The 144,179-nt window shown below is 38.1% G+C and overlaps 2 long non-coding RNA genes across 8 annotated transcripts; both read right to left on the bottom strand.

The window, feature by feature from the left end:
• Positions 1 to 25,977: 25,977 nt before the first annotated feature.
• On the bottom strand, positions 25,978 to 123,276 carry LOC144287871 (uncharacterized). 7 transcript variants are annotated; one of them, XR_013355673.1, is made up of 7 exons: positions 123,106 to 123,276; positions 100,393 to 100,482; positions 93,431 to 93,531; positions 74,043 to 74,215; positions 72,099 to 72,255; positions 67,177 to 67,311; positions 25,978 to 26,243 (listed from the first exon to the last, which is right to left on the bottom strand). It is a non-coding gene; the product is annotated as an uncharacterized LOC144287871 (long non-coding RNA). The 7 variants fall into 7 exon arrangements; XR_013355674.1 differs by lacking the exon at positions 74,043 to 74,215; XR_013355675.1 differs by lacking the exons at positions 72,099 to 72,255; positions 74,043 to 74,215.
• A 15,072-nt stretch (positions 123,277 to 138,348) lies between these two features.
• On the bottom strand, positions 138,349 to 143,823 carry LOC144287872 (uncharacterized). The gene is made up of 3 exons (XR_013355679.1): positions 143,380 to 143,823; positions 140,741 to 140,842; positions 138,349 to 140,405 (listed from the first exon to the last, which is right to left on the bottom strand). It is a non-coding gene; the product is annotated as an uncharacterized LOC144287872 (long non-coding RNA).
• Between the last annotated feature and the right edge of the window lie 356 nt (positions 143,824 to 144,179).

Raw genomic sequence — 144,179 nt, 5'->3', positions numbered from 1 at the left:
ATTCTCATATGTAACATTTCTCATTATAACAACTCTCATATATCAAACATTAGGAAGATTTCTCTGTATTACATTGATATACACTTAGTACTTGAGGTACCTGGAGCATAGAGCCACTTAACTGATGAGATTTCACTTTCCAAGGCAAGTGGTGTCCCAGACAAACTTGGACAATTTGGCTGGCTTCATTGGTGCACTTCAAGCTGAGGTTTAATCACTTGCCTAAAAAGATCGAGGTATGTTTTGTGTGTTCAATGTTTTAAGAAAAATAAAGCAATCTAGAAAAAGGTTTAAAAAGATGAAATTCTATGCCTGAAGCTTGGGCGACAGAACGACTCCTGAAATCCTCAACAAGATACTATTTGGTCACATCAGTCAGCATGATGAGCACTTGCACATGGCCTTACCATCCACTGCAATCCAGAATTATCAGTCAGGGCCACAACCTCGTCTACACACAGACTTTGCTTGTCAAACTGGAGCAAAGCCGTGCTTTGCAGACTCGGGCCCACATCACACGCAATTCACTTGGCTGAACGACTTGTTACCTTCCTCAGGTTTTACTTTCCAAACATATGCAGTATCTTTCCTGATGCAAGCCCTACGTGAATCTTTAAAACACTGAAAATTACTTGCGAAGGATAAACTGTGTGCAAACGATAATGATGATATAGATGAAGGTAATGATAAGAATAATGTGCCATGTGCATGATAGAAAAGTGTTCTACCTTCCCAGAGTTTAGAAACTAGATGATCAAGAAAGTCAATCCCCAAGTATACATGGCATCAATGCTCATGACGATCATGATAGCAAAAGGAAAAAAGAATCTGTTTGGGGGTCGAGAATATATATATTGCAGCGTCTATATCTTTCTTTGTTTTATGAAATAAGTCTTTTAGGAATAAGAGCATCTCTTTGGTGCACGCTTTAGTGGTTTTCTTTATTTCCTTTCTGAAAAGCACAGTACAAGGATTCTTCTGGAATACCAATCACCATAAATTCTGGCCTACAAGTGCATGACTAATCTAATTGCAGGCAGAGAGGATCGTTTGCTAATGCTCTCACTAGAGTTCTGTACTAAATGATTTGCTCAGAGAGCAATTGATGCCCCTAGAAAACTTTGAAAAATGTTCTAGTTAGAAACAACTTTGTCCATGTCATATATTTTCTGTTTTTATCTCCATCATTTTTATTCTTTAGGACATTCGGATGAAAATTTCATCTCTTTTGCTTGAGGGTTCATGTGCTCCTGCTTATTCCTCACCTGAAATCATGAGCTCATTGTGACAGTATAAGATGCCAAATTGGGTGTCATGGAAATCACTGCGCAGAACCCCAACCCCCAGCCACTACTTACACAAGAAAAAAGAAAGAAAGAAAAGAAAGGGCAGTAATTTGTCTTCAGAACATGAAACCCATTACTTATAAATTATTGTTAATTATATATTGAGATAAATATAGAATCATCATTTCTATAAGCCTTGGATATAGACAAGCTCTTAAAAATTTATTGGTGTCCTTAAGATTTGGATGATATAAAACAATAAATCATTCTGCATGTGTTCAGCTTTTTGAGATCCTCAAAAAAATTACTTGGAGAATTACAGATACTAAACTGCTAGCCATAAGTATAGCAGCAGCTTTATTCAGCTCTCCATTACATATTCCAATTGAGGGAAACATTTACTGTTGATAGTATGGAAAAGCCAATGACCCATCGCAGTGCATTCCCCATTGCTGCTTACTGCTTTACCTCACCCACCACTTGCCAGGGGACTCAGCCTGCCCAGAAGCTCCATGTTCAGTCCCCAATACTATTAGATCTCAAAACATTATTACTCAACTCCAGTCTAGAAGAGCCAAAAATAACAAGTAGAGTTGAGGACGGGGAGAAATTTATATACAGGGTAAACCAGAGGGAATCAATAGATCAGAATGGCGGTATAATCTGAGTTAATTTCACATTCAGAATACCTTATCATGGACACCATGAAGATTATCATTGACCAGTATATAAAATACTTTCTGGGAGCCTAAATAATATCAATTTAATACATTTTGCCCCTTCTTTATAGTTTTATTTCATATTGGCTGAATTTTCTTGGGATCTTAACATATCGTGAGATTTAAGCTATTTCGGTTTATAGGTGACATCAGTTTCTAGACTTTTTATTTTAAATAGGAAGTGGCAAAATATCTGTAGCCTGAGTAAATATAATTGAGGCAAAACAGGAGTTTCAAAGACAAAGAGAATCTTTTTTTTTTTTTAGAATCTTTATTACAGTTCAGTTTAAAGACCGCCACAAGTCATGAAGTCTATGAGTGCTTACCGAAGGCTCTCTATATGAAAAGCAATACACAGATAAGCACACACAAAGCACTAAGCAGTCTTGCCCACGAAAGCTGACAATATACTTAGATAGATGGTAGCAGGACAATTTAAATAGTTGAAAAATAATGAATTATGATGTGAAATATGTAAAAATTGTGCTTGGGGATGGATGAAAATTGCTGTCACCAATAAATGTGTAACATATGTTAAGTATATTGGAAAAACCTGGAGCTTTGGAGATTGACAGGACCATACCTGAATACAACTCAATTACTTACTACTTGTGTGATATTGGATACACTACCTCAACTCTCTGAGCCTTGGTTTCCTCATCTTTAAAATGGAGTTACTACATAGCTCATAGGGTTATGAGAATTAAACCAGGTAACATATATGAAGAATCTGGAATAACACCTGACATACAGCAGGAACACAGTAAATATGTGTTTCCTTCCCCTTTCCTGTGGAGGATTCTGGGATATCAAAAAATTCAGGTCCTAAAGTCCACAAACTTCTAACCTAATTAAGAAGATGAGGCAATTCTCTAGAGATGAAAAGTATATAAGAAAACAATGAAAAGTGGCAAATACATATGCACTAGGGTTCATAGGGCTTAAGAAGCAGAGAGGATGCTTTTCCAAGAAGGAGATAGACTCTGATTAGTAATGGATGAGTAGGACAGAGAGTCAGCAAAAAGGCAGAGAAGCCCACACTGAGTCTGGCATTTGGTGATTAGGTGGGTTGACAGGAACAGTCCTGAAAGACAGAGCTGAAGACAATGAGATGGGGGGGGGGGCGGCAACGAAACTAGATCAAGGGGTTCAGGGCTACAGGCAACAGAAGACACTAGAATTTTTTGAATGGGAGAATGACATATCAAAGACATGATTTGGAAAATAATCCAATAATACAGACTTCAGGTAGGTTCATTTCCTTCCAAGTCAACCAACTCTAAGTTCCCAAATCAAAGAAACTATACCCTCATTCATCTGGGCTAGCAGAAGTAATGTTCTATTAAGTAGTAGCAATAGATTTTTAAAATTCCTGTTACACTGGATGGCAGAAAGCTTTCCAATTGTTTGTCTTTGATTATCACAAAGTATTTTTTATTCACAACATAAACATTCTACACAATTGATGTAGTTTAGGCTCAGGCAATATTTGGAAATGAAAGACCTGGCTTGCGAGTGAATGTTGTCAGAAGCTGTATCCTATGTGTTTTAGTGATCTTCAACTTTTGCTGGATATCCTAGAATTCCTTATCTTTGAAATTCTACTCTGAATTGTGGGGTCAAGAAGATTTCTAGTATATTCAAAACACCCCAGAGCAATGCACTTGACTTTTGTGAGTGTTCTTAAAATGCATCATGGTTGTTCAAAAATTTACCATGCACCTCATATTCTCCACAGATATCAGGGGAATCTCATAAATATCTAGAGAAAACAAAAACTTTGTCTTAAAATAATTTTGCATGGAATTTTCCAGAGTTTATGTTATCATATATATATTCATAAGCATAAAGCTTGGGAGTTGAGAAAGACCTCAGGAAATTCTCAAATAGTTTGTTACCTAGAGGGCGGAATCAATTGTACCTTCCTCAGTAGCTCCTACAGGGGTCTACTTTTCCCACAGCTATTCTTTGTTCTTAACTGTACACCAACTTAAGCTAATATGATATTAATACAATACTCTAAAATGGAACAGTCATATCCACTTCAAAGAGTCACTGCAAAGATTAAGCGAGATGAAGTACATAAAATTTAGCACAGTGCCTAGCACATAACAATCATTCATTAAATGTCAATAATCATCATTATTATTGAAACAGATTGGTCTTTATTATCAAAGCTATTGCAAGAGGGGAAAGAGTTACCCATTCTTGTTGAGCCAGTGCCGCAGTGGAAAATAAGGCCAGGTTTTTCTTTGATAATGAATTATATGGTAGTTAAAAAGTTATTCAAGAAAGCTTTTTTGAGAACTTTCCTTATTGCCACGTATCAAAATAGGCACAAAGTACCCAAATAAAGTCAATTTCTCATTCTCTGTAGTCTCACAATCAACTGGGAGGCACAGACAGAGATATAATTGAAATCGAAAGGAATAAACACTATGAGAGAGTTATCTTCAAAGTGCCATGAGAATACAAAGGAGAGAGTAATTAACTCAGTATGGGAGGTTAGAAAAGAGAGAAAAGGATTATTTAATTGGGCCTTATTAAGGGAATTAAATTGTTTCAAACAGAAAATGGAATCAAAGGGCAGTATAGGCTGGGTAAATATCATATGCTGAGAATCAAAAGTATGAAAAATATACTCTGTGATAGGAAAAGTATACCTCTGAGTTTTTTTGGTTGTTATTTGTTGTTTTTGTTTTTATTTTGTTGTTGTTGTTTTTTATTTTTTATTTTGGCTTATTTATTTTTTAGAGTCTGATTTGACATTAGAAATGTAGAAGAAAGATGGTTAGGGAATGAATGGCTGATGGCATGGTTTAAATGGATAACATGATAAAGAAAATTTAATGAGTCTTGAATTTTAGAACTTTATATGAAAGAGTTATAGGATCAAATCTGTATTTTCAAAAGAAAAATGGTGGCTAGCATGGATAGATTGAAGGTAGGCAGGAGAGAAAGCAGAAAGTCTGGGATGCTACTGTAATAGACCCATCAAAAAAAAGGATGGCAACATGAACTAAAACAATTAGACTAGGAATAAAAAGCAGGGCATGTTGGCTGATGAGGAATAAGAAAGAGGGAAAATATTTGGGTGGGAGTAGGGGTGGGGAGAGAACTCACAGCATCCTAACAAAGCAAGGGTGAAATGGCACTATCAGAGATCAGGGATGCCAGAGGAGATAGGATTTAAGGGAAAATATGTATTAGATTTGACCAATTGCTGTCACAAACAACCTTAAAACTTCAATAGCTTAACAAATAGAACTATGTCTTGCTTGTTTAAACCCAAATAATAGAGATAGTATATTTCTGCTCCATACAATCACTTAAGGATTTAGGCTCCTTCCACCAAGGGTCCAGCCATGCCTGAGGGTCACACAGATCTCTGCTGGATCTTCAACAGAGAGCAGGCAGACAGAAAGTGGAGAATAGAAAGTTTTATGAGTTAGGCCCAGAAAAGTGCATATAACTTTCATCCACACCTTACTAGCCAAACTTCATCACATGGCTACACCGAACTGCAAAAAAGTCCGGGAAATGTGGTCTGAAGATATAACCAGGAAAAAGAAGAAAATGAAATGATTTGGTGAAAAAGTAATCACTCTGTGCCACAGGACATCTAAGTGAAAATGTCGAGAAAGCAGGTAGATCTCTGGAATTTAAGAGAAGTCCTAATGGGAGATATAGATGCAGAAATAATAAGTATACAAAAGGGATAACATGGTCAAGAGACCGTGTGTGGTAGAAAAGAAGGGAAAGTTAGGTACAATTATTATATGGCAATTCTCTATCTTTGTTCTTTTGGAGAGCAGAACAGTATGACCACATAAGAACCTAGATGTGTGAGTATGTGTCTCTGATTGATGATCCATCTCTCTCTTTTTCTCTCTTCCTTTCTCATCTATCTCTATACCAACATACCAACATATTGATAGCCTGCCCAAGAGACTTGGGATCTGGCTGTGAAGCGTAAGCCTTTGTGGAGCATGCATTCTTTCAAGAAAGATGGCATTAAAAACAAATTATTATACTATTTATATAATTTTAATTGTGATAAAATAAACAAATCAGAAGCACAGGAAAGGATGAGAATGTAGAGGAACTACTAACTGGTCTACACAGACAGGGGAGGCTTATGAAAGAGTTTCACGTGAGCCACAAAGATGAATAAGTTATGAACACCAGCCCTTAAAGAAATAGCTGATGAGGGAAAAGTGTTACACCTTCATATAGACAAGTGTATTACAAATCAGAAAGCTAGCAGTGCCTCTAAGAAAGATACACGTAAAGTGCTTGTGAGCATCTAGGAGGGAGAGATGCCTCTTTCAGGGAGGAAAGATGTCCAAACGAAAAACACAGTGTGCCTCCAAAGACACAATGTGGAAATGTGGTGGGGCTAATCTTATAGCAGCAACAAACAGGTTGGGGTGATTACAACTGTGGGAGGTAGGACAGCATGGAAAATGTTTAGGAAATAATTTCACTGAAACCTACAGAGGGCGAGGAAGGTAGGTACTCTGTGGAAAAGATCATTTGGGAACAGATACAAGATTGGACTGGGGAGTCAAAAGACGAAAAGAAAGCAATTGGGTGCCTATTTTAATTACCCTGACAAAGGCATTGAATGAACTGGGTTATTGGCAGTGGCCACAAAGGAAAGGAGTGGGATGGGTTTGAGTCAGAGGAATTCGAAGTTGTAGGACTTGTCACTTGTTAACAAATATTTACTGAGCAACTACTATGAACCAAATATTATTAGAACCTGGGGCCAAGCCTCTCTTCCTTTTCTCATTTATGCTTCAGGGGACTGAATGATGTCCAGTTATGCAGACATCATACAGTTCTTTCTTCACTTCATGGCCTTCTGGAGAGTCATTATTATTGTCACTTAATTCCTTTTACCCTACAAATCCTATAGTTCTTGTCCTTTTACTAATCTATCTGCAAATAGCTAGCTGCTTTAGTGAGAAGTGAAATAATGTCAAGCACTAGATATACTGAGGTCCGCACGTACACAGCGGAGCACTGCCATGTCACACTATATACATGTTATTTTGGCCTAACAGACTTTATATTTGCACAAACTGTGAACTGGCAGTTGGTATTTATATACAGCCTGTCCCCCAGGGATGACCCATGGGCATGCAAGTCTTCCAGAGCTGGCAATCCTCTATGAATGCTGATTGTGTAATGTGTTTTTATAGAAACATATCCTAATGTGCGTATCAAACTTGGAGCTATCTGTCTATGCCTTTATTTAAAATAAAACACTACAGTGTTTAGCTGTGCAAACAGGAGAGGTGCTTCCAAATAGGTTTCAATTTGGGCTACTCTCCATAAATCTCTTTGCTTTCTGTTCTCAAAAGAAAAAAAGCCATTGGTGTGCTAGCATATTAGAGTTTTTGTTGGCTATTCACAGTGTGAAATGAGCATCACTAAATAAAGCAACTGCCAAATAAATATATTCCGGTTACAAAGAGAAACCACTGTATGACTAAAATCTTAAATCTAATTAAGGAATTTCCAAATGCCATATCTTTGAAACCTTCCAACAACAACAAAAAATACATTTCAGCTGGGACCTGTGAATTGCTAGCTTTGTACATAAAAGAAACAGCTTGTTCTAAAGCTGAACTTCAGTAAATTACTGAGGCGGTGTCTTTCATAACCCCATTATGAAGGAACATTTCTCCGCTAAAACCTTTGGGTACTAATGTCTGGGAGCACTTCGCACTGCCAATGGATTCTTCCGTAAGGGGTTAAATAAATACAATGCACATTCTGAAGTCATTGTGTTGCTTTCAATAATCAAAATCAAGAATTAAAATGGATACGGAAATGGTTTGTACATGTAAAACTGGAAAATATGGGTTCAAAGAGTGTATTTTAGCAATTGGTACTCTCCCATAACCATGCAAATAGCTGCTTGCTGGGTATACACATTTTCTAAATTTAAGATGAAAATTGAGCCGAAACCAGAACAACAAAGAAAGCTGCTCTATGCTATTGTAGAAAAGAAGAATCATAATGTTTCTGCATACCCAAAGAACAGATGTTTCTTTTCTCACTCTTCCCTTTATCTATTTAAAAAGATATTTTTAAAAATATTTAAACAAGACTGAAAATGAGAAAAGAAAATTTTGGAACATTTCCAAAAAGTACAACAGGGCGGCCCAAGTGGCTTCAGCCCAGGGCGTGATCCTGGAGTCCCGGATCAAGTCCCTCATCGGGCTTCCTTTTTTTTTTTTTTTTTTGATTTAAATTTATTTTTTTATTGGTGTCCAATTTGCCAACATACAGAATAACACCCAGTGCTCATCCCGTCAAGTGCCCACCTCAGTGCCCATCACCCAGTCACCCTCACCCCCCGCCCTCCTCCCCATCCACCACCCCTAGTTCGTTTCCCAGAGTTAGGAGTCTCTCATGTTCTGTCTCCCTCCCTGATATTTCCCACTCATTTTTTCCCTTTCCCCTTTATTCCTTTTCACTATTTTTTATATTCCCCAAATGAATGAGGCCATATAATGTTTGTCCTTCTCTGATTGACTTACTTCACTCAGCATAATACCCTCCAGTTCCATCCACGTTGAAGCAAATGGTGGGTATTTGTCGTTTCTAATGGCTGAGGAATATTCCATTGTATACATAAACCACATCTTCTTTATCCATTCATCTTTCGTTGGACACCGAGGCTCCTTCCACAGTTTGGCTATCGTGGCCATTGCTGCTAGAAACATCGGGGTGCAGGTGTCCCGGCGTTTCACTGCATCTGTATCTTTGGGGTAAATCCCCAGCAGTGCAATTGCTGGGTCGTAGGGCAGGTCTATTTTTAACTCTTTGAGGAACCTCCACACACTTCCAGAGTGGCTGCACCAGTTCACAATCCCACCAACAGAGTAGGAGGATTCCCCTTTCTCCACATCCTCTTCAACATTTGTGGTTTCCTGCTTTGATAATTTTCCTCATCCGGCTTCTTGCATGGAGCCTGCTTCTCCCTCTGCCTGTGTCTCTGCCTCTCTCTCTCTCTCTGTCTCAAATAAATAAATAAATAAATAAATAAATAAATAAATAAAATGTTCTTTTAAAAAAGTACAAAACATTCATGAATTTTAAAAAATGAAGAAAATAAATATATTTCTAATCACACTCTTTAGACTATGTATCCCTATAGTTGGACAACAAACACTGAAATATCTGGATGCAAAAAAGTATTCATCCAATTACTCAATATTTGATCCACAAAATGATGTGACTATTTGACATTCATAAAGCCAAATATGCAAATACCACTATTTCTCTTTTCAAGTGTATATTTTACCACAGAACTAGAATTTTCTTAAAACATAAAATAATCTAGGACTTGGTGCGTTAAGAGTGAGTTTTGCAACAATACTTTCCATGTTTCGTGGGGAAAAGAGGATTAGGTAGGCTTCTATGATACAGATGATAATTCAGTTCTGCATTTTATTATGTGCGGATGTGCATAAAATAAGGCTTAATGCTATTCAGATTCATGGAGAATTGTGCTCTGGAGGCTTAAAATATTTTAGAATGATTTTCCTTGTCATATACATAACTTACAACTTATTTAAAGAACTACCACAGCAAATAATTTTAAAATAACAAGTATTGTTATTAATACAAGTATGTTATATTTTGTTTTTCCAACCTGCTATACCATGTGCTATTCTTGCCAAGTGGAGAATTAGAAAGTCTTTGTTGATTGTATTTAATGGAACAGTTGCCATAGACAAATGTTTGTATGCATGCATTTTATACGTTTATGTGCATATGCACATATATACGCATTTGCGGGTATAATCTGCATGCGCATATATATCCCTACAAATACAGATAGGTTACATATGGGTGCTTTGTTGAGTTCATGTGATCAGCAACCAATATGTTGCTTGGCCTTTTTCTCTTTTTAAACAAAGAGCCAGATTTGCCTCTGGCCACACCGTGCACTCTGTAGAACATACACCCAACTTCAAAAGGACCATGTAAGCGATGAGCTTTTGAAGCCAGGCAGAAGGCATATGTCTGCATGCCTTAGGGCACAAGAAGGTCAACCAATGCCCTTATGGTCACACAGAAGGTTGTCTCTGTGATCCAACTAGCCTGGAAGAGTCCCAAACTACACAGACCTGTGTTATTCCTATCCATACACATGAATGCTAATTTTCATTAAAAGCATCACGAATGCCCTACAAGACATCACTTCCTTAATTATCAGTTCGTGGACCAAACAAGTGATTTATGGAGGGAATTTCTAACAATAGTTCCTAGGAGTTACCCCTATCCTATTGGGTATTTACAGTATGCCAGGCCCTCGTGTATTTCATATCTCTTTAATCCTTACAATCCTATTATGTGATATGTACCATTATTACTCTCATTTAATGACTTTATATCTACTTAATCCTTGTCATATCTCTGTGAGACATAGACTAATATTGTCTTCATGTTATGGATTCTGAAACCAATGCTTTGAGAAGTAACCTGCAGTGATCCCACCATCAGTGAATGGAGAACTGGGATTGGAGCTATTTTGGTGTCTCCAGAAAGTATACCTACAATTTTCAAAATGTTAAATGCTTATCATTTATCGAACACTTAAAATGTACCAAGCATAATCTCTCTGATACTCATAATACCTTTTGAAATAGAGATTTTTATTGTCCTCATTTCACAGATGAAGAAATTGACCCTGGGAGTGCTTTTAAATCCTACCTACCCCGCCTCTCCCATGGAATTTGCATCCATCTCTGTCATCCAAGCTGGAGAGGAGAGCAGAAAGCACACTATAGGGCAGAATTGGAACCCAATCCATAAATTCCTGTTGAATCACTCTTCCTCCTGGTCACTTTATTTTCCATGAGAGCCATTGGCAAACCACATCTAAATAATCTTAAGCGAGAGACAAGCTCCTCGATGAGAATTGATAGGGAGATCCCAGCTGCAGGTCATCTTTCATGATCAACACAGGAGTGCACCTGGCAATATAAACCTGTGCGGGTCACAGCACCGCTCACATCAAGCCCGTGTTTCCTGCTGTGTGTGAAGACTGTGGGTACCTTATCTATGGCTGCCGCTGGGGCCACACAGGCTGTGTGTGCCCTTCCCATGCTGGCCCTTCAGGGCTCCTCTGCTCGGGTGGGAACAAGGTACTTAGTGCAATGCCTTCCACGACCATTTGCATCTTTCACTATCTTTAAAAACAGAGCTTCTGCCTTGAATATAAGCCCTCTCTTAAGAGAATCTATTGAGTACTGTGCTGCTAATGAAGGAGGTGGCTGCCATGTTCTTGGGATCATGCTGTCATCCCTCCGAAGTAGGAGGACCCCCTGGCCAAAGCTGCTCAGCCCATCCCCCATGCAGTCTGTGGCACCGGTGGCATCATCAGCAAATTCTGCTCTGTGGTGTTCCAGTCACATGCCGGCTTTTCACCAGGGGAGCTGCACAGCCAGGGTGTTGGAGGTGGTGCCCAGATTGCAGCAGGCTGGGTCTGTCCCCTTGGCCGTGGCTGAGGCCGGAGGCTTTGCCAGAGTGGAGTCCCCCAGTTGGGCACCACTGGCGCATCTGCTCAGGGCTCTGGAGACGCAGCTGGAGCCTTGCGTTGCGCGTTGCTTCCCTTCGGAGGCCGGAAGTCCTTACTCTTTGCAAGAGGGGTGTCCACACCAGTACAGTCTGGCTTGGCTTCACCTGTTCATTCGTGAAATCAGGGTATATCAGTTAGCCACCTGATGTAACAAAGATAAAGTGCAGAAAAAATGCCATGTTCAGCCATTTCATTTGCCCAGAGGAAGCAGCTTGTTGGGATTCTTAAGTTCTCCATCATCTTGCTGATTAGCTTCCCCAATCTAGTCAGCTATCAGTAAGGGCCAGGTCATAAGCACATCCCCCCATACACACCCCACTTGCATTCACACAAATATTCCCACCACATAAAATAAAACTAATTATACTTGGCTTTTCCCCCAGTACAATGGTAACATGATGACTCTTCCTGGGATCATTTGTCTAACTTCAAAAAAGTGAGAGAGAACTGCTGCTGTCCATGTATGTCACGCATGAGTGCATATGCATGTCCACGTGTGTTTTGCTTTCCCTGCGTATCCAGATAGACCCAGCCTCAGCGTCTATAGTGGCATACTAGACTCCTATCTCCTGCAGCCCAGCTTCAGCCCTCTGGGTTTGCCAGAAGATGATGCAAACACGGAGGATTTTCTCCCATTACATCTACTTCCAAAACCTCCAAGAAGTAGCCTCCAAACAGCCCATTCTTTCCTTGATAAGTATTTATATGTTAAAAACAAAACAAGGCAAACCTTAAAGCCCCATTCTGTGACACACACGTCGTGTTGTTTTTGGGCTTTCAGTGTCTGTGAAAAGTAATATGGCTTCCTTCTCATTGTGTGACTCAACAGAGAGCAACAACAGTCTAAAAACACCTTATGAGTGTGTGCTTGCTCTTTCTCTAAAATCCCACAAACAAACAGAAGAGGCTACCATAAGATAAGCATCAAAAGCTTGGCATCTTGTATATTCCTAAGCCAATGACCTCTTAGCTGCTGGGTTTTCTGGGTAACTAACTTCATCTATTGAATAAACATTTACTGGGAACCAATTCTGTTCCTGACTTGATAGACTTACTGCAGGGTGGGGGCGGACAAGAGGGAGGCATGCCATACATGGTCCCTGGGTTTATGGAAATCAAAATCTAAGGAGATAAGCAACATAGCAAAATAATGGCTCCCATTTACTGAGCCTTCACAGTGTAACAGACATTGAAACTAACATAGTTTATCTAGTTTAATTTTCACAAGTACCTGCAAAACAGATAGTTCTAGCCTCATTTAGAGATAAGGAAACTGAGGCTCAGAAAGTTTATATAATTATTGGCCAAGGTCACTCAGCTAGAAAATAGCAGTACCTAGACTCACTCTCAGATTAGCTGCAGGCTTACACCTGTTCTGCTGTACCAGACGGGCAGTGATGGAGGTGAATGCAAATTTCTTTGTGAATATAGCCTTGTGGATAAAATGGTCTCTTCTCAGAATTATTCTGCTCACCTCACCTCCTATGACCCCCAAGGACCCTGAGTGGACCAAGTCTTCCCTCCAGCTCTTCCCAAGGGAAAACTCAAGTGAAAGTTCTTTGATGAATAAATTCAAGTGAATGATCAACAGCTCTGCCAGCTTTTCATCCCACTAAAAGAAGAATAGGTTGAGAAAGCTAACCATAAAGAAGTTAAGGGACTATCCACTTAGCACTCTCTGCCTGGCATGTAGAGAGTAAATAATGAACAGTTGTTACTGAAAACCAACATGGTGGGGTGGGCTGGGGCATGATGGGAAGAGCTTGGTGAAGGCATATACGGAGAACTTGAAGTACCCTCCCATTTCTCTAATGGGCAGGGCAGAGCCAGGCTATCCACTGTATCAAATACCTCTGACTCCTAGAGCAAGACCAGTACTTGAATTTCAAAGATAGAAAGTGGAAAAAGAAAATGGGAAATGGCATAGGTGTCTTAATGTCCTAGTTCATGCATACATACAAGGCCAACCTGCCTATTGCAGAGAAGGAGCCCTCTCATCCAGACTCTGATAATAGTCAGGAAATTGTAGTCCTTTGTCCCATTCCGTATATTCATAGAAAAATATCTAGATTCTTTTAGCCTGCCCAGTTATACTTACTTTCTGTGTAAATCTTTCCTATTCTCAAGACATGCAAATTAAGTTTATAAAACACAGAAGTCAACCTTTTTTTTTTAAAGGCAAATTTGTGATTGTATTGTCATTAGGACAACCAATCCATTCCCTTTGCATAGGGCCAAACCATGTTTATTAACTTATGAAATGGCATCCAGGGAATGATAGTGTTAGCCTCTCTTTCTTAACACCTGAATGACTAGGGAGTACAAGATCTCATCTGCAAATGCATAAAAGTAATTTCAGAAAAAACTAATATGATCATATTTTTAAGATGTATCTAGATAGTTATTTAAAATGCAAAGGATAACATATGGACTATGGTACCCCACAATTGTGTTTAACTTAAATAATATGAAGAATAATACAAAGAAGATTTCATGGGGGGTATTTAAATTTGATGTAATTAACATATAGTATACTATTAGTTTCAGAGGTAGAATTTAGGGATTCATCAGTTGCATGTAACACCCAGTGCTCATTACATCAAGTGGCCTCCTTAATGCTCATCACCCAGTTACCCTATCCCCCCACCAACCTTCCCATCAACAACCCTTAGTTTGTCTCTTATAGTTAAGAGTCTTATCACTTATCTCCCTCTCTGTTTTTGTCTTATTTTTCCCTCCCTTCCCCTATGTTCATCTGTTTTGTTTCTTAAATTCCACATATGAGTGAAATCATATCTGTCTTTCTCTGAATGACTCATTTCACTTAGCATAACACCCTCTAGCTTCATCCACATCATTGCAAACAATATTTAATTCTTTTTGATGGCTGAGTAATATTCTGTTGTATACATATACCACCTCTTATTCATTCATTCATCTATCAATGGACTTCTGGGTTCTTTCCAGAGTTTGGCTACTGTGGACATTGCTGCTATAAACATTGGAGTGCATGTGCCCCTGGAAATCACTGTGTTTGTATTCTTTGGCTAAATACCTAATAGTACAATTGCTGGATCATGCAGAAGCTTTATTTTTAACTATCTGAGGAACCTCCATACTGTGTTCCAGAATAACTGTACCAGCTTGCATTCCCATCAATAGTGTAAGAGGGTTCCCCTTTCTCCACATTCTTGCCAACATCTGTTGTTTCCTGAGTTGTTAATTTTAGCCATTCTGACCAGTGTGAAGTGATATCTCATTGTGGTTTGATTTGTCGTTCCCTGATCCTGAGTGATGTTGAGCATTTTTTCATGTGTTTGTTGGCCATTCATATGTCTTCTTTGGAGTAATGTCTGTTCACATCTTCTGCCCATTTCTTGATTGGATTTTTTGTGTTTTGGGTGTTGAGTTTTATAAGTTCTTTACAGATTTTGGATACTAGCCCTTTATCTGATAAGACATTTGCAAATATCTTCTCCCATTCCATAGGTTGCCTTTTAGTTTTCTTGACTTTTTCCTTTGTTGTGCAAAACCTTTTTATCCTGATGATGTACAAAGGGGGTTTGGGTTTAATTTGCAGCCTGGAAGGAAAAACTGGACCATGATCAAATTATCAATTTAAATTTTTTTAAATTATCAATAGGCAGCATTCTGTCTTCCTGTTCAGATCCTGAACTTTTTTGAAATGGTCATAAAATAAACTACTGTTATTTTGAAGATGGAGCATTTTTTGGCCCACATAAGTATTAAAGAACTCGATGCAATTTCTGTTTCATATGCCATCTCTTCAGTAATGATTATTTGGCAAGCAGAGTGACTCTAGTTAAGAAGCCTTTGTATCATTATTTAATTAAATAATTATCAATAGATGATAGTAAAACACATTGCAGATACCAAGAGCTGTATAAAATCTTAATAAAATGAAATTTCAGCGCCCCACAAAATGCATTCTTGAAAACTAGCACTTTCTGCCCCCTACAGAAATGGAATAAGAGGGAAAAGCTGACAATGAAAGGGAATGTTCTACTTAGTCTTGTCCAAGTCTGAATGTCACTTTCCCTAAAATGTAAAGTTCAAACATCAGCTCTCACTACGACCCAGTATTGGGCAAACTAATCCAAGTCATTTCTGTATCTCTTAGTCACAGATGATATTTATGCACATCAGTGAAAGATCATGATTTTGTGTGCAGCTGATCTAAAAATGTCAAAGTTTCTCAACTGAGGTTAACTTGACAAAAAAATTGTCATCTAGGGGCTGTGCCTACTGAGGTTAATATGAAACCTGTAGGAACCAGAGGTCCTTACTTCTACAGAGACAACATTCTGATTTTATCAATAAGTCCTCCCTAAGTTACTTATACCTACTGCTATAAAGAAGGGAAAATATATATTTTTTTTCGGTGGTGATAGAACGGGGGAAGTTGTCTTTTCTTGGTTTGTATTTTGGCAAGTCAGGGCTAGAATCAAATGCAAAAGCAATTCAGTTAAGACTATTCAGCTTTACTCTGGTGAGTACTGACTACAATGCAGGTGGTTTTTACCATTAATATGTGTGATGTATATAGATTTGCTTTCCAACAGCTCCAAAGAATAATGAACACTTCGTAGTGTCTTGTAGACTTCCCTGTTTTTATTTCTTTTACATAGGCCTTCAAATATTCTACTGGGTCTGGCAACATGTGTTGATGAGTTGATTTAGTCATCTTGTTTTCCAATTTGTAATGACAGCTCTTAAATTAAGATGCAGTTTTAAAAGGTGTAAATAAATGAGTAAGGAAGCCCCAGTGGACAGAAATGATGTTACTCAAGTTCTTTGCATGAAAAAGCCCCCCCTGAGTTCTGCAAAGCCAATGTGGATAAGCTTTAAAGTATCCTCACATCCTATTTCACCTGGGCTGAATCTTATTTCTCCCATAAATGGAGGGATCTGAATATCCTTGACTGGCATCCATGAAAAGTAAAAATCTCCATAGAGTTTCAACTAAAATGTCATCCGATAATTAGATTGAAAAGTCACTAGCAAAAAAAAAAAAAAAGGTTAAAAAAAAAAAGAAAAAGAAAAGTCACTGGCTAAAAATCCAGTCACCACTTGCTAGAAGAAATTTGTTTTTGCCTAACTTTTCTTATATTTTATTTTATAATGAGATCTTAATAATTCATTTTTAGGAAAAGGCCAAAAATAATAAGGTCTTAATTAATTAATTGATAAAGCAAAAAGTACTTCAAAATCAAGGCAGAAACCTCTAGCTATAGTTTTGTGTTATTTGGTGGGGTCCTGGCTTAGAGATTCAAAGGGGATGAACTGAAAGCAGTGTGATGCTTCTGCTTGTCCTTGCCTACTGCATTTTGCCTTTTTTGCACCCCGCCTCCTCAATATTTCTAATGTCTCTCTTATGGCTGACTCCAGTGTTTTTACCATTTTGGCTCAGCAGTCCTACACCTTTCCTCTTTTTTTATATGCATGTTCTTTATAATCCAAACCTGTTCTGTTGTTTATATTTTGCATTAGGGGTTCTCCCAGTTTAGCAATATCCACAAGATTCTCCTTGCCCCTACTCCCCCCCCCCTTTATTTTTTTTTGTCATTTCTGTTTCTTGGAGTGCTTTTTTCATACCCCAGAGCATAATCTACTACTTGTACTTCTTCTGACATATGAGGATTTTAAATCTCCTCTTAATGTTTGTCTTCTTTTTACTTGTAGTTGGTCCCCACAGCCTGGGACCAATCTCTTGTGTTTTCAGTTATGCAGATGTCTGTAATGAAAGGGAGCACTTGGGAGCATCACGGAGAAAACACAGCTACTCTACCATAACCAGAGCTAGAGTGTTAAATGATTCTGAGCAAAAAATAGTAATAATAAATGCTAGAAAGTAAATTGGAAGAAGTCAAAGCCTTGTGTTGTAATTCAAAAGAATTAAACAGACGAGATACTCGCAAAGCCATATGTACAAGCATAAATACTGCAAGTTCCACCCAGAACGCTCAGCCTGGAGAGATTTGCACATTGTTCCTCTTGGTGAATATACTTCAGCGTACAATCTCTTAATGCAAAGGGAACGAAAGTTCTAACAACCTTTTTATCTTCACAGGTTGGTGAGTGTTGCATTAACTAAGAAAAGTGTCAGTTCTTAGATGAATGGAAAAGAATAACACTACGGTGAAAAGTTACACAAAATCTATGCCATATTCCAGAGCCCAACCAAAGGGAAATGGTTCGTGGAATTATTTTTACAAATGCTTTTAAACCCATTGGCTTTTCTTCTTTTGTACGTCAGACAGAAATAGCATTGATGTCTTGGGTCATTTTCTCACCCGAGTTCTAGTGCTTTCACCATGCAATGGCTCTAGTATAAACTGGCCACAAAATTTCTCATCTAACACATTATTTCCTTTTTATAGATATCTTCAAATGTTAATAAATACACAATTCTGTTATTTCAAGGCCAGACATTTGGACAATTTAGATAAAGTTACTCTTCCACATATATGCCTCTGAAACTATTCTTCAAGGGGGCCTTTGCTCACAATTAGTTTTCTTGAAGTTTCTGAGTCACAAACATATTCGGTGTTTCTTTCAGGTTCCCTATGTTCATTATCATGATAGCAATGCAAATTCTTTGAGAATCAAACAAGTGGTTAGATAGAATGAATGTGTGTGGGTAAAACCAGCTACCGCTCTCAGTAGATGTACTGATCTATCACGTAACAATCACATCTATTAAGTGATGATAATGCTTAGACCATTAATAAGGCGTGAATTGTTTTCAGATATTTTGAAACCCATAAACAAATGTCTAAAACAAAAGCTGGGGAAAATTGGAATTTTAAAGGCTTACTTCAAAATCAAAATGAAAATGAAAAATGGCACTTTAAAATAAACACTCTGCAATGGCAATTGAAATCATTTGAACCAATTAGTCTCAAAATTTTATGCTCAGAAATATTTGAGGGGTGTTATTCTAAGTGGTGATCTTGCTAATAATACATTAACATTATTGCCCTGCATTAAATATGTGTATCAAAATCAAATAAATCAACACCAATGTTGCCTTGAGCCATATGAATACACTTCTAGGCATACTTACATAATACAGCCTAAGGAAAAACTTTCCTAATCAACTAAAAATCAGCTAAGGCCCTAACCCATGAAGCAGGTGTATAAATCCTACCTGCAAAAGGAAGAATATTTGCCAGTCTAACAGAGAAATCAGTTTCCTTTTTGAGCTGCGTGGATGTGAGCCATTGACGATGATGCAATGAATGAATGACTTTCTCCATTATTAGTGGTTTGTTTTGTAAAGAGACAAAAATAACCATTGGTTAAAAGGATACCTCAGTGAAATGTGTGGAACTGACGTCATTCTCCAGAAGCCCAGTTTAAAGTTTAAGGAACTGTATGAGTAAATCCACATTTCCATTTGCCAATGGTGATTCTTCAAAGATTTATGAATAAGTGATTTTCTCTCACTAACAGATTAGGAACAAGTGAAGCATGAAGGAAATATTTGTCTCCACTGGAAAAACAGCCTTCTCACTAGGCTTATTTTTTATCTCATCTAATTGAATAGAACTTCACTTTGATGAAGAGAATTAATTCCCCCTCCTTTATTGAGATATTATTGACAAAGTTGTATATACTTAAGGTATATAACTTGATGTTTTGATGTGTATATACATCATGAGATAATTGTCACAAACAAGTTAATCAATAAATCCATCACTTCACAGTTATCTTGTGTGTATATGTGTGTGTGTGTGTGTGTGTGTGTGTGTAGTGAGCACACTCTAGCAAATTTCAAGTATACAATCCAGTACTGTTAACTACAGTCACCATACTGTATATTCAATCCCCAGAACTTACTCATCTTGCATAACTGAAACTTTGTACTCTCGGAGCAACATCTCTCCATTTCCCTCTCCCCCAACCCCTGGTAATTACCATTCTACTCTCTGCTCCTATGGGTTTGGTTATCAGAAAGAACTCTCAATTCTACACGACCCAATTTTGTAAGAAATATATGAGATACCTTCTATGTGTCTGGTACATAGTAAATGTTTAATTCATGCTGCTAAATTTGATAAAGGAATTGCATAATCAACTTGGTTATATGAAGTAGAGTTTGGTTCATGTTCTGTAATGATAAATGAAAAAAGCGGATAATAAAGCAAGCTCTCTATGTTAAGGAAATTCATTTCATCTTGAACAACAAATAGAAACTTGTAAAATATGGATAAATATGTGCAGCAGTTACACATTTAAGAAATTGCAGAATGTGACTATTTAGACATGCAAAGTCATTTAGTTGTATTATGAAACAAAGCATGTGATTTAATTTGTTAAACTTTGAGTTATGAATATATTTCCAGAAGCTGGCATGATCTATTAGAAAGAGCGTATTACCTGAGGTTTGTAATTGTGGCAATAATTATGGCAGCACTTCTGCCAACCTCTCAGGCTTGTATCTGGCATCCAGCCCACTTGTAAATCAGACCCTTTGTTTGCTGGCTGTTGGATGCACGACAAGTCAATTAACAAAGTTCCCCACTCTGTGGGTACAGTGGTAGAGCCTTGACCTACATTAGCTCCATTTTCATAACTCTGAAAATAGAGATTATTATCACCATTTCACAAATTAAAAACCTGAGCTTCAGAGAGGTCCCACAGTCATATATAAAGTGCATAGATCAACCTCTGGCATATAGAAAGTTCTTTTTAAAATACTGTCACCCCACAATCAAATACTATGAGGGAGGCCTGCTCTAGTCTGAAAATCACTGGGCTAGTCATGTTCCAGCTTTGTCACTTGTTATTTGTGACCTTGAGCAAGATACGGCCTCTCCATGACTTGGTTTCCTCACTGGTAAGTGGGGGTTATAACTTGATCTCTTTCATTAAGCTGTCTGAAGATTAAATGAAATAACACATGGAAAGCACTTAACGTATTACCAGACACATAAGAAGCATTCATGGTGATATGTGTGGAAGTACTTTGTAAAGCATTTAAATGTTCTACATTGTTTGTCTTCATCTAAATTTATAATCACAGACATGAAGCCAAAATAAGATTTTCTGAAAGCAATCATTTTGTAATGACACACAATTCAATATAATAATAGCTCTTTTTCAAAAAGAATAATACCACAGCTCAAACTAAGGAAACCAGAGATGTGATAGGACGCTATTTTGTAGTGGGTACACAAAGGGCTTGTATTTGAATTAAAAAATATCTTCACATTTTTTTTCACATTTAAAGAAAATGTGTCAAAGACCACATATGAAAAGTCAATTTTTAAATATGTGCTCTAGTAAATATCTAGGCAAACTAAAATTGTTATGATTGATTGAAATAATTGATTGCAGCCTGCCAACTTTCCCTTTCTTAATTATAAAATACAATTTCCGTTTTGCACTTTCCAACCCAAGGTTTACAAAAGCTGAGAGAACTCTTCTGCTCAGCCTCTGATTATATCAGCAGTGCCACTTTTTCAGGTCCTATCAGATTGGGCTTGGATGATAATTACTTGGGAAGTGTTTGATCTCAATGACGAATACATGATTAGTTTTTCATGAAATCAGTCAACCACACCGCACAGCACTACTCATGTGAAACCTTGTTGATTTAGCTGTTAGAAAGCACACATCTCCCTCAGTTCAGATATGGGACATCAGTCTTTGGGGAAAAGAGGGTGGAAAAAGGGCAAGTTTATGGGTAATGATATTGCAGAGGCAGATATTTAAGGTTTGCTAATTTTCTTCTCAATTATACTCCTCTCTTACCTACTACATGACCACAGATTCCATCTCAGTTGTGAAATATATCTTTTCTCTAAAAAAAAAAAAAAAAAAAAAAGATTTCATGACACCTTTGCTATCTCTCAACCCCTTAGAGGGTTTTGCCCTGATGAATAATATTTTATATGTGAAATGTTTATGTGATTTTTCACGGAGTGATAACCTCGCTACCGCTTAACTTTGATGCATTGCGATCACTGGTTCTCTTCACTAAAGTGCTTTTACACACCCCTCCCATAAATATATGGCTACTTTTCCTAAAAGGCCTGGGTTGAGGGTGTTTTGTTTCTTTGTTGATTTGTATCTCTGTGTGTGCGTTTTTCTATGATATAGGCTGTTTTTTCTAAGAGTCAGTGTTACTTGCATTTTCTTAAATTTCGAGTGATCTAATACTCAGAGATCAGATAAAAGGATTCAATTGTCAGTCTTTACAGAGCATGCATTTGTTTAAAGAGGTAGAAGCATTGCACTTTGAAAGAAAAAGGAAATAGATTTTATTTTCTGTATTTGCCTGGCCTCGCTGACTTTAAGAAAAGCCCTAAAATAAAGAATTCTGTAGATTATTTTTTAATGAAAAGAAGCTTTATAAAAATAAGGTTTCAAGTCTTCAGCTGCATTCTCATAATTAAAAACTCACTTTAAAGGAAGAGCATACAGACATTTCTCTTTCATTTGGATCATCCTCTTTTAAAAAAACCCTCAACACATCAATATATTTGAGCAAGATGCCTTAAAAAGTATGTCCAGTTCTTTGTGGATAAAAGAAGGTGGAGAGTTAGTAAGTGTGATTGAATATTTCAAAATCTAAGCCCTGGCTTTGATGCAATAACTGAGACACTGGGATATTTTAGACCAGTTAGACTCGATCCAGGATCCCAGGATCATGCCTTGAGCCAAAGGCAGAGGCTCAACCACTGAGCCACCCAGGCGTCCCTAGCCACAAATTATAATGCAATCCTAATTTCAACAAGATTCCTAGGAAGTAACTCCAAGACTTAATACATTGCCATTATTTCACTGATATCACAAAAAGATAAAAAGCCCACAAAGTCTTATAACATCGGTATGGGCTGGGAATGATACTAGCAAAATTGGCAATTGGAGAGCCCCCCCCCCATACACACACAAACACTTTGTCACAAGGAGTCACTGCTAAACTAATGCTCCTTCACATCACACATGTTGAAAAAACTTATAGGCAGAACTGTTACTCCTTTAGTTGGGCTCACATTTACAATCAGGTGCTTTGGAATGATGGATGGATCCATCACTGAGGGTAAGGAGGCAGCAGCTTGGAGCACCATGACTGGAGGGCTGGGACTGCAGATGCTTTTGCCACAAGATGCTTTCCCTCAGGCATTGTAGATCTTTTCTGCAAGAGGAGTTGCCTTGGGTGGTAGGTTAATAGGACTAACACCAGGGTTGCTATGACAGTGTGCATGTAAGTAAGTGACGAGAGATGGCTTTATTAATAGAAACAATGAGGGCCAAGTCAGCCACATGAGGTCAGGAGGAAGAAGAAAAATTATGTTTGCAACAATTTGGGGGTCCCCACCTGAGCCCAGGTAAAGGAAGTCTTGTCTTTGAAAGAGTGAAAATCTAGCCTTCTTTATCTATAGGGCCATCCAGAGTAAAGTCAAATTTCTACAGAAATTTAAAATGTTTGTAGCCCTAGGGAATGAACACAGACTTCTGAGTCAAGGACAGGCAGGAGATATAAGAATTGCCTAAGTATCTGAAAAAATAAGGAATTTACATTAAGCCTCCTTCTGAGCAAAGGATGATTGAGCTAAATGCCATTTCTGGCTGTTAAGAAAATAATGGAGGCTAAAATTACAGTCTATAAATATTAAATTTTCACAAAATGAAGAAAGGCTAGGGAGTTGTGCAAGTTGTCTGAGGATGGTACAGATAGGATCAGTGGATCAAATGAAAATCGGAATCAGAGAATCAGCTTTCCTAGAACTATGAAAGCCAGAGACTAAGAGCAATGTATGACATTTGCACTAAAATCTCCTTAATTTGAAACTCAAGAAACCAAAACAATACATTTTGAATTAACTAAGTTTGTTTATCCTTCTTTTTTTAAAGAACAGCATAGAAATAGCCTTGAATTACATTTTGTTTTAAATAAAGCAACATTGAAGTAATGAAATCTTTACATATTATTTTAACTGGTGGTCCAAACTCTCCCGGATAATGTATCTAGCTCCATTTATTCATCCATTCATGAGCTACTGCCTAGTATATGCTCAGGTCTCTGGTTGAGGTCACCTCATATGGTTAGCAGTTTTCATGGGACTAACTCACTTTCTGGGCGAAAGTCCTCTCTTATGTGGGCAGTTGAGAAGATGGTGACTCAGTAAAGAACTTGATGAAGCTATAAAACATTTTCTTTCTTTTTTGGACCTGACTAGTCACTGATCATAGCCATTGGAAAATAGTTTATTCACAGGAATTAGGAACACATTTGTGAAAAAGAGTTCTGTGCTTCAGAAAGAAATTCCGTGCTATGAAATTGGTTATTGTCACCTCCTCTACAAAGACTCAGTGTGGTCTGCTGATGATAGAAGAGTCTTATCCGGGCATCCCTGGTGGCTCAGTGGTTTAGCACCGCCTTTGGCCCGGGGTCAGGTTCCCTGCATGGAGCCTGCTTCTCCCTCTGCCTGTGTCTCTGCCCCTCTCGCTCTCTCTCTCTCTCTCTCTCTCTCTGTGTGTGTGTGTGAGTGTGTCTCTTATGAATAAATAAATAAAATCTTAAAAAAAAAAAGACGAGTCTTATCCAAAATCCAGCCCTTGGACAAACACCTGAACAGTGGTTTTGACAGATGAACTACTCTGAGGGAATCATAGAGCCCCCTAAGAGACCCACTACTAAAACTGTCAATGCTGGTTCACATACATAATGTTATATGCAACATACGCATATACTTTAATCATTATTCTAGCTCAGAAATAAAGCAACAGAAAAGTTCTAAGTGGGTTAATTAGAAGATAGGCACTATAAACCCAGGTGTCTCCAAGATCTTTGAGTCCAATGTGATAGCCACTAACCACATGTGGCATTGAACACTTGAAATAAAATACACATCAATTTTAAAGATTTAGCATAAAAAAGGAATTTATAATATCTCAATAATATTTATGTTGTTTACATGTCAAAATGATGACATTTTGGATATACTGGGTTAAGTGAACTATTTTATTAAAATTAACTTTACTTGTTACTTTTTAACATATTTTTAATGTGGCTACTAAAAAAGTTAAAATTACACATGTAGTTCACATATGTAGCATGTGTACTAATTCTCATTGACATGGAAAATCTGTGAAATATAGTTCCCCATTTTTTACTATTTGAAAGGATTCATTTTCTTGTTAAAATCATTCTACAACCCAGTGGCTTGGCCATTGCCACTCTTCACTTTATAGGTGAGAAAACTCAGAGGTTATGAAGCATGCCCTAGGCCATACAAGTAGTAATTGGTGAAACCAGGTCTACCTCACATTTAATCCATGTTTTGTGTCAGCCCTGTTCAAGCATCTCTCTTTCCTATTCTGCTGAGGTGATCTTTTAACTTAGATATGTGTGAGATGTGCTTAGAACAACTGAGTGTGAGATGTGCTTAGAACAACTGAATATTCTATAAGAACCAAAACACACAATTTGTTAAACACACTCAAAACAACTACAAACAGCACAGAGGCTAGTCAGAGTGGTATGGTTGGCCGGTATTCTCTGCAACCTACTCCTCACAGGCATTTAGGATGGACAAGAGTGGATAGACACTCAGAGTCCAACTCGGCATCTAGGCATTCCAGACATTCCAGGAATTTCCCCAGATCATTTCATTTATTCCTCAGACCAACTCTTACAGGTGAGATAGTCTCAGAATGGTTAAAGGATTTGCTTAGTATCTTAGGGGTAGCTGGTCAGTAACAAAGCCAAGACAGAACTTAAGTCTGATTTGTTTTCCCATACCATACTGCTTTTGGTCCTCCTTTTAATTCAAGCTCAACTTCCTGGCAGCTGGTCTAGACTCTCTGATACCAGCTGCTCTGTTTCCAAAACACATTCTAGTCCATAGCCCCAGACTGATTGAGAACAGGGCCTACCTGAGAGAGAGCGGACACAGCCATAGCTTTCCTATGTGCGGGCAAGATACAGGAATCAGATTTCCCTTGCCAACATCTATGGTGTTTAGAGTTGGAAGAAAATAATAAATCTAGTGTCCTGGAGTACAAAAGTGAAAAATAATGGAAATAGTTCACAATGGAATTCAAATTCCAGAGACTCGATTAAAAAATGAGATCTAAGATTTAAAGCCAAAATAGAAGAAACTGGAGGACCCAATGATATCTAGAAGTGAAGGTTTGAGGAATTCTGCAGACAGTGGGCAGAAATCTGGTATCAAATTTAACAAGGTTCTCTGACTGACCTGAATGGACATTCAGGGTATACCTAATGACAGATGGGTCTCAAATGAAACGGACCTTGGCTCATGCTGGTCAATACCATCCATGGTGGACTGATCAGTTCCTGTAGCAGAGGTAAGACACCAGAAAGAAAGAATTTTCTACCTACATATGTAATTGTGTAATTCTACATTGACTATTTAGTTTTTGCTATTTCATAAGGTTCCTTAACTCTGGCCATTTCAGTTCCCAGATTTCAGAAAGTGCTAGAAAGTTAATTGTGCTCTCATTGCTGCTCATGTTCCAAGTGCCAGTGGCAATGCTCCACAGTTGACGAGACTTGGAGAAGTTTCCATCCAGCCTTCTGAATCTCTGCCTGACTTCTGAGGCCACACTGTTAATCACTCTGCTGTCACATGGGGTCTGTAAATAGAAGGAAATAAGGCTTGGTAGATTGGTCGGGATCAGAGTGAGGAAAGATACATTTTCCAGGATAAGGAGTTTGCCATTTATCCTCAAGGCAATGGGGGAACATCGAAATTGTATGGATAGTGAAGTGGCATATCAACGTGTATTTTACAGTGATTCATTTCAGTTTTGGTGGATTCGTTTCAAGTGCTTTTAACAATAGTGTGTTCCTTTATTAAAATTTAATTCACTCTGTTATTATCTCTCACATATTACCAAACATGTGGTAATTTCATTGAAAGGACAAAATCAAGGAATTTTCAGATTATTCATTTATACTCTTCTTTAGAGAAAGTTCTAAATACATGAAAGCTTTAAATCGCTACTAGAAGATACTAAACTAGAACTATTCAAATGCCCCGTATTTTCTTTTGTTTAAAAAAAAAAGACTTTATTTTTTAGAACTGTTTTAGGATCATACCAAAATTGAGAGGAAGTTACAGACATTCCCGATACTTCCCCTACCCTTACACATGCACAACCCCTCCTCTATCAAGAGGGGATATTTGTCCCATCAGAGTGGGACATTTGCTATAATTACTGAACCTACATTAATATGTCCTCTATCTTCTACCAGTTGATCAAAGTTCTTGTTATTTGCTTCCAAAAGTCAAAAAGATAATTGAAATAAGCCAATTCTAGTATTTAAAACTGTAGCATATTCCATGTAGATAACTTTGTCTAAGTTTGTGTTACTTTATACCAGGTTGAAACAATAATAGGGTGATAAGTGAGATAAAAAGTTCTAAGATTTTATGGCAGACTTTCCCCTATAAAATTTTAAAGAAATGTCAAGCACATTAAACCAAATAACCACTGAAATGTGTACATGCACGTCTTCCAGACTTCAAAAATATAATGTTTTTAGACAGGCTTTGTTGTGTGATTGTTCTGAATCTTCTGGCATTTATAACAAATATCAGGCTCAAAAAAATGTCAGTTTCATTATAATAAGAGCCAACATTGACTGAGCCTGTATTATGATCCAGGCTTTGTTTATTCATTCATTCATTCATTCATTCATTTCACAAATATTTGCTGAAGACCTAGTAGATGCTAGACCACTATTAGCGATATTCTAAATGCTAGATATGCAGCACTGAACAAGACAGACAAATATCTTGACATCATGAAACTTTTACTTAGTAGGCAAGGCATATCTGTTTATCTTGTTTGGGGCATTTTTAATATATAAGGTAGTATATATGTTTTCTGCTGATAGAATGATAGAACTAATGATGATGAAGGGGAGAGGATAATAGTAGATGTGGGTCCCTTGATTAAGTGAGAAGGGAAGGAAATAGAATACACATACATTTATCTGGCTCATAAGCCCTTTCCTTTTTACCATGTGGAAAGGAAACACACACACACACATATACACACACAATGTATCTGCGTTCCTTTTGGCATGATATAGATAGATAGAGATATAATATAGATATAGATTCATGTATATATATGAGTAAAATGCCATAGAGGATAAAACCAGAACTGTTTAGCATCTTGTTCAGAGGGATGGTGAGTTAATTAAGCATAACTGTTTTAAATGCAAGTAAAGTCATTTTAAGCAGAGTTGCAGAATGTATAAATATGTAATATATACATTAGACATTTATATATGACAGATACACAGACACACATATTGTATATAATATATACTCATTTGAATTTATACATAACCATATGAATATATAATGCTTTTTTAAAAGTCATCAAAATTTTATAGTTATGTTTATACTACCTAGAAGTGAAGATTTAAGAACATTTCTCATTTTCCAGGTAATAAATGGCAGTACTGATCTGGATCCCTTGATACTAGGAAAGCTTTTTTGCAAGATTAAATGGGATTACCATCAATAGGCCCGCAGGACGTTTGGTTTTGAATTAAAATATAGAAACCTTATTAACAAAATTTACATTCCTGCCTTAACCTTAATCTAATTTTACTGATATCATGGCTTCTAATAGTTATACTATAGAATGTAGAATGGCACAAACCTCGTAGCCCTTCTTTGTCATCCTAATCAGAAGCCCCTGATCACTCCAGAGGAAAAATAGTTGCATGAATTTTAAACTGGTCATCATATTCACATTTTTTAAAAAATGTATTACAAATCAATATTTTATTCATGAAAACATTAAATGTTATATTACTACCAAAACATCTTGTAGTACCTTGAAACTTATTCTAAAACAGAGAGTTTCCTTTTGCTTTTTTGCCTAAGTACTGTTCTGTAGCTGTTGTATTTCCCAAGACCAGTGACAGCATCTTCATTCTCTAATAGAAACAGTTTACCTGGGCCCTCTGCAAACAAGGCCTTAACCCCAAGGAATTGCTTTAATTGGCAACAGGCTTTGTGAGGAGACAGAGGGGCCTCGGTTTTTCACATTCTCCCGCAGGGAATTACTTTCACTGTCATTTACCAGGAGCTTGGACAGAAAAGGTGGGACTTCAAAGTGAAATGTGGAAATAAATTATTTTGAGACCTTCTCAATGATCCATTCTTAAATAGTCCCTGTAAATTCTTCACTTATATAGAAATGATTAAACAAATAAAATAATTTAAAACAGGGAGGGAGGTGTGCTATTGAGTCCAACATGCTCACTGACTTGTTTAAGTACTGCAGAAGGATATGATGATGGTCATGGCCTCAAAGTTAAGGGCAATATATTCAATTTGCAATCAAATCAAATTGCTGTATATTCCAATGCAGAAAACATTCTTGTGCAGGATATTCTTTAAGTTTCACAAATTTATCCATCTGAAAATTTCTACAGTAGCATCCTAACTTAGCTTTCAGATCCAGAAAAAAAACAAGATGGAAGACCATATCTTTGACTTGTTTATTCTCTAGGAAAGAGGATAGTTTTATATACTTTACTCTCAATTCATGGCAGACAGACAATTCAACATGTTTATTTTTTTCAAGTATAAAAAACTGGAAGTATATGTGCACTAAGAAAGAAGCAATTCTTCCTAAAGCATGAGCACCACAGGACCAAATCCTTCAGAGGTAATATTGTAATGCCTGGACCGCAATGGAAGGTAATTATTAAGATTAAAAAAATCTAAAACTTGGGAGGTGAAGGACTCTGCCAACTTTAGTTCTGTCACAAATCAGCTTTGCATATAGCTGACACACAGAGAGAGAGAGTGAGAACTTACAGAAAAATTTGCTCTGAAAAGTTGTTAAGGCAACTCCAACTTACCCTGACATTACAGAATATTCTGTCCAAGTGAAATAGAATGTTAAATCATAAATGTAAGTCACACATATCATTTTTTTTTTATTTATGATAGTCACACAGAGAGAGAGAGAGAGAGAGGCAGAGACAAAGGCAGAGGGAGAAGCAGGCTCCATGCACTGGGAGCCCGACGTGGGACTCGATCCCGAGTCTCCAGGATCGCGCCCTGGGCCAAAGGCAGGCGCTAAACCGCTGCGCCACCCAGGGATCCCTCACACATATCATTTTAAAAGTTCAATAGCCATTTCTAAAAAGAAAGATAAAATTAATTTTAATCAAATCTTTTTTTAAAAGATTTTATGTCTTTATTCACAAGAGACACACAGAGAGAGAGAGAGAGGCAGAGACACAGGCAGAGGGAGAAGCAGGCTCCATACAGGGAGCCCGATGCAGGACTTAATCCCAGGACTCTGGGATCACGCCCTGAGTCAAAGGCAGATGTTCAACTGCTGAGCCACCCACGCGTCCCAATCAAATCTTTTATTTAACCCAATATATTCAAAATATTATCATTTGAACATATAAACAATAAAAGATTATTGAGATATTTGCATACATTTTTTCACATTAAGCCTTCAAAATACATTCTGTATTTACACTTACATCTCAATTTGGACTAATCACCTTTCAAAGGCTCAGTAGCCACACATGGCCAGTGTCTACTATTACTCCTACTATTACGGATAGCTGTTTTAGAGCATGGACCACACACAAAGACTTTCTCATTTTGTTCTTAGTTTTCTCTCTTCTTTCCTTTCCTCCCTTTCCTTCTTCTCTTCCCCTCTGTTTCTCTTCTTTTCCCTCTCTCTCTCCTTCTGAGTCTGTGCATGCTAGGTACTGAAGATACAATACTTTGCAAGATAGGCCTAAACCCTAAATCATGAAAACACTGCCTTCTTTCAAAAAAAAAAAAAATTAAAAGCACTATTGAAAGATAAAACAGCATACACTAGTTAGAATTCACCCACAAATATGGCTACAAGCTTTCTGGCAGGTGAGAGAAAGTGACAGGCATTATCAGTTACCACAATTCACAGTATACATGGTCCAGAGTCATTAAGATAAACTCAAACCAGTTTCTTCAAAGGAGAATGATTCTCCTCTGACTTGATAAATCTAAATATGAATACAAAATGGTGGACTGCTCTATAAATGGTGCATGTGGTGCTTTTTCAGAATAACTTAAACAAATAAGACTGCAGATCTTCAGCTCTATAACACACAAGAAGCCAGAAGTCTACTGTTCAGTATTCCCTGATAACCTCACACAATACCCATGGAAAAAGCTGATCTTTGTAAAATGACTTGGACTCTGGGGAAAAAATTGTTTAATAAAACTGTTAGTACTGTTTTATTATTACATACATTTTATTCAATTCAAATTCCTGAACAGCTGGGTGGCCTTCTTTGTTATAGATATAAAAGTAATGGGCCTTTAACCTAGAATAGTAATAGGAGGATCACAGAGCTGAAACCAAGACTCATGAACATAAGATCATGAAAAATCCATTAAAAACTTAATATAAAAGAAATATTGTATTTTTATCATCAATAAACAAATATAGAGAATAAATTTAATTTAAACATCACCAAGCCCACAAAGTATGAAGAACTCACAAAAAGATAAGTGCCTTGGATTACAGTTCTTTAAGAACTGAAATTCGTTTTTTTATGTGACACAAAGGGAGAGATTCAGGTGGGCTTGACTAAAAAGAACTGAAAGTGTTTTTTGCCACATCATTTTTTTGCTAGAGGAATATCATTTTATTTATTTTTTTAAAGAATTCATTTATTTATTCATAAGAGACAGAGAGAGAGAGAGAGAGAGAGAGAGGCAGAGACACAAGTAGAGGGAGAAGCAGGCTCCATGCAGGGAGCCTGACGTGGGACTCGATCCCGGGTCTCCAGGATCATGCCCTGGGCTGAAGGTGGCGCCAAACCGCTAAGCCACCCAGGCTGCCCATATCATTTTAAATAGAATATTTAAATTTCCAAACAAATTGTATTAACATTTACATCTCTCACCAGCTAACTGAGGTTAAATATGAACCTGCCTCAAAATGCAGAGCTACCTTGGGAGTGAGATTGTGCTTCCCTTTAATACAGGAGTTTCAAATAGGTAATGCTCTCAATCTCTCAAGAGGGAAGCTTTAAGATTTTAATAGATAATAAGATCCACAAAATGCGGCCAGTGACATCAAGCTCCCCTGCATCTTCCTGTCATTCAAACGCACACAGCAGATAATAGTTTACTGTACATTGGCCGTGGTTTCATCTAAAGGTGAGAGGGACGAGAGAAAATAATTTGGTGCACTATATAGCTTTTAAAAAGGATATTGATACCATGCCACCATTATGTTCACTAGAAGACACAACTAAAATATCAAGGGTCCTTCAAGGCTAAATGAAATGGCTAAAGATGTATTTGTTGATTTCTAAAGAAATAATACCAAGACACTGGAATGATAACTCACCTCTCTCATAATTGAAAGGGTCCTGGCTCTCTCTAAAGCAAGCAGGACTCCAGATTACACAATGATGTTAAAGCTATCGCATGATGTGTTGTGGAACATGCTTGATTTGGGGAGATAGGAGAAAAACCATTCCGACATTTAACTGGAACCAAGTCTATTCTTTATCTTTTCTCTTATTGTTGATCTTTTATTTCTCTTAAAACAAAAATTGTAATAATTACTCTGAAATCCAGTGTAGAGCTGTAATCACCATCCATCATCTTAGGTTGACAAACAATCCATTTATGCACTGAAAGCTTTCTAAATATACATGCAGGATGGGGATATAGAAACTCATATACATAGGAAAATCACCACCCACCCTTCAGGGAATTAGAATTTTTTTCTCAAATAGGAGGAACATGTGCAATGACATATCCTTTTTTCTTTTTAGTTGACAATTGTCTCCCTTTTCTGTGGATCCTAATGGTGAAATAATGGATCCTGCCAACCATTATGAGCTTCGACCCATCTGGGGACCCATAACTTTTATTGTGGTCCATTATCTGGCCATTAGAGGCCACAAGTGTCCTCAGCACAATTGTGCAACATTGTGCTGAGGGAAAGGTGTGGAAACTGTGGAGGCAGCAGGTTTTTCTAGTATCTGAAGCCATGGAAACTCCAAAACCTCCTATATTGCGACCATTCATTTTCCTTATGCTGAAAATTTTATAGTGTATGCCTCTTGGATAAAGTTTCCTTATCCAGCCCTGCCAGAAAACCAAATATTGCACCCAGTACTGGCATGAAACCTCCTCGTTTTCTTTTTCTAGGAAAGAGCAGTCCTGATGCTAAGAGGGCTGGTTATATCTATTTAGCTCAGAAAACAATATGCTCTAATTGTAGAGAATATTTACTCCCACTAATCATACTGTAGGTGGAGAAGTGACAAAGGGGATGCCTGAGGCTTCTCGAGAGCAGCACCAACTGTATGTGGTATGCCTTAAAGAGGAAGACTGCGGCAAAGATAGGAGACAGACAAGCAACAGGAAGTGAAGCTTCCTGTCTGTGTGAGTCTCCTTACCAAAAGAAAACAAGTACATCATTTTCCATCCTTCTCCCTTTGTTAGCTACCGGCAAGCTTTTTGATGTGCCACTGATCACCATCATCATCATTAATTTCTATTTGTGATACCTCTTTGATCACAACCACACACTTTGTTTAACTTACAAAAAAGTGTAGTTCAGGATGGTGCATGTGTTTGCTGCCAACTGTGGCCCATCTTGCATCCAGAGGGTAGGAAGGGAAGATGTTGCATTTTCTGGGCCCAGTGTAGAGTATGTGGAGCCCAGAAGAGGGCAAGTGCTTCATAAGTAATATAGTAAATGTTTCCCACTTCCCTTGTCAGCCACCTCCCAATCCTCTCATCATTTTGAAAAGATTCATGGCTGATTGTCCCCACCTTAATTCTTACATCAGACTCCACATCTTCCATTAGCGAGAGCATAGGTGAGAAGTCTTTAGGTTAAGCTCATCTCTGCAGCACCCTGACCAAAGAGGGCAAAGAGGCCATTACTGAGAAGCCTCTAATGGTTTTCTCCTGAAGTCTGTGAGTCTACAAGTCAGGAACCTTAATTAGGAAAGGCCAACAGATCACTCCATAGAATTCCCCAAAGTGGGTAATTTGTGTGTTTACTGCCAAACACTATCCAGCAGTGATTATTAAACAATATTTAATCAACTATGTTTACTAGGCACTTACTATGTGTTACGCCTTGTTGTAGATGACAGAGGACTGTGATAAATAAGACAGATGAAAACTCCTACTCTACAAGTAGTTTCTTCTAGTGAAGAAAAGGAGAAAAAATATAAATAATCAGATAAGAAAATATCAAACAATTGCTGTGAAGACAATAGAAACATCCTGTTGGTGGAGGGCCAATATATATTATTAGGTGGTTAGGAAAGGCCTAGCTCTGATATGCTGACATTTATTCTAAGAAGCAAGTTGTCATGAAAGATCATGAAAAAACATTTCATTAAAGAAGCTGGAGCAAAGACTCCAGAATTTCACAAAAGAAATGTCCTTGAGGAATGGAGAGAAGTGCAGAGTGACCAGAAAGGAGTGACCAGATGTGGAGGCTGAGGAGGAACAATTAGTGAATTGGGAAGAGAAGGAAGTGGGTTGGTGCCAGAAGAGGTTAGCCAGGAGTCAAAGGGCTGAAATGATTTGTGTTTTTATTATACCTGAGTACAACAAAAAGCCTTGAAAGTTTTCAAGCAAGGTTGAGATTTTTTTGGTAATTATTTTCTAAAAAGAGCATTCAAGTCACCTCATTGAAGATTACTTATGTGGAGGGGGGATGGATTTAAGAGTGGCATAGGAAGGATAAAAAAGATGTGGTATACACACACACACACAATGGAATATTACTCAGCTGTAAAAAAAAAGAATGAAATCTTGCCATTTGCAAACACATGGATGGATCTAGAAGGTATTGTACTACGTGAAATAGGTCCATCAGAGAAAAAAATTCCATATGATTTCACTCATATGTGGAATTTGAGAACAATGAACAAAGGAAAAAAGAGACAAAAAAAAGCAGACTCTTAAATACAGAGAACAAACTGGTAGTTACCAGACAGGAGGCGGGGTGGGAGGGATGGATGAAATAGGTGAAGGGGAATAATAATACACTTATTATGATGAGCACTGAGTAATGTACAGAATTGTGGAATCACCATGTTGTACACCTGAAACTAATATAGTGCTGTATGTTCATTATACTTGAATAAAAATAACAATAATCTAAAAAACACAAAGAGTGGCATAAGGAGCCAGTTAGAAGGAGAGCATTACAATACTCTGAGCACTATTAAACTCATCCTGGCTTGAACTGGGGTGGAAGTGATAAAGTGGGAAAGAAATGTAGAAGTTCAGGATATACTTTAGCTGAAGAATTGAAAGAACTTGCCAAGGTTTTAGTAGTGAATATGGTAAAAGAAATAATGAATCAGGTATGATTCATCCCTAACAACTGGTCAATAGCTCATTGAGACAAGGAGAAGCTTGGGGATGTGAACCATACTCTTAAGGACCATGTGAAATCTTAGTTTCCTCTTAGACACCCTCTCAAAGACATCAAGTAATAATATGGATAGATGATACTGGAGAGAGAATATGGCTTAAAACAGATTTGGGATTTAAAGGTATAAAAAGGGGCAGCCCAGGTGGCTCAGCGGTTTGGGGCCGCCTTCAGCCCAGGGCCTGATCCTGGAGACCCGGGTCGGGCTCCCTGCATGCAGCCTGCTTCTCCCTCTGCCTGTGTCTCTGCCTCTCTCTGTGTGTGTGTCTCTCATGAATAAATAAAATAAAATATTAAAAATAATAATAAAGGTATAAAAAGGAGAGATTCTGGGGCCAAATCTTTGATCTCTCAAACTTTGGAGGTAGAAGAAACCAGAGATGGAAGCTAAGAAGGAACAATTGATGGAATAGGAAGAAAATTAGGGGTGTGTGGTATCACAGTAGAAAATAAACAGGACTCCCACAGATGTTTCAAGCATAGATGCTTGCAACTAAGGCAGACTATTTATGTGCCCCACTGACCTATCCACAGAATTGTCTGGTTTTGTATATTATTCTTAGATGTGGCGGTAAGCACATTGACAAATCCATTCATTTTTAAATTTTTTTTATTTAAATTCAGTTAACTAACATTTAGTGTACTATTAGTTTCAGAGGTAGAGTTCAGTGATTCATCAGTTGTATATAATACCCAGTGCTTATTACATCTCATGCCCTCCTTACCGTACAACGTTCAGTTACCACATCTCCCCACCCTTCTCCCCTCCAACAACCCTCAGTTTGTTTCCTATACCTAAGAGTGTCTTATGGTTTGTCTCCTTCTCTGATTTTGTCTTATTTTTCCCTCCCTTCCCCTATGACCCTCTGTTTTGCTTCCTAAATTCCACATATGAGTGAAAGAATGATATTTGTCTTTCTCTATTTTGATTAGTATAATATCCTCTAATTCCATCCATATTGTTGCAAATGGTTTCATTTTTGATGGCTGAGTAATATTCCACTATATAATATATGCCTCCTCCTATTCATTCATTCATCTGTCGATGGATATCTGGGTTCTTTCCATAGTTTAGCTGTTGTGGACATTGCTGCTATGAACTTTGGGGTACAGGTGCCCCCTTGGATCGCTACATTTGTATCTTTGGGGTAAATCCCTAGTAGTGCAATTACTGGGTCATAGAGTAGCTCTACTTTTAACTTTTTGAGGAATCTCCATACTGTTTTCCAGAATGACTGTGTTTTAAGTATCATACACCTGGCCTGGCTACTTTTTCTGCTTCAGAAAACATTAATTTTAAAAAAATTTTGAGGGGCACCTGGGTGGCTCAGTTTAATGTCCACTTTCAGCTCAGGTCATTATCTTGGGATCTTGGGATCAAATCCCACATTGGACTCCCTGCTCAGTGGGGAGTCTGCTTCTCCCTCTCCCTCTGCCACTCCTCCTACTTGTGCTTTTTCTCTCTCGCTTTCTCTATCAAATAAATAAATAAAATCTTTTAAAAGTACTTTTAAAATAAAAAATAAAAAGGTTTTTGAGTAAGGGCTTTCCCAAATGACATGTTTCCTCAACACAATCTACTGAAGTTGGAGGATGAAGGCCCACTTACCATGGCTGTCAGGCCTTTCTTCATTCCAGATTCAGTTGTCCTAACACCATGCATAGCATCAGTCGTGTGTACAAATGTGTTAGGCAAATGTACGTGCTGCCTAATAAAACACCAACATCATTACAGGAATTACATTTAGTGAGAGCATTATAAAAGGAATGCCCTGATGCCTTGGGTTCTATGCAACTACACACATAAGGTTTTACTTAGACATTTCGTGAACGCTTTCTGTGGTTTTGTGCAATTCTTGCCTGTGTTGTTTATGACTAATTTATTACCGCTTGGTGCTAACGATGTTTGCTAGAGAATATTCCCACCTTTCTTTAAGAAGGTACACTGGAATATGTGGTCATCTCATATTTTAATGTCATATTTATTAAACCTGGATTATTCACAACCATCAGGTGACTTTCCTAAAACTCCTACTTGATCATGATCATGTTCTCATGGTTAAAGCTCTTCACTGTCTATTCATTGCCTGTGAGACCAAGTCCCAACCCTACTATAAAGTCCTTTCCGGCTTGCCCTTCGGCTACTTTTATAGCCTTTTCTATGGCCAGACAGCCTAACACCCTATATTTCAGTTCTGACTGTTGCTATTTGTGACTACCTAAAGATGCAGACACTTCCCTCTGTTTCATACCATAACCCCTTTGCTCAACAGTACTCCTTCTGCTTGAAATGTCTTTCCCTTTCCCTCAGCATCTCCTACTCCATATGATCCCCAATTTAATACTTTTTACTCTGTGATCTATGAAACTTATACTTTATTTATCTGTGTCTTTCAGCACCTTGAACAACTCCTGGCCCATAATATACATTTTAATCTACACAAAGCATTAAAATGAACTCATGCTCAGTGTCCTGTCATCCATGAAGCTTTTGCTAAACCTATTTTCTCCTAAAATGAATCAACCCCTCCATCCCTGTCCCCACTATACCCTATTTATAAGCCAGTCAGACTATCTCTAATACTTAATCACCTTGCTGTCTTCTTTGTTAGTCTATAAACTCCTTTAAGGATTCTATTTTATGCATTATCTCCTGTGTCTAGATTAGTACTAGGAATAAAATATGGAAGACACAAAATAAAAAAGTTATCATTTGGCAAGGATATCTGTTTCAGATATGAGGCATTGTAAAAGAGAATTTTCAACTGCCTCTAACAATATGACTTAAAATATAACCTCAAGGACTATTCTTACATTACCTTTTCTATTTGGCATAGCAGCATAAAAAAAGAGGCTGCAACAATGCTATATTCATTCAGCCAAGTTTATTGATCACTTTTCCTGTATAAGACATGACCTCTGAACCCAAAGAGATTACAGCTCACACAGTGGGATGTATAAATGAATATCACTATACAAGGAGTTATGTTATAAATACTCTTTAAGGGCTAGAGATGTTTAGAAGAAGTAAACCAAAGGGTTTCATCCTGGTTGGACCATGGAAGGCTCAGAACAAAGGTGGCTTCTGAGCATATTTAGGAAGAACAGTGAAAGTTTTAAAGACAATAACAAAATGCGGAAAGCATTTCATAAGGAAAAACACAATCACTAGCGATGACATTGGAGAAGGAAACTGGAACATAAAAAGAGAAAATGGTCACCAATAGCATTGGTATGGTTTTAAACCAGGGATTGAGCATAAATCACTTATGTATAAACATAAATTCAAACTCCATACGTGGAGCTTTTAGGTCAGTAAGTCCAGATAGAACTAATAATAGATCTCTTTGAAAGGTTCCCCTGGTGATTCTGAGGCCAGTCACTGGCAGAGGGCATGAAAGGCAAATTAGGGCTATAATTTGGAAGAGTGCCCAGTGAGGCTAGGAGTAGACTCTAACATAAAAATTTGAGACCTTAAATCGGGAACCGTCATTCCTCCAGAAATCTGACTAGATTTAGAGAGATGGAACACTATAAAACGAACACCAAAAAAAAAAAAAAAAAACCACAACAACAACAACAAAAAAAAAACAAAAACGAACACCACCACACTAAGGGTGAAGTGCCAATGAGAGATACAGACTAGGAACACTAAAGAAATTCAGACAAGAACTGATTTCGTTAGGGAAGATTTGATAAAGCTGTGACTGAGCCCTGAAACATTAAGGCTGGTATGCCACATGCCTGATCACAAATGACAACTCCTCAGCCTATACTAGACATCCTTAGACATGGCAGCCTTTCTCACTGAGCCCAGACTAAGCCTCAGAATCTTTCTCAACACAACACTAACCCACTCCAACTGATCAGAGTCAACCTGCAGGCTAAAATTCTTTGCCATTCCTAATATAAATAATCAGAAAAGAAAGTCAGATGCATTTCAGGCGATAGTAAGAAATGTAAGCCAGAGTGGAGGCAATCAAGTTCACAGCATGTTTTTCAGGCTAAAAACTAGAAATCACATAGAAGAAAAATAGGAGGGGAAAATTTAGAATGGTAGGCACAGGTCAAATTCTTAAGGGCTCAAATATTTTTTATGCTGATTTCTGATGACTTGAGTGCCATTATCCAATAGGATTATAGTATAATGCTCTATTTGCATGCTTATCTCTATTCTTTATTTCCTAGGCTAGAAATGAAGCTGTGTGTAAAGAAAAAATAGACTCTTCTTTAGCCTTCAGACCCTTATTTCTGTATTATATCTATTCCTACAAAGATGCCACTCACTTATGCAGTGCCCCTAGATATCTTTTCCCTTTCCTGAAGCCCTATGCCCACACAGTTAAAAATTTCCCTGGCCGGGGGTAAGAGCAAATTCACACTAAAATGTAAATGACTGATGCGATTGAAAGCATCAGCATGGTCTGTTTGCAGCATGGACTTTTTAAATAGAGGACCAGAGGCTTTAAACTAAGCAGAATTTCTCCACTGTGGCACTGTTACATTTTGAACCAGATAAGTCTTTGCAGTGGGGGACTGTCTCATATACTGAAGGACATTTATCTGTATCCTTGGCCCTCTACACATCAGATGTCAGTAGCAACCTTCAGTCATGACAATCAAAAATGGCTCTAGACATTATCAGAAATCCCCAGTGGGGCTAAAATCATCCTTAGTTGAGAATCACTGAGCTAAATAAATAGGTCTCATAATATGAAATTTCTTCTATTTGAATACTCCTGCAATCTCTTTACTATGCAACTAATGAAGCTGACCCTGACTATTATAGATCAACAAGTCTGATTGGCTGTCAAACTAGCAGTAGCCAAGGAAGCTTTAAAAACTCAGCAGTTTCTTTTTGAAAGGGTTTCTTGGTATCAATTCAAATAGAAACAAACGTAAATTGACATTTGTACTGACATTCCATGCATTATCATTGGGTTAACGTCTGGGAAGACAAGTTTTGCAAAACATTTTGGTAAAAGATACTTTGTGTAAATAAAGACAAATAGTGGGTTTGGGGCAAAACATGAGGATTTTGTCATTATCTCCCAGGAGTCATAAGTGGTCTGACATTCTGGTTTGACAAAGGTGAGGCTAATATCAAATATATTACAACATGTGTTGGGAAGTACTTCCCATGCTTTTGAACATCAGACAACCAACACTGGCTGCTTTTCAAGAAGTACAAACATATATATTTTAAAAAGAACTCTTTTTCTACTTCCTACTATTCTCTTATATTTTTAACATCATAACACACATTTTCAATGGTTAATTAGTAAAATGAGACATATGTCAGAGGAAATAATTTCACTTGTGGCACTAGAATTTCGTGTTGGTGAATTCCAAAGTTTCTTTAGAAAGTAACAACCCCAACATATCTAAATAATTTTTGCCTCTTAGCTACGCTTAGCAGTATCTTAATTCTATCTCAGATTCTCTGAGTATTATAACAGAAATATTCAACAGCCTTTGATGAACACATATATAAGTCATTTTTATATTAGTCTATATTATGAGTGTACCATAACACCTCTTAATTGGTAGATATAATGTACCTTAAACTCATGGTTTCCTAATCATGCCAAACTAGTAAATAAGAATTATAGCAGATTTCAACTCTTAAGCTAAGGATTTGGGATTTTTAATGTGGCAGCCATTGTTCCTCCAGAGCTTAAAATCTAGTTAGAGAGAGTAGATACTACCAGAAAACATTACCACACTTTGGGGTAGGAGCCAAATGAAAGATTTAGACTCTGTATGCTAAGGAAATTTTAATCATTCCTTAGAAAGGGCTGACAATTATGGATTAAAATGTTATGAATTAATTATTCTTTAGTATGAGCTAAGGTTACAGATTAAAAAAAAAAACAAACTTGACTACTATCCAGACTTCATCAATAAACAGTACTCCATGCTGATTAAAAGCCTGACTCTAAGGCCAGAGAATCTGGGTTCAAATCCTACTTCCACCCTTCCATCACCCTGTGTGATTTGAGGCACATTGCTTAAACTCTCTGGGCCTCCATTTGCTTATCGCCACACTAAGTATAAATACGGTCTCCCTCAGAAGGCTTATGTCAGGGGATAGGAGGGTTACATGAATCAATCCACATGAAGTGCTTAGGACAATGGCTGGCACATAGCAAGTACTACAGAAGGGTTTGCTGCTATTATTCATTTAAAAGAAAACAGTGTCTGCAAGGCAGACTAGTAGATTGGCTAAGAATGCTCACCTTGGATCTGATCTGAATTTGAACACTTACTAGCTGTGAGACTTGGACAAGTCCTATGACCTTTCCGAACCTCCATTTTCTCATCTATATGAAGAAAATAATGACTGCACTTACTTTTTTGGGTTATTTGAGAAATAAACATAGCAATGCACATTAAGTGCATGGCAATCTGCCTGTCACAGTATGTGACTCATTATTGTTTACATGTATATTAGAAATAGAAGGGGGAAAAGGGTACAAAGGATTAATCTTCCACCATCATTTTGACAAATGGTTATATAGTGCCTCCTTTGTACTAAGCAGTTGCAGACACAAAAATGAATAAGACATGTTTAGTGGCCTAAGGGAGCCTAGGTTCTGGTGGGAGTTACCAAAGTTCTAACCAAGTTCTCTGAAATTTGAAAAAGACAGTAATTTTTACAAGTGTACTCTGTTAATTTCTCAAAAGTTCTGTAAATTCTACCCTAACAGTAATACCTAATCTGTTTATGGTTGTCCTTTGGCTTTTGATGCTCATCTTTACTCATCTATCTCATCTATTCTACAGTCATCCATTAACGGTAATGTATTAAGAAAAGAGAGAATTCAGAATACACTATTCCTGATAACTTTAAAAACAATACGGTAATTGTTGAGATGGTTCCTAAAGTATGGCAATTCTAGAATGAAACTCCTTAAACAGCATTCAGTCATGACTCTGTAAACGTAAGATGTGGGGGTCTGAATAGTTCAATTCTAGTTCTATGATAAGAAAACTAGACTACAAGTTGTGAACCTGACTTCTGATCCCGACTCCAGCATTAATTATTGGTGTGACCTTGGACAAGTTCATGGCCTCTGTATATATCTTTGTTTCCATATTTTTCACATGGGGACAGTAACACTTGTACTTTCTATTTCACCTGGCTGTGATAAAGGCTCAAGGTGGGTGATATGCAGAACTGTCTTTAAAACATAGTATGAAAAAAAAAAAAAAACATAGTATGAATGAAAAGCACCAAGACATTTTAATTGAAAAAAAAAATCATCATAAGGGATCCACTAACAGAGGGCAGAGGTATTACTTTAAAGGCAAATAATTTTTTTAAAAATTCCATTAGGAGTGTTGGTTGCTCACAATCTAATTAATACTTTAATTGGTGATGGTTCCGGGCACTGTGGCCAGGTCAGCCCCAGGGGAGCCTTCCCAGCCAGGTATGGTTTGCACGGTCTCTACTATGGAAGGCAGCAGGGGCGTCCTGGTGGAAATGCAAGGCCGGCTTTCATGGTGCCCAGCTCTATGAGCGATCTCCTTTTCCTCTCTTCTCTGAGTGTTGAACGATCTGGGATGAAAAACTAACAAGCGCCTGTCAAATCTGAAGCCTCAGCTTTTCTGACAGAAGGTCCGCTGGACTTTCTTATCAAGAGAGCCTTTATAAGGAAACTGGAACTCTCTGTCTCACAGAAAGGAAACACAGCTCATCAGAATCTCTGGACCCTTGACGTAGAGGGCATGCTGTCTCCGATGAAGGTCTTTTGATCATGGAGCTTTTTTATTCAGATTTGACTTCACATTATGGCTAATCAATACCTTGCAACTGTCCAAGCCCCCAGTCAGATGCACGTCTCTCCATCAGGCAGGGAGGCCTCCTAATTGAGGAAAAGTCAGAGACCTAGGTACCAAGCCCTCGGGCCATCGTCCGGCGCCCACTCTCTCCTTTCATAGCATTCTAGGGATGGCGGAAATAAAACTTAGAGACATGACAGGCACAGCCAAGGAGGATCAATTCCTGTCACTTGCCACCAGTGTTTACTGCTTCCCCAGGTCTTCAGAGAGTGTTTTTCTTTCATAGCTTAGGGGGACTTAACCTTTTAAAAATGGGAAGATGGTTGCTTCATGAATTTTAAATTATTTTTATCTCATATGTCTACTAGTGTTGATTAGATTAAAATGATTATTTGCTTTCTTCCCCCAAATACCAAATTTTGTTGAGTCATAGCTGGGGGAAATGTAAATTGTAGTAGCGGTATTTGCGGGGACGCGTTGAAGGGGACACAGCTTGTGTAATAATGCATCTATGAAAATTAGCACATTCTCAGGACCCTGGGGCTGAACAGGAAGGAGAGACAAATTTCTGTTCTCAAATTTGTCACTGATATCAAGCTATCTACTTACCTAAAATTTATTAAAGGATAGGTAAAAGATCTTGGTAAAAATTTAAAATATATGGCCATTAATTATTCCCACTTATTTTTTCCTATCTAAAATGCCATATACACAAACATCTGCAGAAGTAAGGACCTTTTTTTCATTTCTCATTGATTAAGTATCTTTCAAACATGACTAATCTCTCTACAATAAGCCTAGAAGACAACACAATCTTGAGAACATTTTGAGATATTTACATAAAAATTCCTGGATCATCAATAAAAGTCTATGATTTTATTGCACTTGTTCATGATCAGTAACATATTTTTTAATACTAGTACTCCTGGCTTATGATAGCCTTAGAAATTCGTAAAAGCCTTTTCAACCCCAAAACTACGGCTACCAAAGAGCAAAACATTTTAGCTATTCAGCCAACCAATATGTGCTAAAGCTTCAACTGAACTGGGTTAGCTATTTCCCATTCTCTCCGCCATAAGCTTGCATACATATGTAATTGACTAAATTTGGAGAGTGTTGGTTAACTACAGGTTCATTCCTTAATATTACCCTGAAAAGAAATTTTTACTCACACTAACAACTTACCTTTTAAAAGATAAAATTTGAGGCTCTATGTAATTAACTTGAATGTTTAAGGAACTAAATATCTATATTTTGAGGTTCAGTGATTAAATAAAGTTATGCTTTCCCCTTAAATTTTTAGCTATGAAATCTTTCTAAACCATACCACATATTCTTGCCTTAGTTAGGACAGTGTGCTGAATGGGGTCTATTTTTCTTTGATGAATCATGAAAGACTTCAAAGTCCTTTGGGCTTGGGAATCATTATTTCTAACATCAGTTCTCTCTGAACAAAAATGTGGGTATAAAGTTCTAGAAAATTTAGTAGTATGAATATCAAATCCCCAGGACATATTCTGGAAGTTGTTTTGTTTTTATTAAACCTCTATTATCCATTTAATTTCTTTCCATGGGCCTCTTTCTCCTAGGCTGAATGCAAAAAAAAAAAAAAAAATGTGAGTCAAGTGAAGTCTCTGGGTAACTAGGTACTCATCAATCTAGACTTTTTTCCTGTGCTATGTGTCTACATTTTAACCAACATTTGTATGAGCTGAGCAATTTTTAGAAGTTGAAAAAATATATAGAACCAAACTAACTTCAAAGAAACCTGACTGTATGTTGAACAAAACACCTTCTGGGGAACGAAATGCTCACCAGAGTAAGAGAGCTGACCTGTGTGCCCTGTTCCAATGATTCATAGAATATACCCATACTTAATAAAAACTCTTCTTCTTAAAGTCCTGGAATAGGTCATTGCTTTCTCTTGGTTTAGAAAATAATCTGTATATCTTAACTCAGGTACCTATCATTACTCTGTTACAGGAACTTCTACCATGTTCCTTAATTTTAGAAATTGTTGTATTGCTAAAAAGAGTTCAAGGCTTTTGGTAATGAAGTATTATCTCAATATTGGTAACACACACCCCTCACTATAGTGTGATTTTGATATCTAGTCTCCTAGCTCTAGAATTTGGAAGACTGCATTGTATTTGGGGGCTCTAATTATACATGTCTATCTTTTCAATAAGATTCCATTAATTACATTCCATTCTTTCTGCTTTGATATCTCATTAAAATCTTATAAATGATCATGCAGTGACCTTGAAGGCTATGCATAATACATGAAAGTAAACCTGCAGTAAAATGTATTCTTTCACTCCTGACTGCCTACATCCCACGCTTCTTTTCTTCTCCCAAGTGACTCCAATTGGGAGAGTTTTGCTAACTGAGCCAAGGTATGCAGGGATGCGCACATCTCCCAGCTTCAGTATCTTTCTTAGTCATGACAGCTGCAATATGTTAATGGCTTCTGTTTGGATGTGATGGCCTGGTTACTACTTAGGGCACTATGCTAATTAACATAGGATGGCAACAACAGGTGCAAATGTCATTTTACATCAACATCATGCACATGCAAAGCTAGCTAGCAGCCCAGAAGCAAGCCAAGAAAATGTTAACTTGAGTCAGCAGCCTTGCAATCTCCGAACAGATCTTCTTTAATGCCCATGATTAAAGGATTCACTGTTGCTTTTTTTACCCTGCAAGAATGATATTTCTGAATATATGAGGATGTCTTCATAAGCTTTTAAAAGTTATGATTCAACAAAATGCACTTCTATGACAGATCAAGTAAAATGCACAAGTTCTGTATTTATGAAGGTTCCCTTATTGAATAAAAGTTCTACTGAGCCACATTTATTGCACTGAAATGGACATGGTTTTGCAGAGTAAAATCCTATCAGTTGGCATGGGGTGATTTTCTCAGTGGATTTAATGTATTTTATTTTATTTTATTTTATTTACTTGCATGTTTATTTGAAGATTAGTTCTTTGAGTCATGTTTTCCTTACATTTTAATATAATTAAATTGAATAAAAATAGAAACAAATTTCTTAGGTAAGGCACTACAATTTAATAATAAAGTAGAATCTTTCTTTACCCCCACAAAAGGGGAAACTGATACACTGACATCTTAAATTAGTAATAATCATTCATTCTCTAAAACATACTTTATCATAATTTAGACAATGATTTAGCTTAATTTTAATAAGGATAATTAAGGATCACTAATATACTGTACAAATTGTCCCCAAAAAGGAGATTTGCTTGTTTAATTTCCTTTAACAAATTGAGTTCTATGAAATTTATATTTATGACACAATCCAAGAACACTGGAGATAAAAAGAAAAAAGATGAAGAAAATTCTGATGCCAATACAAGCCCACCCTATGGGTTGAATTGCCTACTTTGGTCTGCTACTCACAAGCTGTGGAACCCTGGCCACATCACTTTCTCTCTGAGCCTCAGTTTCCTTCTGTAAATTGGGGATGTTGAAAATGCATTGCTCTGGGATGGCAATTGGGATCTGAATTGAATTCAGTTCAGAAAAGTTTACATTTTGCTTGTACCCCTGCAATAGCAGTACTGAGTATCCTATAATTCTCTTTACATGTCAATGGCACATAAACTTTGGAGTTATCCAAGGCTAGGCTTATGTCAGATTTACCTTTTTATTTCCAGTACCTAGCACAGTGCTGAGGCATAATAGGTCTCAAAAAATACACTGTGCAGGGATTTGTAAATAATAGGTCAGTGGTTCTCAAGACTTTTCATCTCAGAACTCAAGGACTTTTTGTTATGTTGACATCTATAGTATTGGAAATTAAAACTGAGAAATTTTAAAAATATTAATTTATTAAGTCATTTAGAACAACAATAGTAAACCCATTATATGGTAACATAAATAAATATTTTTATTTATTTTTATTTTTAAAAAAACTACTTTTCAAAGCAAAAAATATTGTGAAAAAATAGTATATTTTTAATTTTCAAATCTCCTTAACATCTGTTTTAAAGGAAGAAAACTAGATTCTCATGTCTGCTTTCTTAGACATATTATTTGGGGACATCACAAATGTTTCAGGACATTTTTAAAGCAGAACACAGAAAATTTAGCCATGTACTGGGAATTTATATAAATGTGTCCTTCAATATCTCAGATAGATTTTTGAGGAGCCCAGAAGGATAAACAAAAGTATGTGATATAAATCATGAGCCATACCATAAAGCAGAGAGCATTAAATCCCAGTACTTTCTTATTCCAGAAATTTATCATAAAAAATTATCAGTTAAAATCTTTGGAAGCAGTATTACACATAGTACTTAAGAACATGGATTTTGTCTTTGAATGCAACTGTGTTCAAATCCTATCATTTGTCACTGTGTGATTCAATAAGCAACATAGCATCTCTCAGCTTTGTCTCTCTCTTTGGGAGAACAGATGACAATTTCTGCCTCAAAGCATTACCATGAAAATTAAACAAGATCATGCAAGTGAAGAATTTAACACAATGCCTGGCATAGAGTAGACCTCAATGTTAGTGATTAGTATGAGGAGAAAAAGGAGGAATCTTCTTATAAGGATATTCATTCATTCTTAAGCCTTCAGAACACACTATAATCCTGTGAAGCCATGCTCACTCCTCTAAAGAATTTCAGTCCAAACACACAGAAAATATAAACACACAGGTGCCTGGGTGGATCTGTCAATTAAGTGGCTGCCTTTGGCTCAGGTCATGATCCCAGGCTCCTGAGATTGAGTCCCGAGTCGAGCTCCCTGCTCTACAGGGAGTCTTCTTCTCCCTCTGAATCATTCTTTCTCTCTCTCAAATAAATAAATAAAAACCTTAAGAAACAAAAGAAAATATAAACACACATGGAGTCCCATTGTCCGCTTGCGTCTTTCAAAAGTCATTAAAGACACTTCCATCCATAATCACCCAACTAAACTTCTCACAGCTCTTATTCTTGCTAGCCAGTTTCTTGCACTTCAAACCCTTCGTAAACCTGTAGTATTGTAATATCCAACCACCACATTAACACAACTCTGTTACCCCCCAGCCTCTGACTCTCTCACCACTATTTCTGATCCACTGACTTTCCTCTTCCCCTAGGTTCTTTCTCCCAACCTCCAACCTTTTATATCTGCTCCTTTCCTGCCCATGTACTGACTGCTTTGGCTTTCAAACTCCAGGAGCCACTCTAGCCAAGACAGAGTTCTGTGAAAGGGAACGTGAGGACAGGGTGAAGAGGAGAGGCAAACAGGGAGGGTGATTAGACTGGAGTGGGGAGAAACAATGGGTCCGTGAACATTTCCTGTGTTCATCATTTTACGATGTCACAACTTCATTCCACAGCTACCTGTTGCATAGGCCCTATCTGCCCCCTGCTCTGTTGGATGCTGAAACAAAACAGGCACAGTCCCTTGACTCAAGGAACTGAGAGTAGTAGGAGATAAACTGAAAATGTGAGAACGCAGTGAACCCTCTCTGCCATGTATATAAATGCTGTTTTGAGCTTTTTGTTTATTTGCTTTATTTAAGTTTCCTGAATTAAAGACAACTTTATAGACACTAATATTTTCAATTATCCTTTTATTGGGCATCCCAAAGATTTTTAGACCTTAAGATGATGCACTACCTAAGATTTCGAGTGATAGAGAGGTATGCCTTCCTTTCGTAAAGCAGGAGAGGCTGATTATGAACAGGGAAGTGGAGGAGAACTGGTGTGATCCTGAAACACAGGGCTAATTCTAACAGAAATGTGTGAGTTAAAGACCCTGGCATCAGGTGAGTCTTACTTTTTATATTAAATGGGGGAATAGCCGAAGAGACTGATGTTGCATACCAGAGTGTTTTAAGTAATAATAACAATAATAATAGCCTTAAAAGTCAGATTTTGTTGGGGAAAAAGAGTGGGTTTTCCAAATTCCAACAGCTTTAGCCATACAGATCTAAAACAAAGTGAGGGCGGGGGCTCCCAGGTGGCATAGTCTGTTGAGCGTCTGCCTTAGGCTTAGGTCAGGATCCTAGGGTCCTGGGATCCACCCAGGTATGGGCTCCCTGCTCAGTGGGAAGTCTGCTTCTCCTCCTCCCTCTGCTGCTCCTCGGTGCTTGGGCTCCCTCTCGCTATCTCTGTCTCTCAAATAAATAAAAAATAAAGAAGGAAAGGAAAGGAAAATGAAAATAAAATAACAAATCTGGAGGCTGGAGCACTGAGCAATGCAGTGAGGCGGCAAGGTCTGATGTCAGATCTGAAACCCAGATTCCCCACTGGAGGGGCCTCAGTGGGCACAGTTGGGAGGAGCACCTGCAGGTGGTCACTCCATGTGGCCTGTGCTCCTTTCCCATGACAGTGAAAGGAAAAAAAAGTTTGACCAAACTAGAAAGTAAAGGAAAGGGCCAAACGCTCTTAGACACTGCCTGCATCCTGAAGAAGAAACCGTATCCTAGTGCCACACGGCACCCCGGTTCCTCCAGGACAGCCCCATCACTTCATGGACAGGTCACAGCAGGCTGGGCTCCCTCGGAGCTTCAGTTTCTTCACCTCGAATACCCTAAGACTGTCACCTAAGTCATAGCGTTGTCGTGAGGACTACATCAGGTGACTCGGGGGAAGGGCTTAAAGCAGCACCTGGCACGTGGTTCAACATTCAACACTTTAGCCATCATTATAGACAGCATCACTGTCACCACTTTTCTCCTGGTGTGCACTTGTGGTGTGGAATCAGCCTCCCTTAGAAAGGAGAGACACTGCGCGGGCAGTTGGGAGGGAAACTAGCATCCTGTAGAGGACACTTTTGATTTCTTCATTCAATTGAATATTAATTGAGCATCTCTTAGTACAGGCCCCTGACCAGGGTGTAAATAAACTTGGTGACCACAAAGAACCAGCTGAATCCTGACAAAACCCTCTCTCCCTCACAGAAGGATACTGCTGTGTCTACAGGTGGCAGGATGCCCCTGCTTCAGTGCTGCCCTGCTTCAGCGCTCAGTTCCTACTTGAGTGTGATCTACCCTGAGTGCTCAGAAGCCTTACCTTTCCCCCACCAACACTCCCACCCAGGGATGCTTAGTGAGGCAGAAGTAAAAAAAATCCTTTCTATGAACATTTTGTTGCTGGGGAGGTATATTCACAGAAAATCATGAGTTGGGTTCAGCATTGCAGGATATTGAAGAAAGAAGTAAAACAAATTTTAAGCCTTTTTTAAATTAGAGTTTCCTTTATAAGCAAAGAGACTTTAACACATAAATCATCCAAGATTGATTCTAAAAGCTATTATTTGGAGCAGAAATTTTAACATATATAACCGGAGGAGTGCCTTGGTACACCTTCTACTGGTTCCTATCCCTTGTACAATTCTAAGTCCATGAGGTTGAACAGTTGCAGTAACTGTAATTTATTGTTGCAATTTTATTGGTTCACATAATTTTACCCAATCCATTCCTCACTTGAGCATCATACAAATAATGCATATAGGATCTCAGAACCCTGCACTCATCCCTGTTTTCCTTCCTTCTACCCCTCAGAGGACCCTGCATGGTGCTGGCCACCCACCAGAGATACTACAGTAAATGAGAGACTCTACCCCACCTCTGCTGGAGATTCTGATCTTACAGTGGGGGTGGGGGTGAGGGAGGGCATGGGTCCAAGGTTATACACTGGAGCAGAGGGCAATGAGGAGCTAGGTCAGGAAGACTTAGCAGGAGTGACATTTAAGCTGAGACCTTAAAATGGAAAAAATCATCAAGTGTTATCTCTCCTCATTTTAAAAAGAAGAAATCAGGGTTGTGTTTTACCCAAAATTCCTTGGCTAGCATATCTGGCTAAAATCTTTATGTTCAATTTATTCTGCATTTGAATTTAATTTTTTTATGGGAACATGAATCCTGCCAAGTGACAGAAACATGATCTGAATTCATTCAGATTGTATACCCTTTGCACTCCCCAACACTGTTCCTCCTGCACCCATCCCTACTCCCCACACCCACACTACTTATCACCTCTTGCTTTCCCAACTGCATAAGTTCCAGTTGTGTTCGTGTCCATACACCTATTTACCTAGATAGACCTAGGCAGTTAGACCTTCCTTCTGTATTCCTGCTGTGCTGTGCTGTGCATGGAAGATTCTGGGATCCAACAGTCTCTTTGCAATCCACAAAAAGAAGCTGAAGTCTCCTCTGATCTCAGATTCTGCAGACTTATTCTGGGATTTCTAAGATCTCCTCCTTCCCTCAGTGAGCCTGATGGGGCGCTACCTTAGCCTCTGAGCCTCCTGCAGTTCTCCTCTCACTAGCTTACCTGCCCAAGTCCCAGGGGATTCTTTTCCTCTTCTCTGGGACCAAAAACTTAGCACCTAACACATTTTTCTTGCCTTTTTGTTTTCTGTTTCCTGCCCTTTGATTGTGGACTACCTAGTTGTCTAAATGGGATTAAGGATAGGACTAATTTTCAGGAGGCGAAGTTTATGAATATTTCAAACTATAATCAGCCCCTCTGCTGATTATCAAATTGAAAAATATATTTCAGGATCTTGTTTCTGTATCATGAAGGTGAGATGTTAATCACAGGAGCAATACCAGAGCCCAGAGTATTGAAGTTTATGCACTCCTTTCACTGTAGGTATTACCTTCTTGAACTGTACAAACTGAGGACCAAACACTCGGTGACACATGCAGGAGGATGTGTAATTAAATCACCAAGTCAGGGACGCTTTTGTAAATAGCTCTGTGGCAATCATGGTGGAAGTGATGCTTTAGATGCAGAATGCAAGATGTGGCTGTAGCCAACTGCCACATGTGCTCTTGTGCTCTGGGATCTCTCCCACACCTGCCCGACTTAAAAAAGGGGGGTGGAGATTGGAACTGACATAATAAGAAGCAACAGTACTCTGCACATGTATTATAAATACATCATGGGCTTTTTATTTTTAGTAACTATAAAAGTAACTATAGAAATGGTTGTGCAAATTTATTTTTTTAACTCTCATTTAGATTGTAAACAATCAAGAGACAGACTCCTTTTGAACCACATTATATTAGTAACCAGGGATCAACACTTCCCAGTACCATTAGATATGCTATCTACTCACTTCCACAGCTCTCCTCTGAGAAGTGAAATTCAATGTGTCATATAAAAACTCACAGAGTATTGATCAGCACAGAATCTACCTGAGATCTGCTGCAAATATTTCAATACAGAAGAACGGGCTACATGAGTCTAGAACCTACTATAACTGTCCAGTGTTCAGTCTTCAGGTGAAGCAATCTCGTGTCTACCTATGAACACTTGGGAATTGCCAGGAGTGGGCGAGCTGATGCTGAGAAATGTTTTCTGGATGTACTTTCTTTTTTTTGAAAACACTTTTGTTTTTCACTCCAAACTATTTGTTCCTCTAAGAATTTATTTTTTCCCTACTAAATATATGCACTATATACTGGACTGTTTTTACTACATTTTGTTCTGTTGAGTTTCTCTAGCCATGGATCACTGTTATCATCATCATCACTGGGAACTGTAATTTCCAAAATAATTTGCAAAGAGATTTTATTGGCTATTTCTCACTGTGACTTGTGGGGCAAAATAGAAAGTTGGTGTTTGTCAAACATAAAGGTAACTTTTCCCATCATCACGTATGTGCACAATAAGGGGCTAAACATAAATTGCTTTTACTTCCCACTGTCATGGACCTCCCAACATCCCACAAGCACACCAGCCCACCTTGTGAGAGGCCGGGACTAAGATGAGGGAAAAGAAGGGAGAGAGGCAGAGAGTGAAAACAGAATGGAGGTAGCACCACACTTACCCACATGGACTGACAAGAAAGTCTGCTGCCCAACTTGGTTCTCTGTGAAACGTATCCCCAGGATGACCGATTTACTACTGCTAGTGTTTCAAGACTTTTGCATATACTGTTTCTAGATACGACTGATTTTTAAATTGAAAATATTGTTCTTAAAATAATTAACCAGTAACTTTCTCTCTGGAAAAGTATTTAGTATCACTGGCTTTTCGAACTAGATATCCCATCATCTCATCCCAAATGGACTTTGCATTATCTCAAGTACCTTGTTAACACTTCTGGGTACTGTTTATGTTTAATTAAACCCAAGTTCTAGGGCCCCTGGGTGGTTCAGTCAACTAACTGTTTGCCTTTGGCTCAGGTCATGATCCTAGGGTCTTGGGATGAGGCCCTGTGTCAGGCTCCTTGCTCAGCTAGGAACCTGCTTCTCCCTCTCCCTCTGCTCCTCCTCCCACTCATGCTTGCTCTCTCCCTCTCTCTCAAAGAAATAAATAAAATCTTTTTAAAAAAAATTTTTTTTAAAAATAACCCCAAGTTCAGGAGCTTAAAACAAACATTTTATTATGCTACTAGACTCTCTGGGTTAGTAATTTAGACAAAGCACCATGGGAATGGCTTTTCTCTGCTCTTTGAAGGCTTGGTTCCCAGCTAGACAATTCAAAGGCCAGGGATGAATCCATAGGTGGGGCTGTCAGCTGGAGGCACGTCTGTTCACATGTCTGATGGTCAATGCTGGTTGTCAGCTCAGGCCTCAGCAGGGGTTGTTAGTAGGAACACCTATACCTGGCCTCTGCCTGTGGCCTGGGCTTCCTCATCGTATGGAGCCTCAGGGTGTTCACTGCTGCATGGTGGGCCAGGGTTCCAACAGTGAGTGGCCCAGCCAGCAAGGCAGAGCTGTGCTATCTTTCATTACTGAGTGTCAAATATCAGAGTGTCACTTGAACCACATTCTACAGGTTATAAGCAAATCACAAGCTTGCCCAGAGCCAGGAAAGGGAGAATTTGATTCATGTCTTGAGGAGGTAAGATAAAGGTTCTAGAAGAGCTTACAGGACTGGAAGTCATGTTATAGCTGTGCAGCTACATCACCCCTGCCAAGCCCCAGACACGTGCTTCCACTGCAGTGTCCACAGCCATAGGGAAACCACAGAGCCATAGGAGTGCCTGCTGAGAGCTAGGGCCCCTCCCACTGCTTGTGGGCCCAGATCTCAGGAGAATGCAGTTTGTTCCACAGATTCAAAAACTAACTAACAATGGGGATGGGGGGATGGGGGGGGGGTATTTGAATTACTATTCATCATGATACATAACAGTTCCAGTTGATCGATTTAGTTTTTCACTTTTCGGTTGGTTGGTTGGTTGGTTGGTTGGCATCCTGAAGGTCCAGTAAAACATCCTTTTATCCCTTTGTAAAATATATTCTTTTTTTTTCTTTTTCTCATGCAAATTTTTAAAAAATATTTTAGTTAAATTCAATTTGCCAACATATAGTATAACACCCAGCGCTCATCCATAAATATTCTTTTTCATTAAAAAGCAATCATAAGCTGAGCATTGATGAAAAACGATGTAACAAGAAGTAGAAATTCCTAAATGATGCTTCAGAACAGCTTGACTAAGAAACTAATGTTGTGGAAATACAAACAAAACTCATGTTTTAGGATTCTGTGTCTTTTTTAGTGAAAGAGAGATTTAGGCTTGAGAGTCTGTAAACAGGGCAGCTTTCAGGGTACTAGGATAGTCAGGGGCATCCGGAGTCAATACTTAAGCCAAGGCTGGAAGATTTCTGACTAGAAGAAACATTAGATTTCTCAAGGTATAGATATGTGGGCAACCATAGCTATGAGACATACACATTAGAATACTACATTAGTAAAATGATAGATTCCCCAAAATATTAAAATAGTATACGTCTTCTGAGAGGAAACAGGGCCATGTGTGATTACCAACTTTGCTAACTTTTGTAATCTTTGGCTTTTCACATGTTATTTGGCAACATAACCCTGAACTTTAAAGCTCCCACTTTTGTTTTCCATAATTATATAACCTTTAAAGCAGTAGTTTAAAAGGAAATTGAAAGATTTGTTCTATACTTCAAACCCTAGCATATTACTAAATACTTCGGGGCCAAAAGTCCTAGTAAAATGTCTTTGAAAGTGTTTTACAACTCCAAATCCTAAATATGTGTTTCTCACAAAGAGATATTTAGCTAATGGAATTATAACTCCTTGCCTACGCTTATGTATTGTGCTTGCTAAGTGAGCTTTCTCAGAAATCCATGCATTTACAGGGCTTTTAACTCCAAAAAGTCAAACCCCGGCTGGACCCACTAATACCAAGCACATATTATTTTCATGCACTTCCATTTGCGTGTGCAAATACCCATATTTGCTCATGGAAATTGCACAGGCAAGCAGATGATAATTTAGAAAAAGGACAGGCCTATTCAGCATGCACCAATGCATGAAGAAACACATGCTTTCGATATATGAAGATTGCCCAATCCTCGGGCAGTTCAAGCAGAAAAAAATTAATATTCTTGAATGCATGGCAAGTGAATTGACAAATAATGAGGATGCACTTGAAGGAGACTGCTAGAAGTTAGCATTATCTCACAGTAATTTTATTCTTTGCTTATATTATCCACTATCATTTTTCAGATTGAGAAAAAAACTAGGCTGACAACAAGAATTAACTGGCCTATTTCCTCCTCTTTAATTTCCAGTGTCTGTTTTCATGGTTATCTTTGCTGTTTCTGCCTCCTATAAATACATGTATGTGAATAACTCTCTGTTTTTGCCCACTTGAAATATATTTAGTAATGTGAAAATCAGCTTCTTTTGCTTTTGCTACCTTAATTACCTTTGTTAATTCTACTGGCTTTTTCCTCCCCTCATTCTTTATAATCATCTTCTTTATCAAAATGGCCACTCATTTTTTTCATTGTAGCCCTCATTATCCTATCTTCATAAAGAGCAGAGTGAATGGGAAGTGGTTTGGGGACTAAAATATTGAGGCATGGCAATGTTATTGTCTGCTGCCTTTGTGAGCATGAGTTTCTTCAGGAGCCACACTTATAGCAGGTAGAGACAATTTGGAGTCATGATCCAAGTATCAGTGCTTTTTCCCTCCAATGGTTCAAACGTCTGCGAAGTCTCTCTCCTCATATTTCAGGATGTCAATAATTGACTCACCAGTAAGTCTGGTCCCTCACCATGTGGTACCTGCTGGCTTGACCACCATCCCGCTGCTGCCTTGACACTCTGCACATCTTCATTTGCCAGGCACTGTGCCCACCACTCTCTGGGCACTGCTGTCCCCACAACCCCCTCCTATCACTGTTAACACACCTGATCCCATGAGGATCCAAAGTTGCTGACTGTTAGCTTTTGAAGTGGTTAAGAAAGTTTCTCTCTCCTTGTGTAACACCTTATGTCAGGTGGCTGCACCCCAGGAGTCTTCACGTGGCCAAACAGCTCTTTCAGTTTAAACTTACAGGTCCTGCTCACAGGTCACTAGAAGCCTCAGACATGAGTCCAACTGAGGGAGGAGGAAGAATGTGGGCTGATAGACACTGCCACTTGAGAAATCATGAGAATCAGCCTTCCCCTGGGAAGTCTGAGGTGTTATTGAGTCTAGTGTCTCCTGCCTGGCTCCCTCTCTGCCTTGGAGATCCATTAGTACCTCCCACAAAGAGACTTCGGGTGGGCCACTCCACCAATTCATCTGACAGGCTCACACATCCTTGGATCTCAGCAGTCAACACAACTTGGGCTAAGACCTCTGTCACATTTCACATTCATTTCTATCGGTTCCTCTGTCTGAGATGATTATTTAGCTCATTGTTTCACAGAAAGGTGGGGTCATTATTAGCATCAAAATTCCTAGGAGAGGTTTGTTGCTTAACAAGTCATTAAGGATCATTCTGGTTTTTTGTTTGGTTGGTTGGTTGGTTGGTTTTGTCAAAAGGAAAAGCGTAAGGAAAAAAGAAAAGGGAAGAGGCAGAGAAAGAGAAAGAAACTGGGGGTCAGAGTAAGTGACCCTACAACAGGACTGGTAGAGCCAGTGTGTGTCCCACATCTCCCGGGTGGGAGTGGTTATGGCACCAGATCCATGAGTCACTTCAGAGGAAGGGGAGAAAAGATAACCCATCTAAACATCAAACTTTTAGGTTGGAAGTGACTTTAGATTACTCTTGTTAAAAGGCCATTTAATAATCTGAGTAATTGTTTTTAATTTGATTAGATAAGGCTAAAGGGACATCACTTATTTAGAAGGAAATGGACACAAAGGGAGTAAACCATTCAAAAAGTTGGAGAAAGGAAGAAAGAAAGAAAAGGAGGGAAGGAGAAATTTATTCCCCCAAATAAATTTGTCGATCAAAGAATATAAGTTAAAAAATGTCATAGTTTTGATTTGTCATCGAAGTACAAAAACTGTACCATGAATCCAGCAACCATTACACGGGCTAAACTATCCCAGATCAATAAGGAAGAATGGAAATAAAAGATGAAGTCATACAATGTATTTCTGAAACCAACCTAAGTTGCATCATGCAAATTTTTAGTTTCTTCATAAAAGTAACCCACATGTGTGAAAAAAAATCAGTAATTTTTATGAGAACAACTATAAATTCTAACTTACTAATATGTTAATGAACCATTTTTAAGTTCTTTTTATCTACCTTTCAAAATTAAGATTTCTAAAAATTTCTGAAATTACCTCTTTATTTTTTGTTATTTTTAATCTAAAGAATAATTTCATTTAATAGTAACTATTTTAAATTATTATATGAATACATATCTGGATATCAACCATTTCAAATTTCTGCTAATGGAAACTGTGGTTATTGTCACAGTTGAGAGTAATTTGTTATAACTTTGATGAACTGTGTGTGTGGTGTGCGTGTGAATGTTTTAATAAAGTCTATATCTTATCTCTAATATTAAGACTTGAGCTAAAACAAGAAATACAGACAAGTGAATATCCATGGGCAATTGGAAAGCTTATTTCATATATTAGAAATGTTTTCTAACTAGACATTCTTTTCCTTTAAAAGTTGCCCATAGGAGAGCTCTATCATTCCTTAGTTGTTCATCCATCAAATCCATAATATAACATTTTAAGTATTTACTATAAATTTTACATCTGAACATACAGTATACCTGGGCAATCATCAATGTGAGTTTTTCACTCCTGATAAGAAAATATTAAAAACTGAAACATATTTAACCACGCTGAATCATTTTTATATCTTGAAAGGATAAACCGTGAATTGCTATTTCCAAATTTCTCACTATTCACAACTCCGAGTGGTTCTTCACTTTTCAGATTTATCTTGCTCATGCTTTGTTAATTAAAAATGTTAAAAATCAATCTCTTGTCAAGTCTGTTCTGTAGTTAATAGGCTACCACATAGCCACTTAATGTCTAATTACTATGTGTGAGTAACCCTGGCCTATGTCCTACTAGTAAACATTTAAAAATTTAACAGGGTAATTTGTTCATATTATAATCTTTATTTCAATTCACCTGAAGCGCATTCAGCATGGGTCAGAGGTTAATGAGAGTGTAGAGGAGCATCAGTGATGAGGCTCACATGAGTTAAGCTGTGGGATCTGAGGTTAGAACGAGGTGTCCTTCTGAATCTTATCTTTCCTACCTGTGTAGTGGGGTTGCAGAGAAGCACAGTCTTAATTCATTATAGAATTGGTTATTATAAGGACCTGTCCCATTTCTAGTTTGCCTTCTAAAAACCCACAAACCACTAAATTTTCTGTGCTTTAACCAGGCCACTGGCCTTGCATTCCTGAGTTGCCAATAGGCTGTCTTCCTTAACAAAGCACCAAGGGATAGCAGCTGCTAACTTAATGTTGAAGGCATGAAAGAATGAAAGTGTTCTGCTTCAAGGCTAAACCATAGGCTATTCATGAAATCTAGTCTAGTCTCATTCGGTCAAAATGCCCCATTTCTTTTTTCTTCCTGAATGACTTTTTTTTGGAAGGGATCTGGGTCATGTGCTAATACTGACTCTGAAAATAACATACTATTACCTTTATTATTTTTTTCCAGACAGCTTTCTAAAGCAATTTCTTCTCATTATATTTTTTATCCAAAAGCCTCCTTTCCAGGCCCATTGATTGAGCTGCCACTTCTCTTATCCCATCTTTAAACTGAGTATTAATTACTGTGCTATTTTTCTCTCACATGCTAAAGAGATCCTTTTCAAAAAGAACATGCCCTACTTTCCCATGTACCCCCATAGTTTCATGTGTGTAACAATTTGGTGTTCAAAATATCAGTTGCTGGAGGATCCCTGGGTGGCTCAGTGGTTTAGTGTCTGCCTTTGGCCACGGGGCGTGATCCTGGAGTTCCGGGACCGAGTCCCACACCGGACTCTGAGTGGATCCTGCTTCTCCCTCTGCCTGTGTCTCTGCCTCTCTCTCTCTCTCTATGTCTCTCATTGATAAATAAATAAAATCTTTAAAAAAACAAAACAAAAAAAATATCAGTTACTTAGATTCTCTTCGAACAGGGAAATATTTAAAAATATAATTAAACCATTTTATTAATCCACTTAGCACTCTCTAATCCTTTTCTTGTAATATCAGAAAAATCACACAGAAAACATTTTAAAATTATAAAACATCACACTTAATCTTATTTAATCATCTATAAGTGTCATCAATCAATATTCAATTTTTAATTATTTTTAAATATTTTATCATGTAAGTTAGATTATCTCTCTTTTAAAGTGAATATGAAAATAACACACCTTTATTGCTCCCCAAGAATTCTCCAGCAATTATCACAAATCCAAAAGAAAAATCATGGTTCTGACTAGTAAGGGTTCCTTTGCTCCCTATAATCATAATATCACCTACATTACAGTTTACTCAACACTTTGCTTAACCAGCCTAATATCCATTTAGAGTCAAAGACATCACACCTACTTTGCCAGTCACATTAAAAGAATCATTCTTACCACATCTGTTTTAGCATAATTTATGCTAAATTATTTTTGAAAGTAAGAAAATAAAAAGATGAAAAAATTCTGTGTCCACAAACACCAGGAAACTTCTCCTTTTCCCCATTCACCTCTCAAAAGGCACATTCATACATGTATCCCAGACTTGGCCTGGAAGCTCATCACACACCCTCTGAAGCTCATCCTTGAACCATAAATTTAAAACTCCTTCTTTAATTCAGAGGGTGAAAAACACAAGACAATAGTACAAAACTTGTGACAAGTGAACTATTATACTGGGATTTCTAGAAACTTCTGTTGCTTGACAGAATTGACTCATTCTTTCAACAAAAACTTATTGAGCTACTACAGTAGCTTTACAGTATGTCCTTAGAACTTAAATATGGCTCCTTTAGGTAAAGGGTTTTTGTAAATAAAAGAGGGAGAGAGGAAGGGACTGTCCTTTTTCCCCCTTATAATAATATCAATGTATTCCTTAATAGGGGACAGTTTGGGCATATGTATTCAAAGCCTTAAAATTCTACTTGTAAGAATTTGTCAACACTCACATATGTGCAAAAATCCAGATGTATGAAAGTGTTGTTGCTGTATTTGTCCTAACAAATGAAAAAAAAATAGCCTAAATACATTAATAAAACACTGACTTTATCAAATTTGATACTTTTTGATACATTCATACATTCATACCATCATTCATTCATCCATGTGATACATTCATACCATTATTACTATGTGGCCAGGAAAGAATCATGAGTTAGATCTATGTGTTCTAAACTGAAAGAGGCTCCAAATGTATTTTAATTTTATAAAATATAGGTAGAGAATAAAGCATATACATCCATTTGTAAAAAAAAAAAAAAATACATACTACATGTACTTGCTTACACAGACTATTTCCTGAAGGTACCAAAAGAAATGCTTAACAGTGGTTGCCTAGGGGAGAAGTAAGAGTCTTGGGTAAAAGAAGAATCTACTTTTCATTGTATAATATTTGAAATTTTACAATGGGTATACATTGCTTTTTCTTTAATAATAAAGATAAACTAGCTGAAAAAGTGATTAGGAGTCTTTTATGCATATGTTTGGCCTGGAGATCCTAGGTCTAAGAAGTTTCCTAAGAAAATCATTAATAGGTACATATGTTTGCAGGATTGGTTCAGTAGGAAAAAAAAGCATAGGAATTATATATCCACTGGTTAGAGACTATTAAATAAATAGTGTTTTCTTTTAAAAATAAAAATTTCCTAGCCACAAATAATAATGTTTTGGAAATATGTTTATGGAGATGGAAATATTTTTAATCAAGTATTATTTAAATTAAAAAGACAAAAATATTATGTATATGTGTATATGTGTGTGCACACATATATGTATGTTAATGGTAGTTACTAGGTAAAAAGATTATGAATGCTTTCATTCTCTCAAGCATGACTACTTACTGTGTTTTCTCAATTTTTTATATCAAAGCATTTTAATGCACATTTGAGTAATGAAATAATTTTCATTATTTGAGTAATAAAAGGAGGCATTGCAGTATAATAACATCTCCCACTAGCAAAATTGTATCAATAAACACAATTTGAAAAATAAATAAATAAATAAATAAATAAATAAATAAATAAATAAATAACACAATTTGGTTCTGGAATTAACAAGTAATCTTTGGGTGACAGAGGTCAGAAGCCCAAGATAAAAGGACTAAAGATGGACATGGTGAGACCAAGCGTTGCTGTAGGATGTGGCACAGCCTAAGGTGAGGATCCATATGAGGGATCTTGGACCACAGAGCCATTGTGAGGTGACTGTTAGCCCTTGTGGGAAGAAAAGAGAATTGGGAACAGAGGTCACAAGAGGAGGGCAAGCCCTAGATGGTGGTAATGGTGGTGGTGGTTTGACTTGATTTGTTCTTTATTCGGTGTTGTATATGACATACAATACTATGTATGTTTAAGATGTCCCACATATTGAGTTAATATTTTTGTCTTGCAATATGATTGCCACAGTAGTGTTAGCTAGCACCTCTATCACTTTACATAATTATCATTTCTTCTAGTGTTGGAAACACTTAAAATCTAGTCCCTTAGCAAGTTTAATGTTTATAATACAGTTTTGTTGAAGGGTTGTTAAAGTATTCAATGAAGTTTGCACTAGCAAGCATCAAATATTACCCTATCTGAGTAACATGAAAAGAATCCAGGCTTAGCTGGCATTACCCTCACATGGAGCTTCATCTGACCCAAGAGTTGCTTTACCTGAGATTAGGTCTCTCACAGAAGGTGTTCTACAATCACTAAATAAATGGCATATTTTCTTTTCTTTTTCACCTGATATTTTCCAAGAGCTAAGCTACAAACTTGATTTCTGACCTGAGAAAATGCAAAGAACTCTTTTCTTTAAAAAGTTATTTTGCTTGGCAGACACGTATCTCTAAGCTCTGGCAAATCTACTTAAACCTGCTATTTGGAGATTCATAAAACTTGAATAAGTCAAATTTGTTCTGTGGGCGTTTTATCCCTCAATCAACCTTCAGGATTGTTTTATTTCTTCTCCTCTTTTAGTCCGTGTAAAGGATTGGGAAGAAATACACTTTAAGTTTAGGTCCTTCTCTCTTCTCAAAACTCATAAATCAAAATAGAAACAAATATTTTCTGAATTTCTTCACACTCCTCCCCTCTTGGCAATATTTATTGAATATGCAGACTGTGCACACAGCTTACTCTCCCAGACACAATAAGAGATATAGTAGAAGTATCCCCTTCTAAAATGCACCCAAAGAGAAAAAGCACATGCTCCACAGTTATATACCAAGGAAGCCTCTAAAGCACTATTAAAAGAATTGTACCCTGTGTATGGGTCCAGGTATGTTCAGTCTAAGACTGTTGGAGATTCCCTATCAGAGGACAAGTAGGAGCCCAGGACAAAATCAAATTTTGAATGGCATTTGTAATCTGGTTTCTGAAAAGATTCTCATACAGAAAATAAGCAGAGAATTTAAAAAATCGATAACAACAAAAAACTCCAGCATAGGGCAGCCTGGGCGGCTCAGCAGTTCAACGCCGCCTTCAGCCCAGGGCCTGATCCTGGAGACCCAGGATCCGGTCCTCCATTGGGTTCCCTGCATGGAGCCTGCTTCTCCCTCTGCCTCTCTCTCTCTCTCTCTCTCTCTGTCTCTCATGAATAAATAATTTTTTAAAAACTCCAGAATATATTTGGTGCCAAGTGCTAAATAGTATCATATGAAAAGTAGTATCATAGGAATGACAAGAGTGAGATTATTCAGGCTGGGGGCTTTTTTCCTTGCTTCACTGAAGTCTAGCATGCATTTAGTAAAATGCACAGCTCTATTTAGAGTATAGCTCAAAAGAATCTTGCATGTGTATACAGTCCTGCAACCAACAACCAGATCAAGACCCAGAACATTCCAGCACCCCAGAAGTCTCCCTCTTACTTCTTCCCGTCAGTGCACATCTTCACCAGTCAGTGATCACTTCCCAAAGTTGATCACTGTTCTGCCTTCTGCCAGGCAAGGGAGCTTGGTGAAGAAAATAACCCTCCAGTATGTCAAAAAAGAAGCTAATTCCAGAAAGGTCTGAAGGAGACTGTAACAAGATGCCAGCACCAGTGTTGTGTTAGGGAACATGTTTGTACATTCTCCTCCCCAACCTGGATGCCACTACCTCCATCAACAATGCCAGCTATTTCTGATTCCTTCCAGAACCAGCTGGGAGGTCCTCTCTAGAAGCCTCTCTATCCCACCTGGGGCAGGGAACTGAATTTACTTTGTGCTCCAGAGTTCCCTGTATTAAGCTCTATTAGAACCACGACTGTGCCATTTGTTTGTAATTGTTTATCTGGTTGGCTTCAAATCTGTTCCTTAAGACCAGAAATCCCACTTTATTTTTGTATCCTCAAGTCCTAGCAGTCACATGTAAAATAACACATTTGTTCAGTATATTTTACTTCAAAACTGAATTAGTTGAAGGGTGGGCCATTAAGCTAGTGATTAAAAGACTTGGTCCTAGTTCTTATTCTTCTACCACTATTGGAAGACGAGAAAGAAAGTACATGCACATTTTCTGTTTCCTTGTACTACCCTAGGTTCCTACAAATTGAATTTTATGATAATGCTCACTGATATGCTTCCGAGGGCTCAGACTACTTCCTGGCACTTAATAAGCCCTTAATAGATATTTGCTGAAAGAGTGAGTGAATGAATAAATGAATGAATGAATGAATGAATGAACGAACGAATGAATGAATGAAAAGAGTAAAAGAATGAATGAATAGAAAGCTCTCCTTCAAAGAGTGCTATAAGATCATGCCTCCTTGGTCTCTCATTTCTGGTTTACTTAAGTTGTAATAGGATATAAATATCCAAATAGTTACATAATACACTAAACATAAAATCAAACCTGATGGAGCAAGAAGTCTATGTGTTATTTCGAAAAGAGTATCATTGTCATTGCATTCCTGCAATTTCTACACTCCCAGATATTATGAATGAACAACACTGGATAAATTGGGTAATTTCCACAGGGCCAAGTCAGGCATCTATAACTCCTTTCAATTTGGGGAAGAATTTGGACTAACAGAAATATTCACTTATTTTTTTAACTCCTTGATTTTGGTCTCTCTCTCTCTCTCTCTTTCTCTCTCTTTCTTTCCTCCACCCCATCATATTTCTCCTTTCTTATAAAGGCTTATTGCCATTTCCCAAATCATTCCTGCAAACCTTCGAAGTATACAGAGCTAGTTTCTCCCCATGAGGGTAGCCAGCTCAGCACGTGTCTTATTGTGACCCTGTATCTCCTCTCATCCTGTCCCCATCTTGCCACACCATACCTAGGTTCCCATCCAAGCACCTCAGGAATTTCTATTACATTGGGGAAAATATCCCTAAATCTTTAATTGTAAAATCCATCAGCATCTTTGGTTGAATCAGTATCTGCCCTCCTGATTGTCAGTGTAGCTTTACACACACAGTCCTCAGATTTCTGAGTCAGGAAACAGATCCAGAGGTCTCTAGTTCAGCCTGCTGATTTAGAAGACTGTGGTTCCCTTCTCCACTTCATGGCACTGGCTCCATTCCCAAGATTTATATAGTGGCTCTGTCTCCATTCTTGTTTGCCTCCAGTTTGTTCTTCTCCATCTTGCTGCTAAAGTGACCCCCAAATCTAATTTCTGACAAGAAACTATTGAATTTTCTAGGGCAATGAAACAGACTTTCACAAGAACATAACAGACAGAGAGAAAAAATTCTACGGAGGTATGAAGGGCTGTGATGCCATGTATGTCGAGTTGATGTCTTCTGACAGTCATAAATCTATTGTAAAAAAAAAAAAAAAAAGACTATATCCCAACATCAGGAACAATAAGAGCCATGTTGAGTGACCCAGTTCAGTTGTGGAAAACGGAGCCATCAAAGTTCATTTTAGAACAATCCCTTCACATGCGCTATTAAATGTACTTATTTCACCTACGAAATTTGCCAGACTAACAGCTCCACTGAGAATGCCAAATTCCCAATTGTACTTAAAATTACACTGGAACTGCAAATGGCTGTGAACTTCCTAGGTTGTTAAATAAAATATCATCTAATAAACTGTTAATTTTTTTTACCATTCAATTCTCATAGTTAAAAATTCTTTTGTATTTGCTATTGCCTGTTGCAGATGAGAACTATAAAGCGCACTGAAAAGGAGGTTCCTGTCAGAGTAGAAATTTGTTCCCTGCATAAACCAATTAGAGGCATTTCACAAACTATAAAATAAATAAATATATAAATTTCTGGATGCCTACATCTTATCTTTTTGATTAGACTTTTTAAACTACTTTAGTAACCATAAAGTAAATGCCATAAATTAAGTTTAAATGTGCAACTACATGTAAATATGGGAACTACATAATGATGTGACTTTAGTGTTTTTTTCCAGTTGTGAATTTGTACAGTTATGACTAGCTCTTCTCAAGTTATGTAAATATTTAAGAATAAATATGTCTTAACTTAGTTAAAACATTGGTCCCTATGACACTCAGATATACAAGAAGCTCTTTCCTATGCATCATTTGATGAAAATAAAAAAGCATATGCTCTCTCGTACTCTCTCTCTGTCTCTCTCTCTCTCACTTTCTCTCTCAAATAAAAATAAAATCTTAAAAAGAAAAAAAGCATGGTCAGGTTCATAAACATGGTAAGAAGCTATCATGATTTCTTGTCAGCATTTTTCTCATGGGTCTTAAGGAGCCAGGAAGTAAGCAAATAAATAAACTTGGGAAAGAAGAAATAAAGTTGTCATTATTTGCCAGTTGTATGATGATGTACATAGAAAGTCCAAAAGAATCTGTAGAAAATTGTTAGAATTAAATATGAGGTTAGGAGATTTAAAAAATGATCACAATTGTTAAAGCTGAGTAATGGACACATGGAGGTTTATTACACAATTCTAGTTTTTGTATGTTTGAAAATTTTGAGAAAAAAATAAATTTCCTGGGTAAAGGTTAATTTACAATAATCAATTGAATCTGTATACACTAGAGACACAAAAAATAATTTTTAAAAAATATCATTTACATTAATACTAAAATATATCAAATACCTAGAAATAAATATAACAATAAAAAATCTCTAAACAGAAAATTATAAAATAATATTGGAAGAAATTTCAAAAATCTAAATGCCTATAGGATAGATAATTCTTGATCAACTGAAGAGTCAATATCATAAAGATGTCAATTCTCCCTAAAATGATCTATAGACCCAACCTAATTTCAATATCCCAACAGCTTTGTGTGTGTGTGTTTGTTTAATTTGACAAGCTGATTTTTAAAATTATTATTAAATTTATAATTGGAAATGCAAAAGTCCAAGAACAACCAAGGTAAAAAGAAAAAAGAAAAAAGGTTTGCTCTATTGGTTATCAATAATTATTCTAAAGGTGTAAAATTAAGATGGTATATCAGTGACACATGTGGTGAACAAATAGACCAACTGTAGAAAATAGCCCAGAAACAGATTTCTATATGTATAAACAATGATCTATAATAAAGGTGCCACTGCAGAGCAATAGAAAAAGAATAGTTGTTTAATAAATGTTGCTGGCATAACTGAATGTTCACAGAGAGAAAATTATCTCTACATGATACGATAAGCAAGATCCCAAATGGTTTATAGATATTTATGTGAATGACTGATAATAATAATAATTAATAATAATAATAAGTGTAGGATTTTTTGTATATTTTTTATTGGAGTTCAATTTGCCAACATATAGCATAACACCCAGTGCTCACCCCGTCTAGTGCCCCCCTCAGTGCCCGTCACCCAGTCACCCCAACCCCTTGCTTACCTCCCCTTCCACTACCCCTTGTTCATTTCCCAGAGTTAGGAGTTTCTCATGTTCTGTCACCCTCACTGATATTTCCCACTCATTTTCTCTCTCTTCCCTTCCAATCCCTTTAACCATCTTTTATATTCCCCAAATGAATGAAAGCATATAATGTTTGTCCTTCTCGGATTGACTTACTTCACTCAGCATAATACCCTCCAGTTCCATCCACGTTGAAGCAATGGTGGGTATTCATCATTTCTAATGGCTGAGTAATATTCCATTAAGTGTAGGATCTTTTTGTGATGTAGGAAAGGCAAAGATTTCTTAAGTCTATAAAGAAATGGATGATAAATATTATTATATTAAAGTTAAGAATTCCTGTTAATTGAAGGAAGAAAAAGCACTGTCAAGAATGCTAAAAGCAGCACATGGGTGGTTCAGTCAGTTAAGCAACTGGTTCTTGATTTTGGCTCAGATCATAATCTTAGGTTTACAAGATCTTGTCCCACACCAGGCTCTACACTCATTATGGAGTCTGCTTGTCCCTGTCCCTCTGTTCCTCCATCAGCTCATGTGCTCACACATTCTTTCTCTCTTTAAAATAAATAAAATCTTTTTTTTAAAGTGTTAATAGGTAAGCCACATCATGGAAGAAAATATTTTCAACAACTTAACCAAAAAAAGAGCTTATATCCAAAATATATAAAAACTCTTAAAAGTCAATTAGGGAACATACAGATAATCCAATAAAAAAGAGGCAGGACACTGAAACAAGTATTCTTTAAAAAGGGTATCCAAAGAATCAATAGATTTATATAAAGATGCCAACCTCACAATGAGGTACCACAGTACAGTTACCAAATGGTTAAAACTAAAAACAACTAATACCAAGTGTTAGCAAGGATATGGAGCAATAAGAACTCTCATATATTGCTAGTAGAATTGTAAATTCATAAAATAACTTTGGTAAACAATTTCGTATTGTCTACTAAAGCTGAAGATAATGCATATAATTTAAGCTAGCAATTCCATTTCTACATATTTATATAACAGAAATGTATGCCACGTGCACCAAGAAGGTATATGCAAGAATGATTATAGTAATATTATTCATTATAAATCCTGACTGGAAGAAAACAAAATGTCCCTTAACATCAGAATGCATAATACCAATACAATTAAATACTAAATAGCAATGAAAATACATAAATAAGATAGAATAATTATACAAAAATGATATTGAGGGAAAGAAACAAGGTCCAAAAAAATATATACTTTATGATTTCAATTATATAAACTTCAAAAACAGGTAATATACATGACACTGTCAGAATTCAAGATACTGGTTATCTTTGTAGAGAAGTGAGAGGATAATGATTAGGAAGTGACCTAAAAGGGGATGCTGGCATGTTTTATTTCTCAATCTTCTTTTTTTTAAGATTTTATTTATTTATTCATGAGAGACACAGAGAGATAGAGAGGCAGAGACACAGGCAGAGGGAGAAGCAGGCTCCATGCAGGGAGCCCGATGTGCGACTCGATCTCGGGACTCCAGGATCAGGCCCTGAGCTGAAGGCAGGCACTAAACCGCTGAGCCACCCAGGCATCCCATATTTCTCAATCTTCATAGGAGTTATAAAGGTATTTGATTTGGGACAACTGAGTTATACATATGTGCGTTATTAGCTTTTCAAACAGTTTAGAAATGAAAATGTATATATATATAAAATAAAATCAGAAATAAAAAGAAATCGATATAGAAATAATGTTAAAAATCTTAGGATTTTTAAAAATTTAGCATGAAAATTTATTTTAAAGCCCAAAATATGAGATAATATCTAAACAAGACATAATTCACTGAAAAAAAATAATATTGGGGAAATTGCTTTTAATAAATCATGGACAAAAAAACAATTTCAAAAAGGATAGAATGAGGGTCTTAAACACATATAGGCATTAAAAAAAAGATGTCAGAAGAACAATATTTAAAGGAATATAGTTAAGAATTTTCCAAAATTGAAGAAATACCTGAGTCCTAAGATAAATAAAAATAACCCCATGTCTAGTGACATAATAGGAAAGCTGCAGAATATCAGAGATAACAGTAAAATCTTAAAAGCTACCAGAGGAAAAAAACAAACTATCAGTGAAAGAATGATAATTAGACAGTAGATTTTCCCTTAGCAAGAATATATGCCAGACTAAAGTGGCTTTCCTTAATTTTAAGGAAAAAATAAGTAAATCGGCAGTTTTACACCCAGCTACACTGTCATAACCAGCACACTAAAGACATCTTCAGACATCAGAGACTAAGAGTTTAACACTCACAAGCCTCACAGAAAAATTACTGTAAAAGGATATACATATTCTCTACAAGAGACAGTCTCCTTTGGACCTTCATTCCTCGTTTCCCTTGCCATTATTTCTGAAACACATCATCTATCAAGCAAATAATCCTATCTCCAAAACTCTCAATATGTTTACCCTTTTCTCCTTTCCTTGAATTCCTCTAGATAATTAACAGTCTCATATGAACAATTATGGGCTAAATAAACAAACATATTGTCTCTCTGCTCCTGTGTCCAGAGTACTAGATACTGTTATCCAGCAATAATAGTGAAACAATAGTAGTAGTAATAGTGAAAATAGTAGTAATAGTGAAACAAAAGAAATCAACTAAGCCAAATAAGTTATACATAACAGGGTTTTCAGTCTATTTAACATTCCGTTCATGTATACCAATCATCTCCATTTACATTTCTTATGTTACTTATTCCAAACTTTTTTTCTCTCCTCAAGCCCTTCGTCTTCATTCTCATTCTTGTCAGCAAAATTGCTCTCACTTTTCAGAGGAAAGCATAAACAAAAAGGACACAAACCACCTCAGCTTATCTATTTGTGTGAGGCCAAAATCAAAATGAATAGAATTGAAAGTGTGTCTCTCTATTATTGAAGTCATTGAAAATGTTAAATTCTATAGCAGTGTTTTAATTTCATGTGTGCTCTATGCCATTATCATTGTATATAAAAATAACTATAATGATAATACTGTAGTTTTATCTAGAAACAAAGGACTTCCACAAATATTCTCACTCTTGGTAGTTTAGGTTTACAATGTCCAATCATCATACAAGCAGTGGTTTGCCTATAATCACATGGTTATTTACATGCAAAACTGAGAGTAGAACTTGTATCCGCCATTTCCAAATCCAGTCCTATGTTCTGTGCTGCTACTATATGCCAAGATACTGTTTTACCCAAATCTTTCAGGACAAAAAAAAATCATTGTAAATAGTGTATATGAAGTTTCCTATTTAAAAAATCTTATTAGGGAAAATATTCTATTACTATACTCCCCACTTTCCTTAGTAAAAATATCAGTTTAATGAAAGGATACAGGCAAAGAGGTAGTTATCAGCTGAACTTCATGTTTGGCTACCCCTTTTGCCCCAGTGAAACCCTTCCTCCTATTCAATATTGCTTATTACCTTTGACACCTACAGCTACGCTTGCTCATTTACAAGACAGCATCTCCAGGTCTACTAGTGAAATGCAGAAACTCCTTGCTTCTAAGTTGTTGGTCTGCTTCTATTGTGATAAACAACTGGAAAATTAGAGTTAGAGCAAACAATACACTGAATTCTTTCAGAAACAGGATTGCTTTAAAGGAAAAGAATGTGGCTTTGCCACTATGAAGACTGGTTACAAATCCTAGCTATGAAATTACTAGCTATGTGTCCTTAAGCCATAATCATTAAAGTACATAATTATTTAATGATTATGTTCTATATGACAGGCATGGGCTAAATAAACACTTCAGCAAAACCCATCAAGAAGTCAAAATATAATTGAATTCAACATTTTTGTTGTCACAGGATGTCTGACACTGGCATTTAAGTGTCCTGGACTTGTTAGTTATAAATCAATACTACCATGGGCCTCATGTGATGGAAGCTGAGTCTTAGAGAGGTTCCAATGCTCAAAGTAACACAGAATGTGCTAGAATCATGATTCAGAAACAATCAATTCACCCCTACCCCTGTGGTCTTAACCAAGCATCTGAAGACACGTGGTGCAGGTGCCAGACCTGGCCCACAGTCCATTTCATTATGCCCAAACAGTGTTTTTGAAATGAAGACATCTCACTGAAAGTCTGGATTTCTGGTTTCTGAAAAATTGGGAAGTCATGCAACAGTGAGCTGATATTGCAGCATGGCAGCAGCTAGCTGAGGCTGAGCAGCAGCTGCCCCTTCAGACAAAGCACATGCTCACTGGTGCCCACCATTCCACACTCCGCAGTTACACCCACCTGCTTCTTACACTCACATCACCTGCCAAAATCCTGCAAGCAACTGTGGCCAGAACCCCATACATTCCCTCCAAGCAAGGTATGTTGTATCTGAATCATTTCACACTTATTAAGTGGGACTATAGAGGCCTAGCACACATTACTATGAGAAATAAGTTCAACAATGTACACTGATGCATCAGATAATACTAGACATTAATAAATAGTAAAATTATTGTCATTATTTTTATTAATACAAGCATGAAAACTAAGTAAATGTCTCAACCAAGGAATCAACATTAGCATCTTGCAGAGACTATTATTTATACCAACAGGAGCTAATTAATTAAAGTTGAAGATATGCTGATCTCTGAAACATTTCCTCAAACTAGCTTGCTACCAAAGAAAACAAAAACAAGCAACAAAAACTTCTATGCATTTATTGGGTCTGTTCCATGTGCAAAGCACTTGTGACACAGTCAGTAACCCCCAGAGTTTTTGATCTAGGAAGTAGAAGCTAACATATAAGCAGCTAATGCTAGACAGCAGACTATGGAAGTGCAAAGAGTACGTATTACTTATGTATTCATTTATACTTAATCTTTTGCCATAAATTATATAAGTAGAAGGCCATAAGACAAAAATTAATAGGAAATCATAGCAAAGAGCATTTAAGAGAGGTAAAGCTGAAAGTGAGTAAAGGTAAGAACATCCTACAGAGAAGGGCTGTAATTTTGCTTCAGGAAGTCCTGGTAATAAAAACTAAAAGAGAAGTACATTCCATCCTAGGATTGGAGTAGAGTGTCCAGGAGATTCCAAACTCACGCACCAGTAGCTCAGGAGCAAGCATAACTTTCTCCATATGAAGATCTGAGACAAAAATATTCTCACGATCAGGTTTTGATAAGAACTAGTTATTGGAGAATTTGCATGTATGATTTCTGGCCGAGTCTTGGATTGCTATGTCAGGGGTCAACAAACGTTTTCTGCAAAAGACCAAGTAGTAAATATTTTAGTCTCTGTGGGCTATACAACTTCTCTGGAGTGTTATATAACTCTGTTGTTATAATATGAAAGCCATCACAAGCAATATGGAAAAAAATAGCCTGGCTGTGTTCCAATAAAACTTTATGTTTGAAAACCAGCAACAGAATGAATTTGGCTCATAGGCTGTAGTTTACCAATGTGTGGTCTATGTTTTCAACTAAAAGCAGAATTGTCAACTTCAAAAGGAATGTTTTTTACAGTGATACTAATGCAAAAGAAAAGCTATTTCTCAGACTGTTAATCATTTCATGGAGCTGATTGCCTACCCCTCATGGCTTGGAGCAGAATGTAATTTGTATGTTAAAAATCCTATGCACATTAAATAGTGATACTTCTTGTATTATGTAGATATGTTGGGTGTTACTTAAAGCTTACAGGAAGGAGTGACTAAGATTGGGTTGCTCCTGGCTCAAGTGGCCATGCAGAATGGAACCAGGCAGGGCCCACCTTGCTAACACCCAGGGAGTCTGGAGGCCCCCAGAGCTCCCAAGTGTGATAACATAATGCAGCTTCCAAAGAGATCTACAGAGATAATTAATATGTACCCTGATGTGGAAGATGTCACTGGAAGGGGAGTTCACAATTTTATAGAACACTTTTCCAAAAGTTCTGGGGAAATTGTAGACCTCAAATAACAAAGATTTTGTTTTGTTTTGTTTTGTTTTGTTTTGTTTTAATCAAACTAAAAGTGACCAAAATTGCTCCTCATATGTATACTCATCCTTCTTCTGAAGAGTCAGTAGTAATTTCAGAGTACCATGCTAGCCCATCTCAATCCGTACTACCCATAATCTCTGGACTTTTCATCAAATAGAAATTCAAAAAATGCTACATATGAAAGTGATCATTCCAGTGCTAGGCACTTCATCATCACTCAGAGAAAATTTATTGAATTTGAATCTGTATCTTCACAGAGAAGGAAAATTAATCTCAGCTAAACAAAATTTCTGACATAGGCAGAGAATAAAGTAATTAATCGAGTTTGGAGAGGTCATGGAAGGCTTCACTGAGATTTCATTTGAACCCCATCTTAGTGGAATTAGACATGCACCAAATGGGCAGAGTGTAGGAGTTAGCAAGGGGCACAGGACACTGCTGGCAGAAAAAACACCATGGGCAAAGGCATGTGGCACAGGGAGCATGGAAGTTTCTAGGAGGGAAAGCACTTTTGTTTTGATGGAAAGAAGCCATGAGAGATGAATGGAGAGTCAAGCAGAACACTACCCAGTGAAAAGGAATGTTGAGGCAGGAGACCAATATGGCAGCGGGGGGGGGGGGGTTATGTGAAGGGGGGCTCCATCTATGAGCTTAGATTCTGTGGTAGACTCATGTGGGGAAATGAATCAGGCAACAGTCAGGGACCTGCCCTTGTTTGGGGCCTTGACCAGAGAGACAGAGAATGGATAGGTGGCAGGCATCTATACCCCCGTGTGTAACAGCCACACCAGTGGCACAGCTCTGAGAAGAATGCATTTTCTAAATCACATTTGAAAGGTGCAGTGCAAAGCAACGAGGGAAATGAGTCAGTGTTCTCCCGGCACCAAAGACCTGCACACAGCACCTTTCAAAAAGCCATTCAGGTGAAGGTCCTTGGGCTCCCTGTCTTCTTGAACTTTTCACCAGGTCTGGGAATGAATTGCAATACATTATACTTGTCTTTCCCAGATTGAAAAAGTGGTGGGCAGGGGGGTGAAAAAAAGTAAAAGTCTCCTTTTGTTTTCCTCACCTCCCCACTGGGTCCTCCATTCATTAGGAACCCGTTAGACTTGCCGGAGCTTCCCTGAAGCAGCTACCTCGGCTTCTGCTTCTGGCCTCCACCGCAATGCAAGCAGCCCGCAGCCCCACTCTGTACTAGCTTTTATTGAAAGGCCTTCTTGTCTTCAGAAAACACACGGCTGCCTGATCCAAATGAGAAGAGATGTCTTTTAAATAATGCTAAGACTTCCAGACAATAATCACTCTAGCACTTTGGCAACATAATGCTTGTGTTTCGTTGTGATCTCTTCATAGGTTCCTAGACCTCCAACTCCACAGGGAATGTCACAAATTCACATGTTATCTGTGAAAAATAGATACAGCACTTGCAGCTCTGATTTACCTAAAACGAGGTGTAAGGAGGAAAAAAAAAAAAAGAAAGAAAAACAACAGATTCATGTAGCCAGACAGCTCCCTGTCAGTGACACATACAGGGAAGCTTATACTGTAAGTTATTCTAGGAAAAGGGCGAACGTTTTATATTAACAACTTGCCTTCCAGATCTTTTTCTTTTCTTTTAGCAGAGAGCTTTAGGCTAATTTTTATCTAGTCCCTTTTTTACAATAGAACTTATCAACAAGCAAAGTAGCACATAAAGTAGTGACGGGTACAGCCAGATGTCCTAGACAGTGTGGTACCATAAGAAGAGTCAAGAGACCAGGGGAGGATCCAGAGATGGGTTTGAAGCTTGCCACCCCTAGCAGGTCACCCTAAATAAGTACTTCAAAATCCCTGAGGCTCAAATTCTTATTGTCCTCAATAGCTCATATGATTGGGATGAATGAATTAGACAATGTGATGATGCAGATCCTCCAAGAAGCAGGCATCAGAGAAGTTCATTAGGGGAAAGATATCTGAGGTAAAGTGAGGTTAGAACAGGTGGAGGCTGAGAGAGGCATCAGATCCAAACTCAGTACAGACCCTGTGAAGAAGAGAGGGAAAGAAGAAAAGGTGAGTGGAAAGAGTTTTGGTGGTAGTTCTAAGCAAGTTCAGCAACACCGATGGGGAGAACTCTCCATCTCATCTCCCATAAACAGAGCTGCCTTGGCAGCCCTTCCATGCTCAGTTGTTGGTGAGGAGCAGCCCATGGGAAGAGTGGCCTTGTGATATTGTGATTTATAAAAAGAAATACATATTTGGTCTTTGTCCCTGGTACCAACCCCTAAAATCCTTGGAATTTACTAAGTGATGCAAATCATAAAGGTGTCTTTCGTTATGTAAATAAGATGACTTTTGGACCGTCCCTGGGTCACCTAAGGTTGGTGGCAGGGTCCCAACCAACCAACTTTCAGTCCCACACCTCCAGGGAAGAGAAGGGGGCTGGAGATTGAGATCGGTTGCCAATGGCCAATGATCTCATCAATTATGCTTATTAAACGAAGCCTCCATTAGAAACCGAAAAGGACAGGGTTTAGCGCTTCTGGGTTGATAAACAAGTGGAGACTCAGGGAAAGTGGCCTGCCTGGAGAGGGCATGGAAGCTCTGTGTCCTTCACTTTGCCCTGCATCTCCCCCATCTGTCTGTTCCTGAATTCCAGCTTTTTATAATAAACCAATGACCTAGTAAGTAAAATGTTTCTCTGAGTTCTATGGGCCACTCTAACAAATTAATCAAACATAAGAAGGCAGTCGTTGGAACCTCTAATTTATCACCAGTTGGTCAGAAGTACAGGTAAGAGCCTGGACTTACGACTAGTGTCTAAAGTTGGAGTGGGTGGTAGGGGAACACGCTTGGAGGACCTAGTCCTTAGCCTGTGGGATCTGATGCTATCTCCAGGTAGGGAGTGTCAGAATTGAGTTGAGTTGTAGGACACCCAGCTGGTGTCTGAGAATTGCTTGGTGGTGTGGGGAAACCTTCCCCCACACACACACTGGAATTGGTGACCAGACCCTTTCAGCCTCTATACAAACCTAGTGACAGATTTCAGAGCACAGCAGCTGGAGCCAGATGGTTGCACTCCCTGGGAAAGGAGATCAGAGAGATGTACCCTCACAGCCACCACCAACTGCATATGAAAGCGCTTTGCAAAGTAACCAACATAAAGAAAACAATCAATAAATGTATTTTTCCTCTTAGATGTCAGACATTTTGTTCATAGGCTGAACGAAGGGTATAGTCTTTCCAGTTTCAATCAAATTTGAGATGTAAGTTGGCCTTCGCCTGATGGAATGCAGTAATACAAACTGGTAAACATCTCACCCAAATTTGGAAAGGGTCGTTTTCATCATAAACGAGGAGAGAAGAGGACAAAAGGTTAGTTAGCACCCTTTCAGCAAACACAAGTGGTCATCCCCACCTGCCACTAAGAGTAGAGTTCCTAGAACAGCAACGTCATGCCCAGGTTTATAGGTCAAGGTACAAAATGTCTCCATCCAGTTTACATAAACTTACACCATGACCAACAAGCTTTCAAACAGTAAATTCCTGCTCTTCTAGTTTCCACATGTTGCTAAAATATTTCATTCCCTGACATCCAGCAAAATCATCTGGGCTTCAGATCTTCAACCACTCAGCTGCTGTAGCTTCCAACACCAGAGTCCTCAAACTTCAGTCTCTCCTTCCTACTGATCAAAGTTTTCCTGTGAAAAGAGGAGTCTATACTTTGTGTCCATATAGCATTCTAATAAAACCCCCTTGGGGAAAAAAAAAAAAAAAACCTTGGGAGGAAGGTACAGGTAATGCATATTTGTACGCAGACTTGGTTTCAGGCATCCAGGAGTCCCACACCAGGCTCTCCCTAGCTTTTTGACCTTGGGGACATAATTAACCTCTGCAAGTCTCAATTTCTTCATACACAAATTTGAAATAATAGTATCTGACCTTGAAAAACTGTCATGAGGTTTGGAAATAATATACGCAAATCACACAGTACAGCATCAAAAACATAATAGGTGCTCAATAAATAATAACTAATAACTTTCCTAGCCTCTTAATCTCAGTAAAATATATAGGACAAGTTATCAAAAAAATGCAACAATAAACTCCTATAATAATGAATGCCATTCTTGGGGTGCCAAGGTGGCCCAGCAGTTGGCTAAGTGCCTTCGGCTCAGGTCGTGATCCCCAGGGTCCTGGGATCAAGCTTCGTGTTAGGCTCCTTGCTCAGTGGGGAGTCTTCTTCTACCTCTCTCTCTGCCCCTACTCCCTGCTTGTGCTCGCACTCTCTCTTTCCCAGAGATAAATAAAATCTTTAAAAAATTATAATTAATGCCATTCTGGTTGCTTAGCAAGTGTATGATTATGGGTTGATATACAGCTTAAAATAGGGAACATACAATCTTAAAATAACGATAAATAAACCTCATATAACTGGAAGCAGGGTTTTTCTGTTTTGATTCAACCCCATGGCGCACACTTAGCAATTTGTACATGTAAAATTAGAAGGTAAATGGTACCAAATATTTGCCACCATTCGTTTTATAGTATCTTCCATATCAAAGCACTGCTAATCCTTACAAACCAGGAGCAGCGTATCAGCATTAGATATTTTTCCTACATCTTCTTTAATATTTTCTTAGTTTATTTCATACTTTGATTTTGCATGCCTCAGTCCAAGTATCCACTCCTTTTCAACCAAATTGACTTCTTCTTTCCCCTAGGAAATGGGGCCTTCTCTGAAATGTATGGATCCTCTCCTGCCAAGAAGTGAAAAGTCTTCCTATCTTAATCAGGTCAAGGCCCCTCTTGCTAGGCCCAGAGGTTACTCAGCAGTAGCTGGTACAGAGAATGATTCCCCGCTCTGCAACTGTCTGTTACCATGGAGACATGCTAATTAGTGAATGATGAGAAAGCAGAGGGGTCCAGGGTCTATAAAACCATGAGAAAGAAAGGGAAATGAATGGAAAAATATGGACGAAGAGAAATTAGGGTATTTTATGGGGCAAACTCTAAGTAAAGGAGTCCTGGAATGATAGATAGGATCCTAACCAAGAAGAGGGTTATGAAGAGAGAATGTCAATGACAAAGATTCATAGATTTTCAGTTTGAAGAAATGAAGGGTAGAGACTGTAGCTCAAGAAAAGGAACAGAAAACTCCAACAGTGCCAAGTACAAGTCATAAGATCACAGAATGTTAATGACCGGAATTTTACAGGTGTTGAATGATGGAAATTTTTTTTTCTAAAAGGGAGGAAATGTGACATTCGGGGCCATCAAAGTAAATTGCAAATCTTTGCAGGAATTTCTCTGTTATAACTTGAATTCACATTTGCCAATTCGACATAATTTGCAGGGTGGCATGTCAATGTGCCAATGCGTGGGATTTCCGTCCAATTCTCTGAGCCAATGTGCCCTTGGATTTCTACATCCAGACCTCCAAGGAATAACAGCACAGAAAAGGAATTTAGCTGAAAATTTCGAGAACTGTGTTTTAAAAAGATAATACAGAGATAAAACTATTATACTGAAGGGCATATGAGTGCTTACATATGTTGCAGGTTTTGAGCATTTGTGTAGGTAATAACATCTGTCTTCTAAAGAGATAATTTCATGTTATATTATTATACATGTTTTCTATCTTGTTTATTTTATTATACATTATTTAATACACATTATTACTGTACTACATTTGATCTGTCAACACATTTTAAAAGATCTTATGCAATGTAAAGATATTGTTGATGTTCCAGTAAGTGAAATAAACAAGCTACCTATGAAGGTCAAGGTATTATGATCAGAATTAGCCCAAATATGAAAAGAAGAAGCCTATTGTGTTAACTGGAGGAAAGTTATGTAGCTAGGTGAGTCTCATGTGCAAAGTTAATCTAATCTGCCCTTGTATATGAACAAATTTACAGCATTTCAGACCCTGGAAATTTCCCCCTTGATATTGTGAATTATAATAAGAAATACATATTTGTCTCTGTCGCCATTTCTGGCACAGAGCTCCTAACATCCTTAGAATTTCCAAGTGATGAGAACCACAAAAGCGTCTTTTGTTATGTTAAAGAAGTAACTTTTGGACTGTACCTAAAATTGGGGGTTGCCAATAGAAACAACATTTGATAAGAGGGTTAGAACTTTCAGTTCCACTCCCCTGACCCCCGAGGAGGAGAAAGAGACTGGAGATTGAGAACAATCACCAGTGGCCAATGGAGGTGCTGGAAGAGTCTCGAGAGGAAACTCCATGTTCTTTCCCCAAACCTTGCCCTTGGATCTCTTCCCTCTCCCTGCCTGAGTTATATCATTTTATAGTAAACTAGAAATCCAATGAGAAAATGGAGTTTCTGAGTTCTGAGAGCCACTCTAGCACATTAATCAAAGCCAAGGAGGGAATGGTGGGAACCTCCAATCTATAGCCTGTTGGTAGGTCAAAAGCACAAGTGACAAGGTGAACTTGCAACCTGCATCTGAAGTGGTGGTGGGGAGGAGGATGCAGTATAGGACTAAACTCTTAACCTATGGGATCTGCCACTGTCTCTTGATAGGTAGGGTCAGGAGTTGAGTTGTAGGATACCTAGCTAATGTTCAAGAATTGCTTATTGTTGGTGGTGGGGTTACCCCCAATACCACCACCAACAACCCCCCCAACCAACACACACACACACACATCAGAATTGGTAACTAGAACCTATTACCCTCTACCTTGAATTTCCCTGCCTTACATTTTCTGCAAGTACTGTCTACCCAGACTATCTTCCATTTTACAGAATTCCTCTCACCGCATTCAAATCCAAATCAAATCCACCTTCTCAGTAGGCCTATGCCTCACAGGAAGTTACCACTATGTGCCTTTCTTAAGGGAACTGAAGTATTTTGTAACTGCCTCTCTTATATGGAGTTTGATTTTTGACAGTATGTAATTCCTGACATTTTGGCTATTTGTTTAAATAGCTATAAATTCCTCAAGGATAGAAGATAGAGACTACATTTCATGCACCTTATATTCTCCATTATTCCCAGCACCAAGCGTACTGCTTAAAATATAGCAGATATTTGTTAAATACTTATTGAATAAATATACTAAATTACAAGCAATAACTAATTTGTATAGTTATTTAAATTCTACAAAAGGCTTTAGAACACCAGAGGATGAGCTCCTTAAATGTCCATGCCTTTTGTGCTAACCTCTATCTTTAGGACATTAACTCAACAGGTCTTCAATTACGATTTTATTTATTTATTTATTTGAGAGACAGAGTGCACAAGCAGAATGAGGGGCAGAGGGAGAAGCATGCTCTTCGTTGAGCAGGGAACCTTATGTGGGGCTAGATCCCAGGACTCCAAGACCATGACCTGAGCAGAAGGCAGACACTTAACCAACTGAGCCATCCTGGTGCCCCAATAGGTCCTTAATTAAAATGTGTTAAATTAGTATCCAAATCCAGAATTATCCAAAGACCCTGACATCCTTTCAAAATTAGTAGTTCCTCAGTAACATGGTGCCTAAAAATGTTTCTCTTTTGTCAACCAAGATCAAATTCAGCAAATACGTGTGTATTAAAAGTTAACCTCTCCTAGCCAATGAATTTTCCCCTAGAGTTGACAAATGCCAGAAGTGAACATTCTAGAATCTAAAAGGGTTTCCCAAAACAACTGAGACTAATCAGGGGGACATGGTCCCAAATCAATTCCAGGTTCTAACAAGAGGGGGAGCCAGCAACAAGGTGAGGCCAAGTAGGGTGAAGCTCACCTGACTGGTAAAGAAGCAAGAAAGTTGGCCCTCTACAACCTAATTACTCTATTGTGTATTATTCTACTTTCTCTAAAGTGTTTTAATCACAGTATTAAAAATCAGTGTCAATGAATATTGCATTTAAAATGTTTTCGAAAAGCACCGTTTGAGGGAGGGAGCATCATGGGCTTCAGGATATCAACTGTCCTCCCTGCTTTGCTCCCAGCCATACTTCTGATTAGCCAGATGTGTTAAGGAAGTATTTGGATTTACAAGCATGACATACATAAATCCAAATCACTCTTTAGCCCCCAAATATCTTCCCCTTCAATCCTGCAAGAGTATCTAAAGTCTCACAATAGGGCAACCCGGGTGGCTCAGCGGTTTTGCGCCACCTTCAGCCCAGGGTGTGATCCTGGAGACCGGGGATCGAGTCCCATGTCGAGTCCCACATCGGGCTCCCATGTCCTCCCTGCATGGAGCCTGCTTCTCCCTCTGCCTGTGTCTCTGCCTCTCTCTCTCTCTCTCTCCTGTGTTTCTCATGAATAAATAAATAAAATCTTTAAAAAAAAAATTTAATAAAGTCCCACAATAGTAATCACTGCAGGTAAAGAATTTGATCACTCACACTTTTAAAAAAAAATCATATTAGCTCTCCCCATCTAACAATACTGAAAATGAGACACACAGGGCAGATCCACTGGGATGGGGCAGAGGAAAAGAGTGGCACATAGTGTACTGGGAAGGAAGGAAGGCCAAGTGGCAATACTTTACTAATAAGATTCTAAGCAACCAGAGAACAGCTTGAGAATACTAAGAACTGAGAACCACAAGTTCAAGCCAATGAAGAGAAGGGAGTCAGGAAACGAAGATGGAAAGAGCTAAATTCAAATTTGCTATCAAATTTGTAAATTTGTAAAGCCACAGTCTTGACTCTGGATAACCGTGCTGAAAATCAAAACTAAGTCATCTAGCTCTGGGCCATTACATACAAATGCGTGGCATGACCTTTTGAACATTTGCTACTGTGCCATACATCAGACCATCTCCTGTTACCAAAATATATGACAATTATGTATTTATAATTTGGTGTATATATGTGTGTATATTTTTTTTTCAACATGCCCAATCAGGTAATAAACCCAGGGATCGTCACAAATGAACTGTAAATCAGCTTTACAGGTCTCCCAATAGAAGTTTAAATGAAAAAGACTCTACAAACTTTTTTTTTTTTAAGATTTATTTATTTATTTATGATAGAGAGAGAGAGAGAGAAGCAGAGACACAGGCAGAGGGAGAAGCAGGCTCCATCCCGGGAGCCCAACGTGGGATTCGATCCCGGGTCTCCAGGATCGCGCCCTGGGCCAAAGGCAGGTGATAAACCGCTGCGCTACCCAGGGATCCCCAAGACTCTACAAACTTATACGTTTATCCCCATGTGTTAGTTTTTTTTATCACAAATGCACTCTCTCAAGAGAACAGAGCATATCAGGATAAACCCATCACCTGAAAGCCTTAACCCTAGATTATCATTATCCCAAGTGTATCATCTCCACAGATGTCAGGCAGCACACTCAATATCTGGTTATGAAGGGACCAGTTTATGAGAACACCTCGGTATTACATAATTATTACTTTAACCTCCCACAAAATATTTTTGCAAATTTCCAAAAAATTCTACTTCTCAGATTAACAGAGCATTTATATTTAAGAGGTAACATACAGTTTTTCCAGATAAATTAAAGATATATCATTAATATCCTTTAGCCTTAATGTTCCAAGTAGTCTTTCTTAGTGAATATATTTTACACAGAACTTCATCTGGATCTTAAGTTATGATTGACTTTGTAACCACAGCAATGATCATTTAGAAGTTTCTGAGAACATAAGAGGCAATTGAACCAGTGAACCACCCAGTCAGCTGATCTGCCTTAAATCTGTCTGTCATAAGCATTCAGAGTCCCAAGTTCTCCCATGATGAAGAGAAGCTCCACTGCTACTTAGGCTTGCAGATGGCCTGGGGACAGGCCGGATGACTGACGTAACGCTGCCATTGTGGTGCGGCTTCCTTCTCACCGCTTTCAGTGTCCAAAGTGGTTTCTGGGACTCTTCCAGCCTTTTTAGTTTTCCAATTCCCAAACTGTGTTTGTGAATAACAGATTACACAGCAAAAAATGAAAATTATGCCAACCCAATTCATTCTGTCTCAGTCCATTTGGACTGGTGTAACAAAATACCACAGATTGGATCACTTATAAACAACAAAAATTTATTTCTCACAATTCTGGTGGCTGGAAGCTCAAGGTCAAAGTGTCAGTATCATCCAGTGAAAGCTTTCTTCTGAGTTGCAGACTTTTTTGCTGTGTCCTCACTCGACAGAAGGGGCTAGAAAGTTCTGTTAGGGGTCTCCTTTACAAGGGTACTAATCCCATTCATGAGGCATCCTCCATGCTCTCTCTAATCACCTCCAAAAGGGCCCACCTCCCAACACCATCACATTGGGCATTAGGATTCCAACATGTGAATTTGGGAGGAGACACAAATATTCAGATCATAGCACGTTCCAACACACCAAAGGATAGGACCTCACTTCTGAGTGACTAGATTGAGTGAAGAACAGGAGAGAAACTAACAAGGAGTTTCAAAATGCAAAAATACAAGCTAGAAAATAAATGACTAAGTAGGAGCAGGAATCAAATAATCAGAGGCTCAGCGTGAGTCATAAACTAGCGGTAATTTAATAACGGGATACTGTAATGTTTACAAAACAATTCAAATATTAGGATGCACAAAAGCAATCACTTTCTCCATATTAATCAGTTCTAGTCAGGCTTTATCAAGATGCACTGCCCTACCTTAGGGCCTGAGATGGAAAATTCAGGGCAGATTCCAAACACTGCCAGCAATATGATTAAAGGAAGGGCTGGAGATGGCCCAGGAGAGGGTTAATTACTGTCTTCAGGTGTGTGAGAGGCTCTCACCCAGAGTACAGGGGTCATGGAAGTTTGGGATTGAAGCCATATGTAAGGAAGGCATAGAGCACTGGATTCATAAGGCACAGCAGAAGGCACAGGATTCAGACATTTCCTAGCTTTGAGGGTTATTGAATAATTGATTCAAACAATGAACTGGATTAAGGAGTCATTTCCAAAGATCTTTCAAAATCAGATTGTTTTTCATCTCTTTGTACCTAAAAAAGGAATGGGTGAGATGGTGTCCCTAGTTCTCTGGTTCAGCCAATTCTTGATTATCTGTGATTCTATACTGATTTATCAATTATTCAAACAATGTAGAGAAAAGCAATTTTTCTCCTGTAAAGCTGAAATTTAAATATTGGATACTTGATACCATATCTTACCTTTGGGAGCTCTCAATTGAAAGGCACCACAATATTGAAATTTTATTATCCACAATTTTAAGATGAATTTTTAATTTGTTAGGCTCAATAACAACTTAAGTTCTATCCTGAACTAGGAAAGCATGAGTTTGTTTAAAGAAAGTCAGACTTTCTGTGTTCTGATTCCCATGACTTGTTTCTCTCTCCCAGCTCTGCTGAGTCAGTTTAAATCAGTGAAATGGAGTAATTTCATAATGGCACCAACAGGGAACAACTAAAAAAAAAAAAGTGACAATATGTCACCTAGAGCTTTTCCCATAGAATTTTAAAAATCTTTTTCTATTGTCAAAAACAGAGGCCTCAAGAAGGTAAATTTCTATTACCTTCTTATTCCCTCCCCAACATCTAACTAGCATTCCTACTATGGGACTTTTTTTTTTCCTCAAAAGAGGAAACAAGAGAATATATGTAGTTTATCAAGATATCTGTAAAAGAGACTACATATTTTTTTTATTTTCAATATAGACAACCAACTAATATTTGATCTTTCCAAATTTCTCCATACTTAGACTTTTTAACAAAATTATGACACAAAGATAGTTTTAAAAGAAAAAGGACAAAGAGAATCTGATTCTATAAAGATAAACTCTTGTTCCTGGAGGATGGAAACTGGATTACCTTTAGAACCTCTGAGAAAAATATTTCAGGGAAGACCAAAGGGATACAAGAGAACTTAGGAATAGTAAAAGAGAGAGAGAGAGAAAGAGAGACTTTTCAACATTGTTGCAAACAGTAGGCTTGATAATTTTCCCCATTTGATTACCTAATCAGTAAATGAGGAAGTACATGACATATTTTACAAGAAAATCTGAGGCTTTTGAGTGCAAATCTGAAAAGTGCTATAGTAATTCCTTATAAATGTTACTCTTACAAAATGTTTTTTTAAAAATCTAGCTGTTCAGCATTCTCTGGAGTTAACTGTCCTTTATTCTTCTAATGCTTTAGCTGTATTTCACCAATGTCAAATAAAAGTTTACTTTTCTTAGTGCTAATGCACTAAACATACCAAATAACCGGTAACGTTTTCTCTCTTTATAAACCTCAAGGGTATCAAGGTTACAAGTGGTAGAATTCAAATAAATTTGTAATATTTTATCAAAGGGAACCTCACTTTCATGGTGATACACATGCCCTGAGATGTTTTTCCCAGGTAAAAATATTTATCTACAGCTGTATGTGTAAAGACAAAATAACAGTGTGAGACGGCATTTAACTAAATTATACAAGCTACTGATTTTTTTCTTAATTGAGTGTTTACATGTTTTTATTGTTAGCCTAAACACTTATATGCAGTTTGTGCGCAGTAAATATCAGTGATTTATTTGGGAAGGTGTCTGAATCTGCACGATCTTGCCAGTCTGCTTGCTTACTAAATCCAGACAGGATCAAGAAATTAGAAACTTTTCCTCTTTGAAAGGCACTATTTACAAAATGATGACATAAGCCCCAGACTGGGAAAAAGTATTTGCAAAACATATATTGGATGAAGGACTGACATCCAAAACAAATAAAAACTCTCAAGGCTTAATAAGAAAAAGACATACAGCTAAACTATTTTCGATGGAAAAAAATTTGGACAAACAGCTTGCCAGAGATTCACAGATGGTAACTAAACACTTGAAAAAGAGACTCAACATCATTAAGTCATTAGAGAAATACAAATTAAAATGACAGTTAGATATCACTACAAGCCAACCAGAATGGCAAAAATCTTTTAACCGACAATACCAGGCACTGGTGAGGATGCAGAGCAAATGGAACCCGTGTCTATGGTCGCTGGAACATAAAACATTCCAACCACTTTGGAAAATAGTCTGGTGATCATTACGTTAAAAATGCATTTGCCATTTGGCCTATCCATCCTATATCTAGGTATCTGCCCACAAGAAATGTAAAGATACCTCTGCACAAAGACGTGTGAGGCTTTTACAGTAGCCTCATTCCTAATCGTTAAAAACTGGAAACAACCCCAATGTCCACAAATTAATGAGTGGATGTGTAGATTGTGATACCACCACACAATGGAGTATTACTCAGAAAATGAGAAAGAACAAGCTCATCATACATGCAACATGTGGATGGATCTTAAAAGCGATAGGCCAAGTAAAAGAAGTCAGGCAGAAGAAAGCTACATGAGTCAGTCTGTCTGATGTTCTGAAAAAGGCAAAATTCTGAGGACAGAAGCCAGATCAGGTAGCCGTTGCAGGCTGGGAGGGAGAGAGAGGAAAGGCCGTCATGGCACACGGAAGAGGCTGTGAGATGATGGGAAGATTCTCTAAATCGTGACAGAGGTTATCTGACTGTTCACTTTTCTCTTTTACTTAAGGAATGGTGCATTTTAAAGGGGTAATCTCCACCTCATGAGAATTATACCTCAATAGACCTTTCACTAAAAGGACACGTGTGTGCATGTGTGTACATCTTTACGCACACATGCATAAAATGATGGCTAAGAAGCTTTTGAATGCTTTGGATGATGAGCACCGAGAGGACGGGTGGGGTAAACGTGCCATTCTTGCATTCCTTTTCACCAGTTGACTAGATGCTCTTAGAGCATTTTAAGAAGAACCATCACTACCCCCAAAGACCACGGACCAGCACTGCCCCACCTCCACTCCCAGTCAAATAACCAACCTTTTCACATTTTATTCGGCTCGGCTTTGGGGGGCTTTTTAAATCCCCCTTTCAGTGTTAAAATTGTCAAGCTGGTGGCCCAACTACCCCATCTATCCTAAGATGTTTCACATGCCCTTTTATAGGATCTTAAACTTAACCTGAGTCATTTTCTAAAGAACGATAATGGAAGCGTTATGGGCAGACTGCAATGCACAAGTGCATAGTAAAGCTTTTACTTAAATGGAACCTACCCACGAAAGTAAGAACCCCGATATCACTGCAGCAGGGCCATGGTAGTGATGGCAGTGGAAAAAAATATTATCAGGAGGATTCATTTCCACCTACTTTAGACCTTTTGCTGTAATTCCTCATATAAAAATCTCTTTCTTTCCTTGACCATTAATACTGATAATTATATCTGTATTTCTTAAGAATATTATGAGTTGCCATTTCTGCATAGTAGCAGATTGAATTTATTCACCTTACGGATATATTATTATCACAGATAATAACTGCGGCATGATAATTATCATTAATTATTCATTTGGATTAAGAGGCAAATAGGCTTGTATTCAAGGGTCTTCCAGAGCACCGTTCATTGTTCGCGTGCCCTGTGTGCCCGTGTGACTAATTCCTACTCTTTTCTGAGCCACTGTTGACATCTGACGGGTCCCATATGTATTTATTTGAAAATATAATAAAAGGAATAAGTGCACCATTTCAGGATGGAGTCACTAAAATAGACATATGGTTTCTTCTTTGCCCTTTAAGCGAGGGTGTGCAATTGCCTGTTAAAACCAGGCTGCCGTGAGCATCGCTTAGGTAGATGTGTATGTATTTCCTTTCTTTGCATCCTTGCTTCGGACAATTTCAGCTCATATAAGCCTGTGTATTTACATAATAGCTTTTTGCAAAAATAATAATGTGGTGAATCATATAGTTTATCCTTCATTGAACAAAATGTTTTAGCAGGGCTGTTTGGGCTTGCATTTGAAGCTGACTGAAGTTTAATATGCAAAAAGAGCCTCTGCAGAGTCTAGGAAACCTGTAGAGAAATCAGAAGGAGAGGGAAGATGGAGAAAGAAGGGATGATACAGCTCATAAATGTGACTGCTTTTTGGTGGTTAGCTAACATGCACCAAAATTGAGACATGTATATATCCACAGAGTTTCTTTTGTTTCTTCTCTTGGTCTTCGTCCTGATTTTTTCTGTGACCTGTCATTCATATTTATACGTTTAAAGTACGTATCAAATGCTGGTTTGAAGACTATGCCAGTAGAGCTAATATTAACATAGGATGCGGTTCTTGAGTGTCCTTGACGTAGTTAGAACTGCCTTTTGAAATGACAGTGGAGTTTTTTTCTTTGTCTCCACTGGTGATGCAAGAAAGGGGCTAATCTACTGTGCTGAATGCTGCTTTTGAAAGAGACTTGTGCTTCTGTTTGTCAAAGTACTTGCATGCCGCCATTCATTTTCTCTTTGTGACATTCCTCGGGGGTGCTGTAGGGCAGCTAGCATGATTCCTAGTTACAGATTAGGAAACTGAGGAACCAATTAAGATTAAGTGGTGTCTAATCAGGGGCACACTATAAAGAGATGACATCAGGAATCCACGTTTCCAGACTCTTAACTCCTCTTTCTATGCCCCTCTGAGCACTACTCTGAGTCATCTTACATGGATGATGATGAAACCGGGAAGAACTTTGAAAACTCTGCCGGCTGAAACAGCTGCAAATTTCAGAGCAGGAAGAGACTCCCCGAGTGGCAACTGTGAGGCTCCGCAGCTTCTGCCAGTGTAGACAACGGGGCCCCTCCTATTTTTCAACCAATAAATTCAAGTGTGGCCACTCAAGTCTGACAAAGGGACGATGGTCAGAGACAACCTCATGAGCAAAATACTCATGCTGTTGTAATGTAGGCTGTATTCTTCAATAGAAATCTTGTTTTTTAATCTCACACTTTAAGTACTCAAAAACATTTGCTATGTGCCAATAACTGCATTAAGGGAATTTCATACGCTATCTGCCCAAGCAGCTTTCCATCACTAAAGAGTTGTTTGGGGGAAGAAGTCTCCATCTACGAGAGATTTTTTTTTTTTTTGACAATTAACAAAATAGGAGAAAGCCTGTGAAACACCTCTTCTTAGGGGTTTGGACTCTAAATTCCCTCTCCATCTACTCATCCTATAAGTATCTATTGACTACCCACTATGATATCAAGCTCTCTTCTAGGTGCCAGTGACAGAACTCTGAATAACACAAAGCCACTATGCCTCATCCATTCAGGCTACTATAACACAATGCCACAAGCCAAGGCCTTATAAATAATGGAAATTTATTGCTTATAGTTCTATAAGCCGGAAAGTCCAAGATCAAGGCACTGGCAGGTTTGGTGTCTGGTAAGAATCCATGTTCTGGTTCACTGCCAGCTGTCATCTCACTGTGTCCTCACATACTACAGGAGATGAGGGGGCTTTCTAGAGTCCCTTTTATAAGGGCACTAATCTCATTCTTGGCAGCTCCACCCTCATGACCTAATCATCTCCCAAAGGTCTCACCCCAAATACCATCCTACTGGGGTTTGGGTTTCAACATGTGAATTCTGAGGAACACAAGCATTCGTCTATAATAAATACCCTGCCCTTGGACATTTTAATGGGGGAGACAGATGATACCCAAATATTTCATATTTCGTGGTAGTGACAAGTGGCACACAGAAGAAGAATGTAGAGTGAGGCAGTAAAATGGACAGGTGTTAATTGGGGGCAATGCAAGATGGGGCAGAGAGAAGGCACAACAGAGGGATGTGAAATGTGAAATGAGCAAAGATGTTATCACGAGTAGACTCTGGGGTCATCCCAGGTAGAAGGCCAGCAAATGCAAAGAGACTCATATGAGCGAGGGTTTTCAAAAGAAGATTCAGAACCCACAAAGCATCCTGCACCAGATAAAAATGTTCTTGCCGGCGATATTTAATTTGTTGTCAGCCTCTTTAATTTCCCTCTGAACATTTTTCTCTCTTGCTCTGAATATGATTCTCTTCTGGCTGAGTCTCTTTGATCTGATTGTTTATGTATTTCTTTTTGGCCATGTTATGTTGACATTTCTGTCAACTCCCTGAAATCAGATTCTAAAAATGGAATATTCTTCTAATAGTCATGATCACTTGAATATAAAATAACCTGGCACATGAGAAAACAGAGCAGTGAATTACAGCTGCTTTACAATTGAATTCCGATAAGTTATGATGGATTGGAGGAAGAGGCCAAATTACATGAATTGTCTCTCCTGATGCTTTCCCTTTTTCTGAAAGGAATACTGACTTTAAATCAATCATATCTATTTTAAAAAGAATAGCTAAGAGCTAGCATGTCTTGAAAGCTCACATTGTGCAAGACGCTCCACTGAGCACTGCACGTGTTACTTCTAATCCGCACATAATCCTATACAGTAGGACTCATTACCCCCATTTTCAGATGAGGTAGTTGAAGCTCAAGCAGAATCACTTTTCCAAGGTTGTCCAGCCAAATTTCCATTGTCCCAAAGCTGTGCTCTTAAGCACCATCTCCTCTTTACCGTTGAGAGATAACATGTGTTTTAAGCACGGGGGTGACATCAATTTCTGTTTCAAATAGAGAATTCTGACAGCAATGCAAAGGGTGTATTGGAAAGGGATGAGCCTGAGTTATGACAAGGGGAAGATCATTTCAGCTCAGGAGGGAGAGAGAGAATGAGCTTAACCTATCAGCCTCATCAATAGTGATTACAGTAACAATCCACCAGCCTCTGCAGGACACCTATGGACTCTCTTATCCAAACTCAGGTGAATATGGGTAGAAATGCCTCTTCAAATAAGCTACAGAATAATAACTTCACTGTGTTTTATGTAATCCTCCTATAGCAGAAGAACACTGCCCTCTATTGCTTTGTGTCTCTTGGTTCTCACTGGCCCAAATTGTACCAGGAAAGGAGGTGTTATCAGTCAATGGGCACATCAGTTTAAGAAGCTGAAATGTCCCCCCGAGATGACCAATAGAAGGTCCCCATCTAAACTGTCAGCTCACCACAGGCACTCAGGAATCTCACCCGGTTCTCCTGAAGCAAATACAGGCTTTTACTCCCTGCCCTGACAGGAGTGATAAAGAGTCTCTGATATGTTTGCACAATTGCACAATTTTCAAACTTTATTGAAAATGTTAGTAACTGTAATTCAGTTCCCTAATCTAAATCGCCATACAGCATACATTGAATATACTTGTTTTGCCTAGCTCTTGAAAAAATGGAATAATTATGAATATAAATGGCTTCTGCTTCCTTCATGTAAAAAAGACATTATATACATATAAGTCAAATAGAATATAAGAGAGAAATAGATGCAGGGTAATAATGATAAGAAACCATAATATCCGCGTGGAGGTGGATGCAAAATTGCCACTCATTACTCGAATGGGGAGAAAGTTAGTAGGCAATTAGCAACAGCAAATGCCAAGTGGAAGGATAATTTGTAAGACAACAATAAACATAGTCTATACCAATGAGACAGAAAGAAAGAGGAAGCAGAAGTGCCAATAAAACAAGCAGAGCAGCCATGGGAAGGACTGCATTAGCACCGTGAGAAAATAAAACAAATCTTCTCCATTCCCCATCATAACTCCCAGCATTTTCAGTTTTCGGCTTGTTCCGGACTAGCAGTGGCAATAGCCAAGCTTAGAAAATTATAGTAATAATAAGCCACGTTGTGTGAAAAAGCTTGCTTTCTCCCAACTAAACATCACCAGGACCTATTCACAGAGCAAGGCAAGCTCTTCTGGAAAAGAGGGAGCTATAGAAACAGAAAACAATGATCGGTCCTTGAAAATCAAAGAACAAATAATTATATAATCAGTGAAGAAGGACCTGGGGGGTGCATAAATCAGTTGGCTCAGCTACATCCACACACTCAGGAAATAATTACAGTGAAGAATTTTTAAAATTAAGGAACAGTGATTGGAAGGATAATCTTTGAACATCTAATATATCAACTGAATCTCAGTGTTTACCTGACCCAAAGCATTCCAGACCAAATAAAATATGTCTTAGTTTCAATGAACTTTATAATTTTCCTCCTTAATCTATTCATTATGCAGAGAAGCCTTTTATGCACGTGTAGATATAATTATGTCTGTGTATCAAATATATGATGAAGGAAGTCTGTAAGTAATAATACGTATAAACATTCCTTGAGCAATTTAAGTAATTTAAGAAATGCTTAAGTGTATACTTTGCTACTCACTTCATATACATTATCTCATTTAATCCTTAAGCTCTATAAGGTAGGTCCTATTATTTCATATCTTACATAAGAGGAAACTGCACCTAAAATTTTACTTTATTGCTCAAAGTGAAGCTAGATTTTAAACTCAGATCTATCAGGTTGCTAAATGTGAATGCATAACAGTAGAGAGGGACAATATAAATGACAGCTAGAAGAGCATTCTGGAACCCAGTGTCAGATGGACAAACTAGAATCCTGGCTCTGTTTAGGGCCTGATCCTATTTAAAGTCATTCAACAGCTTAGTTCACTTACTCCTTACAATAGCCCTGTAAGGGAAGAATGATGGTGATGAATATGATGAAGATGATGATGGTGATGGTGATGGTGATGGTGGTGGTAGTGATGGTGGTGCTGATGGTGGTGCTGATGGGTGGTGATGATGATAGTGATGATGATTAGGAGGATGGTGATGGTGAAGATAATAATGATATCAATTTTATAGACTAGGAAAAATGAGAGGTTAAGTAACCTGCTCAGAGTCAGCTGGCTAAATAAGAAGCTAAGTTAATCTTGACCAGAAAGCCTGTGATTTTACCCATTCTACTAAAACCCTGGAACCTTCTTTCCCCATCAGCAGTCACATCTCCACTGTATTAGCTTTCTAATGCTGTGTAACAAAATTAGCTGTCTAAAATGCACATGGTTCCCCCTCACACTTGCCCTGTGTTGGGAGTTTGAGTGCAGCCAAACACTTAGGGTCCTCCACTCAGGATGTCAGCAGGCTGCCATCTGGGTTTCAGCTGAGCCACATTCCTTTCTGGAGCACAGGGTCCTCTTCCAAGCCCATGTGGATTGCTGGCAGAACACAGTTCCTTGTGGTTGCGGGACTAAGGATCCTACTTTCTTGCTGGTTGTCAGCCAAGCACCTCTCTCAGCTTCCAGAGATCCCCACAATTTTTCCCCAGATGGCCCACTCACCAACCCTCTTAAAACATAGCAGCTACTGCTCTAAAGCCAGAAGGCAAATCTCCTTGATGCCTGGTCTTTTTAATAGTGTTTGGCTGATAAGGCCAGCCCACCCAGGAGGGTTTCCTTTTGAGTTAACTTAAACTCAGTTGGCTAGGAGACCTTACTTACATATGCAAATTCCCTCCATCTTTACCATACAATGTGGTATAATCGTGGAACTAATATCCTATCACCTTTGCCATATTTTATAGATAGAAGTAAATGTAAATTCATTGAAGGGGGAACATTACACAAAGCACAAAAGGGATCTTCTTGGGGTTACGCCTACCACAGTAGCTTTTACATTACTTTCTTTAGGAGTTATTTGCTGTTCCCTGCAGCTGAATTACTCTCTAACTCCCAAGGGCTTCCTGGTACTTTCCTATCATAGAATTCCTCCCACAGAGCTGTGATGGTTTATTCCCCACTAATGTCAAGCCCTTCCAGCCAGAAGTGTGTATCTTACTCACCATGGTATTTGCAGCATCCTTCTCAATGCCTGACCCCTGTCTGCATGTGATAAACAGAAACCATTGTTATTCAAGCAGCATTTCTTCAGATATATTAGTGCCTACCAAAAAATAAGATTTAAAGTTCATATTATCTTTTGGATTTTTATTCAGTTCTCATATTCAGCCAGTATTTTCACAGACATATATAATAATTCAAAAGTGTACATTACACTAATAAGTGTAACCAACATATGATATTCTTCACATCATCACTAACGGCAGATTTCTGAGCCATTTATTTTCTGACTATTTTCTAGTAGAAATATTCTCATATTAACAATATGAATGATGCATTGTTAAAAAAAGAAATCTTCCAAGTAAATGCTTTAGCGTTATATAAATGGATAAAAAAAATAGATTTACCTAATTGAAGGCTGGAAAAAGTCCTCAAATTCAGGGTTAAAATGAGAAAAGTGCAAACCATGGAAAGATTATATTACCACAGTGTTGTAAAATACCTACAGGCAAGGAAGTCTATGAGGAAAACAAAATAGAATATTTTGTAACAAAGTAGAGGACAGAGTTGTGGTGGTAGAAAATAGATCCCTAAGAGAAGAATGTTTTAAAGTCTCAAGCCATGATTCCACCACGGCTTCCTCTAGACAAGCAATTCAACCCTACAGGGGAAACTATGAACTGACATTTAGCATTCACTTAAAAACCCACAGTGCTATGTCTTTGCATTCATGTTTACTTAAATCCCACAATATTGCCCTTAAAAATATATCTGAAATTCATCTTAGCTTTTTCACAAGCAGAGACACAGAATCATTTGACTATTTTTTCGGTTTCTAGCTAAAACTCCCTAAAGTTTGACTATTTTATTTTAGTCTTCATGCATGTAAGGAACCACCATGTGGACAATATTGTAAGAGTCATTCCCTCTGTTTCTGCATGGGTCTGTCACTGGGATAATCACAAAAACGTGCCCACTCTATAATTATTTAAGACTGAAAAAGACATGTTCAGGATTTGGAAGACATTCAAACTATTGCCTACAGCAATCTTTTTTAAAAAGTTCTAAGGAGACTCCATAGCCAGTTTATTGCCCCATTAAATAAAAGCATATCTTTTCCCCGACATGACTTCAGGATTCCCTCTTAGTGACCTAGCTACAAAATTCCCAAAGAGAAAGCTTGTAAATCATGCATGAAAATAAATGTAAGTCCAAACACTCTGGGCTACTCAGAGGGGAGACAGGAGTAAAGGATGCAGAAGAAGTCTGTTGGGTCCTTTAAAAAGTCAGACAATAAATAAATGAAAATAAGAAACGGGGCCTATAATATCGGAGTTTATTTCTTATTTTGCATCCTAGCTTTGTTTGCAGGCAGAGCCAGAGTAAGCTCTCTACCCAGCCATTTGTGTTCTGTTGAGTGAGAGAAAGGAAGACGCTCAAGGGCCAACAAAGCTTTTGCGGGCAGAAGAGAAATTGGCAGTATAATGATATCTCAGATCTATATTTGTCAGCCTATTACAGTAAACGCTGCTTTCTACTGTCTATTAATAGTTGGCACTTCTGCAAATCTCTAGTTCAAAGATAGCCAATGTCCATAATGATGACCTGAGGGCTGCAAGAGCCCGGACAGCTTCCAGCCCCGTCAAAAGAGGTCACAGGCCCTTTGTGCCCTGAGCTCCAACCTTTCCAGACCGGTTCCTGCTCTTCCGCCTACGTATCCTGGGAGCAAGCTCTCTGTCTTTCTTACTATCCATTCTAGCCACCCAGAAGTCCTTCCCCTGTTAGCATAGCACTAGTGGGGGGCTCCATCAACACTTGCTGAATTAATGAATGGAAACCAATTCTATAGAAATCTTCATCCACTTAAGCTTATTGTACTTCTCAGGCTATAATGGAAGACACTTTTCTATCACATGTATTAATGGCAAATTTCTTCTGAACGCTCGAGGGCTTCACCCTTTCCTGCCTAACCTGTACTAGTATGTCATTGTACTCAGTCCAAAGGCCTCTCATTATTTATTTCATACATCTCTCCTTTATACTTTCATTGTCTCCAGCTGCACCTGGTATGTAGGAGGTGTTCAATAAACAGATGCTGGACAAATGAATCAATTAAGGGAGTGAATAAACTTCCTCTACCACAATGTCTTTCCTGGATTGTTATGAAAGATCCTTCACTAGATCTACTACCTTTACATACTTTATTCTAAATTGTATTAGTCATTATTTCCCAGACATGCCAGATTTTTCCCCCTTCCTAAGTATCCTCTTTTTTGAGTCCATTCTTTTTATTCTCTAAGGTCTAGTTCAAATCTCCCTTTCTCCAGGAAGCCTTCCCGATTCCCTCAAGCTATAGTCTCTTCCCTACTCCAAACTCTGCTACTGTTGAGACTGATCCTCTACTCCATTAATTCTCCTTACAAAGAAATCTTAACATTATTTGTAAGGAGTAAAATTTCATTTTAGGAATTCCTAAAACATAAAAACTTGCTTTATGTTTCAGATGAAAATGAATTTAGATTTAATTAGAGAAATCTGGGATATTTGGGATAATGCTGCTTATTTTCTAATAAAAGCAGATAATAAGAAAATTAATATATTAGCTTTACCCAAAAGTCTGATATTTACTCTCAGCATTATATAATCAACTTCATTTGATCTTTTTAAAGTAAGAAAACAGTTACAGTTGTAAAAATTTGGGGGCATGTAATAATTGGCTAGATTTTAATTTTTTAAAATAGATAGCTTTCCCAAAATGCTAAATAGGTAAAAAGCTTAAGCTTTGGATTTTTAAACAAATATCACAGTATCTCATTTTTAAAAAGTGCACAATCGATTCAATTAGTGAATGTTTCTTTCTTACAAGGTTTGTAAATGGCATGCGCAACAAGAGTTGTTTTTTCCCCCCAAGATAACCCAGTTAGGCTTGACAGCTTGTTTACAATAGTACCCTGAAGACACATTTTACGGTGCTCAACTATATAAATATACATTTGAGATACACACTGTGGCTCATAACATTTGTTAAACATCTGAAACACGAAGTCAATCCAGTTAGTGTGTTCTTCGTACCTCTTTAAATAGTATGAAGGAAATGAGTCTCTAGACCTTACAAGTGCATCCACATACTCCTACTTCAACTGACATATACCACTGTGAAAGTCAGAAAATAATTCAAAGACTTCAGTAAAGAGAAACAGATGGGGGAACCAAAGACACATTATGAAAATACATGGCAAGCAGAGACAGGACACCAGTTATAAGAAGTAGGAGGGGCACAGGGAAGAAGTCCTCTGCTAAGTCATACTCGTAGACCTTGAAAGCCAAAATTGCCACCATTAAGAATTCATTCCTTTGGATCAAAACATTCCAGAGGAATGCTCTGTTAAAATATGAACATTACCTGGACTATTAGTACAGATTGCCTATTAGTATCATAGGCTCACAATCAAGAGTATCTCTGAAAATGAAGAATGGGTTTGACGGAAGACTTATAACAGTAGTGAAAGAATAGAATGTTCATGGCTCTGCTCCCATCAATTTCTTAAGAACCCCAGCTCTCCCCAGATTCCTTTGAAGCAGACCTGGGAATTCCCAAAAGGGATTTCAACTACTTTCCAGGAACCCTTCCTCCTGGTTACCAAGGTCCACCCATCACTTTGGTCATCTTGTAACTGCAGGTAACCAAAGGAACAACTATGCCAGAAAGCCCCCAAGGGCTCTGTGATGAAGATCTCTGTCATCTAAAGATGCCTGTTTTGCTTCCAGAGCCTTCAATGCTGTGACTGCTGATGCCTAATGTTGCAGGATTTCATGTCTTTCCTAGAAAGCCATCTTTCCTCTCAGCAAAACTCTAGCCAACCAATTCTTCTTATAACTTGAGCCTTAATATGTCCGCATTTTACAATTCTGCTCACTATTTTATTAGAACTCCTGCATCCCAGTACTCTGGTGGAATCATTTGATTTTCATAGATGACACTATGGTCAAAATACAAGAAATTTCGATAAGCTCACATGGGTTTGGGGAATTAAACCTATTGAAATTTTTATTAATTCTCCAAGCATTAACTTGCTATCTCTTCTCATGTTTAGTCTTGAACCAATTCTCAGCAATATTTATTTTCTTTTTTTTTTTCCCATTTTAAAACCATTCTCCTTGATGAAGAAAATAGCAACAAATTGAATAAAGAATAGGTTGACTCTGGAGTGCCTGGGCCTGGGTGGCTCAGTTGGTTAAGCATCTGACTCTTGGTTTCAGCTCAGGTCATGATCTCAGGTTTAAAGCAGTAGCATGGAGCCCAGCCTACACATTGGGCTCTATCCTCAGCAGGGAGTCAGTATACTTCTCTTCCTTTCTTTCTGCCCCTCCTCCCATTTGCAAGCTCTCTCTCTTTCTCATAAATAAATAAATCTTTGAAAAAAAAAAAGAATAGTTTGGCTCTTTCTTTGATACCTGTTAACACCATTATATTTTTGAACTGCAGACACATCCACAATTTTCCTAGCCATTTTTGGTGATCTTGAACATGAAAAAAAACTTGTATTGATCCACAACCATTCTGATTTAAATCTTAAAGGTTTGTGGCTATCTTCCAAACTCTTTCTTGATCATGAGCTCTTTCTGGCTTATTTGGTATATTAAAAAATCTGAGCTCAAGAAGGAGTGAATTTTGTAGCTATTTTAGGTGCTTTAACTTTCCATCTCATTTCCTTCACACTTGGGTTAGTCTCATTTGCATAGTCCAAATTATATGTTTGTTCAAACTTCTCATTCCCTTTGAAATCACATTCTCTTAAAGAGTCTGTCCATAGGGTTTCTCCAGTTTGGGGGACTTTTTTCCATGGGAGACAAAATGGTATAAGTAAAAGAACACAGACTATAGAATCTGAAAATCTGTGCCTATATTCTAGTCTGATTAGTTCAGAAGACATAATCCATAAATATTCATTAAGTGAATGAATGAATGAATGAATGGTGATCTCCAACAAGTTAGTCTCATTGAGCCTTAGTTTTCTCACTGTAAAATGATGACACAAATGTCTATTTCAGAGTACCATTATCAGAAGTAAATAAGCTATAATATGTGTGGAAGAATTTCTAATGATAGCATCCTCCTTTTAACTTTGCACAAGTTCTGGTTCACTCTGGGATTTAGGCATGCTCATGGGGCTGACTGTCCTGATGTCCATGTAGAGCTGGTTGGCTCTCTTAAATTTTTTAACCTTTTATTTTTATTAGATTTCCATAAGCATATACTTTAAAGATTCACCCAAGTCTGCAAATTTGCTTAATAATCAGCTCTTGTTAGCCCCTTCCCCCACAACCCCACCCCTTCTTCAGAGGTAACCACTTCTAATATCTACCTATAGCTGATTCTATTGGTATTTACCTCCATATTCTAAATAACATGCTTATGTTGCTTCTACTTGACTTTTCCAGCTCTGGACATTATTTATTGCCTCCAAACATAGAAAATTAGGACCTTACACTCTTTCCTTCCTAGTCTCCACCATAAGCAGATGTCACTTCTCATGCCCCACTCTTTCAGTATAAGTTATTTTAAATATTTAATTATATTGACATTCAGCATAGATATTATTTTGACTCTGAGCCATTTAAGGCTAAGCCACGGGATAAATGGTAATTACCTTTACATTCCTGAACAGTTTTAATTGTTTCTGGCAATTAAAACTATCTTGTATTCTTAGTTTTCTATGTTCTTGGAACAGATTTCAAACTTCACATGTCCCAAATGAACACTCTTGACATCTACTCTCCCTGCCAAAATGATCCGTCTCCCAATCTTAACATCTCCATCAAAGGCCCTCACTCTAATTGCTGAAGTTACTCTTACTCTTCCTTTTCCTTCACCCCTCACATTTAATCTGTAAGCAGGATACATAAAAATATATCTGGAATCTATCCTCCCATCTCCACTGCAACTGACCTGTTGAAGCCCTTTCTTGCTTCCCTTAGACTTTGTCATAGAGCTCTATCACTGGTATTCCCCCTTTGACTTTTGTCCCCACCCAGGGTGATCATCATACAGCCAAGGGTCCTTCAAAAAATGCAAATTGGACCCTACCGAGTTCACTAGGTGAAGTCCTCAGTGACTTCCTGTTGTATTCTAAGTGAAACCCATAGAAGGCTCACTCTGCTTCAGTCACACTGGACTTTTGTCAGTTCCCTGGAACACACAAATCCCCATTCTAGGTGCTGGGTTGTTAGCCGTTCCTTCTGCTTAAGATGCTCGGCCCAAATTCTCTTTCACCCTACAGTCACTCCTCAAGGCCCTGCCTACTCTATATAAAGCAGGTTCCACCCAAAACTATCTCATCAATCTGCTTATTTCCTTCATGACACCAGTCACAGCTTACTTAATTAAATTAATAATTGCAATTATTTTATTTGTTTATTTTAGTTCCTCACAACGAAAACTCTATGGAAAACAGGGGCCTTGTCCCTTTTGATCATCATTGTGTTCCCAGCACCCAGTATAATGCATGATATTTGAAAGAGGCCCATTGATTCTTTTTTTTTTAAGACTTATTTATTTATTTACTTGAGAGAGAGAGAGTGGCCACAAAGGGTGGAGAGAGAGGGAGAGGGAGAGGGAAACTCAAGCAAAGGCCACACTGAGCTTAGAACCTGAGGTGGGCTCGATCTCATCACCCTGAGATCACAACCTGAGCTGAAATCAAGAGTTGGATGCTTGATCAACTGAGCCACCCAGGTGCCCCAGGAGGGGCCCAACTGATTCTTAAAAACTAAATGTTGGAATGTAAGGAATGACTACATATCAGGTGTTTTTATTTTAGAAGGACAAGGAACAAACTGCTTATGGTTCCCATGTAGATGTGATGACAACTGCGGTGCTACAATTAGCCAGAGTCAGAACTGGGGCTGAGGAGGAGACTGATGGACTGATGAGTGTGATGTGAGGATTGATAGTAGTCAGTACCTTTGACAGTGACCTGCAAGAAGAGCAGATGACACTGCTCTTCAGGGCTGCATGTGATGTGGCACAGGACCAGGTGGCATCACTGGAGTTCTGGAAGACAAAGAGAACTTGGGATAATCTCAGGCAGCTGGAGTAGCACTGGGGTGGGAGCTGGAAAGATGCTGTTTGAACTGAAAAGGGCAGACAGACCTTTTCAGGGCTAGAGTCCAGGGAGCCATGTAACTGCAAACAGGAAGGGGAAATGCTCACTTACCTACCAGTGGTTTTCTGAAGTGTGGCCATTGTTGTTCAGAGCGGTTGTACAACCCTATTCACTTACTATTCTGCCTCCTGTGACCAAGGCCAGTTCCTGCCCCTAAGAAATCCACAGCCTTACTTTTAGCTGCAGGGGTTGGGGCACAGGCTCCAGGCACAGGTGGTTGGCAGTAGCACACTACCCTGTGGCCCCGTGCACCCAGGATGGCCTGCGGTGTCCCCTCCTGGGTGCCGTATTTCAGGGAATGTATTGTCCGCCTGTAGGAATTTTAGAGGGGAGACAACTTGAATGTCAAGAATTTTCAAAGTTAGAACTACAAATAAAGAATGGTGAAGGGACCTAGAGCTGTTTAACCCAGGGAGATAAATTAGTTGAAGGTGCCAAGAGGCTCGTCACGCACCTGGAAAGTGCTATGTAACCGCTATGAGTCAGCCCAGGGCTGTGCGCAGCGCTAGCACTCGCACGAGTGGAAGCTGCGGAAGGGAGAGGCCACCCCAAGGCGAGGTGCACTCTGACAAAGATCCACTACTTCCCGACTGCTGGAGAGTAGCATGAGTACCCTAGCAAGGTGGTGAACCCCTATTACTGGACTCTGCAAGCATATCCAGCCTGGCCATCCGTAGTTCACAGAAAGGTCATGTGCACAGTGGGAGGTTGGTGTTTCTAAGGTGTCCTCTGACCCTAAACATGGTGATGCTAAGCCAGGGGAAAGCCCACAGAGGCCTAGCGGGGCGGGATAAGCCTCTATTCAAAGACAGTTAGAGAGAGCATAAGTGAAACCACTTTTCTGTTTGTTCTAAGATTTACTTCTGTGCATTTATTCTCTATGGAAACCGTGGAGTTGGCGCGTACAACGTTCTTCATAAAGCTTTCCTATTATCATTGATCAGGCTACCTGGCTGGTGGTCATAAATGAGTAAACAGATATAAATTCCCAAATAAGCAGACGCTCAGTTCTGTTTTTATATACACTAAATGCTTTGGGTTGTTTTGTTTTGTTTTGTTTTGGTTGCATCCTGTGATAGCAGAGGAAGTTTTAGATGATTAGATAATACAAACAATTAAATTGGGACCCTTTTCCTAATGAAAGGAAATTATGGATGTGTATTTTTCTGGTAGCCTTCAGTACTTCTCACTACCAACTTCCTCCACTCTCTACTCAACACACACACACACACACATATACACACATGCTAGGACATACACACACACATCCACGCTCACACATGACTTCTCTTGTAGGAGTCAATGGAGTCTGGCGGAAGTGCATTCACTGATATCTTCATCCTAGCACTCACACTAAACTTGCCCTGATAAAAATGTTTTTATTAATAACCTAAAAATTTAATGAGAGCCCTGTCTTTAAAAAAATATCCACTGCTCTTAAAAAGAGCCTAAATTTATAATGAGCCTTTGGGAAATTTCTGAAGTTCTTACACACGTATTAATTCCCATTAATTAACTTAAAGGCTGAAATGCAAATAAAAACAGTTTCCGTCTTTAGAAAGGGCAGGGCTCAGAGTGGGAGAAGAATCCCTGACTCAGGATAATTTCGATGCTCCAGTGAGCTACTGCCTTCTCCTTCATTCTGGCTTCCTGCTAAGACCAACACTGAGCTACAGTCAGACTTGGTGGAAGCTCCCCAAGAAGCTGGGGCTCTCTCTCCATAGTAGCATGTCAGGAGCCACATGCGGTAATGGAAAGACCATACACAGGCTAAGTTCAAATCCCAGCTATATCTTATGTGGCCTTATACCAGTTATTTACTACAACACAAAAGTAAAGAGGTATGCCACCAAAGCAAAATAAATCAGCAGTTAACGATTGTGGTGCAGGCATTTTCCTGATTTCATATCCTGTTAACATTAGAAATTTCTAAGGGATTCCCCCAGCTTCACTTAGGAATTGGCAAAAATGATATTATCCCCATTTGCAACAGAAGAAAAATGCAGGTGGAAAGTTAAAGGATTTCTCCCAAAATGTCAAGTTCTGAGATGCATGGAATAATATTTCACAGAAAAAAAAAGACCCAGCTATTATGCCTATGATGCAAAGATAATATGAATGGCTCCCTAGACCTAGGATAATTTGAAACAGAGCTGCAGTGGTGATCTTGCTTAGCAACACCCCCCTCCCCAAACGCACAGCCACACGAGCATTACTCCAACACTACATGAGGACAAATGGCCAAGCCAGAGTTTGAACCTGGCATTTGAGAACTGATGCTTGAGCTGCTAAACCTTTTCTCCAGCATAATGGCCTCATAGAAGGAGGATGCTGGCATCAGCTGGCCGCTGAACATTGCAGCTCTCTGATTGTCCTACAGGAAGCTCTGCCACACGAGGGGAAGTAATTATGCACCCAAGGAAGGCAGAGAATGTACTCTGTACGCTTTCAGCATGGGAAGGGATTACAAGCAATAGCACTGTGTTAGAACAAGTCTCTGGGAAGCCGCTCTCTCACGATGGGAGGGCCCCGACACAGCCCGGCAGGTTGCAGCCGAGAGGCAGAGGGCTTTTGCTGCTCCGCATTAGAGTCCAGGGAAAAGCAGACAGGAAAGAGGGAAGAGGAAGAAGAGGCGACTGCATATTGGTTTTTTTAAAATGGAAAGTAGCTACAAGTTAAAAGGTTGCTTCAGAAACACCAGGGAGAAGAGAAACATATACCAGCTTAATTAATAGAATTCAGATGAAAGAAGGGTAAAGCAATTAAATATTCATTATAGATCCCATATAACCATGATGGAAAACAAACTCAATTGAAAGATGCATCAGAGAAACAAAAACCTTAAAAATTAAAAATTTGGAGGAAACAAGAAAAATCCAGCAAGTTGTTCAAAATGAAATGTCAGTGTGCATAGGTGACAAGTGTTCCAGGGGCTGTCCACATATTTGAATGATGTGCAAGTGGCAGAGCAGAAATTTGTGAAGTAGACAATATGGGTCCTGGCAGTACATGAAAACTGGACAAGAGGCTATTTCTGTGTTCAATTCAATTCGACTTACTCCTTGATGAACTGAATGCAGAAAATTCTAGAATAGAGAAGAAAACAAAACAGGGCTGGGGAATAAAATAATGATGACAGTAGCAATTATAAAAATAGCTAACATTTTGTAAAATGTTCTCAGGTGCCTGACAGCATGCCAGGCATTTTAAAAGTTATTATCTTATTTATCCCTCATAACACAATATAAGAAATAGGTTCCATTAATATCCCATTTTATGGGTGAGGATAGGGAAGATTCAGGTGGATGAACTTGTTCAAGGTCACAAAATAATTAAGTGGCAGGAACAGTATTGTAATCTCATATCTATCAGACTTTAGTGTTTGAGCTAATAAAATTTATATAAAATTTCAGTTGTTGTATATACCCCATGGGTCTTAAGCTTCTCCTCAAGAGCTCTTGAGTATATGTATATTTAAAATCATGACTTCCTTTTTCTTTTTCTTTCCAAAAACCATCATCTAAAAATAATAGGTAAACTCCAAACTGTAAACTTATCATCATGCTTACAGAGGACAAGGAGGTGGGGGCACCTAAAAGATGGGCCGGGAAACTGAGTTATGAATTTATATATTAAAAGATCGAGAAAGTTTTTCTTTGATTTGCATTTTTATATGAGCTAATTGATGCTTTGGAAAACTCTGAGTATTTCAAAGAGCCAGGCTTTTTAAGTCCAGGCAAAGCCTCTCATGTTTCTTTCCAGATTGCACAGCCCCATCTCTCCAGCTCTCTCAAGACATTAATATGTAATCTCTCCACCAAGCGAAGGATCAGGTCATATAGTGAGTCACGGCACCTAGTAACACAAGTACTTATTGGATGAAAAAGATTGATCACCCTCCTCCCACCTTCCCCATAGCTGCACTTTGGGACTTGCTATTTCAACAAATCAAAGAAAAGTATTTGCAAATCTTGTGGTGCTCTCTGTGTGCATTCGATTCAGAGAAGAAACACTCTCCCCTCCCATGATAATCATCAATAATCTCAAACCGCAAAAAACAGAATCCAAAGCAGATGGACACCCACAAAGAAAAGAAGAATGCTTCAGCCCTCACAGTTTCGACCACTCTGTCAAAGAGACCTAGTGGGAATCTAGAGCTACCATTTCAGTGTGGTCCCGGATACACTCTAGCCATCTCTCTTCCCCTGGAGTGGGGAGAAGGGGAGGAGGGTGGGCAGAGAGAAGAGTTACCCTACCCTGTCCAGGAAAGACCTGGGAGCCTTAATACTGTTGTCCAACCATGGGGTGTTCACGACATTAAAAATGAGTCAGGAGCGTGGAATCTAATTTGTATATTCAAAAATTCCAATAGCTATTTAATCATCTCACATTATGACCTCTGTGCTAATCGTTATGCACAAGCACCTCTCACACCCTTTCCAACAGAGGTCCTAAGTCACCATCAGCCTTCATGGATCCAGTACCTTCACCCCAACTTGGCCACTTCTGCAGAGAATCCTGCTTATTGAGCAAAATTCTCCCAGGGCAAGTGTATTAACTATGTGCAGGAATTAGCACTTCCACAGATTGAAAGAAATAAGCTCATGATTGGATGATGACAGTGTGTTCAACTTCGATCGACCAAGGAAGTCCATGCTTCTAGTCAGAGCATTTGACCCTGGGAGCAGAGGTCACGCCTTTTCTGGGAATCCCTTCCATCATACACCCCTTGGGAGCCCCCTGTTCCCTGGAGAGCCCCACCTCTCACCCTTCTGGGGCCCCCAGAGGTAGTTTTCCATAAATACCCGTGGAGAAAAGAACTATCCAATTTCACCATCAGTTGCTCCCCAAAAGACTCCACTTTTATCTGTCTACACTTTCTCCAGGAGCCAAAAATAAATGGTTTATTTAAAAAAAATTAAGCACTGAAATATATTCAAGCCTTCTTCCTTCTAGTTCTGCACATGACTTTCCTTTGCAATTGCTTACCATTTGCTTCACTATCTTCAGAAGCATCCATAAAACAACCACCACAAGAATCCTACAAAATGAAATAGCTATCATAGGGGAAATTTTTTTCCCTGAGAGTTCAGAAATTCTAAGTCCAGCCTCTTGATGTTCCACCCACTGTGTTGAGCAGTTCATCATGACCCCTTTTTTTCTTATTATATATAGTTTTAATACCCCAAGAAATAAAAGTGCTGAACTCTATCTGATATTTTACTGAACTCCTGAACTATTCTGAGCTAAGTATGACAGATGCCCTAATGCTTGAGCTAGGGAAGTTGTTCTTTTAGTTCACGCACGGAACATTCCCATTAAAAACCAGAGACCTCGCTTCTAACCCTGGCAGTGCCTTCTCCACATGATTAATTATTTTTATGTGCACCATCGTCCATTAGGGAAGTGTCACCGTGCCTCAGGACTAAGATGCCTTTACATGGATTATTTTGCCCACTATGTTTTCCTCTCTGTCTTCATGCAGCAAAATAAAGAATTATACTTCCTACACTTTTATTTCAGACATTCTATAAAGTTATTAGGAGTTTTACATTTTAAACGGTGATTCTATTCAGTACTATTCTCTTGAAGGATTCTGTTAGTGTCACTGAGCTTTAAAAATAGAAAATTAAAATAGAAAAATGCAATCAGTAAAATCTGGGACAGCCATTTGGAAACAATTTAGAAAGGAAATAAGTCACATCAAGTCTTTTTGTCATTTGAGGATTACTATGACTTTTCTGTTTATATAAATAGCATCATCTGCTTTATCACAGGCCGTTAAACTCTACTTTTTAGAACTTTTGTCTCTTCATTCCAAAGCTTTTATTGTCACTTCAGAAATACATTGTTCAGTTGAATCCCAGGAGAAGAAGACAATTGGTGATCTCTTTATATGAAAGTAAAAATTTTCTGTATCTTTAGTAGGATATTTACAAAGAGCTGAGCATTTTTAGTAGGGGAATATTAATAAGTTTGTAACTGAGCTAGTAAACAAACTCACTTCAATGTCTAATATAGTTCTCATTGTGGAAGGCAAAAACTGCATCTCTATCCAGCAAGTAAATATACAAAAATACCTCTTTTTTTTTTTTAACTTTTATCTTGCTCCTTGAAATTCCATTATGGTGATGACTCTCGCTCAATAATTTGATTTTCCAGCCACAACTGTATACAAGGCATAAAGTGTACAAACATTTGTATCATCTTCTGTCTATTTTGGTCACTATCTCTAGTTTCTTTTAAAGGTACTTAAAACTCTTGATTTGGGTTTTTTGTTTGTTTTGTTTTTTGTTTTGTTTTGTTTTGTTTTTGATTCTTAAAGATTTTGAAGTTCTTAGATTAATTGTGGCTTCTACTTGCTTATGATTGTCTTGAAGAAAGAGGAAAATAAGGAAGAGAAAATGGAGAAGACCAGCACATTACTATGATTATTGTTATTGCTATTTATTAAGAAGTGATTATGTGTTAGGCATAGGCTAGGTGCTTACATAAATCACGGCTAATGCTCCCATCAACACTGGCACTTCTCTCACTTTGCATTTAAGGACATAAGGACTCAGGAAAGGTGACTGGCATATCTGAAGCCACACAGCTGCCAAGTGGCAGAAATGAAATGGCCCCTCCTCTCCACTTTCTGGCTCAAGCCCACAGGGTTTGAGTGGCTCTCACACCAGCCATCAGTCAGTCATTCCCAGCTTTATGGTTAGCCTCTCAATCCCACATCCAGAAAAGGCATCAGCCACCCAACTCTGCAAAAAGTTAATATTAGAGTTTAATTAGTCTGACTTATAGCTTTCATAGGGATCAAATTTCAAATATCCTGAGTACAGAGCTAAGGGGAGGCAGGAGAACTTATCCCAAAGGCCTATAGAGCAGAAAGTGCAGGAAACATGGTCACTGAATTCTTGCACATTCTTACCTGGGCGGGGGGGGGGGGGGGGGGGGCACTCCCACCTCCACAACGCTGGTGGTGGCAAAGAGCCCCCAGGGGCTGGTTTGGTAAAAGGTGGGTGGACAAGATTAAGGATAACAAAAATTAACATCTGCACAATTCTTGTTAATAATTAGCATGGCTTGGGATACCTGACAGCTTGGTCTGTTAAGTGTCTGATTCTTGGTTTCAGCTCAGGTCATGGTCTCTGGGTCTTGAGATCTGCTTCCTACTTCCATGTTAAGTGGGCAGGATTCTCTCCCTCTCCTTCCTTCTGCTCACATGTGTGCTCTCTCTAGCTCTCTCTCTCCCCCTCTCAGATAAATAATAAATAAAATCTTTTAAAAAATAAACTCTCCACCTTATATATTTCCTCTCTAATTCTGTGCCCATGATCACATGTAAAAACATATTTATTGTACACATTAAGAAATATAATTAAATGGGATCCCTGGGTGGCGCAGCGGTTTGGCGCCTGCCTTTGGCCCAGGGCGCGATCCTGGAGACCCGGGATCGAATCCCACATCGGGCTCCCTGTGCATGGAGCCTGCTTCTCCCTCTGCCTGCGTCTCTGCCTCTCTCTCTCTCTGTGACTATCATAAATAAATAAAAAAAAAAAATTTTTTTTAAAAAAAGAAATATAATTAAAATTTAAATGCTTTATCCCTAATCCAGTAACTCTTCCCAGTCCCAAATGAATATTTTTATTATCTTTCCATTCAGCTCAAACAATTTGTGTGTTCTGAAGGTTAACACTGCATTAAGTTTTATGGAAAATGAAGAGAAATGAAAGACACACTGGACATACAGTAAGGATACAAGGAATACCCAGCTTATTTGACCTAAAATGTGATGAAGAATAAATAAGACAGAAAAAACTTAGACCAAGATTAAAACACATCCAACATAAGGAAGCTCTAGCTCACAAATGCTTGACAGTAGTGTTCACAAACTTCTCGTCAATGTAACTCAGAAATTTTCACGATTTCATCCATTTGGTCCCTACCACACCCATCAAAATGTAGACTTCAGCTTCTAAAAAAATAAGATAAGTTATTGTCTGGAGCTTGGAACAAATGAGAAAAATGAAAGGAGATGGAGATATTTCAAGTGTCTAATATGATTGAATTTATTTGTACAGCACTTTATACCTCAACCTGACCCTGAAAACACACGTCAATTACTGTTATCCACATGCCCAAATGAGAACACGAAGATTAAGAAAACAGCAATTTGCCCAGAGTCAGAATCCAGGGACAGAGGAAGGAAGATTTCTAACTCAGGCCATCTGACTCAAAATCTCATATACATAATGCCCAACCTTCAGAAAGTATTGTTTTGCTATCTTAAGGGCATCAAGGGTAAAGGGAATTAATTTGGATGTTACTGTATATTTGAAATTGCCATCTAAGCCTATCACCTTATTATACTACTTCCATCATATCCTGAAAATATGCTTTTTACAAAGCACTTTTATTTTTAAGACCCCAAGCTTAAACTATCTCTCATTGATGAATATAATCTTTCAAAATAAAGTGTTTTTAGATCCACTTGACTCTGACAGTTTGTGGAAGTTAATGGAGGATTTTAAGCAGGAATATTTCATGATTCCTGAAAGTAAAAGACCATGTTAAAAACAAAAAGAGCAGCTCAAAAGGACTGGGGGTTCAAGTTGTGCATTCAGGATGACTATTGATGGAGTTGGAGAAGTACGCTGTAGTGATGCTGTGGAAAGCCTTATTAGCAGTCCTTTTTTGTTTTTAAGATTTATTTATCTTAATAAATAAATGGGGGGAGGGGCAGAGGGCGAGAAAGGAACAGACTCCCCACTGAGCAGGGAGCCTGACAAGGGGCTTAATCCCAGGACCTTGAGATCATGACCTGAGCCAAAATCAAGAATTGCTGCTTAACCAACTGAGCCACCAAGGTGCCCCAACCTTATTTGCAGTTTTAAGGAGTTCCACATTTATCCTAGAGGCTAAGGAAAAAAGGAAAGAAAAGAAAGAAGAAAGAAGAAGAAAGAAGAAAGAAAGAAAAAGAAAGAAAGAAAGAAAGAAAGAAAGAAAGAAAGAAAGAAAGAAAGAAAGAAAGAAAAAGAAAAAAGGAAAGGAAAAAGATTTTAAATATTTTAAATCCTAAATAAGGGAGTGGCATGCTTAGATTTAATTTTTGAAAGGAAAACTCTGATGGTATAGAGGATAGATTGATGGGGACAATCTTTGCGAACAGAGAAACTGATCAGAAAGCTGGGGACCAGTCGTAAAATGATTCAAATGTAGGCCGCTGGCTGCATAATGGAAAGGAGAGAATGGTTTGAGAAGATATTTAGGAGAAGAATTATTTTTAATGGTTTGGAGTTGTGAGCTGAGAGGGCAGAAGCAATAAAAAATAATTACTGTGTTACAGAAAGGACCAGGTCTGAGAGGGAAGGCGTTGCATTCAGTATGTGATGCTTGAGTTGCTTGCAGAATGTACAGCTGTACGGGTGGGTGTCTCGGAGGCCTTTGAAAGTAAGAATCCAGAGCTCACAGTGAATGTATGTTCAATAACTGGTGTGGTACACTTTGCTCTGAAAAAAATCCCAGATGCTCGTAGGCCTTTGAAAAAAAGGAACTGATTCTTTCTTTCATCACCCTGTGTTCACATCACACATTCTATTCCAAATAGTTTCTCTCTCCACATATTAGAGGAGTACTGGTATAATCACAACCTCCTCATGAACACTATATACTAGCAGTGGCCAGAAAACTATAACCATCTTTGTAATTTAAATACGCTGTTTATAAGAGGAATATTTCAATCCTTTATGTGTAAATAATTCTATTTATTTAAAAAATCTGTTTCTGAGCATTTATAATGTGCCAGGCACTATGTTTGGTGCTAGGACTATAAGAGTAAATAAAAATTAACACAAATCAAGCTCAAAGAACTTTCCAGTTAGTGGGAAGAGACAGACTTCACTCAAATAACCCAACAGATGACATCAGGTACCCTAAGAAGAGAAATATAGTTCACAGTTCTAGGAGTACGTAGAAGAGAAGCTGTCCTGGACAAGCCTCTCCCAGGAAAGTGACATTTGAATCAAATTTGGAAGGATGAACAGAAGATGGTTGAAGAACAGCATAGAAGCAAGCCCTGCAAGCAAGAGAGAATACGATGCATTTGCGGAGCCCAGTGAGGCTGTGGCAGGGCACAGGGAGGCAGAGGAGGGGAATGTTGCAAGAAGGTGCTGGAGATGTGAACAGGGCTTATAGGCCCCATGAAAAAGTTTAGTCTTCAGGGCGCATGGGTGGCTCAGTTGGTTAAGCATCTTCCTTTGACTCAGGTCATAATCCCAGGGTCCTAGGATGAAGCCCCACATCAGGCTCCCTGCTCAGTGGGGAGACTGCTTCTGCCCCTCTCCACTGTTCATGTGTTCTCTTTCTTTCTCTCTCTCTGTGCTCTCTCTCTCTAGTGAATAATACAAAAAAAAGTTTAGTCTTCAAACCAAGAACAATGGGAAGCCACTGGGTCTTGAGCAGCTAGTTGACATGACCTGATTTTCATTTTCGGAAATCCATTTTGCATACCATGTAAAGGACAGATTGGCTCCCTTCTTGCCATGGTTAAAATGTGATCCTATGCTGCTCTTTGCCCAAATTGATTTTCTCATCTCTTCATTTTAGCAGAATGCTTATAACCAGGCTCAGGCCAAGCTAGGGCAGACTTGGAAACAATTCATGTTTGTCCATATAAGATGCATGCTGCCATTCCCCTGGTACTGGGGACAACAGAGTGAGAGTTCTTCAAGTGACAATGATGGAAGAGTTTACCATTTACAAATCCATGCCTAGTGGAGAGTGTGCAATGAGAAAAATGAGTTCACTTGGGGTATGCTTCTCTGACTGCCACTTTCTAGGTATAAAACCATGGGAAAATGATTTAAAATCTTCCCACTGCAGGCACCTCATTTTTTGAATGCAGAACAATGGGCAGGCCCCCTTCTGTGCTCCTGATTCTATTTAACAAATAATGAAGAAAGAGCACTTCTTTTTTTTTTTAATTTTATTTATTTATTCATGAGAAACACAGAGAGAGGCAGAGACATAGGCAGAGGAAGAAGCAGCCTCCCTGTGGGGAGCCAGATGCAGGACTCGATCCCAGGATCATGCCCTGAGTCAGAGGCAGACACTCAACCACTGAGCTACCCAGGTGCCCCCAAGAAAGAGCACTTCTTAAGTCAAACCACGATCTGCATCCATGGGCAAAGAGAAGTATGTTGATACGATTGAAATTTTCATGTCTCTGGATCCTGCATTTGAACATGTGAACATAGGGATTCTAAAATTTAATCTACCTGCCTTTTTCAGATCTGTCCTATAAAACTGCACTCTTTATATGCAGAAATAAGCATATGCCCATACTTGCTTCTTCTATTTATGATCTAGCATTAAATATCCTGAAATTTGTCTTTGGCTTCTTACAAAGCCTGAAATAGATGCACTGTCTCCTTTCCATGTAAACCAGGTTTGCCGATGATTAACAGACAGAATTGGGGTTGGAACTTTTTTTCATGATCTCAAGTCCATAAGGAATATGTAGCTAATTTAAGCTTCATTGTATTAAATTGTGGAACACACTATAAAATACTGATACTACAACTTGCATCAAACAAGTAAACATTTGTTATGGGGACAGTAAAATTTACTTTTCACAAAAGGAGCCTACAGTAATAATGCATTCAATTCTATTTCCCAGAATGCTTCTTAAGTATGTTAATAAAGTCTTTATTGTGTCTGCTTATAAAAGTCGCCACCATTTCCCATTAGAAAGTCTCTGTTTATTCATCAAACATTTACTGACAGTGACTGCTGGGAGCAGCCTCAGATTTCCACTCCATTACACGTTTGTGGCATAAAGCACATTAATTATAGATATATTACAATATTCAACTCATTGAGGAAAAATTAGATGATCAAGGCTCATTTTCCTTGACAATAAGCAAGTTAATGAAAATACTAATTACCTGATGATGGAGTGGAGCCTCCAGGATTGAATGCTTAGCATCTGTAAAAGAGTTCTGTGAGTCTAGCACAGAATATTAAAGCCAGAAGCATTTGAAGTCTATGAGGTGGTCCTTGCAACTGTCCAGTGTTCTTTAATCAGAGGATAAAGGACTGTCAGATAATAAGGCAGAATTTTTAAAAACATTTGGCAGAAGTCATTGAAATGGCGTGGTCTTTACATAAAAATTTTTAAATAATATTATCTGGAACACAAAGCAGCTTCATTTTAAATAATTATGCAAAGAATAGGCTCTTTGTCAGCAAAGATATTGCCATCTCCCAGTTATCCATCTTGTAAAAATGTCAGGACTATTTTCAGCCATTTTGAAATTTTAAAGAAGAAAACTTCCATTTAAAAATTCTCTTCTCTCAACTGCTAGACATTTAGACTGGACAGTAAAACTTCCCAGCACAGGAAAGCCAGTCTACATCAGGTAAGGGGCTTGGAGATCCTTAAGAAGAGGTCTTTTCTTAATAAGCATGTGGAAAGATGCTCAACGTGAGGTGTCATCAGGGAAATGCAACTTTACACAACAATTAGATACCACTACAGGTTGTATAGAATGGCTAAAATCCAAAAAAACTGACATCAATTGCTGGTGAGAATACTGTCAGCAGGAATTCTCATTCACTGCTGGTGGCAATATAGCTTCTTTGGAAGACAGTCTGGTAGTTTCTTACAAGGTTAAGCATAGTCTTAACATACGATGTAGCATGTAAACAGCCCTAGGTATTTACTGAACTGATTTGAAAATTTGTGTCCACATAAAAACCTGCACACAAATGTTTATATTAGCTACATAATCACACAAAATGAGAAGCAACCAAGATGTCTTTCAATAGATAACTAGGTAAACAAATTATACATCCACACAATGGAATACTATTCAGCACTAAGGAATGTAATGAACTATCAAGCCACAGAAAGACATCAGTGAATGCTAACTACATATTATGAAGTGAAATAAACAGTCTTTCAGGCGACATGTTGTATGATTCCAATTATATGACATTCTGGAAAAGGCAAAACTATAGATATGTTTGTATGAAGATTAATGGTTGCCAAGTGCTTGGGGCTAAAGGAGTGTGAGGACTGAACTGGTGAAGTTATCCAGCTATTAGGGCAGTGAAACTATTCGGTATGATACTATAAGGATGAATGCATGACACAATGCATTTTTAGAACTTGGCAACACTAAGAATGGACTTTAATGATACAACTTAAAAAAAATCATTTAGGAGGTTGAAAGATGTCAGAATGAGATGCAACTGTGACAAAAGAATCTAAGTGTATAAACCAATGCATGAAATAACTTCAGTGAAGGTGGCTGGTGGAGAAACTGCTAAACTAAGTAACTTTCAAAGTGAGTAAAGTCTGTAAGACTAAATGCAAAAACACTATACATAAGCACTGTACCGTGGGTGATAAAGTGGTTTCCCATAAAGGCATAGGTTAACAGTTCGAGACTCACTATGCATGTAGACAGAAGTTGAATAGTTAGGCAAATGATGGATAGTGAGAGCCAAATTCTCATTGTTGGAATGGAAGATGACAGGTAAGGAAAGATAGACTACGATGATCCACGTGGGAATAAATTAGACATATCAGTATAAACATAGAGTTAGCTTAAATATAGATACAGGCAGCATGTATTATATACACAAACACACACACACACACACACAGGTTACTATGCATGTATGTATTTCCTTGCTCTGTCTGTGGAATGAACTACACCCCAGTAGCAATGAGCATACCTAAAACTCAGATCTTGGTTTCTTTACTCTTTTCAGATTTTAGTTTCAAATATCATGTTCCAGTAAAAGAAATCAGAAATAACACAGGAAATATATAAGTTGAGCTTAAAGCCTCCTGTAGTCCCAGAAAGTCAGGAAATGGTTAATATATATAACTTACATGTATATAAAAAATAAAAATATGTATGTGTATAATATGTTATACATTTCTTGAGCCAAAAAATCTTATTTTATTTAATATTTTGTTTAATATTTTATTTATAAAATATGTAGCTATGAGTCCATACTGAATGAATAAATATAAATAAATAAATAAATAAATAAATAAATAAAGGAGAAAAGACAAATCTCCCATGCAGAAGAATTCCAAATAATTTATGCAAATACTCAACTTTCGAGGAGGTAGCATATAACTTCCCATTCTTTAAGTGGAGACTACACTAAAATCTTCCTTGTATGGAAAGAAGTAAAAAGAGACATCTTACTGTAGAGAAATCTGATAGATAAGTACTCCCTCAGCTGGGTGATCAAGATTAATATCAACAGTGATAAGTTACATTGACAGTATGCCCCCTTGATATAAAATGTGAATGGCACATTACCTTTATGGTCTTCTTCCCCAAAACACATTATTCCAGTCTAATCATGAAAAATCCCACTTGAGGGATATTCTATAAAACACTTGACTAGTACTCCTCAAAACTGTCAAGGTCATCAAAAACAAGGAAAACCTGAGACTCTGTCACAGCCAGGAGGAGGCTAATGAGATATGATAACTAAATGTAATGTGGAATCCTGGAAGAAAAAGGGGGCATTATGATAAAACTAAGGAAACTGAATAAAATATGGACTAAGGTAAGTAAGAATGTATCAATCAATGTTGTAACAAATGTACCATACTAATGTAGGATACAACCAATGGATGAGATTGGTGAGGGCTGTAAGACAACCCTCTGTAGGATCTCTGAATTTTTTCTGTTGATCTAAAAGTATTCTACAATAAAAGATTTGTTTTTTAAAATAAGCTTTTTCTATATATGCCTGAATTATTTCTTCCATTTCTCAAACTGGCAGTATAAATCAGAATAAGCAAACTGCTGAGTATATCTCCTGATTTCATTCCAGCATCAGAATAATTTCCATGCTCTTTTGAATTCAGCTAATAGCTCTGCATAGCCTCTCTCTTTTCCTGTGCATTATCCATTGAACAAGTTCCAAATCACTCTGCTGTTGAGTGGCCAAGGATCCCATTTGATGGATGGTCATTTCACACACCTGTTTCGGGGTCTTTGATTGATGTGCCAGCACACATCTAATGTAACTTCTCCTAATAGGGAAGTGACGAAAACATACATTTGTGCAAGCTACAGTCTAGTTTGCTGCTCATCCAAAAGGCTTAATTTAGAAATAGTTGCTCAATAATTCAACATGGACAATTCCTTGATTCCCATTGACTTTCAATTCAATCAGCAAAGCTGCCTCTTGGATTTTCTGTTATTATGAAGACTGATGTATTTTATAAGAGCAAACAGCTGCTTTGGCAGATTAATGCTCCTTCTTGTCACCCTGCAGTGAAGCTTACTTGGAATTCTTGTCTTGTAAAAAGAAGTTTGGATCCAATGAATTTAACTAGCTGACCACCAGTGACTTTAGTGCACTCTTCTGGCCTTGGTTCTGTTCTTATAACCCTTGCCTGCCAAAGTTCAGCAAGATCTCAGACGGCCTATCCTGAAATCTAGTAGTGAAATGCCCAAGCATGTGGAGGTCAGAGAACTGGACTGTCATTTCAGACTTCTTTTACTCTGGATAAGTTTTTTAACTCCTCAATGCTTTAATCTCCCCTGATTAAAAGGGAACAGTAGTATTTGCCTGGCCTGTCTCACAGAGATATGAAACGATCATGCATTCATTCAACAAATATTCCTTGAGGGCCTATCTGCCATACTGCAGGCAATGTATAAGAATTAGGAATGTAGGGGCCACCTAGGTGGGTCAGTGGTTGAACATCTGCCTTTGGCTCAGGTCCTGACACACTGGTCCTGGGATCAAGTCCCGCATCAGGCTCCCTGTGAGGGCCCTACTTCTTCCTCTACCTATGTTTCTTCCTCTCTCTGTGTCTCTCATGAATAAATAAATTTAAAATAAAAAAAAAAGAATTAGGAATTAACAAAAGTCAAGGGAAAAAAAGCAACATTTGCTGCTCTTGTGAAACTTGCATTCTAGTAGGAAAAGACACCAAAAAGATAAAATAAATAAAATAAAATAAAATAAAATAAAATATACTTTGATGGTTATAAGTATAATTTAAAAACATAAACAGGAAGGAGGACAAGGACTCCTGGAAGGGAGAAGCAATTTTAAATATCGTGACCAAAACAGGCCTTATTGAGAAGGGACATTTGAGTGAAGGTGATCCATTCATGAGGATATCAGAAGAAGGGGCATTTTAGGACAAGGAAATAGCACACATAAAGGCCCTGAGTCAGGAACAGTATGGAATGTTCAAAATACAGCATAAAGGCCAGTGTGCTGGGACAGAGGGACGCAGCAGGAAGTAGAAAGAGATGACGTCAGATAGGTTATGGGGAAGATGATCAGGTCACATAGAGCCTCATCTGCCAACATCAGGACTTTGGTTTCCACTCTAGAGAGCCATAGAAGAGGGAAAGATTAAGTTGCCAGTTACTGATACCAGAAATGATCAGGAGGGAGGGGTATGGGGCACAAGGACAGAAACTAGGCATTGGAAATGTCATGTTTGATGTACCCATTAAGCACCCAAATGAATGTTAAGACAACTGGACATAAGAATCTACCATGTGGGATCCCTGGGTGGCGCAGCGGGTTAGCGCCTGCCTTTGGCCCGGGGCGCGATCCTGGAGACCCGGGATCGAATCCCACATCGGGCTCTCGGTGCATGGAGCCTGCTTCTCCCTCTGCCTGTGTCTCTGCCTCTCTCACTCTCTCTCTCTCTGTGACTATCATAAATAAATAAAAAATAAAAAATAAAAAAAAAAAAGAATCTACCATGTAAGGAGGAAGTTAAAACAGAAGACAGAAAAAGTGTTAAGTCATCAGTGTGTATGTGGTATTTAAATCAATGAGAGTTGATTAGTCACTGAGTTTGAACAGTAGGAAAAGAGAAGAGGTTCTCCAAGGAGTCAGCTGCATGCTCCATTGTTAAGAGGTCAAAAAGAGAAGACAAACCAGCAAAGAGCTCCAGAAGAGGTGAGTGTTGACAATTAAGCAAATGGAGGAGAATATGGTGGTAGTGACTTGAAAGGAAAGAAAGTGTATTAAAGAAGGAGAGAATTATCAGAAATGAAAGCTGTTGATAGGTCAAAAAAGATCAAATCTGAGGATTGACCTCTGGATTTAGCAAAGGATGTCATTGTGACTTTATTTGGAGTAGCCCACAACTGCAGTGGGTTCAAGAGTAAATGGGAGTTCCCGCTTTTGATATTATACTATGATTATGTAAGGCGTTAACATTAAGGGAAGCTAAGTGGAAGGTGTATGAGAATTTCCTGTGCTATTTTTGCAGCTTCCCTGTACAGTTAAAACTGTTTCCGAATAGTAAGTCGGAAAAGTACATAGAAAAAGTATTTGGAGGCAGTAGTATAGGTAACTCTTTCACGGAATTCTGGGGGAAAAAAAAAACGGATTGTAGCTTGAGGAGGAAACGGGGTCAAAAAAGCTTTTTTATTTGTTTGGTTGGTTTGGTTTCTGTTTCTTTTAAGATAGAAGAAGAAGAAAAAGAAAAAAAAACATGCCTGTAGCTAGCAGGAATCATCTGGTAGAAAGATAAAAACTGACCACACTGGCCAGAGTTCTCTCTGAAGCATTGTCCTTGAGGAGGAAAAATAGGATGCAACCTTGTTTGCCTGTCCCGGACACCAGAGGGCAGGTGGAAGAGTGCAGACACTGCATTCAGGTAGACGGGCAATGCTGATTGCCTCAGATTTCTCCCCGAGGAAAGAAGCAAGGTCATAGGGGAGAGCCAGAGTGGCAGCAGAAGTACAGGATTGTTGGAGTTTGGGGAGAGAGAAAAGGAGATGACCTTAGAGAGAAGGGGGGAGAATAGGTGAGAGCGTCTGAGATGTTGGAGAGCAAGGACACACACATAAGGAAGAAAACCTGGGACTGGGGGTGCAGGGATGAACTGGCCGATGTTCTATTCATCTCTCTTCCGATCAGTAGCAATAGCAGTAATTCCAGTTGACAGGCTGTGCCAAGGAAAGTTTCTGAGGCGATGCCACAGCCCATGTTTACAGTTTTAGCATCGCCATAAACATTACCAAAATCTTCACAAACCTAATGTTGAACAACCTTCCTTGAGAATTATCTTAGCTGCTGGGAAGCAGAAGTCAGATGGTGCTGCTCATTCCCCTGCTGGAGCCGACTGTGCTACATTTCACAGATATACTCATTTAATTCTGTACTTTTAAAATACGTAAGTTGTTTAAGTAGTGACTTTATTTAAGGATAGAAAATCCAAGAGGAGAGCTGAAAAAACTGGAAAAAGTTCTATCTTGGGTTGAGAAAGTGATATTAAGTACCCCAGCTAACTTCATAGGAAGGGCAAGTTTCCCCACTTCGCAGGCCTCACCGCAGAAGTAGGGTTGGAAAAGACACGTATCCCAGGAGAATCATCTGTCTCCACTCAGCAGTCCAGGGGAAGACTCCTGATTGGGTGACATTTCAACCAACACTCAAGAAGGATTGTTACTGCCAACCTAATAAAGCTTCTTGATCTTCGAGCTGGTTTTTGGGGTGTGGGGGGTGTGGGGGTCCTCAAGTTCCCCAGGTGGCTGGCCAAATGTCTCCCACAGAGATTAGACAATAGCTAAGACCTAAACTTCACAGATGGATGAGACGGCAAAGCTACACAATTATTTTTAATAATTTGGATTAAACACATCTGTTAATGAAGTAGAAGGGGTAAAGGAGGCTAGATCTATGGAGCTCGCCAAAGGAAATAGATCTCCAGGTAACTGCAAGTTGTCCACTTCAACGTCACTGAAATAGCTCTGAATCAAGTCGTCTCCCCTCAGAAATCCAGGTTAAGCAAAGTTTCTACCCCAGAGATCTCATCCTCCACCCCCACCTGCTTGTTGCCTCCTGAACCTGGTTTTCTGTGGGAGATACAGGGTAGGTGTGTTTCTCACAACTGTGATAGTGAGAAGGGCATTTTTTTTCTACCTCATTTAATTTCTGTCTAATTCTATCCAGACTTAGCACCAGGCCTTCATTCTTCATTATATCCTGGTTTTGACCTTAAACTCTTCTTCCCCATAATTTGACCCTTCCAGCACAGCATGTTATGCAGTTAAAAAGTCTGTGGTTTATATTAGGAAGAAATTTCAGAGCTGACATCCAAGCACAATTCCAGCAGTTATAAGGAACTATTTGGCCAGGAAGTCCTAATGCCTCCATTAATAAAGCTATTAATTTTGAAAAGCTTTGACAGCTATAACATCTTTTTTAAGAAATCAAAAACACTCTTCCTTTATCTCCAAAATGCCTTCTTCTTTGTATGTAGTGGCTGCCTCAAGCCTCGTTCTACTGCCTGTTTTAATTTGTCTTTAATATCAGATGTGCCTTATCGATTTCTTCTGTGTATATTTTCATTCTGAATAATTCAGAGGCATGATTTTTTTTCCCATTATGGTCAATAGCAGGAGCAAATTTTGAGGATAATCAATTGAGCCCTGACGGACGATTCCCGCTGTTGGTATCTGCAGAAGTGAGGGAGGGGGAACAGCAGGGGATAATATGACCCAACAGTCAATCACAGCTATCAGCAATCGAGCCAACACGGGTTTATGTGAAGAATGGAGATCCATATCACTGGCCCAAAAGGTCTGCTAATAGTCTCTCTTCCTAATTCTCATCACATGGCACTCCAGCTGTGCCAGGGGGACTTATGGCCCATTCTCATACATTTCCTTTTCTCCTAATGTCTAAAAATCATGTTCTAAAGGTATCATTTTTATATGAATACGTACATCATATGCGCATCAATTCTTAATGATTAGTTCACATTTTAGCCAACCTGATTCCAAAATAGGGTAGGAAAATTGGAAAGGTTCCAGGAAACCAGTCCAGGGAATAAATGTCACTTTTTAATTCAGATAATATGGTTGAAATTAATTATCATGGAGCTGACAGAAACAATGCAAGTTTGTCTAGGCTGCCTCTCACCTGCAGTAAGAACACATTTTCTGTGAATGTTTTGATGCTGGACCCTGTCCAAGTCTTTGACACACTCAATTTACTACAAAATTGGCAACCTTCTATCTCATAAAGGAATCCGAGTGTAACAATAAATATTGGTCCCTCTGCACAATATGACTACCATAAGTCAGAGGAGACCTCCTAAGTATCAGATCATTGGAGTTCATTATTAATAATTACAATATTTTGATTTTTTATCTCTTTCTTAAGACATTTTCATAAAATCCTGACTTGACAGGCTATGCTGGAGGCAAGCAGGCTCTCAGGGATGTTGAGATCAGAACAAGTGAGGAAGAGAGAGAGGCCCAGGTTAATGCAAGCAGTTCAATTTCAATTATGTGAAGTAAATGGTCTTTTTCGGGTTTGATGGTTTTCCAAAACTGTTTGAAGGTCTGGTGTGATTTATATGCAATTTGCCTTGATTTTATAAAAATAAGGGCTTTCACACTACTCAGTTCAAATATTTGAGTGTAATTATGATATGCCTGCTTGTTGTAAACAGATATTCCTAAAGTAATTTTTAACAAACAGCCAAGCAATCCCTAAAGAATTTTTGGTTATAAAATAAAAGCTACGGAGTTAATATTTTTCCAGAGGAGGTCCACAAAATTACAAAAACATCCGTGGTTAATTGCTAAACAGCTTATAGTTAAATAATACCTCAGTGTATGCAAAGTAAAAGAGGAAATTAGAACTCCTGGCTTGGTTTACCATAGATAACTTATTTATAAATCTCTGTAATTTATTATTAATATCCTTATACAATAATCGCTCATGCATATAAACACAGTTAACCTTAAAATGTTATTCTGATTCCTGTTTCTTTACAAAAGAGGTATTTTGGCTTTAGGAGTCATTAGTCTCAAAGATTTTTTTGAAGACATTAAAGTATGTTACCGTTATATTTTATGGGGAAAAAATAATCATTCTTTGTTCATGATCTTATTTTACTCATCAATAAACTTCGTAGAGAAAAAAATGATTCTCATTAAAAACTATAATTTCTTTGGATTAATTTTAGGGCTAAGGCTGATCATCTCAAAAAGAAAAGTAAACTATATTCCGGGATAAATTATTTGTAAAGTTAGGATTTATTTTATATGTATCAGCAAGGCTTTCCCACCGCAAAGTACAACATCAGTACCCATATGTTCCCGTTTGCTTTCCTCAGAACAGACCATTATCTACATTGTGTTTGTTCTCAGAGGAAAAAATTCAATCTGGTGGTGACGAACTCTGAGAGAATTATGTGGTGGATCAAGCTGACATGTTGCCTGAAAATGGAGACGAGAAGGAAGAACAGACTATTTCGGTTACTAGTTGGTGATATGTACGGCAGCAGACATTCACTGGAGTTGATTAAATGCTGAGATAATCAATGGTGAACTAGCAAACACAGCCTATTCTAATGCAACAAAGTTAGTGATATAATGCAGTTAGCCTATTTTGATATCAATGTTGGTATCAAAAGTCTAGATCTATCTTGGGTTGAAATAGAGAAAGAAAAGAGATGGCCTGAGGAAGAAGGCCTGGATTCTAGGACAAGTGCCAGAGTGTTATAGCAAGCTACGTGATCTAATTTGGACATCATCTTCATCATCACTGGAGCTACCATTTACTGGAAGTTTTTACGAACCAGAGATCATTTCATTCAATCTTCATAAGAACCTTGTAAGGCAGGTGCCATTATTATTCCCATTGTGTGGATGAGAAACTGAGGGCACAGAGATAAATAAATTGCCTGAAGTCACACATCTAGCAAGTGGCAGAGTCGAGGAGGCTGAAACTCAGGTCTGGCTGACTCTTAATCATAATAAACATGTGTCCTCTGTACAAATATTGAGGGTGGAGCAAATGGCCACCTTCCACTTCTAAAATCCTTCATTCCTCTTTTGTTTAAAAGCTCTTCCACATCTCCACTAGCTGCTGATTTTTTTTAACTGAAGTATAGTTGACACACAATGTTATATTAGTTTTAGGTGCAGGACAACAGTGATTCAACAAGTGTGTATGTTATGCTATGCTATGCTCACCATCTGTCACCATACAACACTGCTGCTATACCATTGACTACATACCCTATCCTCACATTTTTATATGCACTCCCGAGCAGAGGATTCCCCAAAGTTTTGTTTTGTTTTGTTTAATGGAGGAGCTACTTTTTGTTGACCAAATGCTTCCAGTCACTATGAAGGAAGGCATGTAGGAAAGTCACTGAGAGAAAGGCCATCACAGCCAGCTCACTGCCCTCCCCTCAAGAATCTTGGCAAATAGAACAAGGGAGTGATGGCAACAGTTAATGATAATGACGCCTGCTGCAGCCAGAACATTCAACCCACTTTAAATGGCCTTGCTAAAGAGATGTAGCTATGACAAGGAATAACAGTATATGGCATATCCATAGCTAGAGGACGTGCTTCACTGTTAACTTCTTTACTGGCATGGTCCTTGGCCAAAACTTTCTAACTCAGAGGCCACCAGGCTGTCTCCTGGCAAGATTAGACCAAATTAATGATAATATACTCTATAAAGAATACCTCTGTTAAAGTCATTCCACATCTTCAGAAAGTTAATAGGGAGGATTCGAGAGCCCTGGTACTTTGATCTCAGGGATGTATAGGGTGAGACAAGCATAGGTTTGGATCAAACCCTTTCTGCCATGTTCTGCATAGTCCTGGGAAGTTTATGTCACCTCTTTAAGCTCTGGTTTTCTCATCTTGGAAAAAGTATAACAAAACATACTCATAAGTATATCATCATAGGGTGGTTATGAGGAGATAATGGGTATACAGTGCCTGTCACAAAGCAGGAGCTCAATAATGATCCATTCTCAGTTTCCCATTCCCAGCACAGATATGCCTCCCTCACTAGGTCACCAGGGAAAATACTACCTTATTTGCTCCAAAGTTGAAGTATTTTAGAATTATTTGGATTTCACCTTTAACTTGGAAAACCTCAGAGTACTATTCTCAGTACATCAATCATAACACTTGGAACCCAATTATTATTCATCCACAAGATTACTTAATTGTGTTCTTACCATATAAAGCACACTTGAAAATTATGAGTTGCTATAACTTTTTTTTTTTTTTTTTTTTTTTTTTTTTACTAATAATCTGCTTTAATCAAATTTGTTTAAGGGGAAGTTACCACCATCATAGTATCCAGCAGAGTGAGGGGAATATAAAACTTATAGCTAATTATCTTTCGATTTACCCTTTCCATCAGAAGCTGAACTAATGGAGGATCCCTAGGTGGCTCAGTGATTTAGCACTGCCTTCAGCCCAGGGTGTGATCCTGGAGACCTGGGATCAAGTTCCACATCAGGCTCCTGCAGGGAGCCTGCTTCTCCCTCTGCCTGTGTCTCTGGCTCTCTCTCTCTCTCTCTGTCTCTCATTAATAAATAACTAAAATCTTTTTTTAAAAAAAGAGAAGCTGACCTAAGTAATTTACTCCAAAGTTGGGGCATCCATTCAAAAAAAGGGAAGCTGGTACCCCAAATCCTGGATTAAGAGTGGCCAGGAAAAAGGAAAAGAAGAAAAAAGATCCCCATCAGGGGTTTTAATTTTCTAGTCAATTGTCCAGGCTAGCCCCGGAAGTCTGAGCTCATTCTAAACTGGACCGCTCAAGGGGTACTCAAAGTCATGCACCCTGGGTCCAGATGAGGTACATTCTTAAGGGCCTCATGGATCTCTATATAACCAGAGCATACATCCAGGTCTATATATGTAGGTTTACAGTCATTTAATAGCATAAAAATTTACTGAAGCATTATAGATAAAATTTCAACAAAGTAAATGACATCTTTTTATATGTGCATTCAAGAAAGAAAAATGTATCTCTTCTGCAGGCCATAATTGTGGAACTTATGCTAATGGAAATCATTGTAACACTTTATTCATAAGGGTCATTTATAAATGATGTATGAATGTCCATAAAAGTCTCTCTTATTTGCTATTAATAGTTAGGAATGCTATTATTTTTACATGAACCAAGTGAGATGCCTTTCAAATGGAAGCAACAATAGGTATAATCTGTTGGAATGAGTCTACAGACAAAATAAGCATATTTTTGCTTGGTTATTAACTACAATAAAGTATTTCCACATGGGTTATTTAAGGTTTTATTTAGATTTCATCTTTAATTTGGAAAAACCTCAGGGTGCTATTTTCAATGAAATGTATCAATCCTAACACTTGGAACCCAATTATTACACTTCAGCTAAATTACTTACTGTGATCTTACCATTTAAAGCACACTTCAAAACCACAAGTGAGTTACCATAAAAAGATGTTCTTTTCTCAGACTTTTTTCTTTTACTCATAATCTGCTTTAATCAAATTTGTTCAAGAGGAAGTCACCATCACACATTGACATTACCCAGCACAGTGAGGGGAACATAAAACCTACAGCTAGTGGTCTTTTGGCTTGTTCCTTCCATCAGAAGTAGAGAGTCAAATACATTCTTGCCCATCTTCCCAATGTAAAGGATGGTTGGTTTGAGAGTAGAAGAGTAAGTTTTTGAATGATCTCATTGGAATTTGGTATAGTTTGTTAAATGTTCTTTTAATAGAATTTCATGAAATGATTTGTTTCAGATGTGAAAGAGAAGAAGATAAACATTCCCCAGTGTGACTTAGTTAAAGATGGTTCCATTGGTATTTTGCAGAGAGAGTCATTCAAGAGGTAGCAAAGGAGTAGTCACTCTGATCTTCTGTTTCTGTGCTCTCCAAAAAAGTAGAGGTGCAGGATCAGGAGGGGCTACAGTAGCTGCCACTCCTTGGAAATTGGTGAACAAGTCCCAAAGGAAAGGAACAGCCACAGAAACTCTGGCTCAGGATTAAAACTGTGCCATGCCATGAGTGCTGGGAGAGTAGAGGGCAGAGGAAACATGAGCCTGCCATCCTCCTTAATCTACTTTTCTTTTCCTAGCCTTCTTGACAACTTAGCCTTCCTCTCTGTATCGGAAGGTTGGACTTCAGGCAAATCCAGAGCAGAGGCTGCCCTGCGCTGTCAACCATTTCCAAGCTGAAATTTCCTCTAACTTAACCGTTTTAATGCCTATTTTAAAATGCATGGCACCTAGGAGGGGGAGCATTTTTACTTTCTTCTGGGCTCCACAAAGGATGACAGGCAGCACTTTGTGAAAGCTGATGGGAAGAGTGGACACTACTGGAGGAGGCAAGATCCCAGGCTCAGAGGCCAGCAGGTAGAAGACAATCTCAGTCAAATTCACATTTTTGCCCCAGGCCAGATTTGCCTAAAAGCTTCACGCTTCTGCACAGCCCCTCCCCCAGGATTATCAACACACCCAGGGTTCGCTCGCTTATTTCCCCAGTCTCTTCGCTCTGGGTAAACATCAGAAAATGTGCTGATGTCCCATTCAGTTATGTTTCCATCTTCTGGTCTCATGTGGATGATGGTTTGCAGGGAGGGGAGATTTCTGATAACACAGGAAATTTTCAATTCCTGTGACTAAGACTTGGAAAACTGTCAACACTGCCCAGGGCTGTCAAGAGGAATAGGGCAATCAGATGGGCAGTAATTCTGGTTAAAATGTTGTTCCTTATTCCAGGGTCAAAAACATCATTTCTTTGGCTAAAACTTTGTATTTTAATTACAGAATTGCAAGGGCAGGTGAAAGAAAACTGTCAGAAGTATTGACTGAATAAACAGAAGGACAGATGGAGGGAGAGAGGGAGGGAAGAATGGAAAAATGAAAGGAAGGAGGGATGGACAGAGATGGAGGAGGGCAGAATGAACGGAGAAAGGAATGGACTGACTCGATTGGTCTAGGCATTGCTTTATTTAATTCTCACAATCCTAGGAGGCAAGTGCTATTGTTAACCATGTTTCACAGATAAGAAAATGGAAACTAATAACTAATATTAGTTAATATTCACACCTCAGTCTTCATACTAAAATCCATTTTTTGTGAATATCATGCTTACTCTACTCCCATTCCTCACATATATAAGAAAACTGGAATAAGTAAAACCCTAATGGGCCAGAATCTGATCCCAGTAGCACTCTATAATAGAGTGAGATGGGAAGTAAGAAAAAGGTGTTGCCTCTCTGATCACCAAAAAGTCAGAAAGTACTCCCAGGCCTCCTCTCTGTGTCTAGCTTTGATGTGGTGGAAAAGAATCAAGGAAATATGGCACCTGGAATGTTGGTTATATGTTCAACTTCTTTGATTTCTGTTTTCCTTACTCTTGATTTAGTCTATTTTAGACTTAACCTTATCTAGAGTACTGGGTTTCCATACAGTCCAAGAGATCCTCTCTTACCATAGAAGTGATTCGGATATTTAAGATTCCAGTATCTTTAGCTGGAGAGCAAAATAAGAATGTGGAATTAAGTTATAGAGGAGGAATGCAAGTAACCTCAGGTATATACCCCTTTGCCTCCTGGAATCTGGAATCTGGAAAACTGCAGATGTGTCAAGTTCCTGAGCTATGAGAACAGTTTTAACCAAGCTGGTCTCTCCAACCAACACCCACTTCCCAAAGGAAGCTGGGGATGCAGCTGCCCTGGGTCCAGCCCAGCAGGAAGGAGTGCCAGCCAGCTGGCAGCCTTTAGTGGGGTCCCTGGCAGTGCTCGACAAAGAAGGAAACGAAACAGGGACAAGCTAAACCTGCCAAATTCTATTGTAAATATCATTGTGCGAGATAATAATGATTGCTGCCATATATGGACAGCATTGGCTTAAGACTCTAACTACTTTCCGTCACTTAATCTTTACAAAAACCTTATGGACGGGTACCATTTTCATGCCCATTTCAATAGAAAGTTAAAAAAAAATCAGAGAGGTTGAGTAATTTACCCAGGATTATCCATTATGCAGCAAAGCTATCATTCAGACCATATTAAGTCAAATCTCTTATCTCAGTTACTAACATCCAAATCCAAATAACTGACTACTCAACCGAATTTCTCTTCCCTGATATCTACTTAGGAAGAGCAAACCAAAACCAAAGACAACAGAGATTTAACCTCAAAAACAAATAAAAATGCATCTAAGCTGTGTTCCCTCAGTGTCTCACCCCTTCATTCATTCATCCATTCAGTCAGGCCATAGGAATTTAAGAATTTATGGTTAGGCTATTTGAACAAAGATCTTGAATAGACAAGTCTGTTATATTTCTTACATGCTATGTGTGTGTACCATATATATACATACACACTATAGATTTATTGATGAGAACTAGGAAAGTTATACAAAATATTTAAAACGCAAAGCCTAAACCAGATTTTTTTCAAGAGGGCAAGGATTTCAAAAAAAAAAAAAAAAAAAAAAAGAGGGCAAGGATTTCTGTTTTATTCACAAATTAAATCAATTAACTATTCACTAAACATTATAGCTTATTGAAGTTTTACTATAGTGTTTTGGTATACTTAGATGATTTGCTAATAGCAACAAAGACAATGTCTAGCTAGTTATCAGGGAAGTGCAACTATCTCTAAGCCTCTAATTATTAACATCCAGTAAAATACAAATCAATATCAAGATAGGAAGAGGGAAGAGAGGAAAATCTAAAGTGTTCCTTGAGAAGACAGGTTCTCTTAGGATGATGGACAACTAGCATCTATTTACTATGTAGATCACTGGAGAAATGCTTTTGAGTAGTGGAGGACGCATAAGGAAATACAACTGGCCACTAGCCAACTACAACACTGCTTTAGGTCCACCCATCAGACTAGAATAACTGAAGGCAGAGGAGCCCAGGGAGGAATTCCTGGAAATGGCAAAGCATATTAGATTTCACATTATCCAACAACATAAAATGATGTATTAACATTCTCTCTGAATTGAAAATACTTATTGATTATTTTAAATCTGAGATAATTTAACTAGGTTATATTCGCCTTATGTAGTATAAAATAAATATTTCAAATTATTTCTGCTCACATCAGGCGTTGAGTATTTTGTCTAAAATACTTCTTCACTGTCTGAATTTATGAGCATTAACTGAGGTAGGACAAGTCAGCCAACATTAGTTATCAAATATTTAGTTGTGTTATATACTACAGTTATTCATAAATTAAGTCCAAAAAAACTTTTAAATGGGAGCATGTCTGATAGTAATATCAAATTGAGAGAAATGCAGGGATGATTCTGTGCCAGCTATGAACTAAGATGAGGCCACCGTTATGGAAAAGAAACAAGAAAAATGTTCTGCATCAATGTTGAGGTGACAAAGGACAGGAGATGAGAAGAGAGAGACAGTTTCTGATGGTCTTAGCTATCTGCCAAGGACTGGGTTTCCTGTAGTCACAGTTTACATTTTGGACAGGCTGCTATGCTGCACTGGTGCCCAGTGGCTGCAGTGTGGTGGGTTGGCTGGCTAAAGGGCGGACAAGACTGGAGAAAATCACATTCATATTGACTACTACAATGCAGACTGAGGTTCTAGACGATTTCACAAATACATCACATAAAAAATAGCACGATCATAGAGCTGCTAAATAAAATAAACTGGAAATTCTGCTTAACATGATCATAATTCATTCCACAAACATTTATTGATCCTTTTCATACTTTGCTTCTCCTGGACCACAGGGATGTGGATAAAAATACGAATTGTAAAGGATTGTTTCAATCCTCATTGCAACAACAACAACAGCAACAAAAACTAAAGCCAGATGGCCAATTAACTAAGCAATCCTTTGTGCAGGAAATAAGCAAATCTACAGCTGTCATTGCCTATAAAAGTTCATATACCTTGTTGGGCACATGGTACACGCACACAATAATTGCTGGTTGAAAAAAAAAGAAAAAATATTCTGCAAGAAATTTTTTTTAAAAAAGTGAGAATGATAACATGAGTGTGTACTAATATCCTACTAGTCTGCCTCATACCGCTTAGGAAGGATACATATCCCAGAAGCTCAGTTATCCAGAAAGGCAAGAACTGGGATTAGAAAAGACTTCCACACCGTAAAATAAACATCAAAGAATGCCAGGTCACATTGGAAGGGCTCAAATCCAGGCGCTGCCACATATGAACTGCACTGCACAGAAGTTACTTAGTTGTTTTGAGCAGGTCTTCAAATGTACCCTAAATTATAGGGCTGTTGTTAGGGTTAGTGTTAATACAGGTACCTAGAAATTGCTGACATATAATATGCTGTCCATGGAAAGTGATTTTAACAGTGTTATGAACTGAAAATTCATATGCCAAAGCCCTAACCCTTGGTACCTCAGAATATGACTGTATTTAGAAATAGGGCCTTTTAAAGAAGTAATTAAGATACTATGAGGTCAAACAGGGGGGACCTAATCCAATATGACTGGTGTCCTTATAAAAGAGGAAATTTAGACACAGAGCAACACCAGGGGCATGCACACAGAGGGCAACCATGTGAAGAGACTGCAAGAAGGTAGCCATCTTCAAGCCAAGGAAAGAGGCCTCTGAAAGACTCCAACCTGCCCACGCCTTGCTATTGGACTTCCAGCCTCTAGAACTGTGAGAAAATATGTTTCTGTTGTCTGAACCACCCAACCTGGTGTTATTTTGTTATGGAAGCTCCAGCAAACTAATACATATTCTCACTGCCATCTTCTTCAAAGTAACTTTGTTTGAGGGGGACAAGAAGTCTCACATTTGAGTGACAATGGGTTGATGTAAGCTTCTAAATTTTAAGCTTTCTTATGGGTTCAGTAGCCAGTCTGGTGCCCTGGCACATACATATTCTTAATAAGTATATGTTGAATGTATGTATGAATGAATGAAGCACACATGCATGACTGACTGAATGAATATTAATAAGATGATAAGCCTCTAGTGCCAGGTATACTACAAAAGACAGCTGACAGATTCATAGGAACAATGGCTAAATGCTTATTATATGCCAGGCAGTGTGCAGCAAAAACTATAAAAAGCAAATGCAAGAACATAAAACCTTAGGAGTCTGAGGGTTTTTAAAGTAAGAAAAAATGGTCCATGTTACCACTTCATTATCTTTGCAAACACTGCTGTGTAATCACTGGTCCAGAGAGGCAGTGCTGTTTATGGGAAAGAATACTAGGCTTGAAGCCAGAAGACCTCTGTTTGCTTTCTTGTTCTGTCACTTATGAGAGATCCTTCAGAAAGTCACGTAGCCACCCTGAGCCTCAGTTTCCTCTTCTATAAAACAGGAATTCTGATACCCACTCCACCTCTAGCATAAAGCTGGGGTAAAAATCAAATGAGAAAGTATGTATATGAAGAAAACCATCTACACACCATAAAATGTTATGCAGATTAAAGGCATACTGTTAATAATGATAACCTTGAATCTTTTGACTCTTTTGGTAAACATTATCTTGTATTCCGCATATTAAATCTTATATGAAAGGATATACACACATTCCATTCAAAGTGATAATCTCCTTTAAAGTTCATTACACTTAAAAGTTTATTTGGAAAAGTCACCTATGTGGTAGCAACTCATGTCTGATGATTCCAGATTAATGTGCTCACCCTTCATTTTTTAAGAGAATATTTCTGATGATAATTATTTGAAAGCTTTTTGCTATGGGCAATTCTGACCCTTAGATTTCTGATTTTCTTGAAGTGTCATAATAGTACCAATTAGCAAGTTCCAGGGAAAAACAGAATTTATTATTTTGACCGATAGACACAGAAAAAAAATCTGTGCAAATACTGATGCATTTCAGGTTTGCTTAGTTGTTCGTTGTTAATATATTTATATTTCACTTCACTTTTTAAAATTTTCACTTCACTTTTTAAAATTAAATAAAAAAACTTGATTTCATAGACATATCCACAGCACATTTTTTCCCAAATCACACAAAACTAATGGAAAACAGAAAAAAGAGAAGAGAGGATCATAAGAAAGAGATACAGATAATTAAAATCAATGTTTAGCAAAACACTGAAGTATATCTATGTAATTCATTTTTTGAAATATTAGCAACCCTTTAATTTTTCAATAAATGATAGCATAAAATTAATAAATTTTGGATTTCCACCTAAATATTTGCAACACAAAATCTTTTCAACTTCTTCTCTTCCTTATTTTCCTCAGAGAAAATATCTAGCTTCGTGTTACAAGTGTATGCCCTATTGCATTTGTTCTTATAGAGGCAATATGGCAGCTTCGATGGAGGGATGTCATAATAACATGCTCTACTAGGACACCATAGCTAATAACTTTTAAAACCAAGCTGCTAAAAAAAAAATAATAAAAATAAATAAATAAATAAATAAATAAATAAATAAACCCAAGCTGGTTTTTCACAACTTTGGCATAAGCAATTTCAAAATATCTTATAATAATATAGAAGATTGGATTACTAATCTAGGGTATTTTTGGCAAGTAAATCTGATACAAAATTTTCTCCATTCCCCATAATTAAGCAGAGAGTAATACTTTGTTCTAGTTCTACATTTGTAACCCCCATACCATCAAAGACCAAGTTTCTTCACTGATTTATTGAGGCAGAAATTCTTGGCTTATTTACCTTCCAAAATAGTGTGAATATAGTCAGATGATCAGATGTATTTGGTGTGGATATCTATACAACTGTGGGTGCATTCAGATTAAGAAAATAAGGAACGCTTTACTAACACATTGTACTGTTAATATAAGTTTTTGTGTTTTTCATCATTATCTAGGGGCACCTGAGTAGATCAATTGGTTGAGTGTCTGACACTTTGATTTCGGCTCAGGTCATGATCTGGGGGTCATGAGATAGAGCCCTGGTAGGGCTCTGCACTCAACAGGGAATCTGCTTGAGATTCCCTCCCTCTCCTTTTGCCTCTCCCTCTCCCCTCTTTCCTTCTCTCCCTCATTCTCTCTAAAATAAATAAATGAATCTTTTTTAAAAATCATTATCTAGATTTGCCTTCAGACCAACAGGATGACAGACCAATTTGTAAATCTAATAAAATTTATGCTCAGAAAGAAAATAGTTTTATATATTTCCTTTGATAAGTCTTTGAACTGTTGAGGTTTTTATTTTTTCTATGTGATTTCTGTTTCCTGTGGGATAAGCTTTTCCTGTCTTTCTCAACAAATTAGTCAACAATTTCCATTATAGTACATTAGAAATATATTGATACATTAAATACAGCTTATATTCTTCATTGATTTATAATTTGAGTGTCTTACATATATTTCCTTTTCCTTTTTTCTTTTTCTTTTTTTTTTTTTTTGGCTTTCCTAGCTCATGAGAAAATCCAAACTCAACTTGAAAATAATAGCATTATGAACATTCATATACCTTCCATTTAGATTCAACAATAATTCATATATTTCCACATTTGCTTTCTCTTTCTCTGTGTATATGTATGCATAAGAACATTCTCAAATATAACACAATGTTATTTTATGACCAAAATTTTTTCATTGTTATTGAATTTTTATAGAACAAAAATTCCATAAATATCACCTAGATCCAATTATATTCACATTTTCCTAATAGCCCTTACCAAAAGAAAAAAAAAAAAAGGTCATCCGATGGCTCATTTGCCACTGACATTGTTGCTATTTTTATATACTTCATGGAGTTGTTATAGCTCCTTATTCTCTTTTAATTCAGAACGATCCCCCTCCCGGCTTTTTTTCCCCATAATATTGAACTTCTTTAAAGCATTTAAGTCGGGATCCCTGGGTGGCGCACGGTTTGGCGCCTGCCTTTGGCCCAGGGCGCGATCCTGGAGACCCGGGATCAAATCCCACGTCGGGCTCCCGGTGCATGGAGCCTGCTTCTCCCTCTGCCTGTGTCTCTGCCTCTCTCTCTCTCTCTCTCTCTCTCTGTGTGTGTGTGTGACTATCATAAATAAATTTTAAAAAATTAAAAAAAATAAAGGATTCAAGTCTAGTCGTCTTGCACAGACTATCCCATATTCTAGATGTAACTAGTTGTATCAGCAAGGCTCAGTTTAATTTGTACCCCCCACAACTTTGTATTTCCTTAAACTGGCAATTAGGTGAGAGGTTCCGTTACAGTTAGATCAAACATGTTTGGCCAGAATAGTGCACAGGTGGTACTGGATACCCCATGATTGATCATATAGTAACATATAAGGTCACTCTGTCCCTCTGGAAGTCACAAACCTGCCCATTTGGTAAAGGTAGAGACCGTTTGACCTCTCCATAGTAAACTTACATCTTCTCTGTTTCAGTTTGAACCATAAAAATACCCTCTTCCTCAACACCCTTTCACCCAATGACTTTAGCAACCACAAATCATACTCACGTGAATCGATTATGATATTAAGGACCCTAAAATGGGGCTTTTCTAATTTTATCCTTTTTTCCACGTTTATCCGTTGGCACTTTTTTCTGAAGGATTTTCCTCTGCTTTGTTTTCTTTCCCTCCCTTGTCAATTTGATGGTTATTTTTAATATTTTATTTTTCAGTCCTCATAACTTCTCTAATATAAATATCACCCCTATTTTGCAAGTGAAAAAAACTGAAGAACAAGAAGTAACTTGCTCAGCATAGCTAGTAAATGGCAGATACAAACATGGAATTCAGATCTCACTCCTCTTCCAATATAGTGGCTAATTATATCACAGTTACTTCATAATATGCGGGCTCACCTCATATGAAGCACCTGCTCAACCTCTTAATTACCAAAGGTCTTTCTCTTCAAATACTTCTGCTGTGGAACCGTGACTAAGCCTCCCATTAGAAAAGTTCAAGAATTAATACCTAAATGTTCCCAATATTGGTTTTAGGGGCTAGGCTAAGATAAATGAAAAATAAAAATAGATGATGGGCTGGCCAGTAATGGGGACAACACTCCTCACCCCACACTCTAAAACTAAAGACCACATCAAAAAATCTAGAATGCTCTTGGAAGGGAGGCAAATGGGATATTGACCCAGCCACAGTTTGTAGACCAAGTCCCTTGAAACCAGCAATTGCAGAATTTCCAGGTAATTCTCTTATTGGCATTGGGGCCATCTCAGAATTTGGCTGGGGAAAGATGTGTTGTTTGACATGAAGCTAACTTTGTTCTATTATAATTAATTAAAACTACAAATGTTGGATATATTTGCACCTCGTCAGCCAATACTATCTCCATCTGCCCATTTCCTTTCCCTCTGCCTCTTCTTTGCTTCATCTACAAAGTAGGGTTATTAATAAGAGCATCTGACCATGAGAGACTCCTAACTCTGGGAAACAAAGAGTTGTGGAAGGAGAGGTGGGCAGGGGGATGGGGTAATGGGATGACGTGCACTGAGGAGGAGAACACTTGATGGGATGAGCATTGGGTGTTATACTATACGTTGGAAAATTGAATTTAAATTTAAAAACGTTTTTAAAATTAAATTTAAATTTAAAAAAATATATGAGCATCTGAAGTTACGGAAGATAATGTATAAAGCTTCCACACAGGGAAGCCTGGGTGGCTCAGCGGTTGAGCATCTGCCTTTGGCCCAGGGTGGGATCCTGGAGTCCCCGGGATAGAGTCCCACATCAGGCTCCCTGCATGGAGCCTGCTTCTCCCTCTGCCTGTGTCTCTGCCTGTCTCTCTGTGTGTATTTCTCATTGATAAATAAATAAAATCTTTAAAAAAAAAAAAAAAGCTTCCAGATAGTATCTGGTACTTACCCCCTTTACTTCAATTCCACTTTTTCCTTTCTCCTCTTTTCCCCTTTATCACTCTCCTATTATTCCTTCCTGGAAAGAAGCAGTTTGGCCATTTGTATAAAAACTAAACAAACACCACATAAAAGCAGGGGAGGGGACCTAAATTTATTTTTCTAGGAACAAGCACTTAATACTAAGTGCCTATGGTATGGTACAAGATCTTAGACACAAAAGTAGTGAAAATTTCCCCAGAAAGTGCAGAGAAAGTAGCCATTATAATGTAAATGCAAAAATAAAGGTCTGCACATGGTTTGGGGAGCTCAGAGGAAGAAATATCCTCAGCACCATGACTCCAAAAGCTCTCTGTCTCTCATAAGCACTGATTAGGGAGGAACAGTTGCTTCATTTCCTTGAAACAACAAAAACAGGTTATGGCATTATGTTTATTTTAATTGAAGGAGAATCTAAAAGGAAAGTTAATAGGAACCTGACTTGCAGGAAAAGGTTTCCTGGGAGATTTGCTGAAAAGTGAGAGCAAAGGCCCTGGAACTCTAGAAATTATCTTCATGAACAGAATTGCATAATCACAGCTCAGGACAGGCCAGACTGTGTGTTCCCAGAATTATTCTTCTAGCCGTCAGTGCCATTTTGACATCCTTCAGGCGTGGGGATGTTTGCACTCATTTCATCAGAAGATCTCAGACCTGCATCAACTCACATTTAGAGAACAGAGCCCCAGGAAGAGTGAACTCCCCTTGGGAATCTCACCCCCTCCTTAATATCCTAAGCCCAGCTGTAGACAGCCAGTTCCTAAAGTTCAAACAAGCCTCCTCCTCAGTGAACTTCTCATGTGACCTTGAATGAGTCACTTAACATCTTGAGTCTGTTTCCTCACTTGTACAATGGAGACAGAGATGCTGACCTTCCTCTCAGGCCCACTCTGAGGAACAGTTCATTAGCAATCACAAAGGACTTTGAAAAAGTAAATGCTGAATTATAATTTTGGTCAATCTTGGTGCTTCCCACTCAATCACTCCCTCTTGGGTAAATGATCAAAAGTGTTGGCTGAGGGACACCTGGGTGGCTCAGCAGTTGAGCGTCTGCCTTTGGCTCAGGGTCTGATCCTGGAGTTCTGGGATCGAGTCCCATATCAGGCTCCCTGCATGGAGCCTGCTTCTCCCTCTGCCTATGTCTCTGCCTCTCTCTGTCTCTCATGAATAAATAAAAATCTTTAAAAAAAAATGTTGGCTGAACCAGACACTTCTGAGCCAAAAATTCACCCCATACCAAAACCTGGCTCCTCCAGAGACCCACAGAAATCCTTTCCTGCCTGTCACCACAGGGCAGGTGTTTTCCTACCACTAATCAGGACACAGGAATCCCAAATGTGAAGGGTATTCAAACTCGTACTTACCAGACACTTCAATTCCAAGGGAATTCTGATAAAGTAACAAGTACAGCCGCAGGGATGTGTAAACCACATTTCCTCTGGGTCTGTGGCGGTTTTCAATTATGAAAGTATGTATTTATTTATTTTTAACAAATAGTTGCCAAACACTTAAAATGTGCACATTAGAATGAAATCCTTTTCAGCTCAGCCAGTAGGAATCCTGTCATAGCCAGGAAGTCATGTTACAGACACATCCAACCTCGCACCAGGGCCAGGTGGTAGGGAGGGTAGGCTGCATAAACATTATGTCTCCCCTGGGTGCTTGACTTGTCCTGGTCCTCACAACTCTCAAAGCACTTAGTGTCGAGCACATCTTTGCAAAAACTGACTCCTTGCTACCAATAAAGCAATCAATCAAGTCCTGGATTGAATTTTAACTGGACACTCCCTGGTTTAGGAAAATAAACATGCCAATTCCTCTAATACTAAATACACTTTGAACTGAAACTGGAGGTGAGTAAATGGAGTCACAAACCCAACGAGAATTAAATACATGTATTTACTAAGTCTCATTAATAGTTGCAGGTGGAGTAAAACTTGGGTCTTGGTTTAAATGATTGTATACTCATTGACACTCCATCTGAGCCATTCAAAAGCTAGAGCACTTCTGTGAATCATTCTGTAGTTGGGCACCTATTATTAACCGCAAATGTGGTAGGACTGTTCCTGTCAGGGATTTATATAAGAAAACTGCTCTGTGGAATGATGGCTAGGCTAGTAGTTAGTAGATGGATTTGGAACCCAAGCATAACACATTCAAACGCTGTGATTTGAGGAATCACCTAAACTCTCTTAGCTTAAGTTTTATCCTCCATGAAATGAGAATAATAACAAATGCCCTTCCTAAGTCCAGGGCCATTGGGAGGCACTAATGGAATGATGGATGTAAAAATATTTTGTAAACTATAAAGCACTCTACGAGTTTAAAGGATGACAATGATTATTACTTCTATTAAATCTTCATGGACTAGTTGAATTTGGAAACCCCTCATTGAATGAATAAAAAGGGCATTAGAGATATTCAGACAGTGCCTATAGATTGTAACAAATAAGTGTGGATTGTCATGAGTAGAATAAGAAGAAAAAAATGTTTTCTTCAGATTCTGTCTTTGATTAGAAAGATACCATCGGTTTCAGTGTGCTTTTCACAGCTATTGAATTTATGATCTTTGCAATTAACTTCTAGAATATTCATATTGAAATGGCATGCCATAAAAATAACTGTTTCAGAGAAAATTATGTGGCAAGAACAAAGGAAAAAAACAAAATATTTCTGTCTACTCCAAAAAGTTTCAGAGTTAATAAAATTCAGTATGCCCTCAGATAGTAAAGGCCCAAAAACAGTATCATTTTGAGGAGAATTTAACTCCCTAGTATCACCAAAGCCTGTGGAATACTGTTAATTTACTACGAGGAGATACAGGACAAATATTTTAAAAAATCGGGATGCCTGGGTGGCTCAGTGGTTGAGCATCTGCCTTTGGCCCAAGGTGTGATCCTGGGTCCCGGGATTGAGTCCCGCATCGGGCCCCTTGCAGGGAGCCTGCTTCTCCCCCTGCCTGTGTCTCTGCCTCTCTCTCTCACTCTTTGTGTCTCCCATGAATAAAGAAATAAAATCTTTCAAAATGTATTTTTAAAAATTTTAAATAAATAAAAATAAAATGTATTTTAAAAATTGGTATATATAGGCAGGTGAAATGCAATATGGATTTCTAAAATAGTCACAACCAAGTTTACCTATGTTAGCAGATATTTGCATTTATTAGTGTAAACAGATCGTTATAAAATAGTAAAATGACATAAAATGAAATGATATACAATAAACTTTACAAAAATGTAAATTTAGTCCTTGGTTCATAGTCTTTTCTCATATTTTTCCAAATTCTTTTGAAAATATTCATGTGCCACCTGTTATTGATTTAGGATACTACAATTTTTGTTTTATAAGCTTATATTCTCTTATCCTGTACACTAAGAATATACAGACTAATTTGTTATATTATTCTACATAACTAGCCTTCATATACTGGAAGACATGTTTGGAAGCAACCATGCACTCAATTTAGCTTTCCCAAACTGCTATCTTAGGAGATAGGGGAGATACAGCATTATGTCCTTGATGGAGTGGGAGGAAACAGAATCAATCCTTCTCTCTCTTCCCTCCTCTCTTTCCTTCTCTGTCTTTAGAGCCCTCTGGAACAAAAATTAAAAATGTTAGAGGAAAGCAACTCTATTTTTTTAAACATTTTACCCAAGCAATTTTTTTTTTTTTACTTAAGAGTGTATTTATTATCTCTTGATGTATAACAAATCACTCCCATATTTGGCTCCTTAATATAACAAACATTTATTCTTTCATTGTTCCTGTGGGTCAGGCATCCAGGTATAGTTTAGCTGGGTCCCTCAGACTCGGGGCCTCTCATGAGCTTGCAGTCAAGCTGTCAGCTGGAATATGGTAAGCCCCAACCCCAAGTGGGGATGAAGGCTTTAAGTTCACTTACAATTATTATAGCCAGGCTGAAGATCCGCCTGTACTGTTGGCCTCAGCTCCTCAGTATGCCCAATGGGTCTCTCCATAGGACTGCTCACAACATGGCAGTTTGCTTTCCCTAGGGCAAGTGATCCCAGGGAGTGTGCAAGAGAACACCACAATGGAGGTCACAGTCTCTTAGTAACATAATTTCAGAAATGATATCTCTGTACTCTTGCCATAGTCTAGTCATTAGAAGCAAGGCGCTAGGCCCAGTCCCAGGCAAGGGGCTTAGATAGCATTACATATCATTCTTAGATCACTCTAGAAAATACAAAGCAATGACAGATGAGTTTATTCCTGATGAAACAAAATCACCATGCTCAACATGACTAACTCCACTCACAAAATGCCTCTGACGAAGTGAATTTTTATTCCAAAAGAAACTAATTTAGTCATTTTCAAAACTGTTTCTGATCAAACTCCTAAACAGCAGAGTGCCTAAAATGTGCCAGACACTGGGCTTGGTACTGACTGCACAAAGAGAGAAACAGCCTCTGTTTTCAAGTTTAATTTTGAACTTCGTTGTTTATTTCCAGATCTTTGAAAATCTTTTTAAATGTTTTAGTTATTTGGATTTTGTTTTGTTTTGTTGAAACAAGGAATGATTACCCTACTAAATAAATATGCAATTAATTGTGTTCTTCCGAAGAGCTTCAAAGCACTGAAGTGTCAATATCTCCCTGGATCGTAGATTCCCTAAATAAATAGATTCAGTTTACAATGATACAGACTAACACATAAAAGAATTAGGTTGCCTGTTCTCTGCCACAAATGTAAGAACAGATAATGGAATAAAAGAAGCTGTCGTACCTGAATGGCTATCCGTTTCCCTATTCACCAAGGATTATTACTTTTCTCTGAGCTCAACAAGCCAGTTAGAATCATTAATTTCACAAACCTACTCATGTACTTATTTTTACTCTCTCGCTTCTTTATCCCTTGACTTACTATAATCTACCCCTTTCAGCTTTTCCCTGCCCTTATCTTTGCCTCATAGCATTTAACTTTTGAATCACACAGTTGTTCCGTAGCTCTCTTTCATTCCAAACCCACTGTGCTTTACACTAAATCTTTGAACCACTTCCAAAAATCCATGTCAGAGGTGCTTTTGCTGTTTGGAATTCTCATTCTTAGTGGTACTGTCATCAGCGTGGTTCCAATTAAGTCTCTCTTAGTTGACAACAATGTCTTTCCAAAGTAAACGACTTCAAGCTTTTACCTCCATGCACCAAACCAAAATCATGGCCATTCCAAACATTCACATTAGAATGTCCACTATCTCCAGAGCTTGTTTCCCTGTCTGAAACCAGATAATGGGAGAATCTTCAGACAAAATGACATTCAGTGAAGCAAGATACTTGGGTTCTAAGTCAGAGTTGGCCCTTAAAGTCATTTAAGAAAAAAAAAAAAAAAGATAAGAAAAATAAAAAATAAAAAAAAATAAAGTCATTTAAGGAGAATTATAATAATATGCCATGCTAATAGTCCACCCACATAAATTAATTCAATTATATTTCTATCATGTCTTATATGATAGTATGATAAGGTAAAGGTTACAAAGCAAATAGTTAAAGAGGCCACTCTATTTATATAGCTATGTAGTCAATATTTTCATGATAATATAAAATGCCATACAAGATGCTTTTCTGGTGTTTGACGCCACATCTGCCTCAGCTTGTAACATTGCTGGGTCTAAATCATATGAATAAGCATTATGACTTTCAGGGGTCTGGAGCTCTGAAAAATGTAAAGAGAAAAACATTTTTGAAAATGTTTTAAACAAAGACAGTTGTCCACTCAGTTGAATTACACAAACATCACTGGATCCATGAGTTAATGACATAAAATCTAAATGCATTATAGCAGTGAGTGGTCATAAGAGCATAAATCGCTGTCACTGACAATCAGGGAGTCTGGGACCTGTAGGGAAACTAGATGTGTTCATGGCTTCTACTGTGGTTAGCAATATACAATAAGCTGCAAAAATGGGCCTCCAGAGGGAATCTGCAAAAGTTGTAGACAGATGTTCTGAATCTTAGAGTCCAACAGAAGTGTATTTAGGTCAAAGAAGAAGGTTGAACAAGGAGAGAAAGAGCAGAAACAGAATTTGTTGAGTGACCTCTAGAAGCTGTTCCAATAGAAAATTGTCTTGATACTTGCTTTCTAAAAGAGAAATGAGATTAGCTCTGAACTGCCGTTAAACTAACATTAAAAATCTGGATCTAAATGGAATTACATTGAAAATGTTGTAGTATGTGAGGGTTCTAGGACAGCGTCCATAGAAAACAATTATTTTTAAAACAGGATTTATTGAGCCAAAGAACAGTGTGACTTTCTTACATGAGGCTTATTTTTTATATCAGTTGTTCAGTTAAATTAAACTATCTTAGAAAAGTCATTATAATTCTTGTACATATCCTTCTAATATCTATGTGAAGCTACAGAAATTGTTGTAGACAATAAAACCATGATTTACATTGGTGTGACTGGGTTTCTTTTTTCCATTATATATATAATTTTATTTATAGATATAATTGTATTTATCTTATTTGTAGATTTATGATATATACAAATATTTATTTGTATTTATATTTATTATCCATTTGTATATGTAATATTTTTCTATAAAATCAAAATTATATTTAATTTTCCAGTGAGAATAGGAAATACAGCAGTAGAATCCTGTGTAAACTCATAGGATCCTAGGTGTCATCTTGCTACTGCTATGTAGAAAGAAACTGTTATAATAGCTAATAATATTAATAGCTCAGATAACACATTTTAAGCAATTATGATAATAGCTATGTTACCAAATTTCCATCTTTTTCCTTTACCCTAACTTATCCACTCCCTTGTCCCAACTACTTGCTCTTCCAGCGTCTGTCTCAGCCAAACTTATGACTCACTCCAGGCCAGATCTGCTCCCAGATTAGCTTGGTTTCTAAAACTCCTTCAAGGACTAAAATATTATTGTATTTCTGGAATTTAGATGACTTCTACCTTCTAAACCTCTCCACCTGTATCGTGAGGATAATGAAAAAATGACATAAGTTGTCCCGACATAAAAGAAGGTCCATGCAACTTCTTAGTAATAGACAAGGCTCATCATTTTTCACTCATTCTCCCATTTTTGGGTGGTCCTGATGAAGGATGGTTTGCTGATGGCTAGGTACTAACTCTACAAGATTGGGCCTCCTACAAAAAGGGACCCATGTAGTGGTCTCAGCCTAGATTATTTCTTCCTGTTTCTGGAAAGTACATCAAAGGGCAGCACTGGAATATCAAAATATCACTACCATTGACAAAGAGATCTGTTGTGAGAATAATAAAAATATGTTTACACATATGTACTACATTTCTACTCCTGTGTTTGGAGCCATGGAAATTCAGGAAGATGAGGAATCATTTAACATACCAGTAAAACATTAAAAAGTGGCTTAAAAATAAGGGCTGTTTACACCTCTTTGTTATAATGGTGGATAACAACTTAGTTTTCATTTGAAATTTTTGGAAAAGAGTGATAACCAAGAATACATCATACCATGTCAAACTAGTTTAAAGCATGAAATCTTTGTAATTCAGATATGAAGCTAAGGGCCACAAAATCCTTGAATATTCAAGGAAAAGTAAAAAAAAGAGACAGAGAAAAATGGCTCCTACAAACATGAAAGCTGAGTTTTTTTCTATTTAGTGCAACTCCCTTTCTTTTCTTTTTTTAAGATTATATTCATTTATTTATGAGAGACACAGAGAGAGAGAGAGAGAGGCAGAGATGGAGGCAGAGGGAGAAGCAGGCCCCATGCAGGGAGCCCAATGTAGGACTCGATCCCAGGACTTCAGGATCACGACTTGAGCCAAAGGCAGACACTCAACTGCTGAGCTACCCAGGCATTCCCCCTTTTTTTCTTTAAGTAAGCTCTCATGGGACTTGAACTCATGACCCTAAGATCAAGAGCTGCATGCTCCACCCAAATGAGCCAGCCAGGCACCCCTATGCAATTCCCTTTTGCGGTCCTAGTTTACACATTCCATTGACCTAGTTTACCTTTACTTTTTTCTTTGCTAGTAAGAAGAGAGGCCAAAGACAAAATCAGAGATAAGTGGGTGCTGTATCACCTATCTAGTGGCAGCAGTGTGGACTATGGACAAGAGTTCTAAGTCTCGGAAACAATGAGTTGTGCAGACACCCATTTTTCTGTTGACTTCTGCTTAGATATTAAAGATGTTCATTAGATTCAACAACATCCTTCTAACCTACTAACTCTGGAACTGACCTTCATGGAAATTTTTCTTGCCGTTTAGCAGATTAGAAGAGACATTTTAGTTTTGTGACACAACCAATCCGTAAGCAGTAGTTAAATGCCTCTTTATTCTTAGTTCTCTCTTGGCATGTTGGGGATGGCTAAAAAGAAGAAAGACTGTCCTCTACTTTCTATTGTTTAACATATGACTGAACAAAAATACAAAATACAAATTAAGACAAACATATAAGACAGTACTTATTCTAAATATGCACTGCACTGTTTTGATTGTACTAATCCATTAAATTCTCCTACCACCCGATGGAGTAAAAAACAGTTAACTCTTGAACCATGTAGGGGCTAGGGGTGCTGTACAATTTTTCACTCTCGAAAAATTAACCAATGGTCTACTGTTGACCGGAAGCCTTCCCAATAAGATAAAAAGTCAATCAGCACATATTTTGTATGTTATATGTACTATATACAGTATTCTAACAATAAAATAAACTAGAGAAAAGAAAATGTTTTTAGGAAAACCATAAGGAAAATATATTTACGGTATCGTACTGTATTTACCAAAAAAAATATACATGTAAGTGGACCTATGCAGTTCAAACCTGTGTTGATATATTTTTATCTCCACTGTACTGATGGAAAAAGTGAAGCATGGAGAATTTATATAACTTGCCCAAGGTTATATAACTAATAAATTGCAGATCTAGGATTCAAACCCAGGCATTCAGATGCCCCAATCCATGCTCGTATTCTGCATGTTCTACTGAACCTTGAAACAGTCAAGTATTACAGAAAAAGAAGGTAAATGACACTAAAGA

The sequence above is a fragment of the Canis aureus genome, chromosome 17 (assembly GCF_053574225.1).
Source record: "Canis aureus isolate CA01 chromosome 17, VMU_Caureus_v.1.0, whole genome shotgun sequence".
Classification (NCBI taxonomy): Eukaryota; Metazoa; Chordata; class Mammalia; order Carnivora; family Canidae; genus Canis; species Canis aureus.
The sequence above is the reverse complement of the archived record's forward strand: the minus strand, read 5'-3'. Positions and strand labels throughout refer to the sequence as shown.